At 35.9% G+C, this 144179-nt stretch overlaps 9 protein-coding genes and 2 long non-coding RNA genes across 20 annotated transcripts; 5 read left to right on the forward strand and 6 right to left on the reverse strand.

Moving 5' to 3' along the window:
- The first annotated feature begins 4830 nt into the window (after positions 1–4830).
- On the forward strand, positions 4831–6618 carry LOC116166359. The gene is made up of 3 exons (XR_004144320.1): positions 4831–6229; positions 6289–6457; positions 6511–6618. It is a non-coding gene; the product is annotated as an uncharacterized LOC116166359 (long non-coding RNA).
- Positions 6619–15007: 8389 nt separating this feature from the next.
- Positions 15008–15400, reverse strand: LOC116167286. The gene is made up of 3 exons (XR_004144494.1): positions 15282–15400; positions 15153–15232; positions 15008–15099 (listed from the first exon to the last, which is right to left on the reverse strand). It is a non-coding gene; the product is annotated as an uncharacterized LOC116167286 (long non-coding RNA).
- A 1224-nt stretch (positions 15401–16624) lies between these two features.
- On the forward strand, positions 16625–19458 carry LOC116166341. The gene is made up of 2 exons (XM_031481290.1): positions 16625–16967; positions 18062–19458. Exons 1-2 carry the CDS (start codon positions 16709–16711, stop codon positions 18928–18930), a joined length of 1128 nt encoding a protein of 375 aa, XP_031337150.1. The 5' UTR covers positions 16625–16708; the 3' UTR covers positions 18931–19458.
- Positions 19459–24304: 4846 nt separating this feature from the next.
- LOC116166418 lies at positions 24305–25474 on the forward strand. The gene has a single exon (XM_031481371.1). It carries the CDS (start codon positions 24305–24307, stop codon positions 25472–25474), a length of 1170 nt encoding a protein of 389 aa, XP_031337231.1.
- A 5138-nt stretch (positions 25475–30612) lies between these two features.
- LOC116166419 (probable DNA polymerase) lies at positions 30613–31896 on the reverse strand. Its single transcript, XM_031481372.1, has one exon. The coding sequence runs from the start codon at positions 31894–31896 to the stop codon at positions 30613–30615; it is 1284 nt and encodes a 427-aa protein (XP_031337232.1).
- A 9180-nt stretch (positions 31897–41076) lies between these two features.
- On the forward strand, positions 41077–62987 carry LOC116167323 (protein scribble homolog). 5 transcript variants are annotated; one of them, XM_031482658.1, is made up of 10 exons: positions 41077–41208; positions 41262–41441; positions 41594–41989; positions 44448–44729; positions 50598–51398; positions 51773–51878; positions 51929–52079; positions 57407–57701; positions 57863–58051; positions 62506–62986. In XM_031482658.1, the coding sequence occupies exons 2-10, from the start codon at positions 41262–41264 to the stop codon at positions 62716–62718; spliced, it is 2613 nt and encodes an 870-aa protein (XP_031338518.1). In that variant the 5' UTR covers positions 41077–41208; the 3' UTR covers positions 62719–62986. The 5 variants fall into 5 exon arrangements, with proteins under 5 accessions (XP_031338518.1, XP_031338520.1, XP_031338519.1 ...); XM_031482660.1 differs by having other exon boundaries at positions 57863–58099; positions 62506–62640; XM_031482659.1 differs by lacking the exon at positions 57863–58051 and having other exon boundaries at positions 62506–62985.
- Positions 62914–76009, reverse strand: LOC116167325 (33 kDa inner dynein arm light chain, axonemal). 2 transcript variants are annotated; one of them, XM_031482666.1, is made up of 6 exons: positions 75932–76009; positions 75676–75880; positions 67976–68096; positions 67720–67926; positions 63113–63511; positions 62914–63067 (listed from the first exon to the last, which is right to left on the reverse strand). In XM_031482666.1, the coding sequence occupies exons 3-6, from the start codon at positions 68075–68077 to the stop codon at positions 63032–63034; spliced, it is 744 nt and encodes a 247-aa protein (XP_031338526.1). In that variant the 5' UTR covers positions 68078–68096; positions 75676–75880; positions 75932–76009; the 3' UTR covers positions 62914–63031. The 2 variants fall into 2 exon arrangements, with proteins under 2 accessions (XP_031338526.1, XP_031338525.1); XM_031482665.1 differs by lacking the exons at positions 75676–75880; positions 75932–76009 and having other exon boundaries at positions 67976–68131.
- Positions 69907–74141, forward strand: LOC116167324 (U4/U6 small nuclear ribonucleoprotein Prp3). 2 transcript variants are annotated; one of them, XM_031482664.1, is made up of 5 exons: positions 69940–70079; positions 70160–70883; positions 70935–71178; positions 73211–73718; positions 73772–74141. In XM_031482664.1, exons 2-5 carry the CDS (start codon positions 70356–70358, stop codon positions 74013–74015), a joined length of 1524 nt encoding a protein of 507 aa, XP_031338524.1. In that variant the 5' UTR covers positions 69940–70079; positions 70160–70355; the 3' UTR covers positions 74016–74141. The 2 variants fall into 2 exon arrangements, with proteins under 2 accessions (XP_031338523.1, XP_031338524.1); XM_031482663.1 differs by having other exon boundaries at positions 69907–70883.
- A 5317-nt stretch (positions 76010–81326) lies between the features above and the next one.
- On the reverse strand, positions 81327–93149 carry LOC116166637 (LIM domain-binding protein 2). Of its 4 annotated transcripts, none has more exons than XM_031481655.1 (7): positions 92961–93149; positions 92817–92910; positions 92630–92732; positions 85037–85473; positions 84842–84974; positions 84411–84538; positions 81327–83493 (listed from the first exon to the last, which is right to left on the reverse strand). In XM_031481655.1, exons 1-7 carry the CDS (start codon positions 92975–92977, stop codon positions 83218–83220), a joined length of 1188 nt encoding a protein of 395 aa, XP_031337515.1. In that variant the 5' UTR covers positions 92978–93149; the 3' UTR covers positions 81327–83217. The 4 variants fall into 4 exon arrangements, with proteins under 4 accessions (XP_031337515.1, XP_031337518.1, XP_031337517.1 ...); XM_031481658.1 differs by lacking the exon at positions 92961–93149 and having other exon boundaries at positions 84851–84974; positions 85037–85246; positions 85301–85473; positions 92817–92951; XM_031481657.1 differs by lacking the exon at positions 92961–93149 and having other exon boundaries at positions 84851–84989; positions 85037–85246; positions 85301–85473; positions 92817–92951.
- A 9940-nt stretch (positions 93150–103089) lies between these two features.
- Positions 103090–113463, reverse strand: LOC116166638. The gene is made up of 2 exons (XM_031481659.1): positions 113339–113463; positions 103090–103805 (listed from the first exon to the last, which is right to left on the reverse strand). Exons 1-2 carry the CDS (start codon positions 113363–113365, stop codon positions 103416–103418), a joined length of 417 nt encoding a protein of 138 aa, XP_031337519.1. The 5' UTR covers positions 113366–113463; the 3' UTR covers positions 103090–103415.
- Positions 113464–137326: 23863 nt separating this feature from the next.
- On the reverse strand, positions 137327–139085 carry LOC116166420 (nuclear receptor subfamily 2 group E member 1). Its single transcript, XM_031481373.1, has 4 exons — positions 139025–139085; positions 138712–138945; positions 138159–138382; positions 137327–138110 (listed from the first exon to the last, which is right to left on the reverse strand). Exons 1-4 carry the CDS (start codon positions 139083–139085, stop codon positions 137445–137447), a joined length of 1185 nt encoding a protein of 394 aa, XP_031337233.1. The 3' UTR covers positions 137327–137444.
- Positions 139086–144179: the final 5094 nt, after the last annotated feature.

Here is a 144179-nt window from a genome sequence, read left to right on the forward strand (position 1 = left end):
GAATTGTTACACATCTAAGAGTCATAGAGAATAATCTAGCGAAAGTCCGAACTCGATATATGTATGACCTAGGGAATGAAATATGTTGATTTCTATTATATTGAGTTCGCAGTTTTTCATGTTCCCGATTCACTCGAAGTCCTATAACTTTTGTTCCTGTTGAACCAGCTTCCTGAAAATCAATAGCGTCCGTCCTTAATGTCCAACGTACCCGTACACCAAATTTCAACACAATCGGTCACTTTTAAAAAGCGTTAGAGCACACACGGACGGACGGACGGACGACAATACAAAACTACAAAGGATCTGAGGATCGTTAATAATATGTAATAACTTTGATGTATAACAACAATAAATATTTGACTTGAAAATGATAAAAAAAGGATTTGAATCATTTTACAGGTCGAGAAGGCATCGAGAAACATCTGTTAAATAATGTAGGTATTTTTAAAACCGATTTTCCCTCTCAGGAATTTTGTAAATAGGAACTAGTTTTTAAGTGAAAGTGACATTCTTGCCATTTCGGCTGATTCATTCTTAGTCATACAGACCACTAAGGCACATGTATAAATAAAGTTGAAGTTATTTATTATTGCATTTAATCATTTCTACAATCACACAACAAAATCAGATATCTCCACATTGGTAGCCATATACCTACCTTTAATTACGGTGTTGCTCTCAATAAACCAAATTTACTGTTCAGTTATACAAATGAGGACATTGGACTATTTAAACTACCAGCAAGGGGCATTTACACTAACTGAAACGGAAACACTAGTAAGAAGTAAGAATATACAAATTAATGTCATTTGTTTGATTATCTTTCATTTTTAATATGTTCATTTTTAATGTACTGAATTTCGAAAATAGCCAAGAGCATGCAAAATGGATATAGAACACGATAATACTGGGGTGATGATATGTCTATTCTCTATATTGCCATTGCAATCTGCACGTCATGCAAATCGAATGAGAATATCGGTAGTTTCTTTAGGTTAGCGTTTTGTCAAGCGTTTTGTTTTTTTTCTGAAAATAGTGGAATCTATTTTTTAAAATATATGCATTATCATAATAGATGGAAATGATATCTTTAAATATTGACGTTTTTGGTAGTCAGCTTTTGATTTTTCTATTACAAGTGACTTTAAACGACACGTTGGTAATAAATAACGTAAGTGAGTGAAATACCTTCTTTCACAATAGAATCGGTGAGTTCGAAAACCATACATATCCAAAAACGTCATTTTGAGAAAATCAAGAAAAAGCCCTCAACTGCTAAACTAATTAATTTAGACAATTAGCATACACAGAAGAGTTTTAGATCTGGTGATTTGGGATTTATTTTTGCAATAATATTTCAGAGAAACAAAATGGCGGACCACTTACAGGTAAAAAAAGGCGCCGGACTTGTACGGTTTTCGAACTGAACGACAAAAATATGTTGGAAATTGAGAAATTTATTTGATAATTTTACAGAAATAGAAAAAAATAAACAGTTATTTTGATTAACATAATATCTAATCGTCGTTATCAGCAGTTGTAGTTGGCCAGGATGTTACATGGTAGTAAAATTCCAAAGTTTCACCGGTGATATATGACATAACCTTTTTAATGTCAGCGATTTTCTTTTCATTGATAGGAACTGCTTCTCTATACGCGACACTATTGGGTAGAGGGGGACTGTTCTTATGTTGCTTTAGTAATTTAAAAGTGTGTGACTTCAAACCACCTATAAACTCCCATGTTGTCACATATTCGGGAGTAGAACTTTCATAGAGGAACTGCCTGTAGTTCGACACAAATTACGGTTCTGCCCCCCACATCCATTGGAAAACAAGTGCAGCTCAGTTATTTCAGGTGGTATGACATTCATTATGTAGTGATAAAGGAATGTACATACCTCGTTAGGCCCTTTAAGAGCCTGTCCCTCATGGTAGGTGTAAAAATGTCCAGTATTTTCCTTAAAATTGTGTATTTGAAATGCGTATACCCAAAGCTGTCTAAAATAAAAAATTTCCTGAACAGGAATATGTGGAAGAGGCATATTTTGCATATAGTCAAAAGATAGGCCCATTACTTCTGGTCGTTCCTTACACCTCTTTCATTTTATTATAAAACTTTTTCGCGCGCCGTTTATGGACCATGAGTTCCGCGGCAGCTACTCTCTTTGCATTGTCGTTAAGATTACTGTCTTTAAGCTTGGCCCCAAGCCTTTCACACTCCGAACAGACATCAACTTGCGGCCTTCCAAACCTGAGATTGTAATTTTCATTATAATATGTTAGGTAAAATTCGTATTTCACACAATTCTGCAATTCTGGATATTTCACAAGAAAAAGATTGTGCATTTTTTTACATTTAAAGATGCATCTAAATATCGAATGTCTTTAGAAGAGTAGTGGGAAACTTTTACCGGAAACGACTCTATGTGCTCTTTAATTTTTGCAATCCACTCGTCACATATTGCACGGGGTCTATTGTTATGCCGGCCCCTTAAATCCTTTGGAGATTTTCCTGCTAGAAGTAGGTTGTTTAATCGCTGAACTTGCCAATGTGATACGGCATGAAGACTCATAAATGCCTGCTTGCAAACGGAAATTCGATTTGATTGATTCATAACAAAGTATGAAAAATTAGATTTTCTTTCTTCCTTAGGTGAAGTACCTCTTACTCTGTGTCTCTGAATGGGATTTGCTACCATACGTCCTTGCAAGTATGTGTCTTGTTCGTTTTTTGGCTTACCGTCGTGTAACTTAACCATTATAGCGTTTTTTTCATCTTCAGTGAACTGCTGCATACATTTTTTTTTTGCAGCTTAGAAAATATTAAACTTATTTTAATGTTTAAGCAAAAATTGTAACTTACCTGCATGGAGGTCCTACAGTCTTTGCTTCAACATGTTTTCCTTTGCTAGAAACATACGCCTGACCTTGCAAGCGTGCTATTTTTATTTTGTTGTGTTTCCAACCATCCACATTCCTTTTTCTTTTCCTGCTACCACTACTATGATTATCTGCTCCTTCACTATCACTGGATGACATTTTTACGTATTTAAAACTGTTAGAAGATGACTAAAACGGCATAAATACACACACGAGACTAACGCTGTGCTTATAAACAAACATTTGCGAATTGTGTTTGGATTGAGATGAAAAACAGTACAAGTCAGGGACATGTACGGTTTTTACACTCATTACTTTGGCGCAATGTGCCATACACCGTAAACGGTAAAGTAAATCGTACGGTTTTTAAACGCAATCAATGGGGGGCACCTTCTAAAACAAAATGGCTATCTTACTTTAAAATGTCAAATTTTGGACTTGTGAGGTTTTCGAACTCACCGATTCTCACTAAGGCAGCGCGTCGCAGTGCGGCGTGGGATAATGTTGCTTACAATTATATGCAAACTATAAGGTCGCGCCGTTCTCATTTAAACAGCGCGGCGCCGCGCTTCACGAAGCAGCAACATCGGAATTGCTTTGCGAGCATTGCAAACGCGCTGCGCTGCTTGCTGACGCACAGATGTGACTCACAAAGCGTGTAGGAACTTGCAGAAATTGTCATTTAGTACTTCGAAATGGACTGTGACACAATTGAAAAATTAATTTCACTGGTCAATGAGTATCCTGAATTATACGATATGAGTAATAAAAATTACAGTAACCAAATCAGACGAGACAACATATGGTCAGAGATTGGAAGAAAAATTAATAAAAACGGTGAGTACCTGTACCTAATTTAAAAAATAAAACATGTCAAGCTAAACATACGCATGGTTTTATTGGCAAAAAATGTGATAAATGTATAAAAGCAATTGTTTACAATATTCCTGCGTTAACAGTGTCCATTTGCCAAGGAACGGTACCTGCAGCCGACGTAAAATATTTTGTAAAATCTTCTCTTACTTCTATTGCATCAGTGGAAGATTTACCACCAATGTGAGGTAAATTTATAAAAATTGGACGTTCCTTTTCGGAGTTCTCTTCATCTAAAGCATTCAGAAAAACGTTGTCGCTTCGAAGAAAGTTATGGAGACATAAACTAGATAAAACAATTTTATCTACATTATTTGGATGAACTTGTATTTTATTCAAAAAAACTCGGAACTTTTGACAAAGAATGCCAAAAGCATTTTCTGACACTCTGCGCGCTCTAGAGAGCCGGTAATTGAATATCTTTTTGTCTTCAGAAAGTCCCCGACCTGGGTAAGGGCGCATTAGATAAGTTTTGCTAGGAAAGGCTTCATCTCCTACAATCACGAACGGTAACGGTTTTCCATTTTCTGTTATTGGCCGATCTTCGGGTATTCCAAACGTGTTATTTTGAAGGGCTTTTCCCATTCTAGAGTTATTAAATAATCCTCCATCACTATTTTTGCCATATCCTCCGACATCAACAGCAATAAATCTGTATTCAGGATCTACCATAGCTAATAATACTATAGAAAATGTTTTCTTGTAATTGAAAGACAAGGATCCACTTCCGGCAGGTGCTTGTATAGTGATGTGCTTTCCATCTATTGCAGCGACACAATTAGGGAAATTCCAAATGCTTTCAAATTTTTCAGCACAACTTATAAGGATGCCTTTCGTTGGCTGTGGCATAACAATATCTGACAGAGTTTCCCAAATAACGTTGCTAGTATCGGTTACAATCTTCTGTACAGTAGAGTGTCCTAATCTAAAGTTGAACGATAATGTTTGAAAATCTGCTCCGGTTGCTAAGAATCTAAAAAGAAATTGCAATAAAATTGATTGAAAATGTAATTATTTAAGGTGATGTGTGCAAACAACGGTGGAAAACATTAAGGGATGGGTTTCAACGAGCTGCAAGAAGCCAAAAAACAAAAAATGGACAGGCTGCAAAACCGACTAAAAAATGGAAATATTGGGACATATTGTCATTTCTTTTGCCGCATATCAAAGGAAGAGAGTCTCATAACAGCAAATTTTTGTTTTTTAAAAATTTTTTTAGAACTCAGTCCAATATCAACCGCGTAGATGGCGACGAGGAAGAAGAATCGGAAGAAGATGGTAATGAAACCAGAAGCGAAGTGGATGAAAACCAGATTGAAGATGATGGAGAAGACGTTCCGAGTCCAAGAGACGATGTAATGAGTCCCACTTCTTATTCACAACCGAATACTCCACAATCTAATGCGTCAAGTGTCAAAAGTGTATCGACAGTTGCTAAAAGCAAAAAGCCTAACTGCAAGAAAGTAGATAGATTGCCTGAAATACTAAAAGAATATATCAACGACAAGAAACGAAGTCGCTTAGAGAAATCGACGGCTCGGGCAGACGCAAAAGATAATTCGATTTTAGATTTTTTCATAAATATGGGCAAAACGGTTGCAACCTTTCCTCCTCTAGAGCAAGCTTCAAACAAAAGGCAGGTGTTTCAAATTGTAAATTCGTATGAATTACAGCTATTGGGTGGCACAACACCAACACAAAGTCTTTTTTACATGCAAAACCAACCATCCACTTCCTTTCACCCACCCAGTTCATATTTCCACAACCAACAACCCCAGTCTGCTTCTACTTGCTATGAAAAGTCTGGGTCTCATGCACAAACGTTAACAAATCAGAACATCGTCCAAGCCCAACAACACCCTTCACCTGCACCAACAGAGCAGTCATCCTCATCCATTCACCCACTAAGTTCATATGTCCACAACCCACAATCCCAAGCTGCTTCTGCTTACTATGAAAAGTCTGGGTCTCATACACAAACATTAACAACTCAACAGTTTCCACCTGCAGCAGCGACAGAGCAGTCATTCCCATTCCAGTCGGGCTCGAAATATGTCATGGACCCAATACTTTCGTTTTCGTTTATCTAATTGGTGTTGGTGCCAAACAACAGTCACGAAGATTTCGTCTGATGAACTGGATGATGTGTCCTCTGCCGTGCACATTTTCACAAGGAAGACATAGAACTGCGAGTATTTTGATGCTCAAGTGTGTATACCTACATTAAAATGCTGCATCGCGCTGCTCTGCTTCGTGCTGTGACGCGCTGCCTTAGTGAGAATCGACCTTAACCCATTAAAATATTTTGTTTGTTTGGTAGAAAAATTCGTTTTTTTTTAAGTAACAATAATTCCTTTGTTAGTCTGCTCATGTCTAAATTAATGATACAATGTAATGTCCAGAATACACATATCGACCAGCAGGAAAAGTTATCGTCAATCGTCATGATTGGCACTAATGACTTGAGACGAGTAAGTACCATAGGTGTGTAATTATGGATTGTAGTGTTTTAAAATTTTTTCGGTTTTAGAACAAAAATTATGCCATGAACTGCGATGCTGCGCCTGATTGCGACATTGAAGAAATCACAACCTATTGAACAAATCGAAATTGCACGTTGCCGTCGATACCAAACGTCACACAGAATCAAGTAGCAAACATGAAACAATTTAATAAATTTATTCGCAATAAAACTGATAGTAAGTATAATTAATATTGGATATGAAGTGATACCAATTTTTTTTATTTCCAGGCAAGCACGCTGCTTCTGTGTGAAGTGGAGGCAAAATGAAACAAGTAAAAGGTTTTCGCCCTAAGGCAAGTAACTTCAGCGCATTTTCCATGAATGATCAGTACTTCCCAAAAGGCTATAGCTATGTGCGCTGTGATTTTCTTTACTAAACGCATATATGGTTAAAATTTCAAAGAAATATCTCCATAAACAAGAAAGTTGCCATTGCGCAGTCTGCACATGCGCACAACTGATTTTTACTATATGCGATATATTTGCCTTTACGGTTCAGAGGTGTAGAACGAGTACGTGTGACGGACGGACGACAAAGTGCAGCCAATAGCGATTTTTCACTTTGAGGAAAATACGCTAAAAACCAATTTGTGAGAAACCACAATTAAATTGTGTCCCAAATGTTTTACATAATTGCTATTTTTAGAAAATAAAATTAAAAATTGTATGTTCATTTATGTTTTTCGATGCCAGGAAGTCCTTTGTGTCGCCTTTATTGCCTTATATTCAAATAATACTATAACATGAGCATCAATTTATATTGCAATTAAAATTTGTGAATGTTGGTATTTTCGCCATATCTCTGCTTAGAAAACAGATATCAAAATGCGGTTTTCACTGATATTCTTGTGTTTGATTTTTTTCTTGACGTCGCCTGTAGATCCAATTAAATGTTGACTAAGTAGGTACTGATTCTGCTGTCTGACAAATACTTCTGAATTACGGAAGCTCGTTCGTTTTTTTCAGAAATTAATTCTCCCTTTTTTCTATGTTTCAGGGGCCCAAATCCGGTACGACAAAAAAACTAAAATTTTGTGAAATATTAAAAGTTTGAAATAAAAATCGAAAAACTTGGTTTAATGACCTTTTTTCTAAAAAACTTAATCCTCTAGAAATTTCCAATAGCGTTAAGTTTCCAATTGGTTTTGATTAAAATTTCGTAAAACGCAATTAAATAAATTCCAAATCAATCGCTTAGATTATGTTTATCCGCACAAAGCGTACGAATACGAATGCGTATGAGCATTTTTGATAGCAAACATTGACCAAATACAGCTGGAGGGATGATTATGGGCGACAACGAGAAAAATGGTATAGCATTTTTGTGAATAAATTCGTAGTTTGGAGTTGAAAGTTTGGATCGTCACGGAACATCCCCAAAATTTGCATTTTTAGATTTTTTTACTTCAATTTTACTCTAATGGGAAACTATATGACAATATCCGCTAAATCACCCTGTATAACGATCATAAAAAGTGCCATCTAGCAGCTACGTACAACCCTCATTTGATAATGTACGCACACGGCACATTCTTGAAACATCTGCTTTATTGATGTTTACAATATTCATGAAACAGAAAGCAAAACCACATTTAACCCTCTTTCTTCCCCCTTATTCTGTAAGAAAGTTTGATAGATTGTGGTTTTATACTGTTTCAGTCGCCCCCAGGCGGTGATTTTATGAAACTAAAAATAATTTCCTGCATTTTCTCTTAGATACGTTGCTATAAACATTGTTTAACCGAAAACACTTTTTGTTTCCGAGATGCAGCTACCACCTCTCATTCTTATTTGGTCACCCGGTACATTTAATAATAATACGCTTTTATTCCCCTTAAGTTTGTATAAATCACAATAGAAAAATATATTTAAAAAAAAAAACTAACCTCGGAGAAAGAGACTACATTCAGCGCACAAAACACTGTTCTTCCACATTTGTGTGTTCCTGGATTTTTCCATGTTTGGTATATGAGATTTGTTACTATTGAGTGTATAAGGTTAATTTCAAAACTATTTTTTGGTAGATGGAGTAAAATAATTACGGAAAACTATGCTATCTTAAATGGTAATAATGTCATTATTAGAAGCTTGCCTGAGAATCCCATTGAAGCCAATCAATTTAATATAGAATGTATTTAATTAAGGGCAAAATAAGTATAGGTTCATCCTAATGTAAACGATTGGTTGCTTTCCGATATCGAATTGAGATTTTATATATGGGCGTTTGTGACGCTTTACACGCAGTATACTTAGTACACAAACCTAAAACTTAATTGAAAATCAAATAAATAGAACTCACCAAAAAATCACCGCAATCTAGTTACATAGACGCCATTCTAAGGGCACTTCACGAAATAAATTACTTAGCGTGATTTTTTAATAACTGCGAATTGGTTTTTCTTAATTAATCACTAACTACCAATCGATGAAAAAATATTTCTGATTGACGGCCGTAAAACTACTAACTAACACAAATTGTAATTTACACATTATTGACCTAGATATTCGCACTGTTGGGAATCTTAGCAGTGACTGCCCACTAATATAAAAATAGATTCAACCTATTTCTAGGATACTCCCAATCATTAAGCGAGGGCGTTAGATAATTACAAACTTGTAGGAATCCATTGAATTGTTTTCATTTCAAGAGCGATTTAGAAAATGTGAACTTGAGGAAATACATGTTTTAATTAGTTTTCGTGGAAATTGCGAGCGTGAAAACATAAAGTACTTGTACTACAAGTAATTTAACTCTAACTTCTACTTTATGTTTTATGAATTTTAACTAGGTAACGGAACGATTTGCAATTTTACTACAATTGATACTACATAAAATGACGAATCGTTTATAGTGAAGTTAATAGAGCCTGACTGGCGGCAAAATTAAGAATTGATTTTTGCAAATGTAACCTTTTGCTTTATTTGGAATATCCAAAGTTTACTGTGTGAGAATGGAAAACTACATTTACGTTAATATAAAATTAGTTCTGTGCTGTTGTAAAAAAGAACATTGGTGAGGCATGTAAGCACTTTTAAACCCTTCAAAATTATTAGTGTTGATCTGACAACAACTTTGTATTGCGTACTTACCCAAGGATGCTATATACAGGGTCCTGCAACAGTGCATCGGTTTTTCCTAGCTCATAGCTGGTATAAAATATCAAAAAACCAGGCAAAAAACCTTTTGTGCAAATGTCAACCATAGATTTTAATAAATAGTTATAAAGGTGGCGACGTTTATATTTTTTCTTTATGGCTATCGATTTCGGCTGGAATTTCCATCATTAGGTCTTGCGGCATAAGACATAAAATGAAGGGTGTATAAACATGAAGTGTATGTTACGGTGGATAAGGTTGTATCGCTATAAAATGGGAGAAAACAAAGACGTAAATTAATATATAATTGTTATACCATAACCACACTTTATATATTTCACCTTAACATACACTTCATGTTTATGACGCAAGGCCTGGTGATGGCAATTCCAGCCGAACCTGGCTGTCACTACTTAAATGGGGTGGGCATGAATTACTTCTCAGAAAAATTGTTCACCCGCATATACAATCTTGTATTGAAAATCTATGTAAAGAATCCGAATATCACGTCAATTAATACATTGCGTGGAGTTATGGCTGCTGCTGCACCCATCCATAAGTTGCTACCAACAGAAGACACACTGAGGCAACCCTGTTTAAGGGAGTATTTCCAAACCAAAATATGGCTACAGACATCTGTACTTCGCCTCAAAAATTACCCCCCCCCCCCCAAATAATTCGGATGGTATGAATATAGACGAACTTTTGACCATTTTCATCACATTGTGCCTACCAATTTAACTGTTCTAAGGTCTTCTGGATGTAAAAAGGGTTATCCGTTATCCCCCTCCTCTTACTTCGTTGAACAATATATTTATATCCGTAGATTTTATGGAGTAAAATGTGTTCTTGTAAAAAGAATAAATTGTGTTGGATAGGCTTTTACAAATTCATGGCCAAGAAAACGTGCAATGACGGAATCATCACGATCAGAATAAAAATTTTTCCACTCGTAATTCTTTAAATGGGCCTTCCTAAGAATGAAATTACATTAGTGTTACCTGTTAGTTTAGCGTATTATTCTTTGATATTAGATACATATTTAGTATGATACAATTAAAAAAGTTATCTTAGGAGTTGTAATGTATATAAATTAAGGCGATATTCTGTAGCTACAATTTTTTTACGCATGTCTATGTACGATGTTTTTTTATTTATGGTTTGGTCTGTTTTTGAGTTTCACATTTATGGAATTATTTGTATCAACTATATTGGAAATAACTTTGACATCCGTGTCGAAAGCGTACCTATCGATATCGAATCGAATTGAGATTGTGCAATACTGTATTGTAATATTGTATTGGTACAAAATAAACAGTTTGATTCCAGCGTTTGTCTTGTTTGGTTGTGCATACGTTACAGTTGGCGACGAGTGATTTAAATCGGAATTACCCAGTACGTTAAATAAAAAAAAATGTCGATCGGTAAAATTCCAGAATTTGATTTAGAGAATAAAAAATGGAAGACGTATGTAGCAAGATTAGGTCAGTTTTTTATTGCTAACAAGATTGAGGATGAACGTAAAGTGCCGGTGTTGTTGTCAGTAGTGGGTGACAGAACCTACGAATTAATGATAAATTTGTGTGATCCTGAAAAACCTGAAGACAAGTCATTTGATCAGTTGGCAAAAATGGTTAAAAATCACGTAAATCCTACGCCGTCAGTAATAGCTGAGCGATATAAATTTCGACAGCGTAAACAAACGTTAATAATAATAATAATAATAATAATAACTTTTATTATGTTTAAGTAACCGAAAAAAGTTACATACAATCGTCAAAAGAAAAATTACACAAAAATCTAAACCGAGATCTAAACTAATACATAAATTTAAATTTTTTCGGCGAATTTGAAATTAAAATATTCATTTTGGGAATAGAACGCCTTTGACAACAAAAATTGTTTAATGTTGTTGCTAAAAACCTTTTCATTAAGCAACTTAATAGTATCGGGTAGATGATTATAAAATTTTATTGCAATATATTCTGCACCTTTTTTCGATATACTTAATCTTAAAAGGGGTAAACGATAATCCTCCTTGCTACGTGTATCGTGAGCATGAATCTGATGTTGTTGCCTATACTTAGCGAGATTTGCCTTAGCATACCTAACACAAGCAGGTAAAAATAAACAGACAAGGCAATGTAAGGATCTTTAAATCTATAAATGCCTGTCTGCAATCATCTCTATAGCCCAGACTTGAAATTACTCTTAGTGCCTTGCGCTGAAGTCTAAAAAGATCTTCACTGGAAGAAGAGCTTCCCCATACTATAATACCATAGGTCAATAAAGAATGGCACAAAGCGAAGTAAGCGCGTCTTAAGACATTTGCTGAGACATTATCTGCTAATCGACGTAGGACAAATAAGTTACAGCTAAATTTTGCTTGAACATGTTCAACATGCATACTAAAACTCAATTTGCTGTCAATACAGAGTCCCAGGAACTTGACATAGCGTGGTGTTAAAAGATTATGTGTTCTCAGGGAGAGAATTAAGTGTTGTGTTTTTGAAATATTGATTTTTAATTCATTTGCAATGCACCACTTATTTGCAAGATCCACTAAATACTCGGATTCACCGTTTAATTGCTGAACAGATTTACCCTGTTTAAAAAGAGTGATGTCGTCTGCATACAAAATGCAGTCATTATATAATGAAACATAAGCGGGGAAGTCATTCACATAAATTAGAAATAATAGGGGCCCAAGAATACTTCCTTGAGGAACCCCTCTTTGAATGGGTAATTTGTGTGACAGCGCATTATTAAAACGTACACACTGCGATCGACCAGACAAGTAAGAATTAATGAGCGACACACTTATTTTATCAAAATTATATACGTTTTAATTTATTAAGAAGAATTTTGTGCGAGACGCAATCAAAAGCGGAAGATAAGTCCAGAAAGGTAGCTACGAGGTAATCGGAATTTTCAAAACATTCTAAGGTTTTATGCATAAAGGTCAAGATCGCATCAGTGGTGCTTCTTCCAGTTCTAAAACCGAATTGATTATAGTAGAAAATATTATTGTTTTCGAAATGAGTTACTATTTGTTTAAATATAGCCTTTTCAAATATTTTCGAAAATACAGGTAAGATAGATACTGGTCTATAGTTAACAACGTCATTAACATCTCCTTTTTTATGAATCGGCACTACAGCTGCTATTTTTAATAAATCCGGGAACACCCCTGCCTCAAAGGAGTAATTTATAAGTTTCACAAGTGGTAGGGTGTACAAACTCACGTTAGACTTGATAAGATCAGCACTTAACCCAAAGATATCTTTTGAATTACTGTTTTTTATAGAAGTTATGAGATTTCTTACTTCACTAGGAGATACTAAATTAAAACTAAACCTTAGATCTGCAGGAACCTTAGCCGAACAAATAGCAATAGGATCTACATTGTTACAAGGGATATCTTTTACAATATTTACAGAGTGGTTTGCAAAATGCACATTAAAATCATTAGCAGATAAACTAGAGCAGACACGTTTTTGTGAATACCTGTGGAAATTTACAATATTCCACATTGTTCCAATCGGATTAGATGATGTTTTAATTGCATCGTTATTGGCCGCGATTTTTGCATTCTTGATTGCTTTTTTATACGCAGAGTACAATCTACGTTTTACAACTAATAAGTTTATTGTACCATATTTACGATGTAACTCGTGAATCAATTGGTAGTTATTCCTCATGGTTCGAAGTTCGCCGGTAAACCATTTAACACAAGTGTTACTTTTAGTTTTTGTAAGATTTACTGTTTTTTCAGGAAATGCGATTTTAAAAGCATCATAAACATTGTTAAAAAATAAATCGAATTTCGTGTTTATGTCTAGTTTCGTATCATTCAAATAATTAAAAGTACAGTTGGTTAGCATATTAAACAGTGCGAGGCGCCCTTTACTGGTAATAGGCCGAAATTGTAGACATCGCGAACTAAGTGACACTGCTTCAGGTAAAACTGTGATGCTTTGGCCCAAATGATCAGATAAGTTAGTGTCTATGGTACTAGAAATGAAATTGTCAATAGAAAAATTGATAAATATATTATCAATGCNAACTATTTTAGTAATAAGTTAGCTAATAAATATTCTGGTCCTTTTAGAATTAAGCGTAAAGTAGGGTACTGCACCTACGAATTAGCAAATGATCGTGGCGTTTCGATCGGTAATTGGCATGCGAAAGATTTAAAATCGCACCCGCCTGATGAGTAGGTAATTGATCATTAATTTTTGGGTGGTAGGAGGGTCGTAAGGGTTAGGTTCACCTTGAAACTGGCGTCCAATCTTTCCTTCTTTTCGGGCGTTAAGTTTCGCTTGGTCATCAAAGCCCTTCGTTTTTCTCTCTGTTCGTGTTTATCTATCCTATGGGGTGGGGTTTCGGGAGCGTGCTATCCTCTATCAGCTCCAGGGGTAGGTCTTTTCTCTTCTTGGGGTCTTTTCTTAGGTTTTCGGTGGGACTGACACCATAGTTCAGTCGGGGGAGGGTTAGGTTTTGCTCGTGCAGCATCCATGTGGGGGGGTTTTGGTTGTTATTGCTTGAATTCGTTATAGGTCAGGTTAGTGTGTGTCCCGGTGTATGATTAACTTATAAGTGGTGAAATTTTGGGAAAATTTCATTTTGTTGGGGGAGAGTTGTAACGGTTAAATTTTTGAACAAGTCCCACAAATAGAAAAATATAATTGTACATAATGAAGTACGGTTAGAGGTTTTGTTATGCATGCATGTAGCGGAGAATAGTATACTTGTGAATGTAGATTGTAGTTATTGATCTCCAGTGGCGGAGACATTAGGAATTTCGTTGTTAATCATTTGTTCCCGTTTGCTACTGTTTTTACGCAAGCAACTGTTTTGCTAGGTTAGTAGGTTACTTATTATAGGATCCAGTCATCAATTTAAGGGTTGTAAGCGGCCTGCCATGTTTGTCAATGTAGGGAACGTCTATGTTGGTTTATCTGAGGAATTTTTGGGAGGTCTTTAGGTCAGAGCCGGTATCTTCAAAACCGATAATAACGTTGAAAATCCTTTTTTTTTATCACCGACCGTTGTGGCACTCCCACGTTTGAGAAAATCGTTAAATCATTAATTATTGGAAATTTGTCAGTACTCCAGTCTTCTGGGTTAATTACGAAAAGCGATAGTAATTGGTATTGCCGTGTATCATTGTGGATACGTTTATGTTGGGCAATTCTTCACCTTTAGTGTGGTTTTGTTATCGCTTAACGTTCTGAGGCTGACTGGATTGGGGAAAAAACCCTGTACGTGTATTGCACTGCTTATTGGTTGAAATTGTTCAACGTAGGGATATTTCCGAAAATTGTACAGGTTTTTTTTTTGTATTATTTGTCTAATTTAATAAATTACCTTCAAACTGGGAATCGGTAAATGGAATGCATATGTTTGGCTTGGCTGTGATTGTTGAAGATTGTTTACCTGCGATTGGTGGGTGTTAATTGTACACCGCCTACCAGCTTTTATCGTCACCCCGTATTAGGAAGTGGTGTCGCCTGGTCCACGCCATCTAGTGGGCTGAATGGCCATCTGGAACTGTACAACCGTCTCAGAAGCTACTTCAATAGGATAAATAAAATACTCAAATAACTTACCAAGGCAAGCTCGACTGCGACTACATTACTCCCTGTAAGTTCAAACCCGTAAGTACTTTTGTTAAGGGTATGGCCATACTTATCAAGCATATCAGCACGCCTATGTGATCTGTACAGTAGGTACGTTGTCTGTTTATTATTGTTATAATCTTATATACTTACCGGTTAACGAATATTTTATTGTTGCCGCAGTTTTGCTTTGTTGTTGGTTATGTACCCATGCAGCATCTGATTTTAGCTACCTATTTGCTTATTTATTATATGTATTGAAACAAGGTTGAGTTTTCTTACCTAACATCTGATCGGCAGAGTAACGAGGCAACCGAAGCTGCTAGGAATCACGCCTGGAGAGGTGGGTATCATTACCCGCCGATATTTGGAATAGTTTCTCATGCTCGTCTGTAGTATCATTGTGTAGATTTGTTGCACTATGGTAGTATATAAATTTTCGTGATACAGGAATCGGCGCCGTCTTATCGTAGGTAATTGCACAAGTGCATCAAAATTACCGATAATTTTTTTGAAAGCATGTTGTCTAAAAACTGCATGAGTTTATTTTCATATTTTGGCGAAAGAGCCCGACACCGAATCACCGTTCGATGAAGGAAACAGTGACAAATCCGCCCCAGTGTCCACAAGAAACGACTTGTGTGTTTGTGGGTCGTAAACGAACAGACGTTTCGATGAAAAGCAGGTGATGGTTGGGGGTGTAGTTTCCTGCACCCCCACTACTCGTTTTTTGTAACTTTTGGATAAGTGCAGTTTTCGCGGCCGTTTTTCGCCAGATCGCCGAATCTCCAATGATAAAAGCAATAGCCGTCATAATTATTTGACTCACCGTTTCGAGGACTCACTGGAGTCGCGTCACGGCTTCGTGTCCGAGACTCTCTACGTTTTTGATAGTATCCACTTCGGCCTTGATCGGTGTTACGACCACCACTTGTCACTAACCTTTCGATCATGTCAAACAGTTTATCAATTTTGTTGGCTTGTTGGTCTAAGCGTGTACTGAGGGAACGGTCTGCTGATCGTGAGCGGGAGCGTCCTAAGCGTGTACTGAGGGAACGGTCTGCTGATCGCGAGCGGGAGCGTCCAGGTTCTGATTTTCCTCCAATAGCACTGATGCGTGGCTTATGGTCTGCAGCTCCGTAATGTCGTGTGCCTTCCATAATTTTATCTGCTCCGTTAACTAGCTCGTTGATTGATTTTCCATCCTCGAAAGCCAACAAAGGAATTGGCAGCTGCTCGGGAAGGCGTTCAAGCCATAGTTTTTTTGCAAAATCTTCCGGGAAGCTAGGTGCTAATTGTTTCATACGACTCCAGAGCCAACTAGGCTTCTCGTCTCCTAGGGATAGACCCCTCAACACTTGTTCGTATTTTTCCAGTTGGCTATCAGTGAATTCTTTCAAAAGGCGGCTTTGAATGATGGCCACTTCTTTTCATTCGGTGGGTTTTCAATGACGTGCGGAATTCGGATGATGACTTGCTCGTTGAGTGCCGAAAGCACGCTATAATATTTTTGCTCGTCATCTACAACACCGCATATACGAAATTCCGCTTCAACAGTTTGAAGCCATAATGCTGGGTTGGAGGTCCAGATTGGCTGAATTCGTGGTCGCTTAGGGTCATTTCGCACCAAGCCAGTCCAGTCCAGTCGCGTCCAGTCAAGTCGGACGCTACTGGATTGCAAATATTAATTTATCGTTGAAATAAGGGCAATGTATAGATCTGGTTTCATACTAAGCGCGTCACGTCCAGTCCGATCGCGTCAAGACTTGTCAAGACTGATTGCGACTCAGCCGGTTGAATTTTTAATGCCAGTCTTGACAGTCGTGCACTTCAGAATGGATGTGGAAACCTTGATTTCATTAGTGCAAGCAAAAGAGGCAATCTACGATCCTAAACACCCGAAGCACAGAGATCGTGATTTCATTGCTGCCGTGTGGAGAGGCATAGCCAGAGAATTAAACACAACTGGTAAGTAGGTATTTATTGCAGTATATTTTCATGAAACAAAGATATAGATCTATAAAGTCTAAATAACATCCCGACATTTTTCGTTTTGCCATGGTACAGAACCTCCTGGAGACATAAAATACTCTGTTAATTTTTCTCGGACCTGCAGCGCCTTTGTATTTGCTCTGTGAGTACTTGTAGGTCTCAACGACTGAAGTTGAAGATTATTGGAATTTTGTTCCAAAAACTCAGTTTCCAGAGATTTGTCACTTTCGTTTTGAGTTTGACGTACAAAATTGTGTATTACGCAAGCACTTTTAATTGAGCCTTCGGTTAACTGTATATCAGTTTCGATAGCTTTTTGAAATATACCAAATTTTTTAGTTAATATGCCAAACGCACACTCTACCGTTCGTCGTGCTCTGGACAACCGATAGTTGAATATTCTGTTGGCAAAATTTAACTGCCTACGAGCATAAGGTCTCATTAAGTTTTCACTCAAAGGAAATGCCTCGTCGCCTACTAAATAAAAAGGCATATTAATATCAGTATTAATAATTTCTTGAGAGCCAGGGATGTTTAGTGCGTTGGCTTTAAATGCTCTTCCCATTGTAGATTCTGAGAAAACTGTGCTATCGTTGTCTCTACCATACGCTCCTACGTCGATCAAAATGAAATTGCTTTTTGCATCGGCGACAGCCATTAAAACCACAGAATGAAAATGTTTGTAATTGTAAAACTGAGAACCAGCGTTTGGCGGACACTTTATTCGGCAGTGTTTACCATCGATACTCCCGACGCAGTTCGGCATTTGGCAAATTGTATAAAATGATTGCGCAACGTCTCTCCATTTCTCTGCTGTAGGCACAGGCATATACAACGGTTGCAAAATAGTCCAAACTACTTCATTCAGTTCTTTCACTACATAATGAATAGTACTGATTCCCATCCGAAAGGTATAGCTGAGGGATGTAAACGATTCTCCTGTTGCCAGATACCTACAACACAAGAGGTACACAACATATATTTATTGAGTTGCTGTTTTACGATAGATATGTTTCCTTGAATGAATTGTCTGCCCAAATAAACAATCCTATTCCTGTTTTTGGTTTCAGACGCAGAGGTCAAGGCAAAATGGCAAAATTTACGAAGCAATTACATGCGAGAAAAACGAAAACTGAAAAGTGTCCCTTCTGGGGCCGCTACAAACAGTGTCCCGAAAATAACATGGCCGTATTTTAAGTTCCTGTGGTTTTTGGATCCTACATTAAAACATAAAGCAACGTCGGGAAACGTTCCGGAATCCGTCACTGCCAATACTGATGACACTTCTGAGGGTCACATTGAGTCGCAAGATGAGCTTCAAGAAGAAAGCCAACAGTCGCCCCCAGACTCGCCACGAGCGCTTGAAGAAGACTTTCATCAGCAGGCATACGACGTCATTCGTACATCAAGTTGCGCTACTCCTGCTTTTGGCTCACTCACTCGAAGGAAACGACAAATTCAGACAAATGAAACGGAAAATGCAATGCAAGACGTTCAACGCGAGACACAGGGGGATCGTCAGGAGACGTATCCAGACATTCGTTCGCCAAGTGGTTCCACACGTTCTGATGACTTACTACTTCGGGGGAAAAGACAAAAGAAAAAAATTGATACCGAAAATGAAATTGATAGGCAATACCTTAAACACCTACAGGCAATTTCGGATAACGCGAAAGATGACCAAGATCCGGACTTATTGTTTCTACGAAGTTTACTTCCATCCATGAAACAACTTGGACCTCTCGAAAATTTAGAATTTAAAGGCGAAGTCATTAATTTATTACAGACAAAGATACGTTCTCAATCGAATCCACCATCAGTCGCTGCTTCTACATTTTCCCATTATTCCGCTAGTAGTGCACATTCGCTAGAAGAACTGGCTGATGACATTACACCCACAAATACTTTGGAGTCGTATGTACTGCATACTTTTAAATAGTTATATTTCATTTTTAAGAATCTTGGTGTATTTGTAAGAATGTTGTTTTTTCTTTATAAACATATTAAACATTTGCAAAAAAATTTGCTTTATTTGAAACGGTTTCCTTACCTCAGGAAAACGGCTAGTCTTTCTTCTGGGGAAATGGCAGCTCTGTAGTTGGTATTTTCTTTTCGAATCCGTTCAGCGATCAAATTTCTTAGTTGAAAAAACAAATCTGGGCTCATACGAAAGTAGTTGTAAAATTTTTTGGGGTCATTTAGTAAGTCGGGAAATAAATGGTTAAAAGAACCGAACACTGGTCTCCTGGTATGTATGGGATGAATCCAAAACAGATTTCGTCGTTTCTTTACCCTTCTTCTTCTTCTGTGTAGCCTACGTAAAATTATGCCTTGGAGAAGTACGTCCATCTTGACACAACTTCGCCACAAAACTGACGCGACGTATTCAGTGTGAAAGGAAATATTGACGTGACTTGACTGGACAAGACTTGACTGGACGCGACTGGACTGGACTGGCTTGGTGCGAAATGACCCTTACTTGTCGATTCTATGTGACTAATTTGCGTTTCCTCTTTCGATGAATTTGGTGCCTGTTGTCGTGCGGAAAACGCCGTATTCGCCAGTTCTGTTAACGCTGACGAAGCTAGTGAGGTATTCGTCGTCATCTGAGGAATTAACTTTGGAAATGAGACAGAATTATCGACGTCCTGTCGTGTAGTGCCAACTGAATTTTCAATCTCTGCATCTTTTTCATGAACTAAATCTGTTTCGGAACTCTTGAATTGACGCAGACGATTTTGTAGATTGTCGATGGTTCTTTCTCTAATACGCAAAGCCAGTTCGAAGCGTGTTTCCAAATCCTGCATAGCTTGTTGCATTTGCTCTAATTGGAATTTGATATCGGCAGTCGGTGATGTCGATTGTGGAATCGTTTCAGTAATCACTGGCATCGTTGTCGGCATTGCCTCAAGTAGATAGAGGGTCACTTGTGCCAGACAGTCACGTGACGCGCCAGACAGTGAGGTTATCGCGCACGTGCGCTTTAGGTATCTACGACGTCTTGTTGTCTGACCTTCGGCCAGTTCGAGTGAAGGCATCATGGAGAGAAGGTATTTTGCTAGTTGGCCAAGGGTGCGAATCATATTTTGGGGGTTGTTTCGGGTGCTTAGAGCAGACACTCTGCACTCAGATTTCCGATATTGGAACGCTGTCTCGTTATACCCGGTTTACATGTTTCATGTTAATCGCCTCCATAGTTCATGTATTTTGGCAAGTAGGCTAGGTATCTCTTACGGTGTCAGCGCGGAAATTTAAGGGGGTTTTTGCCAGAGCGCGTCGAAATTTGAAGTTGATCCTATTATGGAAATCACCTGCAGAGGAATGCATTTATTTATAGAATATAAAAATTACCTAACATTGCATCATCTTCGAGTGACAGCTGTAATAAAATTGCATTTATCCTACTACGTCAGTCAGTATCCGCTTGAACGTTAGTGGAGGTGGTTCTTCTGTTTCTTTGTTAACGTCTCCGTACGAGTAGCGAAAAATTACAGATTAGAAGGTGTGCTTTGTCTTCCATCAATTGCCTAACCAATTTTCATTGAAATTTAAAGTCTTGTCGAAGTAGTATCGACTTTAATCCAATCACGTGATTATTCGGTTTCTATAAAAGCTCAACGTTTTCACAATTCCAGACAGTTTCATACCAAGCTCAAGTGAGTGACGGATGTTACTTTTACACCTCCCAGCTGCATAAGTGCATTTAGTCGACGATAAAGTGTAGTAACAAATTTATAATTGGGTTACTCTTACTACCCTGAACGGCTGTAATTAAAAATTCAATCAAATCAATTACTATTACGAAAAATTGAACAATCGAGTTAATTATTGCGTCAGTTTTTACAATCTGAAACGTCGCATTCCCTTTAGTACGCAAGTGCAGCTTAACTGCAAGGTGTTGCTGTGTTTTGTTTCAGCTATCCACGTTCTATTACAAATTATTCTTCGGATCACACGGCTTATACGCCCTACCTCTACTTAATTCTTAGTGTGTAAAGAATTACTAAAAAAATCAATTTCTCACAGTAGCTTATTGCACCTGGAAGTGTTTATGACTAATTAATCAAATCTCTTATCATTAAGCAAAATTGCACAACGTGTAAAATTATATTGCATCACTTTTTTACAACTCTGGGAAACTTCGCATTCCGTTTTAGATTTAGTACGCATCTACAGCTCAAGGAGCCTGGTTTTGTTAAAAACTGAGATTGTTTGTACCATTAAAAGTATTTGGTAGATCACGGGCATATGCATCCTGGTTAATCGTAGTGCGTGTGGAATTATTCAAAAATAAGAAACCTATATCTCGAATAAGCCATACACGTTTTACTTATAAATTACACGAAATTATTCGGCAGTGCCTACGAACACGTGATTTTTCAGTATAAAATCCAACTTGTCAACATTTTTATTCAGTAGTCGATTGAATCCCGCGTGTGACTGACTGACTTGACGATATAATCGGCATTTTTTACAATACTGATTGATAAACTTACTCATCAAGGAATAATATATCTTTCCCAGAACGAAATACATCTTCACCCATCAAGCGATACCTTAGTTGTTTCTATTCTTCCGTGTTAAAATTATTTTGGCGTAAGGTACCTAGTATCGGTGAAAAACAAGATCACTTAGGTACACACTCTACAAGAAATACTCCTCTGCTACATTACTTCCAAAAATAATCTAATTATGCGCAAGTTTGTAATTGAGAGTGAGTTTGAAAAGAACGTCAAACGATTTGGTTTAAAAGGACGATCTATTCAGTTTAGGTTAAAACAAATACCACCTAACGAAAATAGCATATTATGGATTAAGAACGCGATCAGGCAAATAATCACGTATGCATGTAATAAGGTTTCGGCTGAAGACATGGTAGGATTTACTTTTTGTTCTAAAAAATTTTCGCGAGGAGGGGGTTATTTGAAGTTCCAACGCGCTGATTCAGTATATTTTGAAGACATATGGGAGCTAATTTCGTCTATATATCAATCAAATTCGGACGGATTGAGCACAGAAACTTTTTGTTTGGAGGCGACCATTGTCCGTACCCCATTAGGCAGGGGGAGATCAGCTTGTAGCAAATACATAGGTTTCGAGGAGGAGTGTAAAGCAAGGCGAGGTATTGTTTACATAAAAAATGTAGATAATTTATGTTTACCTCGAGCTCTTGTTGTTGCTATAGCCAATACAACTGATGATCCTGATTATCAAAATATACGAAAGGATATAGCACAAATTCAATATAAGAAAGCAAAACAATTAATGCAAGAAGCCGACATTGAGATTGGAAGAAACGGGGCGGGTTTACCCGAATTAGAAAAGTTTCAGTCGCATCTAAATAATTTTAAAATTGTTGTTTACAACTATGGGTCCAAAGGGCGCGATCTTATTTTCGAGGGTGATTCTGAGGCAACGCTAAAAATTAATTTGTTGTACTATAATAATCATTACAATGTAATAACCTCACTAACGGCTGCTTTTGCGTGCGTGTATTTTTGCGACAAGTGTCACGTGGGCTATAACAATAAATTCGATCACAAGTGTGTTGGTGTTTGTTCATCGTGCAAACATTCTCCTCCATGCGATCGTGGTCAGGCAATAAATTGCCCAGACTGTTGCAGATATTTTGTCTCTAAAACATGTTTTGATAAACACAAAGAATTAGGGCATAAAGAGCATAAAACAATTTGCGAAAAAATATTTAAGTGTAAAACCTGTTACAAAACAGTTCGAAAATGGACGGACCACAAATGTAACTCATATTACTGTAAAACATGCAAGAAAAGTCGGCCAGATGATCATCTTTGTTATATGCCTGTAGATAATTCATCACCTAATTTAAAAGATTTTTTATTCATTTTCTATGACCTTGAATGTACGCAAGACAAAAAATTTAGCGAGTTGAAAACTTTACACGAGCCAAATTTGTGCGTTTTTAACCAAAGGAAAAGATTATCTGCAATAACTGTGCCGTTCGACGGCAGATCCTAAAATTTTCCGATGTTATTGAAAGATTTGTTCATTACATTCTAGAGATAAAAAAAAGATTCAAACGCGTAATCGTTTTGGCTCATAATGGGCAAGCGTATGATCATCAATTTATTTTAAATTACATTTTAACCAAAACTAAATTTAAACCTGAGATGATTATGCGGGGATCTAAAATTATTTCTATGTATATCGATAATGTCACATTTTTGGACTCCTTGAACTATTTTCCAATGGCTCTAGCGAAACTACCCAAAGCGTTTGGATTGAAAGATAATTTTCGAAAAGGCTATTTCCCATACCATTTTAATACGCTTGAAAATCAAAATTATATAGGACCTTATCCCGATATGGGGTACTATGGCCCAAATACAATGATGGCAGACGACCGAGAAAAGTTCATTCTTTGGTATAATGAAAACAAAGACAAAGTGTTTGACATGCAAAAAGAAATTGTGACATACTGCGTATTAGACGTAGATATTTTAACACTGGCCTGTTTAAAGTTTAGAGAATCATTAATTAAAGCGGGGAACGTGTGCCCATTTTCAGAAGCTTGCACTATTGCCAGTTCTTGTAATAAACTGTTTCGTCGAAACTTTTTGAAACCGGATACTATCGGTTTGATTCCTCGACACGGGTATCGTTATCGAGATAAGCAATCAAAAATAGCAATTGAGTGGTTAATATGGGAGGAAAAAGTAAGGGGCATTAACATATTGCACGCAGCTAAAGGGAAAGAAATGGTACTAGGTGGTTTGTCCGTCGATGGGTATTGCGCAGAAACCAATCAAGTCTTCGAAATGATGGGGTGTTTCTACCACGGATGCACAAAATGTTTTAAAAATGATCGTGATAAACCAGTATATAATAACGGCGACGAAACCATGAATCTAAGATATGAAAATACCCGTTCGAAGATCGTTCATTTAAATCAATTAGGTTACGAGGTGATAGTAAAGTGGGAATGCGAATTTAATCAAGAGAAAAACTCGGATATGGCACAGTACATATCTGACCACCCACTGATCAATTTTGCGCCTTTAAATACGTGAGATAGTTTTTATGGGGGCCGAACCGGAAACATCAAGTCTTATTACAAAGCGAAAGAAGGGGAAAAAATAAAATACATTGATATCTGTTCATTGTACCCTTGGGTTTGTAAGTATGGAAAATTTCCGATAGGGCACCCTAAAGTTTTACTCTCGAATGACTTGATCGATCTAGATGTTACCAAAGTAGACGGCATCATTAAATGTAAGGTATTACCTTCGCAAAATTTATTTCACCCGGTACTTCCGATAAAACTAAATAAAAAATTAATGTTCCCTCTGTGTTTCTCATGCGCAAAGAGCTTCAATCAGGGGGAATGTTGTCACAATACGGAGGAGAGGGCCATTGTGGGAACGTGGGTTGTTGACGAACTTGTTAAAGCTTTAGAAAAGGGGTATCAAGTTCTACAAATCTACGAAGTTTGGGATTATAAAACCGAACAATATGATGGGAAATCAGCGGGATTATTTACAGAAATGATGAATAAATTTATCAAAATTAAACAGGAAGCGAGTGGATGGCCATCAAACTGTAAAACTTTCGAACAGAAAATTGCTTATATTGCTCAATTTTTTGAAAAAGAAGGAATTCATTTGGATTTTGATAGTATTGTAACTAACCCAGGTCTGCGCTCATTGGCAAAACTTATTTTAAATTCATTTTTTGGTAAATTTGGGCAACGGGAAAATCAAGCGAAGACAAAAATTGTTAAGCAGTCGACCGAACTGTATTCGCTATTATTTGATCCAGCAATTGAAGTTGTTGGTATTTTACCAATAAACGATGAAACATTGGTAGTGAATTATAAATACAAAGAGGAATCGTATACTCCTTTAACTACCGTTAACGTTTCAATTGCAGCGTACGTCACAGCACAAGCCCGTTTAAAATTGTACTCATACTTGGATCAATTAGGGGAAAGGGTATTGTATTTTGATACCGATAGTGTTATTTATATTTCACGAGAAGGCGAATATGAGCCCGAAACAGGCGACAGCCTTGGTGACATGACCAACGAACTGGAGTGTTACGGACCAGGAAGCTACATCACCGAGTTTGCGTCGGGTGGTCCAAAAAATTATGGGTTTGTGGTCTACTCTCCTACCCAAGACAAATGTTTTCAATCGTGTAAGGTAAAAGGTATATCAATTAACCATGAAGTATCAAAACTCGTAAACTTCGACACCATGAAAAACATGATAATTAACGAAGAGCCACCTCAGAAGATATTGTATAAGAATTTTGAAAGAACCGCAGAACATCTGGTTTTAACCGTCCAAAGAGAGAAAATATTCCGACCGAATCTATTGAAAAGGCGTTTCATCAGTTACGAGTCGTATCCCTATGGATATAAAAAATTTAAAACGGAAGAAGGTGAAGACAATGACAATCGCGAATCATCATTCGCCGAAGCAACTATGTGTCTCCAAGAACAATGAGAGGAAAAGTTTGTCAAATTAGTGTACCAGTATAGAATTTGTGATACTTACGCATTTTATAATAAACTAGTTAGGTGATACCTACTTTATATAATAATTAGCGAAATTCCGTTGTTTATATTTGATGAACGTTTACAAGACAAATAAAAAATTTAAATGAATATGTTTTCTTTTTAATTACCACATCGGCACCAGTGATCCACCTATCTGTAAAAGAATAAATGGTAAGAAACATCAAGTAGATTTCTATCTATTTACCTATTCTAATGGCACCAGTATATTTATAAATCACTTCCAAGAAACACTTTCGTAATTATGAAGCGATTTCGAACAAACTTTAAGGGTTGGTGTAGCTCTTAAATATCTCGCTCAAGTTTATAAATCAGCCAATTCCGTCATATTGGCACAAAATGGCGGAAAGAAATCTAGCTACACCTGATCGTCCGAGCCGAAGGGGATTTTTGTATTAAAAATCGGGTCTATCCTCTTTATAATTATCTTAATATTACAAACGGCTTTTTAGATAGGATTGTCGCGTTCCATCTTACCATGGATTTGATAGTAAACTTTTATCTTGATTTTAGGTTTAATTGCACCAATTGTTGGTTAGAGGCTGTTCCATGTTTTGAAGGTGTGTTTCGAAAGTCTAGAAAGGCGAGTTAGTGTAGGTAACTGAACTACGCTCCATCGTTTGGCTAAATTAGTGTCATCATCCACTCCTACTATAGGTACTCTTAACTGACACTGTTTTCGGCAATCGAATACTACGCTACCACAGATTGGTTGTTTGACGATAAAAACATTAAAAATCAAGATTTTTATACAGTAATTTCATTCTAGATAGCTTGTTAAATAGAACTCAAAGTAGTTTCAAAGGTACTACCAGACAAAGTTTTTATAATTTTGAAGGGGACGGGATCTCTTAAGACAGGCGAGACTACTCGCATTAGCACACCTTTTTTTCACGAATTAAAGGAATCGTTAAAAACAACGCCCTCGTATCATCTCTATTGCGATGAGATCGAATCTTACAACTTGACAGTTTTTAGTAGTACAGAACACATCCTGATTACCATGCTTCGGAGGGTATGTAAAGGCGGCGGGTCTCGGGGGCAGTGTACCATGACTGTCGTTAGGTCACACAGGCGGTTGTTGATGCGATCTAAAAACTTCTGTACGTCGGAAGTGTCACCATAAATAAATAAATAACTGTGCAATTGGACAGCTTAGTGAAAGTTCGTCAATAAAGTCGCTCAAAAATGACATCAGACATCAATAAAGTAAATTTTAGTTTGAAATAAAAATAAAACCGCAGGTACGTTTTGATGCCATGGTCTGTGCTCGTCATACGGAAGCAGTTCTTCTGATACGACTAGCACTACACGATGGCTCTAATCGGGGGAAGATCAGGAATTGTTTCATAATGCGATATGCGTTCCTCCTTCATTAAATCTTTTTTTCAACATATTTATTGAAATACTTGTCCTTAGAGTATTTTTACCGTGGCTGCTGATTTTAATGGTCGTTTCCAAAGTCTCTCAGCGAATATAATCTGCATAAAAAATAACCCACTTAACGTATAGAAGGTCATTTATCTCGGGCTTAATGCCTTCTCACTCGATTGGTATGATGGTAACTAACTGTAATATTGAAGGTCTCTAACGTGAAGGGGTCGTTCCTTTACTTGACGAATGGTTCAATCATCCCTGTAATAAACGAACCGCTGGTTTACCATGCCCTGTTCATAAGTTAAATCAGTCCATAACAAGTCGGGTTCGATTCCCCATGCAAAACATTCACTGACAAACTGGTTAAAATCTCCTCGCATTGACTCATTTTTACGATTGATTGATTAACCTCTACAACGAGTGTTTGATATTCATGGGCGATACTAAAATTGCCAAATTTTACGACGAAGCAGGTTAAATCAGATTTGGCTATAATAGGTCAACATACGCTCGTATATCACACACCTAAATAGTAACTATATTCTGCGTGTATCGCAAGAGGCGATCCGTCTGATTTAAAGTGAGGTGTTTCTGTTTAAACCCATCTGTGCGAGGAAATAGATCAGTTGTCTTGGAATACTCGACCTTTAAATCCGAACACGCGCGCTTAATTGAATGCGATCCCAGTAACCTGAACACAAATCGAACACGATTGGACCCACAGCCCAAGCCTAATTGCGAACTCCACAAATGCGAATCGTACTCAAACTCGAACCGAACCGGAATAACTTCGATGCGGTTTGAGATCCATCGCGTTCATGGATGCCCGTATGAACGGGGAGGAAAATGATTGACAATGGAAATAGCTCCATTGAATGGGGCCTTCTTTTTTTTTTAGTAAACAGAAGGTTATTCCGCTAGTGGTGACTGAGCGTCACTGATCTGTGTTAATGATTGATTATAGATTTCGAGAGACACAGAAGATCAAACGTATACACTGGTAAACAGATAAAGTAGTATAGAACTGAACAGGTAAACAGATAAACAGGTAAACAAATCAACAGGTAAACAGATAAACAGGTAAACAGATCAACAGGTAAACAGATAAACAGGTAAACAGATCAACAGGTAAACAGATAAACAGGTAAACACTATCTGTTTTTAAATAAAGCTGTTGCTGTTATAGCTGTTTACCTGTTTATCTGTTTACCTGTTCAGTTCTATACTACTTTATTTGTTTACCAGTGTATACGTTTGATCTTCTGTGTCTCTCGAAATCTATAATCAATCATTAACACAGATCAGTGACGCTCAGTCACCACTAGCGGAATAACCTTCTGTTTACTAAAAAAAAAAGAAGGCCCCATTCAATGGAGCTATTTCCATTGTCAATCATTTTCCTCCCCGTTCATACGGGCATCCATGAACGCGATGGATCTCAAACCGCATCGAAGTTATTCCGGTTCGGTTCGAGTTTGAGTACGATTCGCATTTGTGGAGTTCGCAATTAGGCTTGGGCTGTGGGTCCAATCGTGTTCGATTTGTGTTCAGGTTACTGGGATCGCATTCAATTAAGCGCGCGTGTTCGGATTTAAAGGTCGAGTATTCCAAGACAACTGATCTATTTCCTCGCACAGATGGGTTTAAACAGAAACACCTCACTTTAAATCAGACGGATCGCCTCTTGCGATACACGCAGAATATAGTTACTATTTAGGTGTGTGATATACGAGCGTATGTTGACCTATTATAGCCAAATCTGATTTAACCTGCTTCGTCGTAAAATTTGGCAATTTTAGTATCGCCCATGAATATCAAACACTCGTTGTAGAGGTTAATCAATCAATCGTAAAAATGAGTCAATGCGAGGAGATTTTAACCAGTTTGTCAGTGAATGTTTTGCATGGGGAATCGAACCCGACTTGTTATGGACTGATTTAACTTATGAACAGGGCATGGTAAACCAGCGGTTCGTTTATTACAGGGATGATTGAACCATTCGTCAAGTAAAGGAACGACCCCTTCACGTTAGAGACCTTCAATATTACAGTTAGTTACCATCATACCAATCGAGTGAGAAGGCATTAAGCCCGAGATAAATGACCTTCTATACGTTAAGTGGGTTATTTTTTATGCAGATTATATTCGCTGAGAGACTTTGGAAACGACCATTAAAATCAGCAGCCACGGTAAAAATACTCTAAGGACAAGTATTTCAATAAATATGTTGAAAAAAAGATTTAATGAAGAAGGAACGCATATCGCATTATGAAACAATTCCTGATCTTCCCCCGATTAGAGCCATCGTGTAGTGCTAGTCGTATCAGAAGAACTGCTTCCGTATGACGAGCACAGACCATGGCATCAAAACGTACCTGCGGTTTTATTTTTATTTCAAACTAAAATTTACTTTATTGATGTCTGATGTCATTTTTGAGCGACTTTATTGACGAACTTTCACTAAGCTGTCCAATTGCACAGTTATTTATTTATTTATGGTGACACTTCCGACGTACAGAAGTTTTTAGATCGCATCAACAACCGCCTGTGTGACCTAACGACAGTCATGGTACACTGCCCCCGAGACCCGCCGCCTTTACATACCCTCCGAAGCATGGTAATCAGGATGTGTTCTGTACTACTAAAAACTGTCAAGTTGTAAGATTCGATCTCATCGCAATAGAGATGATACGAGGGCGTTGTTTTTAACGATTCCTTTAATTCGTGAAAAAAAGGTGTGCTAATGCGAGTAGTCTCGCCTGTCTTAAGAGATCCCGTCCCCTTCAAAATTATAAAAACTTTGTCTGGTAGTACCTTTGAAACTACTTTGAGTTCTATTTAACAAGCTATCTAGAATGAAATTACTGTATAAAAATCTTGATTTTTAATGTTTTTATCGTCAAACAACCAATCTGTGGTAGCGTAGTATTCGATTGCCGAAAACAGTGTCAGTTAAGAGTACCTATAGTAGGAGTGGATGATGACACTAATTTAGCCAAACGATGGAGCGTAGTTCAGTTACCTACACTAACTCGCCTTTCTAGACTTTCGAAACACACCTTCAAAACATGGAACAGCCTCTAACCAACAATTGGTGCAATTAAACCTAAAATCAAGATAAAAGTTTACTATCAAATCCATGGTAAGATGGAACGCGACAATCCTATCTAAAAAGCCGTTTGTAATATTAAGATAATTATAAAGAGGATAGACCCGATTTTTAATACAAAAATCCCCTTCGGCTCGGACGATCAGGTGTAGCTAGATTTCTTTCCGCCATTTTGTGCCAATATGACGGAATTGGCTGATTTATAAACTTGAGCGAGATATTTAAGAGCTACACCAACCCTTAAAGTTTGTTCGAAATCGCTTCATAATTACGAAAGTGTTTCTTGGAAGTGATTTATAAATATACTGGTGCCATTAGAATAGGTAAATAGATAGAAATCTACTTGATGTTTCTTACCATTTATTCTTTTACAGATAGGTGGATCACTGGTGCCGATGTGGTAATTAAAAAGAAAACATATTCATTTTAATTTTTTATTTGTCTTGTAAACGTTCATCAAATATAAACAACGGAATTTCGCTAATTATTATATAAAGTAGGTATCACCTAACTAGTTTATTATAAAATGCGTAAGTATCACAAATTCTATACTGGTACACTAATTTGACAAACTTTTCCTCTCATTGTTCTTGGAGACACATAGTTGCTTCGGCGAATGATGATTCGCGATTGTCATTGTCTTCACCTTCTTCCGTTTTAAATTTTTTATATCCATAGGGATACGACTCGTAACTGATGAAACGCCTTTTCAATAGATTCGGTCGGAATATTTTCTCTCTTTGGACGGTTAAAACCAGATGTTCTGCGGTTCTTTCAAAATTCTTATACAATATCTTCTGAGGTGGCTCTTCGTTAATTATCATGTTTTTCATGGTGTCGAAGTTTACGAGTTTTGATACTTCATGGTTAATTGATATACCTTTTACCTTACACGATTGAAAACATTTGTCTTGGGTAGGAGAGTAGACCACAAACCCATAATTTTTTGGACCACCCGACGCAAACTCGGTGATGTAGCTTCCTGGTCCGTAACACTCCAGTTCGTTGGTCATGTCACCAAGGCTGTCGCCTGTTTCGGGCTCATATTCGCCTTCTCGTGAAATATAAATAACACTATCGGTATCAAAATACAATACCCTTTCCCCTAATTGATCCAAGTATGAGTACAATTTTAAACGGGCTTGTGCTGTGACGTACGCTGCAATTGAAACGTTAACGGTAGTTAAAGGAGTATACGATTCCTCTTTGTATTTATAATTCACTACCAATGTTTCATCGTTTATTGGTAAAATACCAACAACTTCAATTGCTGGATCAAATAATAGCGAATACAGTTCGGTCGACTGCTTAACAATTTTTGTCTTCGCTTGATTTTCCCGTTGCCCAAATTTACCAAAAAATGAATTTAAAATAAGTTTTGCCAATGAGCGCAGACCTGGGTTAGTTACAATACTATCAAAATCCAAATGAATTCCTTCTTTTTCAAAAAATTGAGCAATATAAGCAATTTTCTGTTCGAAAGTTTTACAGTTTGATGGCCATCCACTCGCTTCCTGTTTAATTTTGATAAATTTATTCATCATTTCTGTAAATAATCCCGCTGATTTCCCATCATATTGTTCGGTTTTATAATCCCAAACTTCGTAGATTTGTAGAACTTGATACCCCTTTTCTAAAGCTTTAACAAGTTCGTCAACAACCCACGTTCCCACAATGGCCCTCTCCTCCGTATTGTGACAACATTCCCCCTGATTGAAGCTCTTTGCGCATGAGAAACACAGAGGGAACATTAATTTTTTATTTAGTTTTATCGGAAGTACCGGGTGAAATAAATTTTGCGGAGGTAATACCTTACATTTAATGATGCCGTCTACTTTGGTAACATCTAGATCGATCAAAGTCATTCGAGAGTAAAACTTTAGGGTGCCCTATCGGAAATTTTCCATACTTACAAACCCAAGGGTACAATGAACAGATATCAATGTATTTTATTTTTTCCCCTTCTTTCGCTTTGTAATAAGACTTGATGTTTCCGGTTCGGCCCCCATAAAAACTATCTCTCGTATTTAAAGGCGCAAAATTGATCAGTGGGTGGTCAGATATGTACTGTGCCATATCCGAGTTTTTCTCTTGATTAAATTCGCATTCCCACTTTACTATCACCTCGTAACCTAATTGATTTAAATGAACGATCTTCGAACGGGTATTTTCATATCTTAGATTCATGGTTTCGTCGCCGTTATTATATACTGGTTTATCACGATCATTTTTAAAACATTTTGTGCATCCGTGGTAGAAACACCCCATCATTTCGAAGACTTGATTGGTTTCTGCGCAATACCCATCGACGGACAAACCACCTAGTACCATTTCTTTCCCTTTAGCTGCGTGCAATATGTTAATGCCCCTTACTTTTTCCTCCCATATTAACCACTCAATTGCTATTTTTGATTGCTTATCTCGATAACGATACCCGTGTCGAGGAATCAAACCGATAGTATCCGGTTTCAAAAAGTTTCGACGAAACAGTTTATTACAAGAACTGGCAATAGTGCAAGCTTCTGAAAATGGGCACACGTTCCCCGCTTTAATTAATGATTCTCTAAACTTTAAACAGGCCAGTGTTAAAATATCTACGTCTAATACGCAGTATGTCACAATTTCTTTTTGCATGTCAAACACTTTGTCTTTGTTTTCATTATACCAAAGAATGAACTTTTCTCGGTCGTCTGCCATCATTGTATTTGGGCCATAGTACCCCATATCGGGATAAGGTCCTATATAATTTTGATTTTCAAGCGTATTAAAATGGTATGGGAAATAGCCTTTTCGAAAATTATCTTTCAATCCAAACGCTTTGGGTAGTTTCGCTAGAGCCATTGGAAAATAGTTCAAGGAGTCCAAAAATGTGACATTATCGATATACATAGAAATAATTTTAGATCCCCGCATAATCATCTCAGGTTTAAATTTAGTTTTGGTTAAAATGTAATTTAAAATAAATTGATGATCATACGCTTGCCCATTATGAGCCAAAACGATTACGCGTTTGAATCTTTTTTTTATCTCTAGAATGTAATGAACAAATCTTTCAATAACATCGGAAAATTTTAGGATCTGCCGTCGAACGGCACAGTTATTGAAGATAATCTTTTCCAAGGGATCATTTAGACACATCTCGCACCTTTGGTTAAAAACGCACAAATTTGGCTCGTGTAAAGTTTTCAACTCGCTAAATTTTTTGTCTTGCGTACATTCAAGGTCATAGAAAATGAATAAAAAATCTTTTAAATTAGGTGATGAATTATCTACAGGCATATAACAAAGATGATCATCTGGCCGACTTTTCTTGCATGTTTTACAGTAATATGAGTTACATTTGTGGTCCGTCCCTTTTCGAACTGTTTTGTAACAGGTTTTACACTTAAATATTTTTTCGCAAATTGTTTTATGCTCTTTATGCCCTAATTCTTTGTGTTTATCAAAACATGTTTTAGAGACAAAATATCTGCAACAGTCTGGGCAATTTATTGCCTGACCACGATCGCATGGAGGAGAATGTTTGCACGATGAACAAACACCAACACACTTGTGATCGAATTTATTGTTATAGCCCACGTGACACTTGTCGCAAAAATACACGCACGCAAAAGCAGCCGTTAGTGAGGTTATTACATTGTAATGATTATTATAGTACAACAAATTAATTTTTAGCGTTGCCTCAGAATCACCCTCGAAAATAAGATCGCGCCCTTTGGACCCATAGTTGTAAACAACAATTTTAAAATTATTTAGATGCGACTGAAACTTTTCTAATTCGGGTAAACCCGCCCCGTTTCTTCCAATCTCAATGTCGGCTTCTTGCATTAATTGTTTTGCTTTCTTATATTGAATTTGTGCTATATCCTTTCGTATATTTTGATAATCAGGATCATCAGTTGTATTGGCTATAGCAACAACAAGAGCTCGAGGTAAACATAAATTATCTACATTTTTTATGTAAACAATACCTCGCCTTGCTTTACACTCCTCCTCGAAACCTATGTATTTGCTACAAGCTGATCTCCCCCTGCCTAATGGGGTACGGACAATGGTCGCCTCCAAACAAAAAGTTTCTGTGCTCAATCCGTCCGAATTTGATTGATATATAGACGAAATTAGCTCCCATATGTCTTCAAAATATACTGAATCAGCGCGTTGGAACTTCAAATAACCCCCTCCTCGCGAAAATTTTTTAGAACAAAAAGTAAATCCTACCATGTCTTCAGCCGAAACCTTATTACATGCATACGTGATTATTTGCCTGATCGCGTTCTTAATCCATAATATGCTATTTTCGTTAGGTGGTATTTGTTTTAACCTAAACTGAATAGATCGTCCTTTTAAACCAAATCGTTTGACGTTCTTTTCAAACTCACTCTCAATTACAAACTTGCGCATAATTAGATTATTTTTGGAAGTAATGTAGCAGAGGAGTATTTCTTGTAGAGTGTGTACCTAAGTGATCTTGTTTTTCACCGATACTAGGTACCTTACGCCAAAATAATTTTAACACGGAAGAATAGAAACAACTAAGGTATCGCTTGATGGGTGAAGATGTATTTCGTTCTGGGAAAGATATATTATTCCTTGATGAGTAAGTTTATCAATCAGTATTGTAAAAAATGCCGATTATATCGTCAAGTCAGTCAGTCACACGCGGGATTCAATCGACTACTGAATAAAAATGTTGACAAGTTGGATTTTATACTGAAAAATCACGTGTTCGTAGGCACTGCCGAATAATTTCGTGTAATTTATAAGTAAAACGTGTATGGCTTATTCGAGATATAGGTTTCTTATTTTTGAATAATTCCACACGCACTACGATTAACCAGGATGCATATGCCCGTGATCTACCAAATACTTTTAATGGTACAAACAATCTCAGTTTTTAACAAAACCAGGCTCCTTGAGCTGTAGATGCGTACTAAATCTAAAACGGAATGCGAAGTTTCCCAGAGTTGTAAAAAAGTGATGCAATATAATTTTACACGTTGTGCAATTTTGCTTAATGATAAGAGATTTGATTAATTAGTCATAAACACTTCCAGGTGCAATAAGCTACTGTGAGAAATTGATTTTTTTAGTAATTCTTTACACACTAAGAATTAAGTAGAGGTAGGGCGTATAAGCCGTGTGATCCGAAGAATAATTTGTAATAGAACGTGGATAGCTGAAACAAAACACAGCAACACCTTGCAGTTAAGCTGCACTTGCGTACTAAAGGGAATGCGACGTTTCAGATTGTAAAAACTGACGCAATAATTAACTCGATTGTTCAATTTTTCGTAATAGTAATTGATTTGATTGAATTTTTAATTACAGCCGTTCAGGGTAGTAAGAGTAACCCAATTATAAATTTGTTACTACACTTTATCGTCGACTAAATGCACTTATGCAGCTGGGAGGTGTAAAAGTAACATCCGTCACTCACTTGAGCTTGGTATGAAACTGTCTGGAATTGTGAAAACGTTGAGCTTTTATAGAAACCGAATAATCACGTGATTGGATTAAAGTCGATACTACTTCGACAAGACTTTAAATTTCAATGAAAATTGGTTAGGCAATTGATGGAAGACAAAGCACACCTTCTAATCTGTAATTTTTCGCTACTCGTACGGAGACGTTAACAAAGAAACAGAAGAACCACCTCCACTAACGTTCAAGCGGATACTGACTGACGTAGTAGGATAAATGCAATTTTATTACAGCTGTCACTCGAAGATGATGCAATGTTAGGTAATTTTTATATTCTATAAATAAATGCATTCCTCTGCAGGTGATTTCCATAATAGGATCAACTTCAAATTTCGACGCGCTCTGGCAAAAACCCCCTTAAATTTCCGCGCTGACACCGTAAGAGATACCTAGCCTACTTAGCAAAATACATGAACTATGGAGGCGATTAACATGAAACATGTAAACCGGGTATAACGAGACAGCGTTCCAATATCGGAAATCTGAGTGTCTGCTCTAAGCACCCGAAACAACCCCCAAAATATGATTCGCACCCTTGGCCAACTAGCAAAATACCTTCTCTCCATGATGCCTTCACTCGAACTGGCCGAAGGTCAGACAACAAGACGTCGTAGATACCTAAAGCGCACGTGCGCGATAACCTCACTGTCTGGCGCGTCACGTGACTGTCTGGCACAAGTGACCCTCTATCTACTCCTTCCGGCATCTGCTATAAAGAAAAATCTCAATATTGACTTTAAATTTCTCAATTTGAGGAACCAATCCAACTTGAGAAAATTCAAAAGAATTTATTACCCACATTTTGATCAACACTTGAAATAAATCTTGGGCACCAATACAAAAATCTGACATGAAAACTTGTATCTGAGGCGCATTTTGGATTCGAATAAACACACAATTAATTTAATGACCAATGACAAAAATTTATTCTGGAACACGTGAAACAATTTAAACAAAATCCATGAAGGAAAGAAAAGCTTGCAAAGATTGTTTAGACATTATTACCCCGCACTCTTAAATTAGTTTTAACTTTAAATTATTAGTTAAACAGTTTTTTTCTTAATAATCCAAATCGTAAAAGGTTTCCAATACTAGGCGCATTTAAGTCGCACACAAATGCGGACAGCTTCTGAACTTTGCTCTATAACACAGAATTAGTGCCCTTTCACACTGAGCGACATAGCCACTGCTGCTGAGCATCGGGACGGGATGCAGCGCAGCGCTTAGCAGCGCGACTAGTCGCCTTAACCCGCGACACAGTCACACGTACAGTGGCTTCGTCTCTCACTGGATTTGAACATGCAACTGTGTTGCGGGTTAAGGTGACTCCGTCGCGCTGCTGAGCTGAGCAGCGCTGCACTGCGCCCTGTCCCGCTGCGCTCAGTGTGAAGGGGCACTTAGATGACAAACAAAACTGGCTTGATGCATGAAATGACAAATTTTCAGTGGCTCTTCCAGGAGTAGAAACTTTTAATAAGAAGACAACAGCTTCTTTTTTCAACTCTCAGAAATTTTTGTTTAAATCGCACAACACGCGTTAAACGTCTTACACACTTTGATTAACTTGCTTCTGCACAAATTTATTATAAAAATGACAAACTGCGTCTTCATTTAAACAAATAGGGCTGACTGCTCGAAAATTTAGCGAAAAAAACGTGCGTGCTTTTCCAACGTCTCGCCAGCAGCAACCGCCACATGTTCTCACTGTTTCCAGTATTTAAGGAAACCCCACTTCCACCATAAAATAAACTCCTTCAAGAATGTTCAAATAAATCACAATGGAACGCGCCAAACGTCCTCACTTTCGCCGACCCACGTGCCTTAAAACTCCCTATCGCAAGGCTATCTAACCTGTAACACCCAAAATCGACCAGATGTGTCTCACTTCTAACACCTTACTATCTAAATTGAATAAATTACAAAAGCGGTAAAATTGAAACGAAAAAATTACACATCTAGCAAAGTTTCTAAAAGGAAAAACAAATATGGAAATACAAATTCAAGTAAAATAAACCAACTTTGTGATTATTCGTAAATAACTCGTCAGATTTGCACTTCAAAATTGAAATTGTAGCACATACATACATGGTGGCTCAACCTTATTGAAGGTTCTGAATTCCATACTCTCAAATTGGGTTGAAATATTATTTGACATATTGAAGAATTGACCAAAATAACGTATACGTAACGTAGTTTACACAACAGTATGTATGGTTAAGTGGCGTCTATATACCGAATTTGTTATAATTATAAATATCATTTATTATGAATTCTATAATCTGGAAATATGCGTCATTCGAACAAGTTTTGCCAAGTTTCTGTTCAGATTTTCCATATATTACTGTATAACTATAAAGGCCGATTCTCGTTAGAGCAGCGCCGCGGCGAAGAGCAGTGAGAATCCTTTCCTCACGCCTGAAGAAGAGTCATCATCATATTATGATTTCGTATTTATAGCTTCACTATATCATCAACACGAATAAAACAGAAGAAAAAGGAAGCGGTAATATTAGGTTAATGACATAATTTGTGCCCGGTGAGAAGAAGTCGAATTTTACACACTGTTTAAGCGACGAGTACATTTTTGTATTTTGTTTGTGTTCATTCCAAATCTACTACCGCACTCACTAAAAAAATATTGCAAATTTTTTTTCACAAGCCGTAGCGCCGCGTCCATAAGCTATACACTTCTTGATTCTCTGGCTGTCAACATGCAGAGCGGTGCGTTTCAAACACGAACTTATAAGTACGTGGTTTCAAAGCAGTGCCGCGAGTTCCAATGCTTCCTGACGCGTTTAATATTTGCTGCGCTGTACCGCGACGCTTTGCCTAGGTGAAAACGGAACCGCTTAAAGTAGTTAGAGCGCCTAGGTAAAAGTAACAAGAAGTTGGTGAAAATTTGGTCACTTATTCTCTGAGAGACGCACTTTCTAGTGGTCAAAAGAAAAAAGTGTTCCTATGTGCCGTTTCTGAGATATTTGACAGTAAAAACAGGGTATTTTAACATGGGCCCTTATGGACAGACTCAGTTTTTCTGAGCTAGCGAAGGTTTTTGTATCAAGACTTAAATGAGATGGGTCTCATTAGAAGCGAAATTTTGTGACGAATCCAAATATGCACGGCAAAGTACATGTTCATGATGAAATAAGGAAGATATTTACCGCCGAAGCGGCGTCTGCTCTGACGCGGCGGCACGCTATGCAACACGCGTTTAAATCTGATGACTTTTCCACTAGGTCTAGTATATAGCTTAGCTAGGACAATCTTTTCCTTCTTCTGCTGAGCACTTTTCTTCACAAAAGGCATGGTGTCTTTCAGAAAGAACACCAAAACCAGCGATATTTATAAAGGCCTGCACACGTCGTGTTGACACACTGATCGGATCGAGATCAAGATAGCGGCTGGGGATCTCTGGCGCCAACATCGAAAAACCAAATCCACTACACCGACTTCACGTAAAACGCCAAATTATTTAGTTTCCCGGCTTTTACATACGTCTCGCATACGTTTTGATTAAGAATAAATATATTCGTTCAGGATTTACCGCTTACACTGTGAATATTTAGTCGCGGTGTGTCGTCAACATTTAGTGTGCAAAGGTTTGAAACAGGGTCGAAAAGTAGGGAGACTAGCCAAGTTGATTACTGTATATACCTTTTTAAAAATTATGTAAGACGTTTGCATTGTGCTGAGGTACAAAATACCATTCATACCGTATTTCTAATTATGTTTCCTTCATAACAACATTTTTTTGGGGACGTTTACCGTAAGTAATAGGTAGGCCGAGTACATCACTTGACTTCAGCCGAACGCGCTCTAACTACTTTAATTACATGCGAACAATTGAGATCAGCATTTTGCGGCGCCGCGCCGCTCTGTGCTGTTCTAATGAGTATCGGCCTTTATTATCAACTTATGAAATGAATTTTTTCACATTGAGAATAAAGTATTTAATCACATTTACTTTATAGTTAGATTTATTTATTTGTTATCTAACTGCACCACTTATTTTTATTAATAATATGGGAATAGACTGATCTGTTTTTCAAGTGAACATATTGCATTGTATGTTCCCTTTTAAGAAAAAATGTATTTATTGTTATTTGTGCTGGGGGGTTCCAGTCGGGTTCCTGCACTGTAACGTTTTGATTTATTGTGTCCTGCGGTATTGCCGACCATTCCAGAATACATGTATCTTTAACCTTCGTTACTTCGTCTTGTGTAATTTTTTCATTTGTAAGTAAATGTTCCCTTGCGTTTGTGTAAGCTTCGCATTAGCAAATGTGGTGTGGTGATTCTTCTTCACCACGCCTTCATAATGGACTGTTAGTCTGTCCCATGTTGTGCTAGATTTTTGTTTTATTTGATAGAAAAAAAACCAGTCTCCAGTGAGTACTAAACACTTATGCCCGGTTTCACAAACAATGATTAAGGTTAATCACTGATTAAAAATATTAGAATGGAAAACATCTGAGCGTATAATCAATCAAAGGTGGCTAACATTCTAGTATTTTTAATCATTGATTTGCACACTGCAACTAGTTTTGAAACTGCAAAGTCATGAAAGAAAGATCCTTTCAACGCAGGCTTTTGCTCTATGAAATCTTATGCGTTCCAGATTTGCAACTATCAAAAATTAATAAAATCTTTATTTATGCATCAATTTTGTTGGGAAAAAGATTAAACTCTATTCCTTGTTACCCAAGAAGTGATCCACATGCATTTTTTGTTCCCAAAATATTTTTTTGCCAAAAGATGTCAAAATCGTTATTTAGAAAAAAGACCTGACATCAAGTTTCGTTATATGAAATTTTATGGGTTCCATTATGGAGAGTGGTGCTTCTGCCCTCACTATTCCGTCCGTCTGCCACTCCATTCACGCCTAGACTATAAACGTATCAACTTCAAAGGTCTGTTCGTTTGTCTATGCGAGTGAGTTGCGCTGACAACCGCCACATAGTGTGGTTTCAACCATCTTTATTTAACATTACTTTTTACCTCCAATATTTAAAGAGTAATCAATTGACAAATGAAAGTTTGCCTTATCCCTTATATTTGGAGATACAAAGAGAATTGTGATAGGTATACTAATTCACTAATACAATTGCATTTTTCAATTTTATTAACTACTTGTTATCATCATCGTAAGCATCTTTGTGTATGCATTGCATGTTAAAGCTTGTTGTTTCTTGTCTAACATGCAAATGCTCATGTTGTTTGTTTCGTTTCTGTATTTTGACAATTGCTTTGTACAAGTCTTAACTGCAGAGCAGCAAAAACACAGGTAATGGATGGATCACACTCCTACTTCCTTTTATACCGTTTTGTTTTTTTATTGGCCCTTCACTGTTATTATCACTACTGTCCTTTCATACACCTGATATATAACAAGACAACTAGCTCAAGTAGCTTTCTTAGTTGATCTCTTTGCTATTTCATCAAACAAAACGTAACATCTGTTAATAAGAAATATTTCAAGCATTACCTTGTAGCTCACATTTTCATTAGGAAAGCTTCTTATCCAATTGCCTACTAAAGTGTAATTAAAGCAAATATTAATATTAGTCTTTTTCTCTATTTGATAGGATGTAACGTTAAGCAAAGCTGCTGGTTCATTAGGTTTCAGTATTATCGGTGGCACCGACCATTCCAGTATTCCCTTTGGTGCTAAAGAACCCGGAATTTTTATATCTCACGTAGGTGCAAGTACCATTATTTTATCATTGTATTACAACTAGTTTTTCTAAAGATGGTGCCAGGAGGAACCGCAGCTAGTAGTGGAAAGTTACGAATAGGCGATCGAATTCTAAAAGTCAATGGAACAGATGTAACTCAAGCAACTCATCAAGAAGCTGTGATGGAATTATTACGTCCTGTAGAATTAATTACACTATGTGTTCGACATGATCCTTTACCGGAAGGTTATCAGGTAATGTTTGTGATCATCTACTAAAATTTTTCTTACCTTGATTTCTAATTTCAAGCAACTTGTGATAAATTATATTAACCAAGAGGTAACTACTTAAATTTTGTTTGCTTGTTAATCGCGTTTCTTTTACTATTTCCATTTTTTGCTTACAGGAGATAGTTATAGAAAAAACAGAAAATGAAAAGCTTGGAATGCATATAAAAGGTGGATTACAAGGGCAAAGAGGTAATCCATTGGACAAGGCGGATGAAGGAGTGTTTATTTCAAAAATCAATTCGGTGGGGGCAGCGAGGCGAGATGGAAGATTGCGTACCGGCATGCGTCTATTGGAAGTTAATGGACGTTCGTTGCTGGGAGCTACGCATCAAGAAGCTGTGAATACACTACGTTCTTGTGGCGACCTTATTCACCTGATTGTGTGTAAAGGTTACGATCGTGCTGATATTGAAAGAGCTCAAGCAGAAGGTCGCCTAACGAGAACAGGTTCGACTAGCAGTCGTTCTCAGAGTGTTAGCTCTCTTGATCGCGATGATGAAGAAAGCCAACAGGTAATTTGCCATCTTTCTTATGTTTCATTAGAATTTACATACGTCACATATTGATTGATTTTGTTATTTGAGTTGTTGTCTGGTGCACATTCAGTTTAAATGTTCGACGTCGGTTTACTCTCTCTATCTTTATCACAAAGACATAGATAACGATTATTCCGATGATTAATTGGCAACTGCAACATTGAAGTGTCAAACTTGATTGATTTTTGGGGTAGGTGTATGAAGGACATGTGATAAACGCCAAACGTCATCCGAAATGGACTCAACATATCTTAACCACATCAATTTTGTGTCACTTCTAACTTGCGGGTATTAAAGAGAGACAACCTATATATGATACAACTACCAGTTTTATACAGGCTGATTCCAATTCAAGGACCACCATGGGAACCTCTGAAACTGTAAGAGATAGGTAGTTTAAATTTGGCAAAGCTGCGTACTTTGATACTTGACAAAATGCAGTTTTGAAACTGAAAAGATTCCGACTACTTTCGGAGATATCGTGAAAAAACGAAATTTTGTAAAATCGTTTTTATTTTTGACCACATTATTACGGCCATTTTTTTTCCCGTACAAGATGCTAGTTTTAAATTTTAATGGCCGTTTGCACCGTTTTACTAAACATCGTTTAAAGTCGTAAACACTGTTTAGCAATAGACAGGGTTTGCACCGTACATTAATCAACGTTTAGAAAGGTGTAGGCTATGTTTAATCTAAACGTCCAATTTTGGGCGTTTAAAGGTCTGATTAGTACGAGTATGTCATAATTTGTACGTTATAGTAAATACTACCAGTATCTTTATTTTGATTTTCTTTCTGTGGTGTCATAAATTTTGATAAATTATGGATGTTGTTGAAGAATTTTTCATAGAAGATGATTTAGACATATTGGATATAGTAGAGTTTAGTTTCCCACGTAAAGTTTATACTAGGAAAAATCATTTCGGGGAGATGGATAACTTAACATTCTTTAAGCGCTTTCGTTAGACGAAAGATGCAGTTCTGCAGTTGTTAGAATTAATCGAAATGGATCTCGAATATAATAACAATTTGTATGAAGCTACTAAGTACCTAATTACCCATTTGTTATCCTAAACTATACTTTTACAAACAATAATGTAGCACCTATTGGTTAGTTGTTAGCAGCGCTTAGGTTTTATGCAAGTACCGGACATTTAAGTACAGTGGCTGATTTTATCGACATGGATATCTCCACAGCATCACGGTTAGTTGCAAAGGTTACACATACTATTGGTAGACTGTATCCACAGTTTGTTAAAATGCCAGGTCCAAATGAATTAATTCAAGCGCAGAGAGTTATTGGTTGTGTTGAAGGTACGCATGTCAAAATACAATCACCAGGTACTTAAGTAGTTTCGCATAATACCTGATGAGGTCAATATACATTTTCCAGGTGGAGAAGATCCGGAGGTTTTTAAAAACCGAAAGGGATATTTCTCTATAAATGTTCAGGGTACTTGGGATGCAAATCTGAAAAATCACAAATATTGGCAATCATTAACTTTTCATCCGCACTAAACGTTGGGCATCGATTTCTTTTTTTGGCCGGAGCTTCCATTATTAACCAAATTTACTAAATTTAACAAAGTTGATGATTTTAAGCTCAAATATAAACTTTAAGATTAACAAACAGTCAGTAAACACATGTGACAGTAGATATTTTACAGTGTTGCCTAGCAGATTCTCCGATTACCTAAACAGCGTTATGTTTTTGTCGGTGCAAGTGGTTACAAATTAAACATTGTTTAAAATTAAAACAGTGATTAGTTAAACAACGTTTATTGCAGAAATGGTGCAAACGGCCATAAGTGTGACGTTTCGTTTCCGGTTAACCATCATCAACTTTGATTTTTCTTATGGAAGTCATTTTTACTTTTTCTTAGGGAACTTTGGACTCTTTAAATGCGTCTTTCTCTTTTAAAACTTACAAATGGGATTGAAGCATAAGATGTCTAAAATACAAACGTAAACTGCTTATAATATCTACACAAATATTAATTTAATAATAATAATAATAAATTAATATAATATAATCTTTGCACAGTTTACATAAACGCCTATCTACATTCAACCATTTAACGCGTGTTACTGTGTTGGATCATGTCTTAGATGGAGTCTCGAATCGCTGTTTGTGTGAAACCATCAACATCGCTACCCGGTTTCTTACTTGTTACCTTGTTACTTACCGGCTTTTTTCTGTCGACTAAAGGTTTTTGGTTTTATTTTTCACATCTGCCTCAAGAACATAGTATTTTGTGAAATACATTGATCACTTTAACATAAGTACGTAACTTTTATTGTGTGTTATTGTTGAAAATGATTTTTTTATTTTGTTAATGTTGGCATTACAATATTCCCCATAAACAGAATTGATGACGTACGTGCAAATTAAGGAAAATCCTACTCTATAAACGTTTACATGTTTTGATTGCAGGAGCAGAGGATGAAGACCGAACTTGTTCAGTTTGAAAAGGAAGAAGCCGAGAAGAGATTGAAGATTTCGGAGAATAACAGCGAAGATCTTTCGTTAGTTGAGGCGCAACAAGTTACGACACCGGTTGAGAAGGTAATGGACGTAGTAAGAGCAGTAGAAACGTTAGTTCACGTACCTATCGATCCTGCCATTGTTCCTAAGTCTCCGGGAGGACCGAATTCGGAGTTAAAAACAACTACTGTCGTTATGAGCAAACATACGTTGGCTCCACAAGCTACAACCGTAAGTTTCATAATTTCTTTATAATTTAAATATCAATATTTTATGTTCTTATTAGTCTTGGCAATGATCTTTGGAAATAATACGTAGAATTATTCGTAATAATTAATGTTTTACAAGTTGCTAGTCCATGAAACGAATGAAGTATAGGGGAAAAGGTGTCCTGATTAACATACTGAAAGCGAGGGTTTTTTGTTATGTATAAGATATTTTACGTTTATATCTTCAAATATGGGCTGTAATATACCTTCGATTTTTTTTTATTTGGTTTGCACCACAATGTTGGGGCTTCCGAAATTGAATTTGTTTGCATCCTCGCATCGAAAGTTATTAGAGATTTTCCATTTTTAAGTGACCAGAAAGTAGAAAGTGGGGGCTCATCCACTTCGTTGTGCATGCCCTTCTAGAAAATACACTAAAAGGAGACTTAAAGGTCACTTACAACCACTAGCCTATTCATTATGTTATTTGGGACACCAACTTCAGCATCTTTTTTTTTCCTTGCCTTCGATGCTTGGACTAATTGACATTCTAATGCAATTTTAGTATTTGTGTTGACTAAGTAGACACGGTTTGTACCTTACAAATCTCAGAATATTTGCCAAGACGTTTTTGTTAGCCACTGTTTTGTTTGGTTTTATGTCTGCTCAATTTGTGTATGGTTGCTTAACATTTTCAACGAGTGATTTGTTGTATTAAAAATGTACAGTATGTTTAATTTTTTCGCATTAAACGTTTAGGTGATTATTTTCGATAGTTTTATAAACATTTGGAACATACTGGTAAAACTAAGCAAAACTCTCCATTATTGTGGTTTGGCAATTAATTTCAACATAATCATTGTCGGATGTGATAAAGTGAAGATATTAGAAAGTTAGCCAGTGTCTTATTTTTTATGAACACAAATGTAAATGTTATTTTTCCTCAACCTACTATCTTATACGTCATATCTGCCACAGATATAGTAACTGAATCTTTTATAGTGATACCAGAAAAAATTTCACAGAAAGATTTGCTATATCTAGTGAAGTAATTTGAATCGACTATTTCCACTAGCGGCGGCCATGTTTGGTTAAATTTCTAAAATCAAACATGATTAAAGCTTATCTTCTGCATGATATCTAGGTATAGTTTTTAAAAAAAAACACCGAATGGAATTTGTAAAATAACCATTTTATTTAACTACCATCTCCACTGGTTTCTGAGATCTCCATGCTTTTGGTAAAGACACCCACCGTACCCACAGAGGCAACTGTGTGTCACCTAAACATTCAAGGTCGTCTGTGATGAATGAATGCTCGCCAGATCACAGGAAATGGGAAGAGATTGCTAAACTCGAAGCGTTGTTGTAACTCGCCCTATTACCCTAAATGCCCCGTCACATTAGGCACCTTAGCAGCGCTGCTGAGAAGCGAGGCGGGGCGCGGGACGCAGTGCAGCGCAACAGAGTCGCTTTAACCAGCGACTCAGTCGCACGTTCAGCGGCTTCGTCTCGCGACTGGAGCAAGAACTGCCACCTGTCACTGCAGTACAAGATTGATTTCGACGAGGACCTGCTTTTCGCTCTTCTTCTTTATGTAACAAGTAGAACGTTTTTTCAACTTTGCGTTACTTTCGATGTTTAGTGGGCATTTCCTTTTTCAACCGCCGCGACGTGCCTCCAGATAGGCGCTACTTAGCCGCCCAATGTGAATGGTTGTGACGCCAGCGGCGCTGCTGACCAGCCGCTGCTCATATCGGTCGCCGTTGCCGCGGTCGCTCAGATCGGAACGCTTTCATATAAACCAATTCTCAGTCAGTAGCAAGACGACAAGCAGCACTACTAAGTGGCCTAGTGTGAAGGAGCACTAAAATCAGCCATACAGAAAAAGATGTGCAAAATAAGCAAATTTTGCATGGTCCTCACTCTATAATATATCACCTCTCTTTTTGCAGAAATATATGGGAAAAAATCCATAACAATTGCTTCGATTCGAAGTACTTTTGTAGATAACGTACTTTATCATACTTTCATTCCAACAATTTTTAAAGTGTAATATGCTATCATCGGTGCTTGCTGAATTTTATATGTTATTACTTATTAATAAATACTAGCCCGCAGAGTTGTGGGAAATAGAAAATATTTAGGAAAAATGGTGAGCAATTTGTGTGTATGCGTGGCTGCCTATTTGTATGTTACAAATGAAACTAATGTGTTACTTAATTGTACAAACTCATATCAAAAGTACCAATTATCAATATTATGTATATTATACTTAACTAATATATACTGCCAATGTTTATCAATATCGTTAGTGATAATATAGAATTTTTATAATTGCTTCGGGTATCTATTAATATGTTTGCGATGATTAATTTTTAAAATTCGATCATTAATAGCAATAACATTTTATACAACTATTCATACAGGTGCTAACTGAGTATTAATAATTGCTATCTTTAATTCACTCAGTAGTTTAAAACCAATGAGTTGTATCGATTATTTTTTTCCTATAGCATGATATTTAACCAGATGACAAGCTTAAAAAATATTCCTTTTCGCCAATTGTCAGCTTATTGCTCGCCAAAGTTGATTTTTCTGCATATTATGAGACATGGTGCGATATTAGAAAAATACTTACGATCAAGTATTGTTAATTTCAAGTTGTATTCCATTTGTGCCATTTATCTAAAATGCAATAGCATGTTTTACTCCTAACCCATTAAGTTGTAGCACGCCATTGGTGTTGAAATGGCATCTATCTCGCTTATTAATTATACACCACACACAAATGTACTTCTCAGAACTGGACATTATAGGGCATTTCCAAACCAAAAATTCCAGACGATATGTTTTTAGTTTTGATCTATGTTGATCCATGAGTATCGTATGGGCTAGACATGACAATGGCGGATTCTCTGGCGTATAATGTCTTTAGGAGCAACTACCATTGTTATTTTGGGAAATTTTTTTTTCGTAAAATTTTACCTACAGCTTTGTTGCATGCATTTTTGATTACACATGTTATTGAAAATCAATTTTGTTGCGCAAGCTGACGATTGCCCACTACAATATTTATATTTTACTACATAATTATTTATTTGTGGTTCCTTAACACGTAGGCCAGTATTACATCTTCCCACATTACTCATACTTTTTACCAAATTAATTTATATTTGTAAGTGTTAGTAATACAGTTAGTAGTTTTGCGTTAACGTAAGTCACACGGCTCACGTCTGTATATATTTTTTCACAAGTGCTGATACAAATTAGGTTAATACTTTAAAGTATCAAAATGCTGTGCTTTTGTACGGATCATTCATATACGTTAATTCTTAAATTAATATTTAATATAATTTAGGGAAAGTTGCAGCTTACCATGAAGATAAATATTAGAGATGAGACTATTTTATGGAGTTTGCAAATTAACTGATATTGAATACGTAATACACAGAAATACACATCCCTACCATTTTTATTGACATGGAAAATGTACCCCCATGGAGTAATTTATACTAACTGTTTACATTTTTTAGTGAGTGAGTCCAGTCAAATTACCTCTAAAAGTAGTATAAACTGGATGTTGTCACTTCACTGAACGAAACCAAGCGTATTCTATGTAAAAAAATCCGCTGAAAATCATAGTCCCCCCGGGCGGAAACGCCCGGAACATATTGTTATAAACAAAAAACGAAGAAAAAACGGGAAAATGTCGTATTTTTTCACATTTGACTGCCAATATCTCTTTAACTATTGCTCTAAGGGAAAAAATGAATAGAAATGAACTTGTTTAGAATAAAATTTTCTATAAGATACAGTTGGTCCGGAACGCTCATTTTCAACTGTTATTGTTTTTTAGGGAAAAATGTAAAAACAGTAATCTCTAAAATTAACACTTTGTTATTGTTAAGTAAAATTAATTCGATCTTTTTGAAAATCCGTATTTAGTAACTACTTTTGATAACAAAACAATATGACAAACCAGATCGCCGTAGGTTTCATTACTCATTAATTAAGTAGATAAACAAGTAGAAAAAGAGATGCTTTGTCTTTCAAACTGGGGGAGTACAAGAGTGTTCTCAATTTTTTTATACATATTATAACCCTAAAACAATCTTTTCCAATAATTTTCCCGATGATTCCTGCAAATCGACGGACTGTGCAATTTTTTTTTCAAAATCCGAAGAATTTTCTTAGTTAACAAATGGAATAACTCCCCAAATATAACAAAAAAAATATAACTCTATAATAGGCGAATGTAAAGCTCTCGGAAAGCCGTGCATTAAAAAAAAATACGTCCAAATCCGATTAATAGTTCACGAGAAATCAGCTTTTGACTTTGAAGCCAGTTTTCGAAACAACCAAAAATGATTTGCAAATCGGGTCGCACCGATCGATTCTTTACAGCGTGAACTTTTTTCATGCTTCTATTTCACCAAAATGAATGATTTTTATTAATCCGAGTGTCAAGTGCCGATTATAGAGCTACTTTTCTTGTTAAATCTCGGAAGCTATTCGATTTGTTAGTTAACTAAAAAATTCCACAGTCCGTTGATTTGCAAAAATGACCAGGACAATTATTGGAAAAGATTGTTTTACGGTTCCACTATGTATAAAAAATTGGGAACACTCTTGTACTCCTCTAGTTTGAAAGACAAAGCATCTCTTTTTCTACTTGCTTATCTAATTAATCAATGAGTATGAAACCTACGGTGATCTGGTTTGTCATATTGTTTTGTTATCAAAAGAAGTTACTAAATACGGATTTTCAAAAAGATCGAATGAATTTTATTTAGTAATAACAAAGTGTTAATTTTCGAGATTACTTTTTTACATTTTTCCATAAATAACAATAACAGTTGAAAATGAGCGTTCCGGACCAACTGTATCTTATAGAAATTTTTTTTCTAAACAAGTTCATTTCTATTCATTTTTTCCCTCCGAGCAATAGTTAACGAGATATTCGAAGTCAAATGTGAAAAAACACGACATTTTCCCATTTTTTCTTCGTTTTTTGTTTATAACAATATGTTCCGGGCGTTTCCGGCCAGGGGGACTATGATTTTCGGAATCAGCGGATTTTTTTACATAGGATACGCTTGGTGTCGTTGAGTGAAGTGACAACATCCAGCCCAAACCGTAATTTGACTGGACTATTAGTAATGCACTCATTTACAAATCACTGTTTATATCGTCACCTAAGCACCTCCTTAACTACTTCAGCTCATCTATTCAACCAAACGTCAAAGCTCATGATTCATAAACTTTAGCACACCTTACACACCAAAAATACTTTATCTGAGAATTTTGATCTTGTTACATTACCACTGTTATATGTGTTTGCTCTAGCATGCAGTTAAAACATCAGTTTTAAAGCATAAATGTTAATAAAGAACACCAGTTGTGTAGTAAAAAGAAAACACTGAAAATGGTCTTCCATTTTAGTACTGGTTACGTACGAAGTAGGTTTTACGAATTTGACTCCTATTTATAATATTTCTTAACTAAAGACAATAACTAAATCACAAATGGATACGTAGTTCTAAAGCAAATTGACGAAAAATAATTTAGTCTCATCTCTTAATTTGGTCCATCATTCTGTTTTTAGGAAACTATATTATTGTGATTAAATTTTTGTATAGTTTATTATACTAAGATAATGGAAAATATCAGATTTAAATGTTTTTTGTGTAGACATCAAATATGAATGTATTTTTGAATTGTTAATGTTTTTAATTAAAATTATATATGGGAAAATATATATTTGGTACAGAATATGTGTGCATTCTGTTTGTTCTTGTGTTCTGTATCGCTTTTTGGTTGGGTTGGTGGTATTAGCTTTAGATTTAGTAACTGTTACACTTTTATTTACCATTAATGCATTCTAACAGGAAACTGGGGTGCATGCTGCCACATTACCCAAATCTTTTGCACCTACTCCTTTAAACACTGGTTCTGCAACAGATATTCCTTTAGCATCTTCCAAAATTAACAGTCAGCAACATTACCAAATTCCTATGTCAACCTCAACCTCTTCGTTACCTGACGCCGTTAAAGTTACAAATTTTTCGAATAATGAATTGGAGATTTACGAAAGGGCTAGTAGAGTGGAGCAAAAAGTGAGCTTGCAAAATTTACCCCCACCTCCAGAAGAAGTGCACTATGATTCTATTGTCAATTTTGTGGTTCCTCCTCCAAATAGATTCAGTAGTGGTGATTTGCAAGATGAAACTCTCACTCTACCCCCATTCCCACAATCTTACTTAGACGATGTCTTCAGCTCAACCGAAATTGATTTGTATTGTGTGCCTTCTCCTCCTCCGAGTTTTACAGCAGATAATGAAACTGCATCAGAAAAAATCGTATTTCCAAATGCCTTTTCTCGAGCAGTCTATTACGATGACACGAAGCAAATCTACCACGAGTTAGATGATCAGCCCCCACCTTTACCGACAACATTACCTCCCCCATTATCCAACTCACCTCCTCCATTACCAAAAACCAAACCACCGCCATTGTCAAACACAGTCTCACATCACAAAATAGATTTCATTCCACCAAAGGAGCAATTTGACAGCACTCCTCATCCGGAAATACCTCACCTATTACATTTTACTAATATGCATGATAGCACCATTGCAGTGGGTCTTGGACATCACATGTATAACAGAAGTATTTCTTCTGCTTCTAAGGTAATTACTTTTTTCTATACTCTCTTTTTTTTATTATGAGTACATTTAGTAAATTGAGTGTGCATGCCGGATTTTGATTAGGAATGTTGTTAATTGAATGAGAGTTGAATGGGTTTAATTTTCTTCAAATCGTAAATTGGAAAAATTGCTTGAATATAGTTCTAAGTATTTAAATTAAATGCAAATGAAAATATGCTTCATTACTTTTGATTTTCAGCATTGGTTTAATTTTTGTGGTAAGCATTGAGGGCAGTTTTGTTTTCTCCTGTATACTCTTGTTTCTAGTTTGAAAGTAACAACAACTAAAACAGTTATGGTGTGATTTCAACTGCTCAATTTTACAAGATGTTAATGATTCCTTGTGTTTTTGACAGCCACCGCAATCCCCGAAGAATGTTTCTGCAAAGTTGTCGGTCAGTGATAAGAAGAAATTCTTCGAAAGCGCCATGGAGGAGAGTCAACATCCTACACCTAAGCCAGGTAGAAGCGTTTTTTTCATTTAGGATAAATTTTAATATGATATTTTCTAGAGAAAGTATTTAGTTATCTAAGCGCTGATGAAGTCGAAAGAATGCGTGCTGAAGAAGAGAGAAAAATCGCCACCTTGTCGCGTGCCGATATTAATTCACTTTCCGTTCTGGAGCATTCAGATGATGAATCTGTGGAATCTCAACCAATCAGGTTTGTCTTTTTTTCATTGTTTTGACCATTAAACGAATTGTGATCAAATACATGGTTAAATATTTAGAAGCGAAAGACTAGTCGCTGCAGGAGTTTCTTTATGAAGTCAGACTTATCTGTTTATCCAGGACTGTGAACAAGATAGCTTTTAAATGAGTACTCGTGCGCACATTTTTTTTTTGTCAATGATAGCTTAGAAGCAGAGCCAGTGTCAAAAAGTGTCTGAATTTACTAAGACTAGTTTTTGTATAGCGCATTACAGTGGTTGTGTACACAAACATACTGCGGTCAGTTAAGCGAAACTGAAAACATATGTCTCAGGTATGTTTCCGAAGGTGTCGTACCTACCGAGGTAATTAAATGAATTTACTAAGGCTAAAAATTCTCAAGGCCATTGAAGGGGATGGGATTCGTTCCTGAACTGGATGCTACTGAAGGTCGTAAACATGAGCTCATTCAGGTCACTGAACAGCCTTTGTTCTTAAACTTGTATTGACATTGGGCTACATTTAGATCCTAGGAATGCATCTGAACACGAAAAGGTCACCGTCCCGAAATCAATACACTTCTCCTACCTTCACCACCAATGCGCATATAAGAATTGCAAGGTTTTTTGAATCTGCTATACATTGGTTTGTGTGCTCTATTTTATATTCAATGGGGTCATCCCGCCTTCATTTTTTATTTCTGATCTTCAAAGTACATTAAAAATAAAAAGACCCGTGTGTCCTCAATTTTTATTTGCGAGTAAAAGAAACCCAAAATAAATTATTGAAAAGCTGTGTTTTTAGTCCGAATTTGAAACGCTTCAGACTAAATACGTCACAAACCTGCAACCAATCACGTAGAAGTGAGCTGGCAACCTTATGCGAGGGTCTGACGTTTGTCACATTTGACGTTTTGAGAGGGATGTTTAACTGCATCTAGCACGAAAGTGACAAGTGCCTGTGACAGATGACGCAAGTTATAAATGCCATTCTCCTGCAATATTGCCAAGTCGTTATGTCATCTGAATGGTTCTAGGAGCTGATTGGTCGGGCTTATTACGTCACAGAGCCCGCCACAATCATATCGTTTTGAATAAACCTTTAAAACCGCACATGTTCATTATTTTTTTGCTAATCAGCCTCTATTTTTAAATAAACTTTTACTGTCCAAAAAATGTTTTGTGGTTTTAGGTACACGCTTATTAAATTAGAACTGCGGAATTCAACTATACTGTAAACCCCCATTATGCCCTCTATTTGACCTTCAATTCTGATTTTTATTTCACCTTTAATTCTGACCTCTATTTCACCTTCAATTCTGCGTTTCCTCCAATCCGCCACATAAACGGTCAACTAGCCCAGGATTGGAAATAAGAGCTTGAGATCTTCCACAGCGGTAGTTCGTTCTGGGCATTTGATTTTCTTAACTTCGTTGCACTTACCAATGGGGTTGAGCGCCACCCAATTTCTTTCTTAACTCTCCCCGTATTAAATTGAGAAGATACAAGGGTAGTAATATCAGTGCAAATCACTTCAGGTACCAAAAGAAATAATGGTTTATTCAAACACCAAATGACAAAAATAAAAATTGTCTCCACAATTGGATGGCGTATCATACAAAATACTCCTCCAAATACTCAAAATTATAACTTACGTTACGCATAAATCCTAGTAACTTCACTGTACAATTGAAATTCCCCAGTTTTATCAAACTAAGTACTGAACACCTGTTCCCTTACGGGGCACTCGAAGAGCCCATATGCAGGTTCTGTGGTAAGGCGGATGAAACTACCGAGCATGTGGTCTGTCACTGTGACGCTTTGATCAGGGACAGATATCAACTCCTTGGAGACAGTTATCTCCAAACCTCTAAACAATCAAAAGAAAACCTCCCAAAAGAACATTCGCGCTTTAAACTCGATCATAACTCAACTGAGATGGTAAAGATTCTAAATAGGTACTCATGTTCCCAAATTACTTAAATGTAATAACATATAACCCTGAAGGAGCAAAATAGTTATCAACTATGACGCTAAAGAGTTACGGAAATTGTCCCTTATGGAAGATCGACTGTTGATATTAAATCTCCTTCATGGCCCAGTGACCCATGTCACAGCAAATGCTCGCTTGTTGAACAAGAATTGTAGGTACAGTAAACGTATCAGTAACGTAAGCTGAGAATTAAACGGTCTTCAAAGTTGAATCAAATTTGAATTTGAACTGGTACTTAAAATTAACACCCTAAAAGAAATCAAAGGTAACCCTCCATCTTTGATGACATAAAAGTAGAGCAGCAATTGTCGATGGAAATTGTGGTACAACAAATGATAGCCGAACCTAAAGAAAGGTCCACCTGAATACACGGAATGCAAATGGTGGTACTAACTAAAAAAGGAAGAACGCAAGATAGATGCTCACTAGGAGTATACAGGTGAAAACCGTCCAATTAATTACTTTGAAATCTCCAAATTATTAGTCCAATCACCAGAGATCAATATATATTGATGATGGCAATTAAAATTCCATGCGTTCTAACCTTAGACAAGGAAAGAGAGGGGACCCGTAATACCGCATCCACGGCATGCGTGAATTTGACGCGAATTTCGAGACGACCGCCATATTTTCGGTGGCACTCAAAGCGCGGTGGCAGTGTGAATTTTTTGACATTTCTTCATTATTGATAAAGTTTGCGTGTGCAAAAGTGTGTGATATAAACGTGGTAAATTGTTCTGCGTACAACTGTAAAAGTTGCAGTGGTCGTTTTCCAGCAGGAATATCATTTCATAGGCAAGATAAAAAACGGCACGTTGTCTGGTTTGGCTAAATTTAATTAAATCTTCATGGTAGTTAATAAAACACTTTTAAGGTCTTCATTTTCATAATCTTACAATTGTCCTATATTTTTGTGCATCAATAAAATACTGCTTTATACTTCTTTTCATTGATAATTTCTCGATTACAGTAAGCAAGTGATATAACCTGCAAGCGATATTCCAGTGACGGCGTGACTATCTAGTTACATGACGTAACAGATATGTACATGTTTGGATGCCTAACCCTTAGGCGACTGATTACTTTGTATGGAGCAGTTTAACTACAGTGTATGTTGCCTTTGTACTTACATGTAGTACGACAGATAGGATTTGGTCTTCAAAAGAGAGAGGTCATCGATCGATGTTCGAAGCAAAACACATCGATCGCCTCCACATTCGATAAACACAAGATATCCTGAAGGAAGGTCGTTATGATTAAACCCGTTAGGGGAGAAGACAATTCAATTCAGTATTATCATTTATCACAGTCGTCATCGTCAACGGTTTGCTATAGTATCAACAGCTTAGGTATTACTTAAGTACAAGAAACTGAGGAAGGGGTTTAAAGAAATTCTTTTTAGACACGTTTTGTATTTGTCTTATGCGGCTATCGATTTCGACCTAACTGGTCATCTTCAGGCCGAGCGTCATTGATGAAGTGAAATGAATATAAAATTTTTTTAACGATGTTATATAGTAGTGGTCAGGAATGACAAATTAATGTACGAAAGAGTGAGGTTGTGTATTAGTATTTTAAAAACGCTGCGTAGAAATGGTTACAATTGATTATCGAAATCAGGGCTCCGTTCGCTTAACGTTCCGTGCGGTGCGTCCAATTTATGGCTTTCATGGACATCCTGCAGAGTCCACAATCCGTTGTTTAATAAAAAATTTGAGACAACGGGGTCAGTGATTGATGAAGCAGTTCCTGTACGCCACAGAAACGCAAGATCGTTGGAGAATATTATTGCCGTTCGGAATAGTGTACGAGAAAACCCCAGGTAGCCCATTCTGCAGAGTGCGCAAGAGATGGGCCTTTCTGGGACGTTAACTTGGCGGATTTTGCGCCGAGACTTGGGTTTTCAGTTCCCTAGTCTATGCAGACCAAGCACAGTCAATTGCTGCCCTAAAGACCAGTATAACTCGCTTTCTTCGTGAAATTCAGCCCAGTTTAAGCGAACATGTCCAAAATTGGTCCACCACAATGCAACGTCCACAGTGGAGTCGCGGGGACCATTTCACTGAAATTATTTTTCATAAATAATGTCATCGAATATCCTTTAAAATATTATAAAACTTGTGGTAATATTACTTAAACAGGTTGTTTTATTTCATTTCAAAGTTCGAGCGCTCTTAATGAAAAACCCTCGGAAAAACCCTTTACTTTCAATAATATGGCGCTTATATCGCGAACCCTGTTTCTGAAACGATCAAAGTCCAGTCGTATGTTTACGTTTATCGCGTTTTTTGTCTCTATTCAGATAGGAACCTAATATTATGTCCGACAACTGTACGCACAGGTTAATCATACCATGATCGCAGTATAAATAAATTGTAATTTCCTAATGTAATACCCGAGCGGGCGCCACTGGTGGTGGCAGTATGATCGCAATTTGCTTCACGCGCGCGCGCTCTATTACGGGTCCCCTCTCTTTCATAGTCTAAGGTTCTAACTCACGCTTTCAGCTGTTTGTTTAATTGACGTTTATCTTAATACGGCTTACGAAAGAAAGTGAATGAGGATTGACACGCACTAATCAGAGCGCTCTGGCCGTATGCGCGGAAAAATGGCGTTGTTAAATTCCAACATATAGATGGAGCCATCTATTAAATCGTTTCAAAAGTTACGAGTATCTTTCAACAAGTAACCATAACCAAAAATAATGCTTCATAATGGAGAAATTAAATCGTTACACCCTCTATTTCACCTTCAATTCTGTCCTCTATTTCACATTCAAGTTTGATCTTCAGTGACTTTGGAATGGTCGCGTCTACGTTTGATGTTAAAGTAGTTAGAGCGCGTAGGTAAAAGTAAGAAGAAGTTGATGAAAAATTGGTCACTTATTCTCTGAGACATGGTCAAGAGAAAAAAAAGAGTGCCGTTTCTGAGATATTTGACAGTAAACATAGTAGGGTATTCTAACATAGGCTCTTATGGACAGACTCTGTATTTTGTACCTACTTTTCTTGAGGTTGTTACTGTTACGTACCATATGAACAATACCGGCAAAAATATAAACAAGTCTTGGCAACACTGCTTTACCAACTCCAAATTGAAAATGCACTTGTTTGTCCCATTAAAATTATCTACCTTATAAAATCGTAGTTACTTGGTTAATAAATTGTATTATACAATTATCATGGGTATATTTCCATGGCGGTATAATCATATAGCCTTATTAGATATAGGACCATTAATTAAATTGTGAATCACGGTTATTTGTCATTAGTTAATTATACTGATTTTAATGGATGCTTAAATTGTAAGACCCAATACATCTGCCATAAACTTACTGTATATTTGCAGACCTGCAAGTACAATTGGAATAGTTCGCACGGCTAAAGCAGAACGACGCTTACGAGATCGTCTGAGGGAGGAAGGTTTGCTGACAGATGAAGATGACTTTAATTTATCGCCCGCAGAGGAAAGAACTCTACGTGCTGAGAAAAGAGCCGCATGGCGACAGGCCAGATTGAAGTCTTTAGAACAGGACGCGATCCAGGCTCAAATGGTTATCAAGTCGATGACGGACATGGTCGCATCCGGTGAAATAATTTCGGCATCCGTTCAAAACGAGGATACACCTGTAAAATCGTCAGAGGTAAAGATTTATGCATGAACGATTGTATGTTTTTTTTTAATTTGCTAACAATTGTTCAGTTAATTTTGATTAAAAATTGTTGTCACTAACAACAAATGTTAACATAACTGGACGCGATACGTATCCAGGGCGTTGGTACTAACGGCATTGCATGTATTCAGCTGAGACCTTCTAGTGCTGATTTCCCAAAGCTAACGGTGCGCAGTAAACCGGGAAGTACGACCGTTCGTGAAAGCGAGAAGATACTGGGAGAAACCGTAACGCAGAAAACAGAAGAGTACATAGATGACGCGACTGGAGAAAAACGAGTGCGCACCGTTGAATATGTTGAGAAACTGATCGAGAAAGAGGTATAGATCCATTCTGCAACATTCAAATACGCTTGCACCTAAACCATGGTTAGTTTACTTGGCACTAATTACAATTTAATTTTCCTTGTTGAATGCATTCTAATAATTGGGTTATGGCACTAATGCTATTTACGACTGGTGTTAGTATTCGCTCTCACTTTTGCAGAATTTTTTATAATTGCAATTGTAGATGCCTTTTGGTTTTTTGCATTTTAGTAATTTTCTAAATTATTTTTGCCTTATTTATTATTACTCATCTAGGCCAAATCAACTTTCATTCATTTCTATGTCTAAGCATTTTTGTTAAATTGGAAAATCTTGCTATCCAATGCAACTAATGCTAACAAATTGGTCCATATTGTCTGACATGTTTTTAACAACTGATACACTGTTTTTCGAAGTTATTCAAATCAAAATACAAAATGATGTCTAATGGCACATTTATATTAAGACTATTTGAAACCTTTGCAACGAGATCCTTGTACAGAGGTTACAAAATTGTAGGCAAACTATACTCTATTCATTTTAAGAAGGTAGCGGTAGAAAGCATAGGGAAGCTTTGACCTTCACTGTGGTTGGTTAAACCAAGAGTCTGTATTACGCCGACAAATAAAATGTGTGACCAATGTTGTTGTATTAGTAGTTTCGATTACGAACAAAACTGTCGAACTGACTTTAGATGTCATTTTCAATGATCCAAACGTGAAATCTGTTGATTTATTTTCATATGTTTCAAATTTGGTGCCGTTTTATATTTATCCTGTGTGTGTCTGTCTTTAAACACAGCGCCATCTACTACCTCCTTATAATTAATGCAGTATAGATGCAGCCGGCTACTAAATAAGAAAAAAGTTTATATTGCTGTGTGCAATGGTAGGCGGTCACTATACCACCCAACAGACACTTACCTGGCTAACTCAAATTGTACCTACAATTATTTAAGTTTTATTTTTCCGTTTTAAATTCCACAATTGGGTCCCGACACAACAAGAAAATCCTAACATTGACTTGGATGGATATTTTTCTCCCAATATTGAACTAAAGCAATATTTTTTATTCAAAACAAATATACTGTGGCGCGTTCGCACCTCCAGATTCAGTATGGGATCTTATGGACTAATTGCCTCTCTTACTAGTTTGCGTCATACTATCCTCGTTTCTTGAAAATAGTATGTAATTCTTTGTATGTTGTATGTCGTTCCCAATCAATTTCTGATTATGTAAACCTGACAATTTTAGATATACTAATGAAAGGTGTGGGAACTCTCAATGTAAATTATCATAAAAATTCGGCAATTGTTTGTAAATGTATTTGGCTCATACGCACAATTTTGGGTAGTTGATATTTTTATAGGATGTAATTTCTTTTTTGCATAGTGATTTTAGAGGGACAGTAAATCGCGAATGTCAATGATATTATTCAATTATGAGTTATTAACGATCACTATTGCAAAAAAATTTCGTGTACAACACGTGTTGAAAGTGTCTTTTTTTCATGAATTTTTGAAAAATAAATACAAAAATCTCAAAAAATAATTCATTCTAAAATAATCGCAGCAATAAATATGCTTAAAAAACAGCGGAACATACCGGGTGGTGCCTAGCGCGACGCAGCATAGGGATTTCAATGGTAATTTCTTTATAGTCAATTACTAGCTCCCCTAATTATTTTAGAGCAGAAGTCTAAATAAGTTTTTTTTAGAGAAAAAAATACTGAATCTGTTCAGGCTATTACTCATAATTTTCCGTTTTTGAAAACCGTAGAAATCGACAAAATAAAAAGGTTCATTTTACAATAAATCAAATATGCCTTGGAATTACCTAAAAAAACAGCGATCATGTTTCATTATTTGCCTTTGACGTATATTAAATTTATACTTGTTTATAAATTAGTTAAAGAATTGCAAGAGGAATAACGTTCAAAATGTCCGTCAAAACCATCAGGAAAACGACAATACATTCACCGTTTTGGCTGCAGTAGCGGAAAATCCGAATATAAGTTTAGGAACAAATGTGCTTCAAATCAGTTTTTTTTTCTTCGATTATGTAGGTACTCTGATTCTCTCTGATAAACAAATAGTATCTGATGCAGATGCAGCATTACATTCTCTAAAAAAAACATTACCCAATTGCTGCTTTTTCTTGCATCGGGTAGTTGTAACAGAATTAAATATGAAAATCGTTCGACGTCAAACAACCATAACTTAGATGCGATGCGATGCGCTTGTAGTTTGTTAAAAGATTCCAAAGCATCACTGATTTATAAAAATCTAATTTTTTATTTTGTCGATTTCTACGGTTTTGAAAAATGGAAAATTATAACAAAGTATGAACAGATGCAGTATTTTTTTCTCTAAAAAAAACTTATTTAGACTTTTGCTCTAAAATAATTAGGGAAGCTAGTAATTGACTATAAAGAAATTACCATTGAAATCCCTATGCTGCGTTGCGCTAGGCACCACCCTGTATACAAAATTATAAGTACCCGCAATCAAAGTGTAATCCACAATTATAGAAGTAGGTCAATAAATGAACTTTTTGCGTGTAATTTTTCGCACCTCGACGGATTTGCTTGAAAATCTGGATATATCTGGATACGTTCTAAATTCCGGAAAATGATAAATTGAGTAATTCTAGGCAACTTTTGTTCTATAGAGTTTTTTCACTAAGTCAATAGTATTCGAGTTATTTGCGAGTCAACAAAAAAACCACGTTTTCAGACGGTTTTTCACAAATAACTCGAAAAGTAAGTATTGTGTCGAAAAAAGTATTTCTAGCAAAAATATAGCTTATGAAAAACAAACAAAATGGTCTATATATGAAGTCTGTAGACCCAGTAGAAGCCAAGTTGTTGCTCATGAAAGGTAGGTTCTCATTCGTCAAATACCAAATCGAGTACTTCAATGTGAAATAACCAAAAAATGAATCACTTTTCGGGGAAAAGGTATGAATACTTTTTAAAGTATTTGAAAAAACCTTTCTTTTTGTTCCTAGCATCAAAACTAAGTGAGTTACGCTCAAAATAAAGTTGGTCCTTTTTTTTTGGTAAAAAAATTCGAGGAAATCACCCCCTAATTAGCACCCCAATTGTAATTAAGCGTTACCGCTTTACAGTTTACTTTATTTATGTATTGTTTATATGATCTGTAAGTTTGACCGGTGCAAAGTGCTTATTTTTGAAAACATATAGTTTTGAAATAAAAAAAAAAATTTGAAATTTTGAAAAATTGCCTTTTTTTTTCAAAATAAATTCAAAAGTATCAGTGATACGAAAAATTTACAAGAATAAAAAAATATAGCTTTTGCTTTTTTGAACATTTTACTTTTTTTTGTTTTTCTGTAAAACAAAAATTGGTTAAGATATGGCTGTTCAAAGTTTGCATACACTCGTCATTAGTGACTCATTCGAGCCCTTTCAACTACAACCCTTTCTAAAATAAGGGTTTAAAAAAAATTAATTTGAATAATATAAAAATAAATTTTATTGTTTTCTATTTGTTATTGAAAATCTACAGATCTAGGATGTATATTTCAAACAAAAAGGGTTGTTTTTTTAATTGAAATAAAATAAATTCGTAAACTTTTAATTAAAAAAATTACTGTATATATATAGTATCAATGAAGAAAAAAAATTACTACATCCATTCGAAAAGATCGACGGGGTGGATTTCTAAATAAATCACTTTTGAGCGCGAGGGAACTCTACTATAAGATATTTTGTCCTTTTATACGTCATTTCAGATTCAGTTCATAGGCGCCTTAAATTATAATTGTGTAGCCCCACTCTGAACTTTTTGCTGTAGTGACTAAAAAGTATGGCAATGGTTTTTGGCTACCATAATCAGCCAAAATGTGTAATGAATATACATATGTAAGCTGGTGACACTATTTGATTCAGCAGGCTAAACAACAGCAAAAAGGGCTCAACATCACTAAATTCTTCAACTTCAAGACTACAAGAATGAGTGCTTAACTAATACAACACAAAATGCTTTTTAACATAAAGGTGGGATTCTGTTTAATTAATGGTATCATACGCGTAGTATGTGTAATGTATTGTACGCTTTTAAATGAACATTTGCAATGCGTTGATTAGCAGGTATGATTTTATACTATACAAGCTCTAATCAGGCGCTATCCTCTGGAGAACCGTAAGAGGCGGGTAGGGATTTAAAATCCTTTTCTTGAGTTTTTCGCTTATATCTTAAGTTCATATTGCTTATTTATTACAGTGTATATTGGCAAAATTGAGTCACAAATTAATACTTTCACAGTCTACATAAAATGCATGTTTATTCTAAACTATTGTGAATCACTTTAAATTAACATGAATAAGGCTTCTACTTTGCCTGTTACTTTAAGTTCAATGTAAAATTCTGCAAATGTACAGCAATTCGTATTTCCCATCTTCTCAATTATATAAAATTCACAAACTAATGCATTATATTTATTAGGTGGAAACGTTACAAGAAAAAATAATATCATTAGAATTAACAAACGATGCTACTGTGACCGTCAATGGAAACAACAAGAACGAAGAAGATGACGAAAACGAATCAGAAGAGCCCACGACTCCAACTGCCGGTGATAATACTACTTTAGGTGACGAATCTAATCTTAATAATAAGAAAAAGAAACGAAAAAGATCTAAAAAAGGTAAACATTAGCGTTTAAATGTAAGTGTATGATGTTTATTAACTCCAAGGTGGATGGGTCTTCTCGGTAGTGTAATTAACTTATTTTACGAAAATGTACAAAGAGTATTTAATGTTTGTCATTGCATATTTTAGTCACGCCTTTCACAAAGGAATCGGTATTAAAAGCAAGTATGTCTTTAACAAAAAGTATTTTAATGTTACATAGAGATTAATATTTTAATATGGTGGTTTATATATACTTGTCATTTTATAAAATATTACAACACTATTGACATAATATTAATTTAAATAAATAAATTATAAAAATAACTTCCATGTTTGATTATTTCTTCGGGGCAATTATTCCCTCTAATTGTGTCTGAAAATTAATTGTGCAATACAGGAAACTGTGTAAATTACAAACCTTTAATTGCTGATTTGTTTTCTTTAAAAATTGGATCTCTTCTGAATGTTTCTTTTCTTCTGCAATTCTCAACTCTGCTGCTCTGCGTTCAGATTGCTCGGCCTTTTGCCGTAGCTCCACCAGTTGGCGTTCCACGTCCACTTTTTCATTCTTTAATTGATCCAAATCGGTTTGTAGATCAGATTTTCCTTGTTCTGCTTGCAATGCTTTTCTCATTCCAAACGCTATACTACTACAATACAATGCTTGGTAAGCTTCCATTGTCATATTCATTTCATCCCGTACGCGCAACAGTAATAAGCCTCTTTCAGCGCAGTTGATCGTTATTTGTCTAATTAATTCGTCAAAGCATTGCGTGTATAATTCTCTACGGACGGGACATATACCAGTTTCTCTTGCCTAAAAAAGTTCAATTTAAATTACGTGCAATTGTAGCATGAAAGTAGTCTTTGTAATGAGTTTTACAATGGACAGATAGATGGCATTAACATCAGCTGTAAAATTTAAAACTTGGTGTACTACGACGCCAGATAGATTGTAATCAAAAATGAGAATCCAACATACATACTAACAACCAGAAAAGTTTCTTTTTGATTTAGACGAAGCGATTCTGCATGTGTAGTTGGGAATATATGGCGTCTAGTCGGATTAAATCAAAGGTTGGACATTTAATAATAATAATAATGCATTTATTGAAAACAACATAATTATAATTACAATGTTCAAGATAAAGATAAACAAAAATAAATCGTACATTATGTTAAAAGAGAACAGAGTAAGTAACTTAAGAACTGCACACTTGTTGTTTCCAAATGGAATAAGTTCAACCAACTACTAAGTAGAAGCTTGGTCTTCCACTCAAAGGGTATGTAAATGATTATTTAAAAATTTTCGCACTACCAATGCAAATTTTCTGTCACATCAGACCTTATGCGCGTCAGGTATCGATGGTTGTATATTTTTACTCCCCAGTATATGTGCTTTGTTGAGTGGCTGCCAGTCGATGGTGAAGTGTTCTTAAATTTCTTTGGTTTCACGTTTTTCACAAAGGGCCCTTATACAGGGTGATTCCTATAGTACCTGCCACCGTTTGGGAGCGTGTAGGTGGTGCGTAGGGGAGTATTTTGATATAGGACACTTGGGGTCGGAAATCTAAAATAAGGGTGCCAGAGCCAAATTTACCTTCTGGAATTTCGCGCCTGTAGGTAGGCAACCCAACCGGCCGGCGGTGCACACGGAGCGATCTCAGGCGGCAATGTGTGGCTGACACTTGATCAGAATTTTGTTTAAACCCACGAAATCCCGTCTGCAACGACGCGTATCAAGTGAATAAACACTATGGCAATAGTATAATAATAGTTGGCTAGATGTAGGAAGTGCATTGAGAACAACGGTGGCCACGTTGAACACTTGTAAACGTTATTGCTTTTGATGTCGTTTTCCCTCCTTCCCTCCCATGTCGCTTCCTCGCGCTAACTCGCTCTGCATCGCTCCGCGCGAAACGTCGGTCGGTTGGGTTGCCTACATACAGGCGTGAAATTCCAGAAGAAAAATTTGGTTCTGGCGCCCTTATTTTAGATTTCCGACCCCAAGTGTCCTATATCAAAATACTCCCCTAGGCACCCCCTATACGCTCCCAAACGGTGGCAGGTACTATAGGAATCACCCTGTATATGAATTAAGGGATTGACTGATTCCTGTCCTGAGGTACCAACGCCTTTTCTGGTTTTCAATGAGCGTCGATTTGGGCGCTTGACTTCATGTTTGGTTCATCCTACGGCTCCAGTTCTGCTTACTAAAAATGAACCACTTGGCACTCTAGATCCGATCTTTAGGCTTTGTATGTTGGACAAACAGGATATCTCGCACATTTAAAGTTTGAGAATAGGTTGAAGTCGTTTCGATCCCGATTTGCTCTAATCATTCGCTTTACTGCATGAGGTTTGCAAAGCGAGCGCCATCTATGCTAAGGGAAACTTCGGTGGGAACCAGCTACTAGACGGTTCGATTGGTTTTTCGCCCCTATACTCAGTTCTGACGATCGATTTGCACGTCAAAATCGCTGCGGACCGCCATCTGGGGTTCTGAAAATGCCCAAAGCAAAAGCGTCGCTGATGATCGGACGTCTGTATGCGCGCGTGGAAGCACGCAGGCCCGGGAACATTCGTTTTTTTTAATGTCATTGATTTCAAAAAAAGCTATGGACCGTTACAAATCAGAACGAGGCGATGGCGGCTTTGCCGCCAGAGCCCAGCGTAAGTCTCACCAAAACCAGTGTTCCCAAAATTTAAAAAATCTTATGTGCTGATCTGGATTCGACAAGTTGAATCGAAATTTTCAAAAAAAATCACTTTGTAGAAGTGATGTTTCCAAAAAACAAAAATATTCCTCACAAATTAAAAAAAAAGTTAATTCCGTCTACTCAATAGCATTTTCTTACCGCACCAAAATTGAAGCTAAGAAGTTGTTTTTGTTGAACAGTGAAAAGTGCGAGGCGAAGCCAAGTTATGAACTATTACAAATCAGAGCGAGGCGAGGTAACAAAACCGCCGGAGCCGAGTGTATGTTTCATCAAAACCAAACAGTGTTATCAAGATTAAACAAGTATAAATTGTGCAATAAAACGCATTTTTTTAACCGAAATAGCTTTTGTTTTGACATCACCAATGGATATTATATTTCTTGCAGACGTCTCAATCGCCCTTTGTGAATACCCTCTTCCGACAATCCGTTCTTGAGGTATAAGGGCATATATCCGATCAAGATAAGAGGTTGCGAAGGAGAGCTATGGTTCGTAGAAGTTAATTCCTTTCGTTGAGACCTTTCATTAGAGTACCATGAAGGATAAAACTAATTAAACCTTAAATTTATTACATTTTGTTTTTTTTGACCTCAGATTTGAAATCAGCGACCTCAAATTATCCTTAAAACATTACTCGCAAGTCGCATGCCATTCTTGAAATACAAATAAGTATATATTTTTTTAGTCAAACAGATTTTTTCTTAAATTGCCGCCATATTGATCCCACATGGTGGGGGAAGGTGGTGCTGCGAGCCAAATAGATTTATTGGACATAAAAATCGACCCGACCATGCCAAAAGGCATGCTTTCTGCATTATTCGTCAGATTTGTCAGAGGTACCGCTAAGACTATTAAAAATCGTTAGTATTTGTTATAAAGCTTTTACTTCCTCTGAACGATCAAGTTCAGTCAACTTTGCCACACGTCCGTCGATGGTAGGCCCACGGGCGGTGTGTATAATGGGCAGGGACGTAATCAACGCGAGCATATGACTCGCGCTTACTAGGAATTGCTCGTTCATAGGGAAGTATTTCAAGCTCCAATCCCTAACACGAAGGAATTTCAGTGGATTACCCGGACCTCTAAGAACATATATTTGTCCGCAGACAGTGTAAGAACCGTGCAACCGTAGCACGCGCTCGTCCCCCGACGGCGACGTACGCTCCGCACCGAGCTACGACCTTAGACCATAATAGCACATGGACTGCTATTAGTCCTATGCTTTCAATACAAAATGGGCGGTCACGGATAGAGGGCGCCGTAGTCGTGGGTATGTGAATCTCAGGGTAAACTAAAGTCGTGTAAACACCACTCGGATCGCGTAAAGAGTAGCTTTTATAGTAACCGCGTAGTATGGGAAGCTTTAAATACTCTTGATTATCGTCCACAAATAAGAATAGGTTTGCTTGTTTGGCATATCTAGGCGATTAATTAATTGACGTTTGTTAATTTATATGTTGACAGTCTCAAATCGTGTCTAATCGGATAATTTCGGACAGACTCGTTTACCCTGAAACTTACATGCTCAGGCGATGTCCTTGACCATATTTTAGTTACAATTAGCAATCCAAAGGCTACGACGCACCGGGAGACGTTTGATCGCGAGGAACGGCGACCTTCGAGATGCTTGTGTTTGAACGAACGCGACGATTACGCGCGAAGCGTGCGCCTCGGTGCGTTCTGTTGGCAGTCTCGTTCGTTATCGGAATTAACCAGACAAATTGCTCCACCAACTAAGAACAGCCATGCACCTTCACTCACTGACTCAAGAAAAAGCTCTCAACCTGTCAACCCTCTTGTGGTGCCCGTGGCCGGGCCTGATGCCGGACCTACTTACCAGTTTATATTCATTTTTTTAAATCTACATAATAACGTAAAAATTGAAAATTTTGTTTGCGGTGTCTTCAATCTGACACACCACTCCAGCCCAATTATTGAATGCTGAAAATAGAAATGACAAAAACTTTTTTAATTTGCCGAATCAGGTGCTTTACCCAATTTAAGTCCTTTAAATGATCCTTTCACATTTTAAGGTTGCTTTTCTTTTATAAATTATTTTCGCGTGGCCTTTTCTAATTTTTAAAAACTTATTATATTCTAAAATATTAACACCGCCAAACGCGCGCGTACAACGGATGTAATTTTAAAAAAAATACTCTAAAATTGCTAAAAAGGCAATTATTTATCATACTTAGGTATACTTCGGATGCGTTTCTGGTTTATCAAAGAGTTGAGTTATTTAATTTTGAGGTTGATTCAATTAAAAACACAGATGCACAATTATTTTTGATTTTGTCCATCTTACCTGTCTTTGCTGTAATCGCATATCTAACTGTTCTTGCAAATTAACTACGTCTAGCCTAGTTGCAGGAGTTGTCGATACTTGTTGTCTCCATTTCTGTCCCTCTTCTTCCCATTCTTTGGGCGGTAAAATAGCATTCAATATCTCTTCGGTCTCCCGACGTTCATCTGCTGTCGGTGGCGGCGCTGATTTTGCACGCGTTGGCGATAACTATGCATCTTTTGGTAAAAGAAATGTATGAAATTATTGAAAAATTTACATTGCGCTCTGCTAATTTATCATCGTGCTTCGTTATTAATACGGGATTATCGTATTTAACCAAGGTACTGCTGTCTGGAATTAAACGTTCTGCAGCTGCCATAATATTCACAAGTTATTATCTAAAAATTGACATAAACACCTTCCTGTTGCTATAGTGATATGGAATATACAAGGTGGTATAATTTACGACAAAATCATAAAATAAAATAAAAGCCGACTACTTCGTGAATCGCGATCATGATTTTAAGATCGTGATTCTAAGGATTAAGGTAAGAATGTATGTAGGTACCTACTTATATGTGCTGTGCTAGTAGTAGATTTGGTTGATTGAATCCGGTATCTCTAAAATCCTTTTTGTTTTCAGGCCAAGCAGATGTATGATTAATGAAATTTTCTTCGTCAAAACGTGCACGAATTGTCAGGTAACCCTTTTTCCGACAGTCTTCCAGACTACAGGGTGCATCCTATACTCTTCGCCTTCTTTTCTGGCGTCATTGACGTGGCCAGTACAGAAGCCACATGGTAATAACACATTTCCTCTTGCGATTAATTCTGTTCTCTGCTACAGAGACTACTAACAGGACTCGACCGGATCGGGGAAAAACCGGCCAGGCGTGAAAAGTTGTTATGCCGACCTGGTACCGGCAAACATTTACATCAAAAATGAAAGCGATTTTAAATAATAAAAGTTAACGGTATCAAACACATGATTCTGCATTAAGGTTAAATCAATCTTCAAAAACAAAGATTGAATGTCACAAAAATATAAAATATTGCATACAAAACACAAATACATTATAAAGAAATACAAAGATTGCTACTTGACTTCCATTAAATAACACAAAAAAACAACAAACGTGTGGTAACCTATCTCTACAGTTAGGCAACACACCTTTACATCTGAAACGAAAAAACGATACGGTGTGTATACAACCAATCGTGCCACGCTTTCCATTTTGACCGTTCTGCGCAGATACTGAAAACCAGGGGGTGTTTATAACGAAGATAAAAGATTGGGGGAAAGTTGGCGTCAGTTAACAGCATTGGAATGGGAGCCGGCTTTGTGTAAGGCGGCAATTTTTTTCTGTTTTAAACAGTGTCTTTACTCTTTACATGTAGTAACCATTTTGTACTAATTTTTGAATTTCATGTCACAATTTGTTGCTATTTACGTTTTGCATATAATATTTGTTATTGAGGCAAGGCGTACTCCATCCTTTTGTGTTGAGTACCGTTGTCTAAATCATGTTTGCTTGTTATACTGTAGGTACAATGATTATACTAATATCTTGTTTTACTTATGTCTTCACTAGGAAGTTTATTATCCATGTGATCTTGCTCTGCATGATCCGATTTAACTATTGCGTGAAGGAAGTACCTAATACAGTCGGATTCTTTACTTAATCTGTTACTTTCTTACTTGAGACCCCCTGCCGGGCGGTGTGTAACCTATACGAGAAAGGAGGTCCTCTACCTTGATGTTTCTCTGTATGAGTGGTTTACCTGTTTTCCGTGGAGGAAGTACGTCATACAGTTGGATTCTTTGCTGTATCTGCTGCCTGCTCGTCTCGTACGGATCGCAGCTCTTGGCATCTTGGCAATGCGAGCAGGGGGTCTTTAATTAACCTTTCTTCTATTATTTAAAGTGGTTTGCTTGTACCATAAAGGCAGGAGCATACCTTCCTGACGCAACGTGACATGACGCCACGCAACGCACCGCAAATCTAAACGCGTCAGAGCTCGAAGCTTTCTTAAAAGAAACACAGGGCTTCGTGCACGGTACAGCCATTGAGGGTGTATAATCAATGGTACAGCTTAAGAACTCCGCTTTCACTCAAATGGAAGTGGAAAACAGTAAATAGGACACCCTGTACAAGTGTACACGTTACTCTTATATTCACTCAGGAGGTACTGGAGACACCAAATGGCCAAATCATAACCTAATTGGCAACGTATAGATAACGTTTGTTTGTTAAAAACTTAGAGGTTAAAAATATAAAAATTGCGCTATGTCGTACCTTAGTAGGAAAGAAGTTGACGATTTAAAGCCAGCGATTGATAAAGCCGTTTTAAAATTATTGGGCGATAACGATTCATCGCTGGTCAGTACCGCAATTTATTGTTTAAATTCAGGTTATGATAAAAGAAAAACTGCTGATAAACTTTCATCTTATGTTGATAGCAAAAGAGCAACTAGACTTTCAGAGAAAATATTCGATCTTGTCGATGATGCCCGCTCGTCGTATAAGTCACGCAAACGTTCGAGGTCAAGGGACCGAGAAAAGGAACGAGACTCGAAAAGGAATAAAAATGCAAGAAATTACGACAGTGACCGAGAGACGGACAAAGTCAAACTATCCAGCAGTAAAATTAAAGAGATGATGCAGAATGCGCAAAAGCAAATAGAGGAACGTAAGAAAACATTAGATACATTACCAAGCAAACAAGACTCGCCCAATGCTTCAATTCCTCCACCGAGTATATACGGCATTCCGATGGGTTTATTAAACCGGGGAGATGCGGACAAAGCTAGAAAAATCGCCCAGCTGCAAGCGCAAATTAAAACTAAACTTTCAACTGGAATATTAGGAAATGTGATTATTCATGTGCCAACCGCTCCAGAAAAACCAACTCCATTAATTCTGGATGACGAGGGTCGTACTGTTGATAAAACAGGTAAAGCTGTACAATTAACACATATTGCTCCTACTCTAAAAGCTAATATACGTGCAAAGAAACGGCAAGAATTTAGAACACAGTTGCATGAAAAATTATCTGACGACAACAATGAACCGAAGTTTTACGATAACCGTATTGGAGCTAAACCGGCCATGAGAAATAAACGCACCTTGAGATTTCACGAACCAGGCAAATTCCAACAGCTCGCCGAGAGGTTACGCATGAAAGTATTTTGTAATTCCTTATTCGTCAACAAATCTTCAAAATGTCTTTTTTAGGCTCAGTTAGAGAAACTGCAGAATGAAATTTCGCAGATAGCAAAAAAGACCGGCATATCATCTGCTACAAAATTGGCTTTGATCGCTAAATCTGAAGGAACCAATGAGGACATCCCCTCGATGGAATGGTGGGATTCTGTCATTTTAGAGGATAATTTGGACACGATTAGGGATGGAAAGATAGCCATTAAAAGTTATATTGTCAACACTTTGGTTGAACATCCGACACAAATGAGATCTCCAAGTAAGTAGTATGGATATTCTATGGTAGGCAGTCTTTTGGTGAGTGAGAATTTTGTGGGCTTATGTAATTTAAATAGATTTTTACAAAGGTGTTCAAAAATTGTAAAGAATGTCTTGAAAAGTCTTTGTAATTTCTTGCAACTTATTACATTAGTATTACCGAGAGTATTACATAAGGTGTAAAACTGCTCTCAGATAAAACTAGCGTTTTTAACAATTTATCACAATTGATCTGTGTTTGTGGCATTCTGAACGTCAACAAGTTTATTACGCAAGCAATTTACTGGCAAAAATGAAAAATTCATAAGTATGTAAATGTAATTTTACATACAGTGCGTACATTTTAACTCCGAACATACAAATCTCCTTTGGTTGCATAAAATTAGGCGTCCTTCAGAAGCATCGAGATAGTATAAACGGAGACGCTATTTAGCATCTAAACAATACTATTAAAATGGGACCTGTGGGCGGGGCTTAGTGTCGTACCAATATGGCCGACTTGCCAGGGCCGGATCCTATTGTTTTTAAGCTTAATTACCAAATGTAATAATGTGTTACAAATATGGAACGATTATAAAAAAAGTTTAAGTTTTTTTGTGTAGGTGCGAATGGGGTAGTTTTAAAAGCTATCAGTAAATATCAAATGACTAAGTACCTATACCTAAATTTTCTTGGTGCAATTGAATTGTGAAAGTTAAGTTGACAAATGGTGCATAATAGGTACCTACAATATGCATAGGTCGGCTTTATCGTGATTAAATTGACAGTAAGTAGGTACCTAAACTAAATGCTGAAATTCTATCAATACTAGCCTGTATTGTGTTTGTACTTACCTATGAAAAGTTATTCCAGTTATTTTCTTTTTGTCAATCCCATCCCGGGCATAACAACTCCGCACAGCACAACACACCATGTCGATAAAACGCAATTTATATAAATAGACCGCAATAATTACGGAAATAATTCGAAAATCACAACACAACACAAAATCTGACGGATGACGGATGTGTAGTAACAATATGGCGGACCGGGTCCCGCTTTGGTCACTTGATGTCGTCTCCATTTATACTATCTCGATGTTCAGAAGTGATTTTGTGATTAAAAGTAGACATAGAAAAATACAATATACGCAAATCCCTATGTCTACTTCTTAATGAATATCACTGTATGTATTCAGGCATTCGGCCGGTTTGTTTAGCGGAGTTAGCTTACTAACTGTGAAGTTTTAAAGTGGTGTTATGATGTTTTTTCAGTTACTGGAATTTTACTCATTTGCTGTGAATTGTCAAATTCAATACGGACATGTGAAATTTCAAATTGTCTAGCTAAATTACGAACAGTGATGTAATTGAGTTTCATCTCCTTATGCTAAAGTATTTAACTTCATTTCTACAATTCAAACACAGCAAGTTCTTTTTCAGGTGTGATGTTCATTAACAATTCAGCCATCAACATGAAATTATTTTTATGCTGTTGTGAATTGTGCTAATTAACGGAATTTGCTTATCAGGATATTTAGCAGCAGATAAATCATATGATTATTAGAATACATCTGTAACATTTCAATTTTTTGTATACGTTTTATGAAGAATATAATTAAGAATCCCTTAATTTAATAATTAATTTAGATATTGACCGTTATTCAAGAACATTTGAAAAAATGAAAGTAGGTAAGATTGGTTCTAGGATTGGTTGCATATCGTAAGGGGTACCTATTTGATTTGTATATTTAACAATTGAGCATAGGAGATTTGTATGTTCGAACTTAACTTTACACTGGCATCATATCTTGGATTGCAGCTCCAACACACTTGTATTTATCGAGTTTACTGTGGTATATATCTGCAAAAGCAGTGCTAATGTACAACAAACTTTTGTACATTGCATACTCGACACTTAACTTTCTATCTTACCAAGGTCTTTCTCAAAGGGGGCAAAAATTTTATAATGCACATATTCATAGTTGTGGTTATTACACTCATATTTCACAGATTATTTTTAACATGTTTCTTATTGAAGTTTTTTTTTAACAGCCGATCCGTTGAGACCTGCGTATATGCCGGTATTTTTAACAAAAAAAGAACGAAAGAAATTGCGACGTCAAAATAGAAGAGAAATGTGGAAAGAAGAACAAGAAAAAATCCGTTTGGGTTTAGAAGCGCCTCCTGAGCCCAAGTTGCGCATATCCAATCTTATGAGGGTTTTAGGAACAGAAGCTGTACAAGATCCGACGAAAATTGAAGCTCATGTTAGAGAACAAATGGCGAAACGTCAAAGAGCTCACGAAGAAGCGAACGCCGCAAGACAGTTAACTACAGAACAAAAACGGCAAAAAAAGATCAGGAAGGTAAAAGAAGACACGTCCCTTGGCGTCTTTATATCTATTTTTCGTATTAGAGATTTACATGAACTAGCTTCGAAAAAGTTTAAAATTGAAACGAATGCGAAGCAGTTATTTATGACAGGTTGCATCGTACTTTATCCTGACTGCTGTGTTGTAGTAGTGGAAGGTGGTACCAAGCAACAAAAGAAGTATAAAAAGTAAGTGCACTATTAGTATGTAATTATTACTAAAATGCGTTACCGTTTTGTAGATTAATGCAGCACAGAATTAAGTGGGAGGAAGATATAGTTAAAGACCCTGATGGAAACGAAGTACCGAATAAGTGTGTTCTGGTTTGGGAAGGAACAAGCAAACAACGAAATTTTGGCGAAGTGAAATTTAAGGCGTGTCCAACTGAACGATTGGCTAGGGAGTATTTTAAAAAACACAAGGTGGAGCATTATTGGGATTTAGCCTATAGCAATGCTGTGTTAGAACCAACAATTGAAGTATGATTATGTGGTTAACTTATAATTTGTATGTAATTTCATGATGTACCGCTATTTATAATACACATACTGATATGCAAATAATAGATAGACAAACATTTTATTTTATGGCATTAAAAATACAGAAATTGATCATTTACCTTACCCTCTAACTTACTAACCAAAGATAATACTACACTAGATAGACACCGTCTGTATAAATTTTAAACGCTCAATTTTGTACGCGGGATATGTTGACTCTGTCCACGGAAAATGTTTTTACCACAATAGTAGCGATTATTCACTGTATTTTGCAGACAATATTAGAACAATGGCTCTATATTGTGTGTTAGTCAAGCGCGGCCTTGTGTAGGCGTATCGCATTCTTTCACTGTTCTTTTTCTGCTCTAATTTGAATTAATAATATATTCCACACTGAACAGTTACAGAAAAATCTGCCATATTTCTTATAAAGAATGGAAGGTACCTTCAGTTTCAGCCTGACAATCTACCTGTTCCTGTTTACAATTATGTACACAATTTTAGCATGTTCAAAAATGGCTCGTGCTAGGAAGCTAAAAAAGTTTTTGACAGTCGTACATCTTTTATGCCTAATGTAGACTACCAAAATTTTAACGAAATAAAAATAACCGTTTTGGTGAAAAAAAATATTTTAGCATTTTGTCTTTGACACTTTTTTCTCAGTTTTTTTGTCATAAAACCTGAAGGTCTTTGGAAGAATTAAAAAAAAATTCAATGACGTTATTTTAAAATTCGACCCGAACATAGACAATTAACACGGGAAAAATGTTTTTTGTAGATTGTGCTCCCCATGTTATCTTAAAGGGCTTATCATGACACGTGACACCAATCGAAAGAAAGATTGTTTTATCATCTAATCACATAAAAATTAGTTAATTTTCGGTTGCATTTCCCATTATTTCATCAAAAATTTGGAAATAAATGCAATTACCAAAATCATGTAAGCCATGACCATTAGTAAAACAAAAAGCAGATTCAAATGTTATTCAATTCTTTAGAAAATTTCCAATTGAGTCAAGGCTTAACATGATTGCTAATTTTGTTGAATTTTTTATGAAATTATGAGAAATATACCTGAAAATGAACAAATTTGCATATCATTAGATGAGAAAAAATCTTCTTTCGATTGCATGGGGTCATCATAAACCCTCGGAAGTCGGAAGTTAACCTACATGTGGAGCAGTAGTAGAGCAACAATCTGCAAAAACTTTAAATTTTTTAATATGTTAATTATTTATGTTCCGTTTTGAAATATTCACCAGGTGTGCCTGAATTCAAAATTTAAGCGACGGCGTGATTTAGTTTCTCTGGAAAATATAAATTCGAAAAACGGTCAAATTTTGCGAAGAAAAGGTTATAATAGCGAATAATAAAGTTAATGGTATACCTACTATGTTACATAAAAAATAAAAAAATACTCTACAGTACTTTTGAATTTCTCAATAAAATATGGGGTGTTCCATTTTAAAAAAACGGATGTTTGATACGCTAGTGAAATACAGCACGCCACTGGTGACCAGAATATTAACATTTTTGCTCCTCCTTTTTTTCCGATATCTTTTATGGTAAAGACATTACGATCCGAGGGGGATGTTACACTTGTATAAAGTATGTACATATTATACAAAGGGTAGTTGCTACTTACAAAATCCCGCTTGCAACTTACAAGGAAAAACATGCATTGAATTTGTTGAATTCGTAACTGTGATTCAACATTCCAGCCTGATAAAAGTGCGTAATATTCGCAACGTGGCGGAAATTCTCAGAGACGCCTACAGTAGACATTTGCTTTACCTTTAAAGGTAATTCAATCTATGAAAATACGTAAAGGAATGTGGGGTAGGGTAGGTCTAAGGAAGAGGAAGAGATAATATAATGCAGCTCGTGTGTCGAATACGTACGATTGTCGATTATACGGCTTCCGATGATAGGCTTAAAGTCACTAAATACAGAAAGTACCGCAATCCATTGGGCTCGTGTGTTAGAGAGAGAACGCATGATTTTGCCCAAAAATGGCGGAAGTTACCAGATTCTAGTAACTTTAATGTAAGGGATTGTTCCACCTGTTTGGAGATATCTGTATATATTTTTATAAAAGCCGCTTTACATTAGGCAATTTTAGTGCAATGCAAGGCTTGTGCTATGCAATCTAAAATTGCCTTGCTTATTACGGTTTTACATTTATGCAATTGTGTTGCAACTTTTGGGCAAGTTCAGAAAAGTGTTGCAGTACTGACAACATATTTTCCAAAAATTGAAACTTTTCAGTTTGTTTACACAGAAGGTTATTCTTGTAACTTAATAAAATTGACCATTAGGTATGAGCAAACAAAAGGAAATTAAGCTGGCTACAGCTTGTTATGTGGTGGCGCTTGCTATTAAAAAAAACACACAAAATAACACACGCGAAACCCAAGCGAAACCAAATAAATTGTGGTATTGACAAAATTACTAGAAAAGTTATTAGAACTTGCGCCAAACTTGCAAGTGAAATAGAACTTTCTCTATTTATTTTTCCTGAATTGCGTATGAACATGCGCAGTAACGTATCTCTAACTTGCATTGCTCTTACCAATGAATAAAGGCTCTTACATTGTACGAAAATTGCCTAATGTAAAGCGGCTTTTTAAAACATAACAGTACTATGAAGTTAGGTTATAAAAAATGACAGCTATTCAGATTTTACTTGTCAATTTTTTTAAGTTGGCAGCAAATTTGCCCAAAAATGGCGGATGATTGCAGTACTTTCTATATCTAGTGATTTTAGATAGGCTTAATTGCAAGAGCCCCCTATATCTTCTTTACCATCTTGGAAAAATGGCGGAAAATCGGTAGAAATATTGAAAATTGCGAAATCTACATTTTTGGGCCGAATTTCGTCGCACTGTAGTGGCGGTAGTTTTTATCCGAGTTTCATGAACAAGGGCTCATCTCAAAGGAAATTTTATGTACTTTAATTTATTACTGATGTTTCTTCGCCAAAAAACTGATACCAAATGAGTTATTTCGCGTTTTGTGGAAAAACCGCCGATTTTCCGCCATTTTTTCAAGATGGCTGCTCCCGCGTCATCCGGATTTTTGTGCAAATGTCAAATTCGGATTCAGCGACCCAAAAAACATAAACCCTGCATCATGGTTCTTTGTCTCAGAAATTTGCAAGGCCAAATCCTCTGGGGCCTGGACTATAAAAGTAAGTACCTACCTGCTAAGTACATTTCTAGTTCACGAAAATATACAATCTTAATACCTTGAGGGTCAAAAAGGTAAGTATCTGCAAACATCTGGCACAATGTATAGTGATTTGGCTTCATCATCAAACTTTGTTTTTTCTTATGGAAGCCATTTTAACTGTTTGTGTCATTTGATAGAACATTTTTTGCTGATTTCAAAAATGTAATCACTATTTTTGTAGTAAGAAATAAAGCTAATTATTTAGAAAATAGTATATTAAGATACAAGTGTATAATCAAGTCTTTAAAGCACGCGCAACGAGTTTAAGGGCACGACGCAAAGCGGAGTGCCTTTAACGTTGCAAGTGCTTTAAAGACCAATTATACACGTGTATCTTATAGTATTTTTTATTATACCTGCAGTATAATTTAAAAATAGGAAATACAATGAAGTCATATTGACGTTATACTCGAATACATGTCTAATTAAGTGGGCTGGGTGTTCGTAATTTCACGATTGCCATGGAAATGTCACTTGACGTTTGCTTATAAAAATCATGTGAATTAAACGATTTCCGTTGAAAAAGATAATACACCGTCCATTAAATCGATTGTTGTAATATCTAAACAAACGTTGGTAGGTGTAAAATCCAACTCCAGTAAAGCCTATTATAAAGAATATGAAAAGTTGTTTCCATGGATGAATAGGAAGTTACTTACGAATACAGTCTTAAATGCATCCATAATGCTGGCATATATGAAGGAAATGTCAAAGGTATTTAAATCTTCTATATTTTGGTGCATTCATTCAAAACTTTAAAGCAATGCTGCGATTAAAAAGTGGAACAGATTTGGAAGCATACCCTAAATTACGCGCGTTTGTGAAAGCTTCAACCAAAGGATAGGTACAAAAGCCAAAGAAATGTTCTGCATTTATAGAAAGCGACCTAAGAGGATTTTTTATTTCATCCAGATGACAGTTTCAAAAGTCATACTTGAAGTATCGTTACTTAGCAACTTTAAAGCACGTGTGTTTTAAAGGCCCTTTTTCGCACGCATTTGAGTGTTTAAAACGGAGATTGTGATTCAGGTATAGGTAATAAAAAATTACAATAGAAACAAACTATCAATATCTCATTGCATTGGTAAAGTAAACAAATGATCAAGAAACTATACACTTGCTGAATACGTTTCATACCTACTTATTATTGAGTAGGCAAATTGTATATGGAGGTAATCTATAAGAACTTTGTGTCCATTCTCTTTGAAAAATTAGTAGTAGTAGTAAGTGAATAAAAGGGAGCATATAATTAACAAAAAAATACTTGTAAGTACTCCTTCACACTGGGCGACTTAGCAGCGCTGCTAAACAGACCAGTATGAAGGGGCACTTACGAGTATTTACTTTGAATTTTGCAAGTACGAGTATAAGCATTTGCTCACTTTTATTCATACGGGCCATTGTCTTTCCTAAAAGCTTGAATTAAACTCCAAAGATAATTTTTGTGTATTTACCCATTGATTCTAGAACATTATATAGTTTTCCCCTTACCAACACAAAAATTTTCACGCGCGTTCCTTAGTAAGTCAGCCAAAGTAAAGTGTTCATTTTACGAGGGATAATTCCAAACCTTCCCGAAATAAAAAATTTTTATGCATAAGCTGGTAACCACAGACGAAACGTCAGACTTAAAATCCCTTGTAGAGGGAAAAAAGTGGCCATATAATAATGTGTCATTTATTTTGAAATCTTTTTAAATAACTTCGGTAAAAAATAAAAACGATTTTGCAAAATTTTATTTTTTTCAAGATCTCTATGAAATCGGTTGGAATTTTTTCACTTTCAAAACAGCATTTTGTTAAACATCAAAATACGCAACTTTGCCAAATTTAAAGTACCTACCTATCTCTTACAGTTCCTGAGATCACCATGGTGGTCCTCAAATTTGAATTGGCCTGGATAAGGTCAGAAAATTTGTTATTGAGAGTAGTTAACAATTTTGGTATTTGATAAGATTTTTTGATTCTCATTAGACATACTTATGCTCAGCTTCAGCGGGTATGTAGCGTCGCCACACTCAGATACGTGAATACCCATACCTTAATTCCGTCACATTTTTGAAAGTTATTACACTTAGAATTGATTATTTGCGTCGAACCGCCTGCAATCTGAAATCGCTACACAATTTTCCCGCAATCTTAAGTTTTTTCGTATCTCCCCTCTTTTACCCGCTATAAATTTTTAAACTTTCCACTACCAAAAATAGAATTTGCGCGTTCGTGCACTTGATGCTCTCCTCTACCTCCGGAGGGACTGACCAAAAAAAATTCAAGCAGTGCACACCCCCAATAGCTAAACATTCCAGAAGCAGCAAACCTACAGGTTGAATATCTCCTTATTCAGGACCGAAAATGCATTTGTTACACCATCCTCTTTGGCAGCCCCCTCACCCACATAGATGTGATAAAAAATCATCTACTATTGCTTTCTGCATGCATATCACGCTAGCCCACTTCCATTACTTACATATACCATCGAATTTATAACACTTTTTATATTTTCAGAAAATAACATTACATTCTATACAGTGTTTTTTAACTAGGTAAATAGTTAAAAATTGCTTTTTCTTTCGAATGTTAACCTAATCGTTACTTTAATTAATTGTGGTGTGATAAAAACATTGAACATTTAAATATTCTTTTAAAGTGATTTTTATGAAATAATATTGTGAACGATGTGAAAATTAAAAATTTTGTTTTGGTAACAGAATTACTATTACCAACAATGTGCATTTTGCAATAGTAAAAAAACATCGATAAAGATCAATTTTGTTAATAAATATACACGAGAGTATATACATTTAGGCAGTTTCATAAAATCTTTCTGATGTACAACCATTACTTATTGATCGATTTTGATTCATCAAAAATAGAAAATTGTATAAAGCAATTGACAGAACATTGTTATATAAACAAGAAATAATTGTTTTTTCTTTTATTTGACCTTCTGTTATTTAGCGTAACTAAGTTGCTACAATTTTTTATTTATTGTTTGTGTTCCAAGCTAAGACAGTAGAACCCTGATTATCCGTGCTCCACGGAACTGGACGAATCATGGATAATCCAAATTAATATTTATTTCTTATATATGAACTTATTGTTACATAATATATCGTATGTGCAGTAGACAGTCTATAATCTGGAACTCCTGTAACCCAGCATTTTGATGGGCGTGGTTCATATTTTAGTTTGGTACTGTACTATAAAAATATTATGTCTAGAGATCATTTTTGAATATGTAATTTTTAATTCTAAAATACTTTTTATTAGATGTTCTGGTACAATCAAACACTTGTTTCGCACATTGTAATGTTTTTATGGTTGAATTTCCAGTAATCCGGTATCTCCACTAAGCCGCCAGTATCCCGTTCCTATATCTTCCCGATTATTGAGAGTCTACTGCATGCATTATAAAGTGTTACCAACACCCACAATTTTTAAACAAGAAAATTTGTACTTGAAATATTCAAACTGAAATGTTTACACTGATAAATTAACTTTGCAAAAAAAGCGGATCTTTTAGATAGCTATGCTTGCGAAAAAAGTGGGGGAGAGGGTCATTTTTGCCCCCAATTCAAAAGTTTTAATCTTCTGGCACATGCTGCATAAATTTAAAATTTCATTTGAATTAAGGGAATTCATGGCACGGATAATCCACTGCATCGCTAACTCGGGCATGGATAATTGGGGTTCTGCTTTCTAACTTTTTCTTTCTTCAAAAACAAACGTGGACTACGCATTTTTGAAAGTAGAAGAGAAACTTTAAAGACAAATTCAACACACTGCTAGATCGAATTTTGCTAATCCGTTTTACTGGATATGTAAATTAATTCAATTTAGAGTTTGTTAAAATGGAACCAAAGTAATGATGATACAAGAATATACCTTTCTTATGAATCCACCTGACAAAACAAACGATTGCCAAAAAGAGTAGGAAGAAAAAAAATTTTAAATTTGACATTGAATTTACATTGCTTATACTAAATTTAGTAAAAATCGCTTTCCCGATCAAGATTTACAAAGGACAGTCATTACATTGTCAATATCTGCTAAAAAATACAAAAAATATTTTGTAATATGTTGTATTGTGACGTTGCAGTAAGTGCTGTACCGAGTACAGATTTTCATACATCTGAGAGATTACAGAGTAGTAAAATTAAATTAAAATGGTTTGATTGGAGGACACACACACAACTACAGACAAAAAAAATGTAAAAATACACAACACAGTAGAAAATAATGTTTCGAAATACTGCAAGTCCCAAATTTATTTTTTTACTCTTACAATTAAAACTTTCATTCCAACACCAAGATAGGAATTGCAGTCACACCGTAACGCATTAAAAGAAATGCCAAATGCATTCGTGTACAAACGCTCATATAAAATTCATCACAAAGGGATGTTAATCACTGTTACATTGTCATGAACGGACATTACTGTTAGGTATGTTATACATTTTATTTTCTATACAAAATTGATCCTAATGGCCATCATATGCGAAAAGCCATTTTTTTTCGCAATTTAGTTTGATATTAAGAAGCTTGCCAATTTACATGACTTAATGCATTTTATAACTCAATAGGAACTTTTACATGATAAAATTCTATCAAATTTGCAACTTAAAACTGGCGCACGTAAAATACGGAAGACATGCATTTAGTCAAGCATCAGGTACTTATTGACCTATACACATAGTTCCAAGTGATTCTTACAAAACTACAGTAAATTGCACTGGAAAAATAGTTTACAAGAACAAATACAGTTTCCGCTGTGTAATAGGTCAAAATGTTAAAAGTGTGTCACCATTGTTCTACAATAGTTGGTCAATCATTTTCACAAGTTTCGCACAAAGAGTTCTTTAATTAAGGTACGTACATACGAAAGTCGAATTTTAAATATAAATTAAAATTGATTCACTATGGAAATTTACAATTACTTTTGAACACACTCCATTAAAAAATATACATTTAATGTAATAAACATAATCTTCATCCACAACAAATTTTCATTTCAGAAGCTTTTTATTTGTACAATACATGTATTAAATAAATATCGCCTAACACAGATCTTGAGAATGAAATAAATAATATTATCGTAACAACTTTTAACAAAGGATGGCTGGAACATTTGCACAAAATATGAGATAAGGTATATAAGAATGAAAAAATCGATACCCTAACATAAAAATAAATTACTACTCATTTAACTACATAAATAAAAATCGTATCCCATATTTTTTATAGCAATAATTGCGTCGTAAGTAAGCTGCACATTTAAAATGAAAATAAAGTATATAAATGATTTAGTATAAAACTCAAAAGTCAATGATGGTAGCATAGTGGCCAGCACCACGCCCAATTCTAAATTTTTAAAAATTTTGAATACTCCATCTTATACCAAAAAGTCAAATCATTAGCTTTTTACAATTTTATACCAGTAAGTGGCGCCTTTAAGAAAAAATGTGCTACTATGTATATAGTTCACCAAGTAGTAACAAAGGCAAGCTTCAAATGTGTGATATATGCACCGCTAATTTAACGTAACTGTGTTCACAAATTTAGAAGACAACCAACAGATATTGTGATTTTTTTAATCTACTAGACAACTGAGCTGCTTCACTGGAAAACATTCACTCTGTAGAGGTACCTATGGTAGGTGGTTCAAAAATGAACCGTATAAGAATTGCACTCTATTTGTGCAATGAGTCCGTTTAGTCTGTAATTAGCACTCCACTTCTAAGTTCGCTGTTACTTAATTATACTACAACAGTTGGATACAAAGTCACTTTTGTTTATCCATTCTTAACAATTTTTGCACTAAAGTAAATTGATAAACGGTTCTTCTTTATATAATAAAATTACAAAATGAACAACGCAACATCGTCTTATTGATTTACACTGTCGCACTTGTAACAGCAAATACTGACTGAGAGATTCGAATTAAAACTGAACTATCATCACTGACTCACTGCAGGAGATTTTTTATCAGAGTCTTGACTAGAGGGAGGATTGCCCTGCGAGGGGCCAACCCCGGGTCCTCTATCACTCACACTACCACTGCCCCACGAGTTAGCACCCGGCATTGGAGATTCCGATCCATGAAACCCATGGTTTTCATGATCTAACGAGTTTGCGGCGTCGTACTGTGTATTTTCTAAACGAGTAATTAGCCGCTCGTCCTCGTCACCAAACTCCCCTCCCATCAATGATGGTTCGCCGACGACCATGACATCCTAAATCAAATAAGACAAATTAGATTGCATTTCTCATAGTAGGTACATATATTTAGAAATTCTTTAACAAAAACTGAGTTATATCTGCGCTAGCTATTTATTAGTGACAGCTGGTTAGTACAGACTGGGTATATCCACCCTGAGTTAAATTCACTAGTATGCCCAGGCTTTTTATTTATCAAAGTGTAAAACGAGTGAAGTAATAGATGTTTTGTACAGTCACAAACAAAATTAATTCCACTCTAATATCCCAACTGTATTGGGATAACTATGCTTCATTTGCTTAACAATGAAATGTAATCTGCGATTGAATATCAGTGAAATTAATTGTTGTTGTACAACACCCATCAACTCTTTATCAAAAATTGCAGAAGACATGGATAAATGGCAACACTGGCAGGCGGTGTTAGGACCCTTATTCAAGAAAATTTTTTATCCAGATATCCTACATCAAAATAAAACAAATAAACAGTAAAATGGTTTTCATCCCAATGAATGTTCAGAATCTTCACCTTTAACTGCAAGGCAGTGGGATAACGTATCACAAAAAACTTGAAATAAAAATTAATTTCTTCTACACTGGTGCTGTACCGTCCGAATAGCAACCGGCAGTTCGTCTTTCGTTCGTCGAGTTTGGTGTTACGTCATTGAAAAGAGAAAAAAATTTCTATCAAATGAGCCTAATAAAAGTGTGCTTTGCGATTTAAAAAAATTCAATTGTTTTTTGTTATTGTTATTCATTTGTTTTCTGAAATAAAAACAATGGAATGCTATCTGATTATCGAAAATAAAATATTAAACAACTTTCATATAGACAAATGTTGTATACAGTCGATATTTAGCTAGATATACGCATTCCATACATAATGGGCACCCTGTATATGCGCAGGGTATATTAGTTACAAAAAGAATTATACCTGTGAAGCTAGTGAAAAGTTGGGTCCAGGCGATCTTTTCTTATTAGGAACCGGCGGCGCGTTGTTTGGCGCTCCTCCTGAATTTGAACCTTTGCGTTTCCGTCTCTTATTTGCTGGTCGTTGAGATTCTAAACAGAGAAAAGGATTTAAATGACAATATTGGCTTCCCAATTTCGCAAACCTTGTTGTGAAATTCGGGAAAAAATGCGTAAATTTAACCAAAAAACCTCAAAGTCCCAAAAAGCGTGATAGTTGTGTTACATACTTATGTAGGAAAAGAAGCACAAATAGAAAATTCTTCCGTAATTGAGAAGGTGAGCTATACAAGAATTTATTAATATTTGCCGAGCGCCAATTATTTCTAAAATGCTCTAATAAATTTGATGGTTAAGCAAATATGAATAAATTCCTTAGTGCATTAAAATTGGTACCTCTCTTACCCGGCGGGGCAACCATCCTCTGCCACTTTTGAAATAGCGTGGTCTTCAAACAATCCCTAGGGCTTAAAGCGTAAGCTTTATGCCTCGACATCAGCTCTTGCATTGGTTCCAATATCACACACAGCTGTAATAGTTCATACTGTTAAACAAGAGGTATCGACGATTAAACACTTCTTATTAACATACCCTTAAGTAGTTGAGAGTTGAATTTGTAATTCCTTGTCTAGTGATGTTTTTCGATAATTGATCTAACATACTAGGATCCTGCTGTGAATGCATCCCTACCACAGATCTAGGTATTAATTCTCGATGAGTCCTCACAGTAAAATGCCACGACTTTATCCTCATCAAATCGTCAAAGGTAAATTCTAATATTAACCGGCCCTCTGTACACACCTTTAAAACAAAAGATGTTAGCTTGTTAACATTTATTTGCAAGTTGCATAGTACCTTAGTAAATAATGGCTTGCCATGGTGCGTAACCATAGTGCATTGATCACAGTCTAGCGTAATACTCGTGTTATGGAAAGACTCCTTTGGATGTCTCATATTATAGTACAATTCTGTTACACCTCCTTCAAATATACTTCTAAAATACCTTGGTATTAACGTCCTTCCTATCGCTGCAAAATAAATTTATATTAAACATTTTAAATTAATTTACTTATTCGAAACACAACATTCTAACATGCCAATGAAGACAATGTTTCACTTTATACTGTTTGGTACATTCATTTCTATATAGCTAAAAATAGATCACTTAACTATCAACTATTATGGCACTTGGTTGCTACCAAATCCATTAATCATCGGCAAGACTGTCAAAATATCGAAAATCATTACAATAGTCCACAAAATAAATGCTCAAAAAAGGATGTAGAATGCAATGGACAGAGCTAAAAGTTTTTACTTCTCAGTTCTCAGCTGTAGTTAATGACCAGAAAAAATTATTCAATGTAGGCCAAAAAATAAGGAAGGCTTTTTTGACATCTCCGTTAGTTATAAACCAAATTTCATGACATTTTGTATGTAGGCACCTCGAATAAAAGTAAAACAAATGCCGAAGCAAAAAATTGGTTCTGCGCATGCTCAATCCGTTAAATTTGTTAAGATATTTAAATGAATTTTGAATATAGGCACCTCAACATGGTATAATAAAAACACCTCAAGTAAAAGTAAAACTAATGCCGAATCAAAAAATTATTTCGCGCATGCGCAATCCGATTTTTTTAATTGTTAAGATCTTTAAATGATATTTTGTATGTAGAACATTTGGAATCAAAGTAGTTGTAGTGTTCGCATATTCAAATAATGTCTTTATCCAAGAACAAGTTCAGGCAGGACGCGGGTCTCCATAAAAAAACTTGACGCTAACCAAGATGCCGCGAACCTAATGGGACGTTCTGTTCTGAAGAGGTATGTAATGAGAGAGATCGGCTCCCAGGCTTCTTCAGCAAAATGTATTTTAGTTAATTGTAGAGAAAAAAATGCTAATTTATACATATCATTACCCTTTATTTCTTCTAGTCCCGAAAAAGATTACATTTTTTGTAAAAGGAAAGTTAATGGTATTATTATCATGTCAAAACTCTTGTTTGAAAATGTTAATTTTTTATTTTTTTTAGATAGAAACCCGCTCTTTTTGCATTAATATATTCTACTCAGAAAAAGTTTATAATTGCATTCCTACATCTAGAACGAACCCTATTCATAAAACGTGAAAGAAAAAAATGTGTACAGCTTTTGCTGTTCTAGTGAGATTTAATTTAAAGAAACAAATTCTATTATGTCAAAAAACAAAAAATTATTAGATGAATTTAAGTATATTAAAAAATATTGTAAATTAAACAAAAATCCACAAGAGGGTGTTGTAAGCGCAAATCATCCACGCGGTTTAGTAGATTTTGGGAAACCCAGTATCATTGAAAGAGTCTATTGGCTGGTATGTACAATCTGAAGTTGCTAGATGGTCTATAATGTCTATATTAATGTCGTATAGAGACAGACTGACAGAAACATGAAGGCGAACTCACACCATCACGGGTTGCCTCAAAAGCTGTTGAGCAAGGATCTAATACTGTTTTAGTAACCAATAATCACATCGATGTGTCTAGCCATATCTTGAGAAATTAAAATTCCTATTCAAAAGCAAAAGTAGAAACACAAATTTTGAAAATCTACTATTCCAATAGATACACATACTTCGTGCACACTACGTTCGCAGGGATGGGACGAAAATCAATCATATGAAGTGATCAACAGCCTGTCCGCCATGTTTCTCTTGCAAATGTAGGATCCATGCTTCTGTTTGACATGAGCGAGTAGAGCAACCACATCCTGTTATATAAATATCCAGAGGTCTTTATTTAGATTATCTGTATAGAAGAGAAAACTAAGCGCGTTCTTGGGTCGGGGTAAATCTTGAAAAGGCCCATGCGTAATGAAATTCTCAAGCATGCTTTATTTTACATTGGCTAAATTCTAGATATTTGGATACCTAGTAGTTTTTAATAACATGGTTCACATGATGTAGTGGGGTGTCTACTCGAAAAAAACACCGAGTATATGAATAAAATTTTGCAAAAAACTTTAGTGTATATCGCCAGTAGATACGTCTTGTCCACACGACTCATTGTAACTTTGTGAGTACTCTCCTTCGACACACAGTTTTCGAGATATTCGCTTTTTTGACATCATATTTTGTCTAGAAGCTCCAATTGCCTTTTGTTAGTACCTTCCTCCCACACTTCGCCTTGGAGATATGAGGAATTATAACGGATCACGATAAGGAGGACTGTGGTTGGTATAAATTCTTTTCTTTAGTTGAGATCTTTCATTGAAGTACCATGAATGAAAAAACCAGTCCCCCCCTGCAAACTCCCGATTTCCATAAGGGGTAAGGTAGAGTGGCCATAGTTGGTAGAAAACAGTTCCTATCGTTGATACTCTTAATTAGAATATCATGAAAGATAAAGCCAATTTTTAACGCCCCTCTCTTCACCCATCTTGAAAAGAAGTCGCGAAGGAAACCTATAAGTAGTTTCTATAAAACAAATTCCTTTTGACAAGACCTTTCCCATTTTCAAAAATTTTTTTTGGCACCACTACTACACCTTTTTAAAGTGTATTTCAGAAATCTTTCAAATTAGTCAATTTAATTTCAGAAAACATTAATTGTAATTTAGATTAGGCAATTGGATTTCAGAAAATGTTAGTTGTAAGTCAGAAACCATCACATGTAATTCAGATCTGAAGATTCTTAATTACAATTGAAAAATTGTCAATTACAAACTACACTCTGAATAACAATTTACACTATCCGACATACACTAATCACTAATATGAATTACAATGTACACTTTCTGAAATTACATAGACTAATCCGAATTACATGTGATAATTTCTAAAATTCAATTTACTATTCTGAATTAGGTACATTTAATTCCTTTCTGAAATCCAATTAACTAATCTGAATTACAATATTAATGTCTTCTGAAATACATTTGAAAAAGGTGTAGAGGCATGCGTATGCAATATCCGAGACAAATTGGTTGTCGCATGTAAAAGTTATCTTGGGAAATTGAGACAACAAAAGTTAAAGACCATCTGGAACACCTTGAAGGTGGCTTCCTATTGCAACAAATTTCAGGGCTGTAGAATAATTCACCAAAGTAGTTCAAAACCGCAGAAGTGGGCCCGGACGGGCGGACGGACAGACCAACAAAACCCAAACAATATCACATTTAATTTTTTAAAAATGCCCTAGTAGTCTAAGAGCTGGCTACGGAAAAAAGTGATTTATCGCTACATGGCTGATTTTTGTGTAAAGCATTCTGATACATAGTGAAGTAGAAAAAGTCATGTCTGCCAGCGAGATCTCGTGGCTTAATGTTGGGAGGGGCGGTCAAGTAGGTCAAATTTTCATAAAACTGCGGATCTTCCGACTATATTTACCCGAGTATTTACCTCTGTAGCGATAAGTCACTTTTTTCCGTAGCCAGCTAATGTGTCAGTTAGAAATGCAGATTGCAAACTATTTAAATACTCAAGTTTTAAATTATTTCATGACGCACAGAACGCAGAATAATGCAATGTTTTGATGGACAAGAATCAATATATTGAGTACTGAAGTGCATAGCATAAAGCCCCGTCAATAGGCCCTGTATGGTCAAGGTGTGAAACAAGATCGTAGTCGGTACAATGAAAAAAGGAATCGGAAAGCCTCAGTTTGGTCTATTACACTTCCGCTAGTGGAGTCTTATGGTGTTTGCTCAAGAAAATCACGATCGCGAGCATTTATTTCAAGATGTAGAAAAAAGTTCGAGACGGAATATGTCTGCAATACCTTTGAATGCTTATAACACGTAAACGGTTCATGGTACGTACATCATTGCGCAAAAAGTTTTTTGTTCTGGTAATTTTTATTACGTTTATGAAAAAATACGTGTGAACTGCAGACGCCGGCGAACTCATCGCGAATCGTGCATTAAAAAGCTACTGTTGAAAACATACACATATTTAAATATTGTTAAAAAACCGTTAAAGGGAAACATACAGGGTGGAACCAGTTTGTGCACCATATGGACTTCAATGGTAATTTCTTAATATAGAAATATTTCTCCCCGAATTAATTTAGAGCAAAGCTGTCAATAGGTTTCCTGTAGCTTGAAAAATTCTACGTCTGCTCATGTCCACATTTATTATTTTTCAATCGGGAAACCGGAAAAAATAAATAGATGAGAATTTATTATTCGCGTAAAAATCGAATTTTTGTTTGAATAATTAGTAATTACAAATGAGCAAATGGATAAACGTAGTATTATACAATCTACAAAAAATGTATTTACAACATTGCTGTAAAATAATTAGGGAAATATTTCAACGTAAAGAAATAATAATAATAATAATAATATTAATAATAATAATAATGACATTTATTGAGCACACACCATACAAAGAACAGATATTATACATTACATTACATAATGGGTGACTCAATAGGGCGAAGTTCAGACTGGAATAAACCGTGTTATTCCGTCTGCTCTACCACTCAACCCCCTACATATGAAATTAACAACAAGAGACCAAGACATAAAAAAAAACCTAGCAAAAAAAAACTATATGATAATAAAAACTATTCAGTATGAAGCCACAAATGAAAACCTAAAAAAAAAATGTAAAAAAAAAAATTATAGCAATAATGATGTTAACGAAGGAACTTAATGCTGTCTTGCAAGGAGTATGAGGCGCAAGCGTTTTTTAAAAAGACTTTCGGATAAATGTTTTAAATGAGATGGTAATTCATTATACGTCTTTGCAATATTGTAACTGAAGGAGCGTTTAAATAGTGACGTTTTGTGAGTAGGTATAGTTATAAAAAACCGATCTCTAACATTGACATTATGGACGTCAGCTCTGTATGTTACCTTTTCAAATAAATATGACGGAGTTTTGGTTTGAAGTATGCCATGGAACAAACAGGCAGAATGTAATATTCTTCTGTTGTTCATATCAAGCCACTGGAGGGATTTTAATTTATGTGTAATCCGATCGTATTTTCGGATACCAAATATTAGTCTAAGGCAAGAATTCTGCATTCTCTGAATTCGATTGTAGTCTCTTTTGTCGATACATGGGCCATACACACTATCACAATAGTTAAATTGGGAAAGCACTAAGGATTCACAAAGCATAACCTTAATACTACGATTAATAAGAAATCGGCTATTAAATATTAGTTTAATATTTGTAAACGCTTTATTAATTATTTGAGATATACAGGGTGATTCCTATAGTAGCTGCCACCGTTTGGGAGCGTGTAGGTGGTGCGTAGGGGAGTATTTTGATATAGGACACTTGGGGTCGGAAATCTAAAATAAGGGTGCCAGAGCCAAATTTACCTTCTGGAATTTCGGGCCTGTAGGTAGGCAACCCAACCGGCCGGCGGTGCACACGGAGCGATCTCAGGCGGCGATGTGTGGCTGACACTTGATCAGAATTTTGTTTAAACCCACAAAATCCCGTCTGCAACGACGCGTATCAAGTGAATAAACACTATGGCAATAGTATAATAATAGTTGGCTAGATGTAGGAAGTGCATTGAGAACAACGGTGGCCACGTTGAACACTTGTAACCGTTATTGCTTTTGACTGTCGTTTTCCCTCCTTCCCTCCCATGTCGCTTCCTCGCGCTAACTCGCTCTGCATCGCTCCGCGCGAAACGTCGGTCGGTTGGGTTGCCTACATACAGGCGTGAAATTCCAGAAGATAAATTTGGTTCTGGCGCCCTTATTTTAGATTTCCGACCCCAAGTGTCCTATATCAAAATACTCCCCTAGGCACCCCCTATACGCTCCCAAACGGTGGCAGGTACTATAGGAATCACCCTGTATGCTTTTTGAAACGTAATTGGGAGTCAAAAATCAATCCAAGATTTCCAGGGATTTCAATGGTAATTTCTTTATAGTCAATTACTAGCTCCCCTAATTATTTTAGAGCAAAAGTCTAAATACGTTTTTTTAGAGAAAAAAAATACTGCATCTGTTCATACTTTTAGTTATAATTTCCCATTTTTCAAAACTGTAGAAATCGACAAAATACATTTTTATAAATCAGTGATGCTTTGGAACATTTTAACAAACTACAAGCGCATCGAATCTAAGTTATCGTTATTTGACGTCGAACGATTTTCATATTTAATTCTGTTTCAACTAACCGAGGAAATAAAAGGCATCTTAGGGTAATGTTTTTTAGAGAATGTGTGCTGCATCAAAAAACTGATTTGAAGAAGATTTGTTCCTAAACTTATATTCGTATTTTCCGCTACTGCAGCCAAAACGTTGAATGTATTGTCGTTTTCCTGATCTTTTGACGGACATTTTGAACGTTATTGCACTTGCAGTTCTTTAACTAATTTATAAACAAGTATAAATTTCATAAACGTCAAAGGCAAATAATGAAACGTGATCGCTGTTTTTTTAGATAATTCCAAGGCATATTTGATTTTTTGTAAAATGAACCTTTTCATTTTGTCGATTTCCACGGTTTTGAAAAACGGAAAATTATAACTAAAAGTATGAAAAGATGCGGAATTTTTTTCTCTAAAAAAAAAACGTATTTAGACTTTTGCTCTAAAATAATTAGGGGAGCTAGTAATTGACTATAAAGAAATTACCATTGAAATCCCTATGCTGCGTCGCGCTAGGCACCACCCGGTATATCATATCATATTAATATATCAACTTCGGGAATGACTTTCAGCTATCAGACTAAACGATGCAGTACGAAACTATAATACTGAAAACCCGAAGGCCGTTGCTGAGATCTCGACCGATTTATACAAACCTTAAAAAGCGCTCGAACGACCGACAGTTAGTAAAACAATAAACTCCTTTTTGAGAATCAAAAAATGCGTTCAAAAGATATTCGTATACTTAGTTCATAAATAAGTGTCCCATTTTTGCGACGCCTGTAGTTATCAGCTGTTTAGATTCAGATCCTACTGCGCATGTGCGGTGTTTTACTACGGTGCAAAATATACCTCTGTCTTTGTTAGGTATGTTGGCTGCTTATTGAAAATAAATGGAACGCTATATGTATGTAGGTATATAATATGATCTAACGATTTTTCTATTTAATTTTTTAATGGGGTAGTATGCATGAATATACCAAAAAGTATGTGCTTTGAGAACTTTGCTTTCATGAGGTTTGATGAAACGGACGAAGTTTCTACTGTCAAAAACAGCAAGTAAACATGAGAGTGGAGGTTTAGATACTCACTATATCTTTTAGGTCCATCTTCTAAACAGAACGCAAGCGTTAAAGATGCATCATCTTCAAAAAATTCTGTTGCAAATGCATCCCACCAAAGGTTATCACTTTCCTAAAAAAAAATCAATACTAAGAAAAGTGCACCAAAAATAGAAATTTGACGATATTGAAATAACAAAACATAAAAACGACATACCTCCGTCCTTTGCTGCAGTCTCTTGTTCAGTTCATACACGCGGTAGTCAGGTTGTCCAAAATACGGTGTGTGCCGCCTGGGAACAGGTAGAGATCTAGGGTAAGAAATTAGTACGAATAGCATTAACATTGACACGACACGTACAATAAGCATAGATGCATATTTACAGAGTGCAAAAGAAGATATCAATCATGCTTTTTAGATTTAGATATGTACAATAAAAAGACACATCTCCACTGAACTTGATACAATAATTGAAAGCACAGAGAGCGTGAGCGCTCTAAAAATCTAACTAGCACTCTATGTATAGGAAGCAAAAACCCATTTCTAATTGAAATATCACGTGAAATTTAAGCGCTCTAGCTCAAAATATGTTATCAACATTTATTTACAATTACTTTCTCACTCAGTCCGTCTAACACGGTTAACTCCGCCAATCGAAATTGTTAATGAAATTTGGTAAATAAAACGCAATAGAGAATTATTTTGATGTAGGTACCACATTTTTCCCATTTACACATAATTATCAATTTCCTCGGTTCATGATAAAGCTGTACGTATATGGTTCCTATTCTCGGAAATACACAAACCGCAATTCAATACTGATAGTAGATACACTAATGAATGTCCAGCCATTTACGTTGTAATACAATCAGGGGCGCCGACTACGTGGGTGCTTCGGAGCTTAAGCACCCACAGAAAAAGTTATGTGGGTTGGGTGCGATGCACCCACAGAATTTTCCGGATGATATTTGTCTATTTAGGTCTTTTTTCTCGATGGTTACTAAACACGAAGAAATTTAGATATATTTTTTTACTTTACTCACACGAAATAGCAGGAAAGATTTCTATAAATATTTTCCGTACGGCGTACAGACTACAGTAGTTGTTGAATTTGAATGTGACTACATTTGTAGAATCTGTACAGATCGTACAGCATGTTTATGATATCGAATTATCGAAATGAAATTACATCCGTCATCCGTTACATACATCGTCGATCGCCATCGTTAATTCTTATGAAAAATGAAATAATAGGTACCTATGTATTCGGTACATGAAGTTTTCAAAGCCGCAGTCCCAGGCCAGGTCCCAGTCCGGGGCTCCCAACGTGGGCGATTTATCGCAAAATGGGCGATACAACATTCATAATTGCTCCTATTTTTTCACATTTACGATATATCGCAAATTGGGCGATTTTGAAAACGCTTATGCGACTTCTTAAATTTAATTCCTTAGTTTATTTTTAATGACAAAGATTAACAGTACCTACCTACCTATAACTACACACATTTAATAATTGTCATGTGTAGGTATAGTACCACCATTGAATAATAAATCAGATTTATTATTCAATGGTACCACCTAAAACAGAGGATATGAAAACTGAGAAGCTGTTGCAAATTAAAATTAACGGTATCAAATGCTTGACGCATCAACGAAGGTGTCGCATGCATATGCAGATTATTTTTTGCTTACGCTTACCTAACCTTTAATATAATTAAAATTAAAGTTATTTAAAGACTTTTATTCTCATAATCTACAGTTATGCCTTATGCAATAAAAATAAAGTTTTTTTATATAAATCGAAAATAAAAACTTAAAAATCTACTCGGTACTTGGTCAATACAATTTCTTTCATACACTAAAAAAGACTACACCTACGATAGACGGTTATATCTATCTGTGGACATAATATGTGAGGCTTCTGGCTTGGTGAGCACCCACATAAATTTTGATAAGTCGGCGCCCCTGAATACAATGCGTAATGTATGAGGCCAAACCAGACCGATGTTGGTGTTGTGTCTACCACACATTAATAAGACACTTAAACAAAGGCAAAAATAAATAAATAATAAAATAATATTAAGAACTCGCGTTACAAAATTAATTCCCCTTCAACTCGTATAGAACTCGCGAAATTGATGGCAACGCAAAGAGAAATTTTGAGATTGTGGAGATACAGTGGTGGGCCAATAGGATGTGGACCGATCCTTATGAGTTTATTAACATACATTTATAAAAGTTCGCCGCTTGATCGGGACCCATACACAGGGTAATTCATACCAAAGTTACATTTTTTTAAATGAATCCCACTGTATATTATTGCATACTTAGATTCCTCTCGTAATTCTGTGTCTCACTTGCTATTTGAAACCCCAACGGTTTAGCCGCAATCGATATTTTTTAAAAACATTGAATATCGCGGTAATTGTCAAACATACTACGCGGTGATTTTGTGGAACGCGGGTGTTTCGAAGAACTTCATATTGGAGAAGTGGGGACGTTTGGCACGTTTTATTAAAGAAGGAGTGTATTTGATGGTGGGAAGTGGTGCTTTTTTAAACACTGGGGGCAAGAGAAAACGGGGAGGCCGCTGCTGCTGTTAGTTTTTCGCGGCGATACAAGAACGTGTGCATTTTTTTACGCTAAGTTACGGACAGTCGGCCCCACATGTTTAGTTGACGACGCAGTTGGTCATTTAATAAAAAATTGTGCAGAAACAAGTTCACCAAAGTTGTGTGAAAAATTTAACGCATGTTCCGATTACGGAAAAAGTTTTGTCGAGTTGAAAAAGGAAAGCAGTGTAGTACAGCGAGGCCTTTTGTTCAGGTTCTCTCCAATTAAAAGTTGGAAGATTCTACCGTCCGAACAGCCACCGAAAATTTGGTCATCAATTAATGAAACCTGTTTTGTTTGTCATGTGTGTTATAAAGCAAAGTGAAGTTCAAACTTCCAAAGCTGTCAGCGTTCGTGCATAAGTGAGATGCTTGTACGACTAGATTGTTTGGATTATTACGAAAAAACTGTCACTTTAAGATCTTTTATTTTATTTGTCGACCGCCTGCGTGAGGGGTAATATGTCCAAACAAGCTTTGTAAGGTTTTCTTTCTTGCAGCGATTTTGTTTTAATATATTTTTCATAGTGTTTTGGAATAAATGTTTGTCATTGTCAATCAATTAATTGTGTGTTTATTCGAATCCATTGTGAGACCCGAATAAAGCTTTCATGTCAGACATTTTTCTATTAGTGCCGAGATTTATTTGAGGCGAGTTTCGGAGGTTGATCTAGGCCACCAAGTCTCTCTAATTGAGAAATTTTAATTCGATATTAGGATTTTTCTTATAGCAAATGCCGGATGTGTACGAGGAGAGATTATAAAATTCTAAGTTTCAAATTTAATTTGTTTTGAGGTAGCTGGGCATGTGTTCAGTGGCTGATGTAGTGATCGCATACCATTTGCACATAGCAATAGATAACTTGATTTTTTGAAATGCAATTCGCACTTTTTTCAAATCTTGTCAAACGCGAGATTTCTACAATGATATAAGGTTATCGATATCTATCTTTGGTAGTTCTTTTAATGCCGCATTTTTTTTTACTAATTTGGTGATTTTTATTTATCACTGACTAGTAGGCCGTGGAAAATAAACAATAAGCGATTCAAATTATTATAATTATTCACTCAAAATTATTACTTACACATACCAACTAGAACTTGAGAACGCAAATTAAAAAGAAAACATTATTATAATAAATCGTCAAAATTATGTTCCATGCACATTTGAACCCTTTCACAAAATGAATTCTTAACTCTGTATTCAAAAACATTTTCTGCGGGGGGGGGGGGGGCTAGCTAGACCTAGCTTAATTTCAAAGAGAAAATCATTCGCGCAAACAGAATTCAGGTACAAATCTCTAAGGGTTTGGCCTATGAGGGGCTTTTCTCTAATTTAAGTCCATTTTAACATAAATGGTGTTTCCATAAGAAAGTGTCCAATTTGGACTACCCTGTCCAAAGAGAAAAGCGACATCCAGAATTGTACAACTTACAGAGGAATAAAACTGGTACCACGCACTTTGGAAGTTTGGGCTAGGCCTCCTCAGATGCTCTCACAATAAACGTGTAAACATTAACAAATGTAGAAAACGAGCTGCTGGGTATGGCTATAGCATGTGCAAAACCAAATTTTTAACCTGGTGGTAGTTTTGCTTTTATTTAAAGTGATTTTTAATTGCTTCCATAAATAAGAAAGGTGGCACTGCACATCATGCACAAAACCAAATTTGGAAACTGCCGTTAAATTTGCTTTTATTCCAAGTGGCTATGTATCAAATATCATTTAAATACCATCATAATTACGGAAGTTCGATTCGGTTCGGTTTATAAATGGTCGAGATGCAAAGAGGGCACTGTGAATGCTGATCGATTAGGCTCAACTTTTGGAAATGCGTTAGATTTGGCCAAAGCTATGCGCATATTGAATTTCATGCAATTCGGTTCATAACTAACGGAGATGTCAAAAGGGCCTTCTTTATTTTTTGGCCTACATTGCCAATTCAATTTGATAAAGAATCTACCTGCAAAATTTCATCGTAATCGGCCCATTCGTTTACGAGATATCGTGCTAACAGACGGACGGACAGACAGACACGACACCGCAAAATTATAAACTCGCTAGGAACTCGTTAATAAACTTTGCAGTCCCGCCCGACCGTTCTTCCCGCCAACCAACAAAGTGTTCTACACGAGGTTCTACATCTGCAAGCAAGTATGCAAAAAACTGTTCGAATGAAATTTCTTCTATAATTTATTTTACCAGTACAATGCCAGGTTGAATGAAGTGTAAAACTCGGAAAACATCGAGCTCAAGCAGTTTATTGAGGCCCTGGGAAGCAACAGAAAATTTTTGTTCAGAATCGAACCGAGAATTGGATTCATTTCGGCCTCGGTTTTGGCTCATAGACTCAGTTCCAAATTTATTGAATATAGGTACTCGTTTGGGTGATTTTTGTAAGTTGTGAAGAAAACTTAAAACAAGATAGAACGCATTATCATAAATCTCGAAACGGGTGATCCAATCCAAAAATAAACACAACAGTTTTCGTACCAATCCTGGCTTTTTATTGGCCGGTCAAAATGTATAGCTTCAATTTTTGGTGTCTTCAAAAGATTATACTCATATAAATGCTTCAATAAATTTAATCTCAATTCATAAAATTTAAGTAGATGAAAGAAGAGAACATACGGAAGAACCGAATAAAATTTTGTTCACTGATAATTTGTGGTGATTGCGAATACCTCCGTGAACAAATCAAATTCGATCTGCTCGAGCATACTCAAAAACTTTCCGAACCAAATCGAATCTGGCAAGAAGGTATGATTCGAATTCATCCCTCAGCAAAAGGACAATTTCAATATTGATAGTCAAATAGATGTTTTATTAATCCAGTCCGTATCTATAATTATGTAATCTCAATTCAGCAATATTGTCGTTTGTACTCGTAGTTAGGATAGCGTCAAGTAGTATTTTTAAACTTACAGAGATAAGAATAAATAAATAAAGAGACCCAATAGATAGTTTATTGATTTCCTGTATCACACGTATGACTCACTAATGGGGAATTTAGATAAAAGCGCATAGTACAAATCCGTCTACATTCCAACTTTCCGCTTCTATTCCCCAATTATTTAGTTATGTGTACATTTGTTTAGATATTGTGAAAATGAACTTCGAAATGAACGCTTTTAATTAGCAATGCCAGGTGGTATAATTAAATCATGATCCCAATGACACAAAGTCTTGTGGTAAAGGAAAATGTGTAATAGAAATCTGTAGTCGACTAATCGATTAATCCAAAATTTGCAGATTGTTTCACTAGACTTGGGGGGTACGGAACCTTACGATTACGCCAAGCGTTGAGAAATGTGAGACATAAACATGCCAAAGGTCCGTCCTTTCACACGAGTAACCTGTATAAGATTACGTATACTCAGCGCCGGATCTACATATTTTGCGCCTTTGTGCCTCTCGAAATCGCCGCCCCCTGTCTTACCCAACCAATTAAATGCATTTTATACTCCAACCAAAATGCGTTGCATTTTTTACTCTTTACAAAAAAGTGTTAATACGATTTTCTTTCTCCTAAATTGCTCAGATTAAGTGATTTTCCAAAATAATAAAAGACATATTTTAAGTTTATTTTACACTTTAAACAATGAAATTCAATAGACACGTAAATTAAGCCCCCCCCCCCCAAGGTACGATTATGAAATTGATAAAAATGGCTAGAGGGCATCTTAATTACGCGTTTTCAACTAAAAAAATTGCGTCAGAAGCTCTAAATTTTTCTCACAATCTTAATACAAAGTTCATATAATTTCGTCGAAAATTTCAAAATTTGCCGCTAGGGGCCCGGACCCACATTGCCCCATGCTAAATCCGGCCCTGCGTATACTGTATAAAAGTACTGGGTCATTCACTATAATTAGACCCGCAGTCTAACCCATTTTCTATCAGGTTCTGCAAAAACAATAAAGTTTTTATCAAATTTGGTAGTATTATACAGGGTTTCTCAAAAGTAGTCCACAACCGCCAAATTTGAAATGGAAAGAAACCGTTTGCTAAGAAAATTAAATTGTGTTTAATGAAAGTTCCAAAATGCATGGCCAAGTGGTTATTAGTGAAGTTCGCGCTCGTATATGATAAATTTACCTGTTATTATGTAATATTACATTAATAAATTGCGTAATTAAATTTACGTTGCAATATAGATACTTATCGTTACGTCGACGGTTATCGACATTTCGATTAGTTAGCGACTTATCGATATATCTGGATATCGGTATACATACCGAAAACAATTCCCGCCCGAAAAATAAACAAGTATAAATTGTGCAGAACTCTTGGGTAGATAAAGCGCATTTTTTTTAACCGAAATAGCTTTTGTTTTGACATCACCAATGCATATATTTCTTGCAGACGTCTCAATCGCCCTTTGTGAGTACCCTCTTCCGACAATCCGTTCTTGAGGTAGGTACATGGTTTGGTAGAAATTAATTCCTTTCGTTAAGACCTTTCATTAGAGTACAATGAAGGATAAAACTAGTTCCACTTCACCCCCCCCCCTCCCCCCAGGATATTGCATAAAACTAATTTCCCATGTTAAATCCCTATGTTCCTACTTACCGTGCACCACCCGGTATAGTAAGAAATTTGGGTTTTTGGGACTACATCCAACGTATCATGCCTTTGCGAGTATAACCTCCTCAGACATTCCGTTTTGACTCCACGAATAGGTATCTCGTCCAGATGTCCACACTCCACTTTTGCACTTAGTTTTGACATTAGCAATGGATATGTGTCGTCCAGATAAAGTAACCTCCCTCGACATTGCGTTCTGGAGATATAACGAATTATAATCGATGTCGATAAACAATCGGGAAGCAGAGTGTTGGTAGAAGTTTAAACCCCCCTCCTCCCTCCCATTTCGACAAGGGGGCGTTGAAGAAGGTGGTAGCTGGTGGAAAACAGTTCGTTGTAACCTTTATTGAGTTGCACGTTTTACTTTCCGTGTTAAAACTTAGCGTACATATTTTTTGACAGAACGCCATTAATTTGCAGTTACCTATAATAGAAGTTGGTATACAGGGTGGCACAACGAAAACGAAACCGACTGAATAACTCGTAAGGAAATAGTTTTCGGAAAAAACACAAAACTGTCGATTTTGGTTGGAAGGGGGAATTATTTACTTAAAAAATTACACCCCTGGCGTCAACCTCCTCAGCAGGGTTGCCACCTCTTAAATAATTTAAATTGAACGTTGGATCGAGTGACACATCGTTGGAAAGGTGGCTTAATTTCCTATACGCTTAGGGTTTGGTTTTCAAATTTGAGCGAATGCTTTGAAGGATATAAGGTACGTGAATGGACACGTTCATAAGAAATATTAGCTACACAATCAATCCAGAAGCACATAAGCAATGAGAAACCAACATATAACACCTCCTAATAACCTTCCAAAATGTAGACTCATAAATCCTGCTAAAGCTATCCCTATTATGAGCAACTGATGAAGTATCTGATTTACATAGTTTGTTGTAGTTACCTATCTGAGCCCTAAAGTCAAGTGTATCTTCCAAAAGAGTCGCTCATATTTAACAAGTTAAAAAGTAATCGTAAACGATTTACATAAAGCGCATTTCCACTTGCATCCATTTGTAAGATGCAACTTCCATTAAAATCATAAAAATCCGGCCACAAATATGAAAGATAGCGTTGCACATGGGCAATCCATTTTTGACGTGCTACTTCAATTTCAGTTTATGAGAAGAATTTTATTTCAATGCTTTTCTAAATAAGAAAGTTGGAACTGCGCATGCGCAAACCTAAATTTTGAAACTAATGTTAGATTTTCCTTTGTTCCAAGCGCCTAAGTATCAAATTTCACTTAAATGCTTCCATAGATAAAAAAGTTGGCACTGCGCATGCGCAAAACCAAATTTTGAAACTGGCGCTAGATTTTCCTTTATTCCAAGTGCCTATGTATCAATTTCATTTAAATTCTTCCATAAATAAAAATGTTGGCACTGCGCATGCGCAAAACCAAATTTTGAAATTGGCGGTTGATTTTCCTTTATTTCAAGTGCCTATGTATCAAATTTCATTCAAATACTTTTATAAGTAAAAAAGTTTGCAATTCGGTTTATAAATGGTCGAGATGCGAAAAAGGCACTGTGAATTTTGAATCGATTCGATTCAACTTTTGGCATTGCGTATTATATGGCTAAATCTATGCCCATAATGAATTTCATGCAATTCAGTTCATAACTAACGGAGATGTAAAAGCGATCGAACATTTCTAAACAAAGTTATCGTTCACACGGACAGATAGATGGACAGATAGACAAAGGAACTGAAGGACAGACCAACAGGCAGACGACAGATAGCAATGCAAAATTATAAACGATCTCTAGGATCGTTAATAAACGGCAAAAGTGTAAAATTATGGAACATGTAAAAACGGTTTTTTGTTTTTTTTACAATAACTTTTTTTGTAAGCGGTACAGAAAAAATTCCTTCCTTGGTACAAGACTCGACACCATAACGAAACAAATAGCGAAAAAAGTAGAACAATAGCTCTTAAGATAAAGAACTAGTAGCGTCGCAAAACGAGCGGACGGACGGACGGACGGACTGACGGACAAAGTGGCCACAATAGCGCATTTTTTTTAATTTTTGTGGAAATGCGCTAAAAAACACAGATTAAATTCACTCTCTGTAATGTACATAGAGTCGGAAATAATGCAGTCTATTGACTATGACGACGTTATCCGCTCTTTCGCAGAGAAGAAAGTTCGCCGTATGATTGTATAGATTTTAAGGACCTAGCTATGATGATTATTGGAGTAATTAAATTCTTTTTTAAAATATACATTTTGTACTGTGCCTTTAATTCCCTGAATTTCTAAAATGACTGCGGGATAAGGGCCAGGGGGCCCCCAAATTTCAAGTGCCTAGGGGTCCTGGGTCTTTCAGTCCGGCACTGGACGTAACAGGATTGCCGACACGGCGTGCCAGTCGGACGCGCTGGCGGCTGGCGCTGAGACACAACAAAACTTAAGTTTAAATAAACCCCTAGAGCGGTTCTAAACAAGTTGTAAATCAGCATATTATGCATGATGAAAGCGCATTTTTGGTAATGCAGATCAGTGTTTTATTAGCAAAGTTTAAAATTATCGATCTCACGAGTAATCTAACTCAAAATAGACTAGAGCCTGCACATCTGTACTACATCAGAAAGCTTTTAGTGAAAATATAAAGTCTCTAGCAATTGTAATTGCTGAGATCTCAGCCAAACAGTTTGAACCGAATCGGTCCAAGCCTTTGGCAGTTATCGTGTTCACCGACGGACAGATGGACACCATCGATCCTCCTATAAAGCTTACATCGCTTTGCTCTGCCGCTTAATAATTGTTTGTAATAAGGGTTTAACAAGTAAATGTGCCCGACAATATAGTCAATGGAAAATAGAGTTAAATAACGGATGATGAGGTCACCCTTTGCCGTTTGTCAGCAAAGTGTAGATTTCCCGAAAACATGAAACGTGTTTTTGCTAGTGCTTTTGGGCGTCCAGCGACCTGCTACCGCCGGCAACCCGAGCCTAGCATCGATTTTATAGGTGAAGAGGCCATAAGTTTTATTATCATGATATTTCAGAAACTGAGCCCCATAAATTAAATATCTACAATTAGAATTGTGGTGATGGAAGCGATGACGTACCGCGTCTCAAAATTTACCGCCGGGGGCTAATAGTCCCATAGCCCCCCCCCCCTCCCCTAAATCCGGCACTGAGCCTATGGGCCAACATTCTGCGAGAGTCAGGAGGCTGGTTTTTGGCCTATCGGATTGGGTACACCTCCAAGTCCTATATAGCAATACAGGTTTCATTATAGTAGAGGCCTATCTCACCAATTCAATAATTTACAATGAATTTTTTACTCTCTATTTACCTACTTCTTAATATTTTCATGTTTATCAACTGAAACGATACATACAAAAGTACTTATATAGGTACTAATTTCTATACAACAGTCTATAATTGTAAAACAACACTTAAGTGTGTTAATATAAATTCGGGAGTAGGTAGTTATGCCACCATTCATTTTATCATGACATTTAGGGAACAATTTCTGGAATAATATATACAAAACGACAACATTGATAACAAAAATTGATCTTTCCACCTCCCAATAGTTAGTATCTAAGGATATTGGGAGTTGGAAAGTTCCACAGTAAAACGTTTTTTCAATAAGTTATTCTTCGGAATATTCTTCTTGTACATAAGTTCGTTGTCTAGGTTGAACTCTAGAATTCGATTTAGCCGTATAATAACCATCGTTGGAATTTTGATTGGGTTGTGGACGTTCAGGTTGATTTTGTTCATAATTAAGTCCCGGTGCCGTTTTTGTACCAGCGTTATAATTATAATTTACTTTCAATCCCGTTGGATCAGTGTAAGTGAATCTACCGTGCACTTGTCCTCCTGGTTCCCCGACGGCTGCGTGCGCGATTCCATCTTCTGTACGATATAGAAAACCAAAGGTTCCATCGGTTTGCGGGAGATTACGGCTATCCTGTAGGATGGACGGGTTGACGTACGTTCCCGATTTTTGAGATGCAGCGAAAGTCAGTGACGCAACGACCTAAAACAAATCAAACTTTTACTGATACAGAATACAAAATAAAAAAAGTAAAAGTGCTCGAATTAATATTCAGATTTAAGTGCAAATAAAAATTCTACGCATACTAAGTAATTATACGAGTCGCAACTGAACTTAAAGAATGTATAATTGAATGCGAGATCGAATGCTTCATTGAATATAAAAATATAGGATAGGTTCTGTTACCGAACCCAGTAAAGTAATATTGCTCTTTTGAAATATGCAGAGAATGTAGTTGTTTCATGGACACTGTTTAAATACGTTTATCATGGACGAATAACTATAACTGCTTTTTTCTAACTGTAATTAATGTTTTAAGCTACCAACTGTGACCTGTCTCAATGTGAGTTGAATCTTGTTTCTACGGGCTGTCCGAAACAAGTAGTAGGGGACCTAGTACTCGGCAAATATTTTAAAGTGCAAACTGTATGTTGCTAAGTATCAGGAATAATTTATAATATCTTCTCCATTTTTAATTTCCTAATATCTTCCGCTCGAACTTACCTTCAAAGGTATTCGATTAAAGGGTAAATGGGCTTCTTTTGAATTGTATCTAAAAAGTTTCCAATAAAATCAAATCGACTCATGAAATTTAAGCAGAGTCGAGGAGCGTAGCTTAAAGTCGTTACAATGATTTTTCCGCACAGCTTATATGGTGCAAACTGCTGTTTATCAACTCGTCACGTTCATACATAAACAGCAATCAATGTACCCTAACAAACGATAGGTAATACTCCTTAATTGATGGAAGACTAACTTCACTGACATCCTTTCACACTTTCACAGTTTGATGCCATATACAACGGCATGTTTTGTCAAACTTGATTGTCTTCGATTTACCGCTGAGACTATATGACGTGTTCTCCAAATGTGTATAATATGGGACTGTATACATCCCAATCAACTCCCTTGTGAAGCGATTGTCGCGAATCCGTAGATACGTCATAGTAAATATTTCATTAAATTCATTTCATCAATTGTTTTATAAAAATGTAACAAAATTATGGTTTTGAATTATGGTTGTTAAAGTGCCATAGTTACGACAATATTGACAACATTTATCATGTGACAAGACAAGTGTTTTAATAGGACGGAAAAATGGTGTATTTGCGAACAATTTGCTTTTAAAAAAGAGAAGTGGAATTGGGTTCGCGATACCGCTTGTTTAGAAATGGTAATTTTGAAAAAAAAGGAAAGATTCGTTTTGAACTGGACGCTCCGTGACGCTCGAGCATGTTGTCATAGAAATTAATCGTTACAAAATTGGAAGTCGACCTACAGCGGTTTTAGCGCATTTTCCAGCTCATGTTGGATGGCGCTGTTATGGCCACTTTCTCCGTCCGTCCGTTCGAGGCCTTAACTACCCCTACAGTTGTCAACATACTTAGTTCGTTCTTTTGCATTCGGTAGCTAATAACTCTGGCACCTCAACCAAGAAAAATTTTGCCGATTAATATGCGCATGCGCAGTCTGCGCAATGTCAACTTTTTTATTTATGGAGATATTTCATTGAAATTTTTAACACAGATGCTTCTAGTAAAGGCAAATGTATGTCATATTGTAAAAATGAGACGTGCTCACTGCGCAATGTCAACTTTCTTATTTATAGAGATATTTTTTTGAAATTTTAACTAAAGATTCTTGTGGTAAAGGCTAACATATCACATCTTTCAGTTTCTTATTTATAAGAATATTTATGCTATAACTTATTTTCCTTTCGTTCACATAAATAGTCCGTTATATGACCTTTCGGGGAGTACTGACCAATTCATGGAAAATGCGGTAAAGTTGCTCGCATTAAGGTAAACAATTTTTTAATTTTTTTTTAAAATGAAGTACACTGAAGAACATCATCAGATCCATCCATTAACAAAATAGAACAAAAGGAAGTCCGCATTAACGTCAAGATCATAGTGTGAAAAGTAAATACTATTGCTTCTGGTATTTTGGCCGTATTTACGAACCCAGAATGTTGTCTTTTTTTAATATGAGCAAGTCGAGTGTGTAATTTGAAAACTGTTTGTGAAAATAAATGCAATTAAATTTTCACTTATAATTGCACAAGAGGTTTGTATTTTACCGAGTAAATTTGGGTTGTTTAGGTAATGAAAATCTGTTGCCTAGCAATTAGACGAGAAAAACTGTCAACTAATAAAAATGCGACACCGCAGGTGGAGCATTTTTAGGGTGACAGTTTTTCGAGTTCAATTGCTAAAAGGCAACAGATTTGAATTGCAACAACACAAATTTACTCGGTTTAAATACAAACCTCGAGTGTAATTCAGCAGGACAATTTAACGAACAAGAAATTCGCATAACTAATCAATTACTGACAGACGTCAAACTAGTCATATAGGAAAGGATAATGCGATAATTGGTTCGAAAATGAATAAGTGAAAAAACCACTAGTGCATTTGTCGCTGGAAAAGTTGCAGGTAACTTTTGCCGCTGTCAAAGTGACAATTTCACTGCGGCTTATGCGATTTTTTATACATGAGTTGAATTGTCTTCGTAAATATACATAAACAGCCATGCATTTCACGAGATTCGAGTCCAGAATACTGTATGACAAATATGAGAGTTTTACCGAGAGATTTCACGCTAAGGCTAAAAACACACTAGTCGGTTTTCACTGAGTCGGCCGCCGAATCGGCAGCCTCCTGTTATAACCAACTAGGCTTTAGACCAGTCCTGGGTCGAGCGTTCTAAAGCACCGCTTGATCGTCGAGCGCTCTAATTTTCTCAAAAATGCTCGCGAGCATAGAGTTGTTTTGCAAAGCGAGTTCCGAACACTCCTAAAACTTCTCGAGCGGTTTATCGCGAGCGCTTGGGAGCGGAAAAAACGCTCGCGAGCGGCGCTTAATCTTTCAGCGTTTGAGGGCGGTTAAAAGCGCTCACGAGCGAAAAAAAACGCTCAGGAGCGGAAAAAGCACTCGTGAGCGGAAAAAGAGCTCGCGAGCGAAAAAAAAAGTTCATGAGCGGAAAAACCGCCCGCGAGCAGAAAAAAACGGAGCACTTTAAGTAAACGCTCGAGTATCGAGCACCCAGCAGCTGCTCCGAAAATTGCTTGCGAGCGGATTCGCTCTCAAGCGCTTTTTCCGTTTGGTGCGCTTTTTCGAGCGAAACGCTCGCGAGCAGTATCTACCCAGCTCTGCTTTAGAAAACATAAAAATTGCAATGTTGTCACTAATTAGTATCAAAAATGGATTCATATGACTCAGAGGCGGAATTAATTTTGTATAATCATGTTTTTTTTCGTATTCCATTAAGTAGGTCGTTCATAAATTGCATGGCACAACAACAAATATACGCATTTAAAGCGTATTCAATAGTTTCGGAATAAATATAATGATTTTAATATTATTGCTAATTATATTTATTTATTTATTTATTTATTTATTTATTTATTTATTTATTTATTTATTTATTTATTTATTTATTTATTTATTTATTATTTATTTATTTATTTACTTATTTATTTATTTATTTATTTATTTATTTATTTATTTATTTATTTATTTATTTATTTATTTATTTATTTATTTATTTATTTATTTATTTATTTATTTATTAATTATTGTGCCTCTCATGTGTTGTAGGCTTGCGCCCCATTACAGAGTCACCCGCATAATGCTTTGTAAAGGTGCTCCTGCAGAAGGTCTTAAGTTGTTCTATACTACTCCGGTATTTACCTTACCTATTGGGAAAACTGCAGAAAACCTAATTCGGAATAGCCGGCAGAATGTTCGAAACTGATCTAAAGGAAAGTCCCATCTCTGCCTTAGATGAACAATTCTTACCTCAGCCCAGGTTCGAACACCCGACCTCCCGGCTATGTAGCCCAACGCTCTACCACTGAGCCACATAGTCGGTTTATAAGCGATATTTAATATTAAATAGAACGGTATGTAGCGCAAACTGCAAGTGCAAGGCCGCCGCCTTTTGATTATGATGACGAGGATTCGAACCCCCCGAGCGCGCTTTTTTTCTATAATATAATTTGCGGCAAAAAGAAAGGAGCCAAGGATTGTGAGAGAAAAGTGTAAATACCACTTACGCCGGTTTTACTAAAGCAGCTTTTATAGTACCTACTAGCGGTATACCAAAAGATACTGCATTTTCTTATACCAAGGTGCCACTTGGTACAGCTGTTCCTTAGAGCCATTTAGACGATTTGGCCCGAAGAACACTTGACATTTTCCGTGCGGGTAGATTTTAGAGGGGATGGGGGTGATTTATTGAAGACGTCGCACGCGGTGAAACCCAAGATATTCCAAAGTTTTAATATATAAACTTATATTATTTTATTGAATAAAAATACACATAAACAAAACATAAGATATATTAAAACATGGGGTAAAAAATGTATAAGCCGATGAAGAATCACCAAGTACATCGCTGACCCCCTCTGAGATTGCGTTATCACCATTGAAAAGGAATTTTACATATAGGTAAATATTAAAGGTTCGGCAGTAAATTATATCGAAAGTATACAATCTTACCCTTTGTTTGAGCAATCTCCCATACATTTTTGGCATGCAGGGGAACATGGTAATCCGTGTCGCCGCAGCAAGAGGTGGAGGAGCACATAAGGAGGGCGGCGTATGTCGCTGGCCATATCTGGGAATGTGCAAACCAGGTGATGAGAAGCTCCACAAGTCCAGAAGGATGGGGATGGACTCTTGAAGCCAAAGGCTGGAAGGTTCTGCAGTCCAAGCTGCCACAAGTATGAAAGGCAGTCCGTGCTCTGGACAGGTGTGGCTGCGGGACCCTTTTATACCGGGTGAATATTCCCAAAACGAACATAGGAAATTAACATGGGAAAAGGGGTTTTTGTAGATAGTTGCTCCCCATGTTAACTTAGAGGGATGATCATGACACCAATCGAAAGAAGATTTTCCTCGTCTAATGATATACGAATTAGTTCATTTTCAGGTGTATTTCTCACTGTATTATCAAAAACTCGAGAAATCGTCTTACCAAAATCATATCTTTAGCCATGACTAAGACAAAAAGCAGATTCAAACGTCGAAATCAATATCAGTTTATGACACCTGGCATTAATTTTTTTTGTAAAATGCGGTTCACTGAAAAAAAAGTATTTATAATAAACAACGTTTACAGGGGAAATATTTACTCTAGTACGCGGTATTTGTTTTCCGTGTATGTGAAAACCTCCTGGAAAACCTATTTCAATTCGTTAGGAAATTTCCATCGCTTAACATGATTTTGCTATTAATTGGATTTATTGCCGAATTTTTGATAAAATAATGAGAAATACACCTGAAAATAAGCTAATTCGTATATCATTAGATGAGAAAAAAATCTTCTTTTGATTGGTGCCATTACAAACCCTCTAAGTTAACATGGGGAGCAACGATCGGCAAAAAACGTTTTCCGCATGTTCATTTCCTACGTTCGGTTTTAAAATATTCACCCGGTATGTGAAATACATTTTCAGTGGTGATAACGCAATCTCAGATGAGGTCAGCGATGTACTTAGTGATCCTTCATAGGCTTATACATTTTTTACCCCATGTTTTAATATATTTTATGTTTTGTTAATGTGTATTTTTATTAAATAAAATATTACAAATTTATATAGGTATTAAAACTTTCGAATATCTTGGGTTTCACCGCGTGCGACGCCTCAAAAAGTGCAGTGGAAGTGGAAGCCTCTCATGCAGTTCCGATGACAGTAGGTTATATTTGTTATCATAAATGAATTCCCTGACCCCAAAAACATAAGTCTAGACACCTTACACGACCCGGTGTGCCTTAGAAATATAATTCGATCAAAAGTCTGTCATTTTCTAAAAATGGCGGCTTTTTACGGACTTCCGGTATCCGGATTACATTTCTGGCGCTACCATTGGATTCCTCGGGTTAAAATCATACGAAATCGACCCCCAGATCTCGTCTCTAGGCCATATTTAGTCTTTAAAAAAATGTTACAATAAATCACCCCCAACCCCTCTAAAATCTACCCACACGGAAAATGTCAAGTGTTCTTCGGGTCAAATCGTTTAAATTGCTCTAAGGAACAACTGCACCAAGTGGCACCTTGGTATAAAAAAATGCAGTATCTTTCTAGAATTTCCGTTATACCGCTAGTACTATTAGTGAAACTACTCTTGTTGAACAAAGGATGTACATTTTGAAAATGTCGTTCATTTTACTTATATTCGTAGTGTTTACATATAAAGTTTGATTTAAATAACTTCATAAATAAAAAAGTGAGCATTGCACATGCGTTTATCCAAATGTTTGACACTGCGCATGTGCAAAACCAAAAAAAGTATCGGTATGCACGGAATCGTTGGTTCATTGGTGTAGAAGGAGTACGTGTGACGGACGGACGGACGGACGTTTGTGCAGCCAATAGCGATTTTTCACTTTGAGGAAAATACGCTAAAAAATGAATGAAAGGACTAAGCCAAGATGAATCGTCTAGCTAGAGAAAGGACATACCGTAATATATAGCAGCATAGAGTAGAACCAGGATAGATTTTTGCACATAGAATAACTTAATAAAAGCAAACACCTTTTGCATGCACAAAGACCTACACGCGGAAAATGGAAAATAGTTAACAAAAATCCATAACACCCAAAAAAATTTTGAAAAAATTTGTTAAAAGTATTTTCCCGGTGTCATAGTCGTTGTCGGACTTCTTGACTCCCAAAACTTGATGTTGAAAAATGATAACCAAAAGGCAACAATTGAAGATAATAAAACAAATCTCAGGTAAGATGGAAGAACATGAAGCGCATTAGGTAGTAAGCTTTTTGTCAGTCAGAAAAGACAGATGCAACTCGTTGATGGAAAATATGAATTTTACTCATTCAAGTAGAATCTGCTGGTCGTTATTGAGTAAATGAGAAGTAATAAGAAATCAATCAATTATCCAAATTTAATATCCAATTGATTTCGTCAAATCAATGAAAGAGATTTTATCTGCAACAACTTCTTTCAAAAATAGAACAGCCACGAGATTCGATGGTAGGTATCTACCCAGAGTGTATAAAGCATCTAAGTCCAAATGATTTAAAATTATTTTGACCTTTTATAGCAACATACTTTCTTCTGGAAACATTCTCACGTTTAAAAGGAAACAATTATTGAGATATTGGCACCATTGGTAAGAACAGTAACAATTCTTCAAGTTATAGATATCTACATTTCATTATAACGGTGTACAAACTTGAAAAACATATCAAAGAATTTACACACATTTAGGAGACCATATTCCAATTGAACAAGCCGAAATAGCCATTTTTATCGATCCGCCTACAGCACTGTTTGGAAAGATGGTCCAATTTCCGAAACTTCCTAACATCATTATTGTGGGAAATTTGTCAAACTAATAGGAAAAATTTATAAAAAAAAGGTTTTCGCCTTAAGGCGAGTAACTTTAGGTCATTTTCCATGCATTGATCAGTATTTTCCAAAAGGCAATAGGTATGTGAACTGTTTTTTCTTAATTAGAAGCCTGTATAGTTAAAATTTTAAAGAAATGCCTCCATAAATAAGAAAGTTGGCATTGCGGAATCTACGCATGCGAATTGCTAGTCTTGCACTACTTTATGTAAAAACAGGGTAGTGCACTCCGGTAAAGGTATACCTGTTCTTGCTAATGCAACTCCTCAAAATAGAAGAAAACGTGCAGCCAAAAGAGAATGGGAAAAATAATCTGAAATTAATAAATTTCCAATCAATTTTGAATCCGAAAATTTCAACACATTGAGCATAAACGATGGCGAGTCACAAAGCAAGCTCAACTTTACCACTCCAAGAGCGATCTAGTTTTCATAGTTTCTCGAAGAATCTTTTCAAGGGAGAACCACCTTTCTTGGTAACCTAGCGAGACATCATCATCAGGAGGTATCTGCTATTATTTTTCTTATTGGTGGTTTGTATTTCATTTTAGCAATACTATTTATTCTTTTAAATGAATTTCATTTTTGTTGGCCCATAATATTTTGTATAAAAAATGACACAGGACGTACTGAGTAAGGACAAAAGTTAGAATGTATACGTGATCACGAGATGGGCGTTATATTTTTTTTCTATTTTACAACCCAAATTAATGTTTTATGTTAGACGGAATATATGGCGTGCCCACTATGTATGGAGTATTCGGTAAGTAACCACTGTATATACACAATTTTTCTATATAAGAGTTGTGTAATATTTTATTTCCCATAATAAGGCGGCGTGTTCAGTTGTTTTTATTTCACAAAACAAATGAGTAGGAAACGAAAAACAATTGAATTTTTTAATAGCAATATGTACCTTTTTATTAGACACGTTTGATAAAGATTTTTCCTCTTTTCGATGACGATGTTAGTACCCTTATGCAAGAAAATTTTTCAAAAAAACTCTAAGCAATTATATTAACACTAATCTAAATGCCCTATAATCCTATATCAAAATAAAACAAATAAACGTGCACGTTTCTTATTGGAAGAAAAAACGAATTTAGCAGTAGAACGGTTTTCATTGCAATAAATATTCAAAATGTTCGCCATTAACTGCAAAGTATTGCCCCAACATATTACGAAAAGCTTGAAAGAAAAATTAATTTCTTGTATAAGGGTTCTAACGTGTTACGTCATTGAAATGAGAAAAAAAATCTCTATCAAATGAAAGGGCACATTATTAACTAAAACATTCAATGGTTTATTGTTACTTATTTGCTTTCTAAAATAAAAACAACTCAATGCTGCCTTATTATGGGAAATAAGATTTTAAACAACTTGTATATAGAAAATGGTGTATATAGGCATTATTTACCGAGATATAACTATATTCCATACATAGTGAGCACCCTGTACATATACCTAACGTATAAAACAATAGTGTATAACACTGTATACCATATAAATATCGGAAATGAATCGTCTGAATGGTAAGTACTTTATGCCACACTCCACTCATGAATAACACATTTAGTATCTTCACGTCTATTATAAGAAAATTAAGGTGCCACGCATTCGATATCTCACATAAAATTGTAGTAGCGATTTCAAAAAGATCAAAGTTAAGACACTTTGTGTAAAACTAATATTTCCGGTAGATATTAACGGAAAATTGAATATCAGTAATCAAAAGATTGGCTCCCGAAGCATTTTCAATTGTCCGAAAACTTCAAGAATAAACATTGCATAATAAATTAATATCGCCAGTAGGTAATATCAGTACATGTTCTGTTTAGACTTTTACAAAGAGTCTGTAATAGCTGTTTGTTGCGGTCGAGTGAATATCTAATTATCATGTAATAAATCATAGGTAAAAGCGTGACAGATACGCTAAACGAAAAATGAATATAAAATATTAATTGCATTCATTCCTAAAGAAGAATTAATATTTTGAGATCAAATTGCTTTTCTATTTGAGAATATTTCAATTTCCCTAAGTGTGGTTGTCCAATAGACCAAGGGGGAAGGATATTTAAAATTAAATGATTATAGCACCTCCATACACGATATTATTTTAAAAATTAATGATTACTTACAAGAAATAGACCGCTTCTGAACCTCATTTTAAGCACGAAACTTGAGCAGCAATTGCACTTTTACGCGCCTTGTAATCTCTTTATAATTTAAGAAGTCGAAACCGTCATTTCTCTTCTTTTATAAGAGGTCACCTCTCCTTCAATCGCGATTGGCTACTAACAAATAAACTTCCAAGTATCGTAAATAAAATCAATTAACCCCTATAATAATTAACATTATTATAGTCATTGAATTGCTAATGCAAAAATGTAAGAAAAATGAGGAAAATGTGCAGGAAAAGTCATCCAGTGGATGCGAGGAAGTGGCAATCGTGATGGCAATGGGCTCTACGAAATAGGCAAAAAAATGATAAGTGAATTCTAGGTGGCATGCCACTTTCGATTCGTCGACACTGCTTTACATTCCGTACCCAGTATTTAACGTGATATAACGGCATTATTGTAATTACTGAATTTAAAATGCGATTAACTGAATTTCGCATTGAAAGAAATAGACGTTAAATGTAATCTATATTTTCTAGTCTCGGCCTTTGAATTATAATTTATGTTAATTCGGATAAGACCGCGATTTTTTTCCTGGTTCTATTGCCTAATCGCATTAACTCCGTTTTCTAACAAAATTAAATTATTTTGTTCCCTGCATATCATGTTTTCTTTTTTTTTGCTACTTTTTTACTTTCATTTCCTCCATTTCAATAAAATTCGAGTTCCAAATTTTTACAAAAACCAATTGAGAAAACAAGTCGAGTTTGATTTAACAGAAACATCAAGAAACACATGTTATTGTGGCAACTAATTAAACAAATAAATTTTAGTATAACAAAAATTTAACATATAAACAACAAACAATGTGATAAGATTAGAAAATCTTTTCATTTGAAAAAATTAGCTTTCGCATTTTCAAGCTAAGTAAATCGTAAAATCATGCGCCTGTCTTCAGGCAACGCAAAAGGCAATTTATTTTGTACAAAATACTCAAATATTTCAAAAAGCGTTTTTGGTTGAGTTGTATATAAAATTCAGTCAACATTTCATATAAATTAGTTAAAATGAACACGTAAGTAATATAAGACAACAACAAATCCTCCCCTCCATTTATCGCTTTTTTAAGGAAACACTTGCCTGCACACAAACTTTGAAGTGAGCATTTTTGAGACATTAATAAAACAATTTAAAAAACACTTACTTTTAACTATGTAAGTATGGCTGTGCGAACCACCTCGTGACCTAGTATTGCCCCTATAGAAATACAAAACACTGAAATGTGTCGCAGCATTTCAGAGATAACACTTAAAAATTTTTAAATCACACACTCGGTTTGCCCACATTACAATGACTCTCTAAATTTACTGGGTTCGTAAACACACGCTACAAAATTTAAAAACAACTACACACACCTTAAATCTTAAAACTAACCCATAACTGTCCCCGACATTACCTAAATTTGATTTACCCGCCAAACCCCGACTTTATTCGCACCTCTTTTTGCTGAATTCAGACACTATATTGAATATTGTTAATTGTTGGTTCTGATGATGTTGTTCACTGCACTAAAATAAAATAAGTATAAATTATGCACAGCTTTTGCGCAGATAAAGCGCATTTTTTGAAACCGAATAGTTTAGTAAATGGTTGGGTTATAGTAGTAGCATGCTATATTTATCGATAGTTACTGCCTTGGTAGTTGATTAATGGGGAGGGTGTTCTTTAAATATTAACATTTAAAGCCCACCTGGCATACAATCGTAATCTACGCTATATAAATATAATGCGAGAAGAATCAGCTCGTAGAGAAATTCTCCCAAATATTGCCTTTCCCTTTGTAGGTAGGTACCTTCCTCCAACATATTCGAGATATTCTCAATTAAGTTTTTACGTGCCACCAAATGTATCCTATCTCTAGAGTGTATTTCCTACTTTGAGTGTACCCTCCTCCGACACTCCGTTCTGCAGATATTTGCACTAAAAGTTTTGACATCATCAAAACATATCTCGTCCTGACGTTCCACATGCCCTTTATGCACACCCTCTTCCGATACTTCGTTTTCAAGATATTCACTACTTCGCCTTGACCAATAGATATGTCTCGTCCAGCGATTCATTTTCAAAGGTTGTACTTGACACAACGAAAGGTATGCGCATGTCTGAGACCAATTGTTGTTGCATGTAAAAGTTATGCACGTTCTACTTTCAAAACAGCATCTCAGTAATTGGGCGCAAGCCTGTTGAGGGCCCAGAACAAGAGAGGGATAATAAACAAATAAATAAATAAATCTCAGGAAATAATTCATGCCATAAGACAGCGAAATTTCATGGCGATCTGGCGCATCTTCAAGCTATAGTCTATACAGGCTACATATTGCAACAAATTCCAGGAATCTAGGACCATTCCCCTAACAGTACTTCTACACGGCAGAAGTGGGTCCGGACATACGGACGGACAAAACCCAAACAATCGCACATTTTTTTCATTTTTAAAAAATGCTCCTGTAATTTTATAATAACTAATTTTGATGGAAAAATGTACCTGTACAAAATAAACCATCTGCCAAATTCGGTTCCAAATCCGTACGAGTTTTCTAAAATGCATGGTTACTCGCAGATTCTTTGACTTCGTATTATGCGTTCTGCACTTTCACATTATAATTTTCCGTTAAATTGTCTTCGATTTCCCCTACAGTTCGTTTCATCCTCTGTCAATTTCCTCATAAGGTGCTCTTAAAATCCTGAAGTTGATTTGAAATTACGCTCAAGCCCCCTTTAACCTTTCATTACGTTCCCATTGCATTCGTGTCAGGATTTTCTCAAGATCAATTCATTTTAATTTCTCCTCAACCTCATTATTAGCAAAAAATCTACAATCCATGCCACTTTCTTTGCACCAGTGATTCCACTGGGAGTTCAACTAAAAAAAATTATTAAAATTGAAAATAATAGTGTAGTTTATTTTTGGGGCATGAGATGTTTTATGGTTGAAAAACTGAAAAATTGTTAAAAAAATTATCAAAGTCCAAAGTGAGATCGAAGGGACTTCAGCACAGTTTTATGTCGCAAATCAGTATTCTATTAGCCAGTTTTGACTCCATCAATAAGATCTTGTCGAAGGCTACCACATTTCCTTTGTTGGTGCTAATTTCTTACCTCACGTTCACCCGCGATCCGCATTTTTGTTGATTTCGCTAAAAACCCTACACAAAATAGTACCTACCTACTCAATTTTTGGGGTACTTCTCATAGCTCGAACTTCTATTGCCAACACCAGAAAGAGAGGCCGCGGTTCGACTACCTCTCGAAGTCGCACGCCTTGCAAAAGGTGGTCAATAAAAAAAAAACAAAATTTCGTTCCGCAAGAGCTGTGTGCAGAAACAGAGTCACAGAATAAAACAAACCGCATTTCGCAATTAAATTACACTAAATTAAAACCACAATTAACATATGAATTTCACCATAAATCGAAAATGTTCCACTGATTAATGGATCGTCAAAGAACCCGCGTATTGTTTTAAAAAAATTGCTGCGTTTTGTTCGTCTGTGCTGGCGATTTGTTTTTGAATGAGGCCTGAAGTTATTAGGACGAAACTCCGGATGTTTGGCTAATTCTGCATGATTGTACTCCCCATCGACACTTGAATTCTATCTTGAAGATGCGAGTGGAGACATCGAACTCAACCTGCAAGCGATGATGACACACGTTTCAAACCCGATCCAATGAGAATTGAGTGATAAAGCACTGATTTATATCTTTACCTTCAGCGAAAGAAACATTGACGAATGTTTTTCTGTTCTTAACGATGAAAGAAGAAGACCAAGAAAAGTGCAAGAAGTCAATTTCCATAATTGTAACTACCTACTCACTGAAAGAAAGGTGTAGGTAGTAACAAAACGCATATGTTGATAGAGTTGAAAAGCTCCAAATAGAATGTCGGAACTCGGTACTCATAAAGAGAAAGTCGTAAGTCTCGGTGAGACTCATCCGGAGGTACTAAATTTAATTTGATTGTATCACTAGTAACGGAGAGTATGTTGCAGGATGGAGTGTTAAAACAGGGTACTCGCAAAATGAAGATAAAAAGTTCTTGCCCAGATGCATCTGTCGTGAATCATAATCCGATAAGCACCTTGTAGTGTACTTAACCCCCAGGTTCTACGCTAACTTCACACTACAAGAACACGGAAGTAAAGTCAACTCGGCAACGTTTAAAAATGACCACCCGAATGAAGATTCCCTCCAAAATTAAACAAGATCCCGCTTAAATTTGAAATGTGGCACGTGATAAAACATCCAAGGCAGGGCCCCCTTACGTTAGTTGTAAACAACGCTATGACCTGAAGCACAGTAGGGAAGGAACGTAAAATAAAACACTGAAATTGTGAAAAGTTTGCTTAATAATGATCGTAATTATTATTGATTGTAAAAGCTCGAAAATTTAGGTCAACATAAATTACATTGCAAAAAACAACTTTGAAAATGGTAGTTCACCGAATAAAAATAGAAATAGGTTGGAAAAAAAAGAACTGACCAATAAAAAACTATTATTAAACTGTGTAGTAAAATTAATTGTTTGTAATGCTGTGAAACATAAAATTATAACACAAAAAGTAGGATGTAGACTTCAAGAGGTAACATAGGTTAAAAACAAGTTTTGGGAATTATGGGTCAAGTAAGCAGGTACCAAGATTCTAAGAAAGGGTGAAATACACAGGATGTGACTCATCTTTGGTGCAATAAAGTCCTTTTGTTAAAAGCAAGATGGAAAACTACATGGCCTTGTAGGCTTAACTATCAGTAAAAATATGTGGAAATTATTGAATCGCCACTCATATATCACACATAGATTCTAAACCGAAGAGCTTTGATTAGCATAATCTCGCCCCCGCAAGATAGGTAGCGTCGCCCCTCGTTCGGGGTTTCGAGCCTACAGTTGAATGTCGAAGACAATCACGGAATTAGTTGTCGTAGCTTAATTTTGACTACAGTTTTTACCACCCCCGTGACTGCTTCATTCACGGAGAAAATGTGAGTTACAATCAACACCAATAAACATAAATTAAGCAAGCATTGCACCAAAAACGTAAACATTTACAAACACCACTTAGGAACTCCAAATTTTTTTGATCTCTAGGTTGTGCCTTATGGAATACTCTTCCATTGGCTAAGACGGCAATTTTCGTAATCACCATGATGGTCGTAAAATATATTTCAGCAGTCCATCGGTAGTGAAGCTAAGCACTGTTGCACCTCTCGCAGCAATCGAAATTCCTTTTCAGCTAATAACTTTTGTAAATTGTTTCTTCTTCGACATTATTTGTGAGGCGCACGCTAGGTCGTAGTGGTCCACACTTTACTTGCATTTTTGAACAGTGTTGCTACCCGATTGTGCCCGAATTATGGAGGAATTTCTTCAACGCTGGATTTTTTTCCGTACCTAATTAGGATCTTATCCTAGGAGATCATTATTCTCAACTAAGTACCTTACATAGACTTGTAAATTAATAATTGCTTTTAAAAATAATTCTAGAACACGTGAATTTACGAAACGATTTGTTTACATTATGTGCATGATGTGCAGTATCAATAACTAAACGTACAAAATTTTACGTTTGCTATAATTCCTTCCACTCGAAATGAGGTTGAATGGAATCCGCTTTACTTGAAGTAGGTACAAACGCTATACTCGGATCCGGATAGTATTATAAAAAATAAAGTAGGGGCATAGCTAAATGATAGCGGTTTATCAGTATGATTAGCACTATAGGTCTCAATACATTTCCCACTGGCGTAGATATCAGTAGGTACCTATTTAAGATGCTTGCATCCTGTAGGTATATTCTGGATATTTTCTTTAAAAATGTAAATTAATGTCTGTTTTAAGTTTATTGACAAAATAAGCATCGGAAAATCGCAACAAATCGGTTAACAATACAAAGATCACGTATGGCATCCACAACCGGGCTGACATATGCACACAGATTCAATACCCGGCTTAGTAGCACGCAGCTGTGCAAGATCACCCCTATACCACGATTCATTTTCCCAAACTTTCTATGCGAGGTATTTAAATGGCCTGTTTGCGGCTTACAGTAATATAATATTGCAATGCTCCTCAATGACAGGATCAATAATAATGAAGTTTGGTACAAAGTGACCTGCCTTTTCAACACTGTATTATTAAGCTATACATTATCCTCGGATGTCACTGGAACCTACTATCAGACTGTTCGCTTTACAACTTTATTGTGATTTCGATCGCAATCGTCTAACCGCCTATCATTAGAATCAGCCATTCTGCTTTTTGACCGCAATTTACAAAATGTCCGCGTGGTCGACGACACATTAGTAAGGTCATTATGTTAATTACGACTAAGTGCAGTCTGCAGTTATTGTCTTTATAATGCCCCACTGTTTCTTTTTAACTGACAAATACCCACGAGACCTTACGCGTAAGTATGACCTTAGGATAGATCTGGCAGGCAAATCCAATTCCATTCATCTATACAATATAATAAAATAGCAGAGATTTTACAAATTTAGTTTTGGGGTCGATGTTTGATTTTTCGTTCTGTCAACTTTACTTGAAGAATTGGAGGAAAGAATGCTTAATCTTGGTATAGAAATTGTAAACTTACAGCATATTTTCTTTTATGTGTATTGTGGGCTAACATATTTACTATTTAGGTATACTACTGATGATTTCTAGATAAGTTTATTGAAGTGTTTACTAAACGCACTAAGTTTTTTTCAAATGAGATTCTTTATAGTATGGGTTGGGATTCCCATGTGCCTTTAATTGTTTCAAATGTAAAAGAAAATCTTGGGTTATTACATCCCTCGTATCGCAATTGAGGTTATACTCATTAAAATAAAATATCAAATATATAATATGTGGTTGGTATAAGTTAGGTAGGTATTTCTTAACATTAACAGATATCTACACTTTTGTTTACTGGAAACTGTTTTGCATTGAATTTCATTCTTGACCTTCTCTCCCCTTAAAACTTAATTATTTATTAGTAGTTAGGATAGTGAAAAGAAGTTTTGTGATTTTTTAATTTAACCTAGGTAATTACTTTGCGGAAGTTACTAATACATACTAATAACCACATAATATTTCTCCAGAAAACCTAAGTTCAAGATGTTTCGCTTGGGAGAATGCGTTTTTAGCGTATTTTCCTCAAAACTCAAAACTGCACTTTGTCGTCCGTCGGTCACACCACTGAGCCGATGATGAGCACATGATGAATTGAACTAAAATATGTTCAAGATGGCACCACTTCCGCAAATACCGGAAGTAGCCATCAACTTTGTTATTTTAAATAGGGACCCCCTATTTTTTCTACATTTTCGGATTCTACGTCGAATTTGGAGTACAACGATACCCTACAGTTGACCCTTTGCTCCAAGGGCTTCGTCGATATTCAAGTTTTTATGTAAAAAATTGAATTTGCAGGGGTAATTTTAAAAATTTATTATTCGAAAACGGTGAGAGATATTGCAAAACAGTTTTCACTGCTTTATTAAGGAAAGATGGAATTTTCTTATGGTATGCGTTACCGTTTAAAAAATAAGACTACGTCACTTTTTCAAAGCCCTCAATTTTTAAATATACGTTCATTTTTTCAAATGGCATCCCCCATTTTTTTCTTCACTGTTGTTTTCCTTTTTTCGAGACCTTTAATTTGATACAAAATGTCAAAGGATGGTTCAAACGGTTTCCGAGATATTCCAGTTAAGTTTTGTATGCACCCTTTAATTCTGAACAATTTGAAACTCTACAGTTTGTTCTGTAAAATGTACAGGAGGGCAGGATATTGCATAAAACTAATTTCCGATGGTAAATCAAAATTATGTTATGTATGTTCCTACTTACCGTGCACCACCCGGTATAGCTGCCAAGGATATAACTGGAGAATTGGATTCTGCGATTGACTTGCATATAAATACAATCTAAAAGGATGTACGTAAGCTGAATTTATTTAACTACGAGAGCACGGATAAAGCATCTATAACCGATCTCGAAGAAATTTACAAGTACAAGCACACCCACTTCTCGCACCGACACTTTCTGTCACGATCTTTGGTTTCCCTCGGGAACCTTGGGTTTTCCCGCAGTCGTGTTCCCGGGCTTTGGCTCTGGGATTTTCTCAGGCCGCAGCCTTGAACATTGCTCCAAAGTCACGGTCTTGGATTCTGGAGGAAGGTTGCGACTTTGGCTGGATCAAGGTAATAGCTCTCATTTTATTTTATTTCTTAAGCTTTTTTGCTTCTACTTTTATCATTACCTTGATCCGGAATCCAAGGCCATAACTTTGATCTAGCATCCATGACCATGATCTCGGCCCAAAGTTCAAGGTCGCGACCTGGGGAAATCGCAGAGTCACGACTTTGGGGAAATTGCGGAGTAATAACATGAAGAAGTCCCAGCATTATGACCTTGGGGAATCCCGGGTCAATAACATAAGGAAACTTTAGCGCCAAAGATCATGCCCTTGGGGAAATCATAAGGCCACGAGCTTGTGACGTGATAGGGAAATTCCCAAGGTCATGGCCGCGGGAAATCCAAGGATATGACCCGGGGAAATCGTGTCGTTACAAACGCTGGTGGGGTGAGATGTCGGTGTTCTACTAACAATATTTTTGCTAGATACAGTCATAACGTCCATAGAAAATTGTTTTTAAAACTCCAGAATCATCCAGAACTGAGTCTATGTCCCATCCTGGAGTGTGATATTGACTGATGGGGATTACGAAGTTTGCCGGGTGTGCTAGTAATAAATATGTTTTAAATTAGAACCTCTATATTTTTAAAAACCTGCTTGCCATACTTTCTCCATTTTCAAGCTTCAGCGCGGCAGGCGGGGCGCAAATTTTAGTGCTTACTTACACGTAACTTTGGGCTTGAGCCGGCGCTGGGTATTTACGAAGCCAACAGCCGTAGTGTAGCTGTGGTGTTTGGCTGTAGAATTTGTCGTTGCTTCGCTTTCCTATATTGTTGTAGTCGCTGACAACTGCGATCGGGTAGCCGCGATGTCACGACTCTACCTGTTTCTCTCGACCAGCCAGTCGCCAGTCGTAATTCTTTTATTAGTGGTCATTTAATAAACAGCTGTTTTTGTGTTTGCGCGTTTATGCCCTTCAATCAGTATGAATATTTGTAAAAAGTTGTTCATCCCCTATTGAACCCATATCTTCCCTTCCTATAAATGGCAAGTCGAACTGTTACGTACCTACCATAACTACAGCGAAAAAAATTCACTGAAAGACACTTGTTACATCATGAAAACCACCAGGTTTAGCGTCAAATTCGCTGCGAAATAGACGTCATCATGAGCTAACCGGCTTGCCGCAACGCTCGATTTAGACGCCATATTGTTCGATCTTAGACTCCGTATGTATCATGTGATCACGCTCACGCTTAGACGCCTATTCTTGAACCGCTCACAAGCGCGCCATTTGATTCACTCCATACCAGAAATCGTTGGCGAGAGAAAAAGGCAGGAAAATGACACATTACTGGCGAGGAAACATTGAAGTACGAGGCCCCCTTGGAGGCGAGTACGTTACTTTCCGAGGCGGGTAATGTCATTTTACTGACGAGTTTTGTATTAAATCTTACCCGACATCGTATTTAATATAAAATTTCAATTTCCATATCGAAGTTTTGATTAATGTCAATCTGTCGTGATGACATGAGTCATAGACATTTAGCAGTATCAAAAATGCGGCCGGCAAAGTGACAGTGCGGCCAGTAAAGTGACAAGTGGCAGGAAAAGCAGGCTGCTCTGCCCTCTGTCATGGAAACTAAAATTTCCTGACCGAACGTAGGCATGAAAATGAGGATTTCAGGACGATTTTGGGTAAAAAACTGGGGGGGGGTGAGCTGGCGGGCTGCGTGAAGTATCCAAAAATTGAGTACTAATTTGTGGCTGGTTTTTAGCGAAATCCACCAAAATGTGAATTGCGGGTGAACGGGACGTCGGAACTGAGTATACCGACAAAAGGAATGTGGTAGCCTCCGATAAGAATGATAAGATCCTATTGATGGTGGTGTTGGTGTCAAAACTTCAAACTCGAATGGCGGGTGAACAGGACGTCGCGTCGGAAGTGGGAAATGGCTATTAGAATACTGATCTGCCACACAAAAATGTGGTGAAGAATAATTTGTTAATACTTTATTTAAACAATGCCACTACTCAAGCGACAGGTCGACGAATATAAAAGTAAGTCGATGTATAAGATGATAGGTAATTGGATTATAATCCATAATATCCTTGAGTGAAGGAATCCTTCACTTAACGATAATATTTATTGCTATTAATAATGAGGATCCAAGTACAGAATACATGGAATTGTCATTTCGAAAGTAATGTTTTGAAGGGAAACAATTACTAATACATTTAAAAAAACGTTTATTGCACGTACCTACCTTATATTATAAAGCAAATCGGTAACAAATTAAAACAAAGATTAGGAAGGGTTCTCATAATATAGCAACATTGAAGAGTTTTAATGGTAGTGGGTTATTATATTAAAGGGGCCGTGGTTTAGTTTGTCGCATTGTGGTATACGAAGTACTTTAGTTTGTTTGAAGGCAACAAAGCAGAAAATTCGTTCCGTATGCACCCTGCAATCAAAGTCTACGTAGTCAATTGTTTAGCGATATCATAATGGCCCTTATCAAAACCACTTGCGCGACAGCTGATGTAACCAAGTGCTACAATGGTAATTTATCGATATTCCGCCGAGATTCGAGATTTTTATAATTAGTCTGTGAACATTTTAAAAGTGCAAGTTACATGACTCTCTTTCTTAAATGCCGCAGGTAAATCTGAAGTACACAATAAAAAATGAGACACAGAGGATTTTGCGATGCTAGTCTCACAGCGTGAATTTATTGTATGAAATAGAGGAGCACCGCTACTTGAACATCTCGACACTGTTGTTAGTCTTTATATTTTCAGGAAACGGAAGGGCCCGCATTATTTGTTGGGTTATGTAGGATGTTCCCGTGGGATTTAGGCGTGTTGATTGATATACTTACCTTGAAAAGAACATGTATTCATTTACGACATATTTTGCAACAGGTACTACTACTATTTAACTTTTCCTGATTTTATCATTTTGTTTAGATTTATCGACGTGGAAGCAACCACTGTACCTAATACGAGATAACAAATTATTAACAATAAATTAACAGTATGTAGTTGTTCATATCCGTTCTTCTTATACAGGTAAAATTATATACCTAAGGATTTTTCACTCCTCTACAATAGAAATTGCTAAACACACCTTATAGGGCACCTACGATACGAATATCATAATTGAATTTATAAACTGTGTGCCGGTCATAAGCAAATTGTCATTAAAGGTCTATCCTGCATGTAACAATGTTTGTTTAATTCGTATCTGGGCAACTATTCAAGAAATCCGCAATTCGAATTTGAAGTTTTGAGTCCAACAACAGTAAGATCTTGTCGGTGGTTACCATATTCCCTTTGTCGGGACCCATCTCTGACATCCCGTTTACCCGCAATTCGCATTTTGGTGGATTTCGCTAAAAACTCTCCACAAAATAGTATTCAATTTTTGGGGCAGACGCAGACAGACGGACAGGCGGACAGACAGACAAGCGGACAGGCGGACAGACGGACAGGTGGACAAACTTGCAGGTGGGCAGGCCGACAAAACCATCACGGAGAATTTTTTTCTTGCGAAAAGTTCCCTAAAATCTAAAAAAATCACTGATATCACTGAAAAATCACGTTAGTACCTAAATCCAAGCTCGGGGATGACTGCCAGATGGTACCGACCCCACATCATATAGCCCCGTCCCTAAAGTTGTTAATTACACGGCCCCGGTAGGTACAAGTACAGGGTGGTTCAAGTTTGACACTTTCTTACTCCCTTTGTTTTAAGATATAGAAAAAAATTGACCTAGGTGATTGGAGTTCAATTTTAAAGAAAAAATCAATGGCGCAAACAGAATTCAGCTATTGCCAATCGTTTGGTCGCTGGTTTCTTGAATCTAGTCGATTTCTTTAATGCAACATAACTTTTTTATAATGAAAGATATTTCTTAGAGCTTTTTTATGTAAAATCCATCCCGATACGCAGTTTTTATATTATATTATATATGGCGTTTGGTTTCTCTTATACTACCCCCAACTACATTTTTTCATACAAGCCACCCTATATATTTTTGAAAAGAGCGTAAAATTTCCTAAATTTTAATGCATCCCTTACTATATTTATATTAAATATATTATTTGAAATTAAAGATATTCGGAACTAATAAAAATTTCCAAATAACTAAGAAATTGTTATTTTATTTTAAACAATCTTGTCATCTTTTGATCGCCATGGAAACCTAGATGCAGTAAAAATATTTTAATGTATAAAATGCAATATTGTAAATAATATTTAATATAAATGTAACAAGTGACACATCAAAATTTTGGAAATTTTACGTTCTTTTCAAAAACTCCTATTTCCTGAGTTTCTGATTTTGAATGTAAAATGTGCATAACTTTTACATGCGACAACCAACTGGTCTCCGAATTTACATACGCATGCCCTTACTAGTGCCAAGTAAATTTTTTGAAAATGGGGGGTTGGTGAGCACACGTTCTATTCTTCATGGTATTCTAATGAAACCGAAATAAATTGGTTTGTACAAACTATAACTTTCTTGCGCGATTCCTTTAAGACATCAGCAGGTGGCCGGGGGAAGGGGGAGGGAGTAGAAATTAACTCCTTATCGTGATCGGATAGAAATAATTCCTTATATCTCGGAGGATGGTAGTCACAAAGGGGGATTGGGACGTCTGGAAGAGATATGTCTATTGGTGATGTCAAAACGTTACGAACAGTACTTTTCTCACAGTTTGGATACTATTACTACCTAATAGTGGAGCATATACAAATCATTTAAATGCTTTCGTAAATAAGTAAATAAGAAAGTTAGCACTGCGCATGCACAAAGAAATATTCGTAATGTTTATAAATTTATAAATGTAAAATTTCATTTAAATATCTTCATAAATAAAAAAAGTTAGCATTGCACACGCGTTAAACCAACATTTTTGACACTGCGCGTGCTCAAAAGCAAAAATATCAGTATGCACGGAATCCTTTCACCAAGCCCTTTCAAATGAGCCCCACATCGCCCAAATCGGTTCAGTCGTGTAGAAGATGCAGGGGCGCCATTTGTGAGGGGCAGGAGAGGGCCGTGCCCCCCCCCCCCAAGTTATCAAAAAAATAATCAAAATACGCATGTACTTATAGTAAAAGTCTAACGTATGCCACATGGATCGTATTTGTTTAGGATAACCTTTGTTTATTAAATGAATAAATGAAGGCATAAAACATGCCTATGTACCTAAATGTAACTAGGTAGTAGGTACATAGTAGATACATTTTTCACTTTGAGAAAAATTCTAGTGGTTCATTTTAATTTCAAGCTCTACAAAATTTGTTAAAGCAACTTAAACGGAAATTTTCATTGAAATCAGATATATAGTAAAAACTAGATTTTGCCGCCATTTTGGCTGGAATTAACAAGATCACGGCGAGCCCACAGCTTCGTCAAGGTTGAAAACTTGGATTTAACATTAGGAGACATGTATATTATAAAACTTAAAAAGGAATTGCAACTGCTCGATAATTATGCTCGCAAATCACTAATTGCACTGGACTACTAATAAAATGATCATTTACAATTAGATGTGCGTTAGAAATAATTCAAACATGTATTAAATCGACAAACAATTTAGAAAAGAATGCAAAACCTCCTTTTCAACCAGTACAGACAACCGAGTGTATTTTAACTGAAAAGTTAAACCGTTTGAAACCTAATTACTTGCAACGGGTTATGAAATTATTATTAAAGGGAATCATAATTAGTTTTAGAAAATTAAGCAAGTAAAATCATCAAATGTTCGGAAACTCGGAAAATAAATACAAAACATGGATTTCTTTGACCGTCGAATAGCAGCCTGTCACAATTAGGGATACGTATATGCCTTACCTTGCCATATACCAATGTGATGAACGAACCTGTAAGTATAATCAAAGAGTAGGTATACTACGTTATATCATTGAGTAATTAATTCACTCAACGGTTATATACTCTTTGGTATAATTAAAATGAAGTTGAAGAAATCAATCTAATCGGTGGTTGCAAAAGTTGAATTTAGTAAATAAATCTAACCATAGCCAAGCCGTATTATTATTAATGAACGTAAGCCGACGCAACCCCTTTTCCACTAATGGAACAATAGATGACACCACAACCCTTACCGCCGTTTCTGTGTATATGCTGTAAGATAATGATGATCACAATTTTTTTTACTGAAGTCCATTACATATAATACTTAATATTTAAAAAAAAGCTCCACAAGGAAATAAGTGTGAATATATCGCTGTGTGACCTAAAACAAACAAAAGTTCAGCAGATCCATTGTTAGTTTGATACCGTATTTAAAATTGTCTTCTAGTAGGGGATTAATGCAGTTACAAAACGGCGCTTGTCACTCATTTGCAGAGCTTTCATATTGTTGGTTTCAAATCCCCTTCATACGATTATGACATAATTTAGGATTACATTATTTGTTTAGTTCCTTTCCCACTCAAATTCAAACGACGGTTTAACATTGAATGGTAAGCGCAATTTTAGGTTCGGAGTCGTAATTTTGAACTTCTATTTTGCCCCATAATTAAAGCCACATTTACCGAATGCACTAACAGGTAAATTTCCAAACATTTTACGGTTCCTTTGATAACTTTTTAACATACCTTCCTGTGGCTAACGGAGTGTAAAATTGGGCTACTTTACCGTGTCGGTTTTGTAAAATTTAACCTCCTGCTGGGCGTGTTAGCAACATTTCGAGAATAAATTGAGTCAACATCATTGGTAATTCTGTCAAAATATTTTAATCTTGGCAAGTAATGTGGCAGCGTAAACTCTTGTTTTTGCATATTTGTCTCAATTTTATCAAATTCATATGTAATCATTTTTTAAATTCTTCTCAAACTGCGAAGGATTAAAATTTTACCTGGGATGATTGTTCCAGTTTCGTAAAAGGTAGCTATTTAGGGAAGTTAATACGGGGATGAAGTGTTTTGTCTGCGTATGATCAGAAGTTCCGCATCTCTTTATCAGCCGAACAATGCTCATTAGTGCTGGCTTTTCTGCCTTTCCTTACCTGACATTTAAAATACAATGCCTTAATGTCCACATCTTTATAAAATTTGACAAATTTTTTTCTTTGCGGCTAGTTTATACATTGTTTGTTTAACGCTGCTACCGTATTCAGGTAACCACAGCTTTCTTACGTGTAATACCTATCTTTTGCCAAATACCTACGGATTTTAGAAACTCACAGCTAATATGTATTTTAATTAATTTAGGTATTTACCTTCGTCTACATATAATTATAAGTTGTTAATTTTTTAATAGTTTGAATTATCACTTAATTGCTCACTCCACTTTTAGAATTATCGCATCATGCAACCGCACGGTTTTGTCGTCCTTTTGTTTTTAGCTTCCTGGCTTAAGCTAAGTGGCTATTGCGTTTTTTTGATATGTGAAAATTTATCAAATGTCGACGTTATCATTTTAAGTAACTTTTAAACTTTTAAACCTTATATTCAATAAACTGATTCCTTGAACTCGTAGAAATCGATTGGCGAAGGTTTGTCGTTGCTGTCTCGTTTCGTTGTCGAGTTAGACGAGAGTCAGACGGACAGACGGACAAAACCAATTTTTTTTCTTTCGAAAATTCCCCTAAACACTCTGAAAATATTTTTGAAACAATACAGTTACGGCTTACAGCTTACGGTAGGCATAATCCGATTGTATTGTAATCCCATGAAAGACTTGGCTAAAATTTTTATGTTTAGAAGTAATTTGCAGGTTAGCTAATGTAGGTAACAGAAAAAAAATACTGAGGGTGGGTTTATGCACAATATACACGGTGTTCATTTTTCGAGTGCCACTATGGGCATCTTGCTTACTTAAGAGACAGAAATTTGGTTAAATGAGGGCAAAGTTGCGAATTTTCGTGCTGAATAATAATCTAGAAAGAAATTTATAATATCTTCAATAGTTTTGAACATATCGCAAAAAACGGAACATTTCTGATATTCATTTTTACCTTTTTCATGGTAAACTAATTGTACTAACATTTCTAATTAACACATTATTCAGACACTGTTTAATGGAGATTACAAATATGGCATCCCGTTTTTAATATCTAACTATCAAGATAACGGAGAAACACGTGGAAACTTTAGTTTTTTTATGGACACCGTTTTGGATTTTGACATTTCGAGATTACGTTTTTTTTCTCTTTACAACGATAGGTATATCACACATGGTAGTTCAGTATCAGATTTTTTCTAAAAATCCAATTTTTATTTTCTGCGAAGAATGCTTTGCAGAAACAAAACGTTCTTTTGTTTTTAACACAATGTTGACTTATTTCAAGCAGTGTCATTTACGTTTGTGCTAGTTTTATTGCTAAAATATCTATTTTTATGTATTTTGTTCTAATTTGAATTAATATATTCCTGCAAAACGAAGGTTCAATTCTGTTCAAATGCAAATAGAATTTTCTCAACACAACTAGTTCTCTGCCAACGCTGCAAGCAGACAGATGGATCAAACTATCAAACTTTTGTTCACAATAAAATAACGTTTTGTTTTTCCAAGGCCCGCTTCCCAAAAAATTAAAAATTGTATTTTTAGGAAAAATGTGATACTGAACCACCATGTGTGATATATCGTTGTAAAGAGAAAAAAAGAAGTAATCTCAAAATGACAAAATTAAAAATAGCGCCCATAAGAAAAACTAAAGTTGACACGTGTTTCTCTGTCATCTTAAAAGTTATTAAAAACGAGATGCCATATTCGAAATCTCCATTGAAAAGTGTTCGAATAATATGTTAATTAGAAATGTCTAGTACGACTAGTTTATCATGAAAAAATTAAAAACGAAAATCATAAAGTTTCGTTTTTTGCGATATTTTCAGAACTATTGATGATATTTTAAATTTCTTTTCAGATGGTTATTCAGCACGGAAATTTGCGACTTTGCACCCATTTAACCAACTTTCTATCTCTTAAGGTAAGCGAGATCCCCATAGTGGCACTCGAGAAATGTACACCGTGTATATCAGATATCACAAAAAACATCAAAAGATTGCAGAATGTGAATAACAAAAAATGTACTACGTCTGACGCATAAGGACATGTGTTAATAAACAAAGAATCATGTACAGAGTGTTCACCTACGAGCTGAGTCGATTATTGCGTGCTTATGTGAATAGATTTTTGGATTATGTGAGTTTCTTAAAAATTTTTAGCAAACACGCCATTTTACAAAATAATTATTAGAATATGAGTTTGATTTACAAAAGGAAATACAACAAACAAACAAATGCAATGCCTACCTCGTGATCACGCGCCATGCTAAATTTGATCCTTCTCTAAAATTAATCTTTACCACGTAATGAATTACTGGTACATTCTCCTGTTCAAAATATACACACACCTCTAAATGCGGAACAAAACTTTAATCCAACCCAAAGGACTAGTATTATTGAAATTAAATGCCAATATTTTTAATCAAGGACACAAAATAACCAAAATTCCTTATTTGGATTTGATTCTTATCATTCATGGAAATAATTCTCCCTTGTCGATTTCCTAAAATTAATCGACCACTACTTTATAGAAATCAAAAACTTTAAAATAGCTTACAGTTTCTAACGTGAGTAATATTTTCTTTTGGTAACAAATTGATCCTATCTCACTTTGGAAAATGCAACTTTGTTCAGAAATATGGAAACAGATCGCTTCGATGGTACAATTGACTTTTTTGAACCACCCTGGTTACGTTATTTTCGTGATAAATGCACAGTTTGGCGAAAGGAAATTTAGAGAACGCAATACATGAGTTCGTAATTATACAAAGAAATAAAATGCCAAAGTTCCTCTGTGTTGGTATTAATTTTGCCCAATTTATGAACTAGATTTTGTTGCGGGAAAAATGTCTTTAAATTCCCTTCTGTATGCCGTTGTATACAAAATTTTTTTATCGGACAATGCGTTATCCAATGACGGCACTCAACGAACTTGCTTTTAACCAGCCGTTACTGTTAACGATCCGTTTATATTTGTGTATATTTGACCACTCATAAATAAAAGGCCTTGCTACGAATCAGGATGCTAAAAAGTTCTTCTTCGTTTTTCTTCGTAATTCGTATAGACACATACAAAATTGCATAAATCGCATATTGTCAGAAATCTTAATTTGTTTAAAATATGTACCTCCAAGAACTACCTACTCGACATTTAGAAGTTTTTGCTACTTAACTTGTTTTTACTTGAAGATAAACTGCTAATTCGGATAGATTTCACTCACTAATTGCACGTTTCGGTTCCCGAATCTTCACATATACGTGACGATATTTCTCGCAACACAGCTAAACATGCCGACCGCGAATCAACTTTTTCACACACCGGTGTAAGTGATCGCTCGCGAGAATTGGTTTAGAATGCCGGTTCTCCGATTTATTTGGCTGTTTAAATCTCGCCCGTTAGAAGTTCTAAAACGGAACGTATTTTCTGAACGCAACGACTTCGACTAGCATACATTTTTAAACGAATGGTAAACCTGCATTTTTGTCAAGTGCCTTTAAACAGAACGGAACGAATCCCTTAGGTTCAAAGAGATCGTGGCAACCGCTCTTACTTTCCCCAATACGTTTCTTGTTATCGCTTGATATCGCCAAACATATTTTTGTTCATGTTTGCTATGAAGCGGCATATGTGTAAATTTTCCTGTGTTTAAAAAACACAAATTCAAAACCAATGTTTTGAAACAGCAAAGCGGCTACTTGTTACAAACTGTTTAAAACATTTACACAAAGTCAACGTTCTTAGTTTTAAAAACGAGGGAACACAATTTTTTGAAATGGAGTCACCTCTTTGTGTTACCGCGTCTACTTGCATGGGGGTTCTAGAACTAAGAGAAGACGCACGACCAGCGAGAACTGTGAGTGGCAATCATACTTCTACCTGTGATTTTAAAAACATTATTTCATGAATACTTTGTACCAGTATAATTCTATCCTTTATAAATGTTGCAGTTCCAACGTTTATTTGCATAGGCGTTCCCGCACCGAAAGTTGGCGCAACAAGGGCTTTTATAGGTAACGTTTCATTTTGAATGTATGCCAGGCGGCCTTTAAATGTTTATGTGTCCGCTCTCCATTAATCATCTACCAGGATAATAAGGTATAAACATCGATAAATGTAACATGTTACATAACCGAAGTATCTACTAAGCTATTTCGGTTTAAAAACTGCGATTTATCTGCACAAGAGTTGTGCACAATTTATACTTAGCAACCGTAACACATGGTAATGGCGCCTCTAAATGGGGATGCGGCAAAGTATGGTGGTCTGGACGAAACTTGGCACCGGACATTTGTGCATATTTAAAATATGCAAATAAGTAATCCAAAACTAAGTTTTTTTATAATTTGAACTTAAATGCATTTCATGACATTTTTTCACTTCTGTTTTCCGGCCACATTATTTAAAATGAAGGCAAGGAAAAAATGGATTTTCCTACTGCCCTTTATTGACATGTTCGAGATACAATTAATCTAGTTTCAATATCATGATGATCAAAAAGAACTGCAGACAGTTTAAATTGGGCGCTTTAAGTTTTTAATGTTTTTTACTTAAGGAATTGGCAAAATTATATTTGGTATGTTACCAACTTTATAAATGTTTAGTTCTACGGGAAATTCAAACTGTCCGCACTACTTTTCGATCACGCGGTATATCGTTTCACCAGTCACCACTTACAGTTACGTATACACAAAATGGGAGATAGTTGGGTGGCGATGTTTTGTCGTACCAAAAAGACTTATTATAAGATACATATATTTTACCAAAGCTTTGGATAACTGTACAGGGTGGTTCAGATTCGTAAAATAAAAAAAATTAAAAACAAAGATTCGTGGCTCATCATTATCTCCGTAACGGTGAGATACAGTGTAGGTTAATTAGGGAAAATACGTCTCCTTTTGGGACTAAATAAACGCATTTGAAACTTTTGAGACATCACCGAAAAACTGAAACTGTCAGATTTTGTTTTCATTTTCCCTAGCTTAACGGTCGGAAATGGATGGTTTCCGTTAGCACCTTCTATAATGAGCACTTTTTCGGGAGAATCTAAATCTGTTTCTGTTATCAGAATTTCCATAACACGCTAGATGTAGAAGCTACCGGCTGCCACTTGCTTATTTCTTATGGACGCCATATTGGATTTTTACTGAATGAAAAAGAGGATAAAAAAGAAAATCATGTTGATTGAGCAAAATCTAGTTGCTCGTGGATGTTTTGTTCAGAAATGAATATGCAACATTTGATTTTGAAACTTTCAAAATATAGAGTGTGACACATCATTATTTTTTTGATGCTCATTCTCATTCCGTAGAAATCCAATATGGCGGCCATAAGAAAGTAGTACTTCTACATCTACCGTGCTATGGAAATGCTGATGCTGGTTCAGATTCTCCGGGAAAAAAATGCCCATGGAAGGAGCGGAAACCATTCATTCCCGACCGTTCAAGTTAGGACAAATGGAAACGAAATCTGGCAGTTTCAGTTTTTCGGCGGTATCTCAGTTATTTTAAAGATTTAAAAAAAATTTCAGTTGTGATTTGGCAGTCACAAGAAGGGGCAACTTTGCGCCCATTAATCTATCTCTCACCATTACGAAGATCTCAATGTTAAACCACAAATTTGAACCGCCTTGTACATGAATGTACAGGGCGCCAAAATGGTACATTTTTTTTAAATAGAACCTCCTGTATTTGAATGCATATTTGAATTCTACGTGTAATTGTACGTCTTTTTTTTATTATATGGTTAATATGCGGAAAACTCGTAGTTTTAAAGATAATTCGATTTGTAGGAAAAATTGGGCATTTGCAAGCGTCAGTATATTGTCAAAATTAATTTTTGATTCCAGGTTTTATATTTTTTATCCTGGGTTAAGTAAAAGTCAAATAAATACATCTACTATGAAGCATTAAAGAAATATCTTACAGGGTGTTTTTTTGGTAGGTCCAAAGTTGCAAAACTTCATGTTAAAAAATTTCCCTTTTTTAAATGGGCACCCTGTATATTTTTCTGTCATCTTTTAGCTTTTCCAAAAACCTTCAACTTTTGATAATAATGTCCTATACCTATCTCTGTTATTTTTCAAAATATATTGGTTTTCCTGGTTTTTATATGCTAATCTTAAATAAGTTAGATGTAATTGCCATAATAACGAGGTGGCCATGCGAAAAAAGGCAATTTTTATCTGCCTCGTCCAAAGCTAAAATCATATTTATTAATTCATTTTTCGAATAATTCATTTAGGTCTAAAAACTGGAAAATAAAATTGATAGTAAAAACATAAACAAATATCTTGGTTTTCCTAGTTTATATATTTTAATCTGAAATAAGTTCTAATTTACATAATAACGAGGTGAATATAAAAAAATGAAACTAATATCACTGACTGGAAGGAGACACCATGTAAGCTATATTTTTAATCCGTTTTTAATGTTTCATAGTATAGATGTATTTTGTCGATAAACTCTTAGATTTTGAATTTCATTTTTAAGTAAATAAAAGAACCAGTATGTTGGACGAAATCATAGAGTAACGAAATTCATTGGAATTTATTGTTGCTGTTATGCGATCGGTTTGGGTCTAAATGGCCATCATCAGGCATAGCGTCGTATAATAAAATTGGGATAAAAATATCCAATATTCCAATTTTATTATTTGACGCTATGCCTGATGATAGCCATTTAGGCCGAAATCGTTCGCATAACAGCAACAATAAATTCCATTGAATTTCGTCCAACATACTGGTTCTTTTATTTACGTAGATGTATTTATTTGACTTTTACTTAACCCAGGATAAAAGATATAAAACCTGGAATCAAAATTTAAGTAATAATTTTGACAATATACTGACGCTCGCGAATGGCCAATTTTTCTTACAAATCAATTATCTTTAAAACTACTAGTTTTTCGGTTTTTAACACGAACTTATAAATTAAGATGGACTGCTGATCAAACAGTTGCATAGAGGTAGAAATGGCCCTAGCATGGGCGCCTCCATGATGTGCACATTTTAGTTATTTTCTAGGGGAATTTTCCTAGTGCTCAAGTTTTGAGACTATTGCAGCTTTGGAAAATGACATGTATCACAGTAATTTATTTAGAAAACGTGAGGTTAATGTTGGATTAATGCTTGTTTATTAGTTGATTTGATTTTGAATTTATAGTGAGTGCACATCATGTTCGTGGATATTAACCATATAATAAAAAAGACGTACAATTACACGTTGAATTCAAAAATGCATTCAAATACAGGGGGTTCTATTTAAAAAATGTACCATTTCGGCGCCCTACTTTGTGGCCGCACCCTGTATAATTCCAAATATTTTTAAAATGCGGAGAATATTCAAGTATTATATCCCAAGTGCACGCCACTCAAATCTGGTATTTGGCGTGCACGAGGGATATACGGGATGACTATTGCCCGACAAAAATTTTGCAAGATAAGAAGAATATAATGTTTGTTTCGATCCTTTCAAAGACATGGTTTTTCAAAAAGCATGAACCCGAAAATAAGCATGGGTTCAGTTACAAATTGCCATTTTACAAATTGTAATTTTCGTTAATAAAATTTGGAATTATTTATTTAAGTTTCATTTTAGGTATTTACACATAATCAATACCCGCGGGTATTGCACAAGTGCATGAATACTCGAGGATATTTGTCTGTTGCTAGGTGATTTCTGTAATATGCATTAATATCATTGGTTGAAATTTTCTGAGGGCAATAGTCAACCATATCATAATACAAAAGCACTCTATCGAAAAATCTTATCTTTATTTATTTATTTATTAATTTATTTATCTTCAAGGCATTAAGTTACTCCGCACAATCGTTGACTCACCCTGTACAAACAGACGGACGAGTGAGGTACTTTCCCTGAAACGCGTTAGAATAAAGTATTGCAGTCGGAATAATTGTAATTTGCAACAACTAATATTGGATCCATGTCGAATACTCAATTTCAATGAGAGTAGCGAATCTTTCTAAGCACCTCCATTTGGATATGTAATGTACTCTTCTCCTATTTGGCAAATTTTGGTTCTTTTCACCTCAGAACCAGATATCAGTACCAGAAAGGTGTATTTCAGTTAACTTTAAAGAGTTCTTTAGGACAAACCTATTTGCAATGTTTTATGTGATAGCGTCCCAATTTGATCAACTCGCGAACACAAAAAATTCGAAAAAAGATGATGCGATATAAACAAATATAAGCATTGATTCAAAGAATCTTACTTCGCTGTTGCTTTGTTACTGGCTGAAATAGGTTTAATCGAAAGTTTTCGGCAATGAGAATATGAAAACAGTTTCTCAATATTCCTTCGAGTAAAAAATTTCTCTTTGAAGGTCTTTTTCGGTTTATAAAGAAATTGAATTCTCATTCAAAAATAGCTTAGGTATCAAACGAGAGTGAGCAGACAGTTCCGATTTTCAATGATTCCAATGTATTTAATTTGTGCTCTTTATTATTTCTATGTATCTAATTCTGTTAGGAGTCAATAGTTTAACGTTAGATGTAAATCTTGGTGATGGATGAAAAGGTCCCATTAAGAAATTAGAAAACACGTATGATACGTATAAAAATTTAATATTTAATCACAAAAATGTCATATTTACATGCACATAATTTCTTTATTTAATATATTCTTATCTACAGCACCTATACATTATAAACATTTTTAGTTCAGTTTAGCCTAATTCTATCGATATTTACATAATGTGCTGCTATTAACTGATCACAGACGTATTTATTAAGTAAAATATTGCGAAATAATTTTATCGACCGGCTCACTTCTCGTGCATTTCTACTTCAAAACAATACAAACAAAAATTGTGCTCTAAAATCGAAACCTAAACGTAAACCTAATTCACAACCTGCAACTTGCGAGCAATGATCCGCCACCAACACTTAATCATTTAACGTGGTTCTATACATATTGCAAATTATATTTACTATAGGTATATTACCGATGGTATTTTTAAAGAATAGTTCCTCTATTGTACTTGATTTCACAGTTTGAAGTACAGGTAGAAGAAGCAAAAGTTTTCCAAAACGTAAAGGTTGTGACGGATAAGTGGCAAGTACGTACTTATTTAACATTAACTGCGTGTTCTCTTGTACACCAACTACCTTCTCGGCATCTTTTAAAAGCTTCGAATTCGGCGACATGTTATCAAACGTCGTTTTGAACAGTAGGATAGCACGGAGACATGCAAATTCGTAGGGATCTACGCGAAATTGTATGATCCTCGTTAGAACGCTCTGAAAATCCAGAACGTCTTTTTCGAGCGCGGCTAAACGTTCCGGTTCGCGTTTTACCAAGCTGGAACAGTGAACTAAGGGACCGAGTTCTAAGGGTGGTAGGTACTGTGCGGCGCCTAATATGAATAATTCCCTCCAACTTTCCTCCAGTAATAATAACTGATCTTCTATAGTTAAAGATGTAAATGTGGACACAGTTTTCGCCCACGTTACGTTAAAGAAAAGCAAACGCGCGGCTGCTTCGCATATGTGGCTGGGGTTTAGCGTCTCGGTTAAGACAACGGGAGGCGGCGCGTGAAACCCAAAGGGAATCTAAATTTAAGAATAAGTAGGCGTCGGAAAATTATACGGTAAACTTACCCTCGGAATGGGAATGGGTGGTTGGTTAAAGAACGTTCCGCTCGGACTCAAAGGCAGTGGTGGATGAAATCTAGGTGGTGCACTTGAAGTAGGCAAAACTAGATCGATGGCCGCATTCGGAGGCGCATTCATTAGTTTTGGTGCAGTTTCATTTAGTAGTTGTACCATTTGCTGTTGTTGTCTTCTTAAAGTGGAGTTTCTAGGACCCCGTTCATGCTGAACCGCTGTGAAAACAAATATTTTGTAAAGATTGTAAGCACACTAAAATATTATTGCACCTGGTTTTTCTTAAGGACTTTTAACTTAAAAGTTATTTCAAGTGTTTGCGTTGTATGTAATTGCTCCTTTAAGACTTAACAATATGCACTTCACGATTTAAGATTAAGAATTAATAGGAAGGTATTGTAGTTTCAAATCGACTTATTAGAACTGTTACAAACGACGTCTACAAACTAATTAATTTGTTCAGAATTTGATTACTGGGATTGGAAGTTTTGTTGCAAATCAAGTTGAGTTAGTTAATTATACCTAAGCATAGATGTACCATCCTTACCATCCTTATTCATTCCAGCTTCTTGACATTTTAACAATCGGCATGCTCTGCATTGATTCCTATGTGTTTTATCTACAACACAAGTTCCCGACGACTTCGCCTTACAAACGTATTGTCGGTTTTTTCTAATAGATCTTTTGAAAAATCCCGCACATCCATCACAGGCAAATATATTGTAGTGTTTTCCAGACGAGTTGTCACCGCACACTTTACAGGGAATATCCAGAATGCGACCTCGAGAAAAATCATCATTATATAACCAATATTCATTCCGTTTAAGAGAAAAATGCAATAATTTTAAAAATGAACTTACTAGATGTTGAGGGAGCAACGCGTAAAGCACTAGAAATATTAGTTCCAACAACACTAATCATACTTAGTCAAAAAATAAACGCACACTTAACAAATTATTTCTTTCCACTTAAACAGATAATATTAATGTGAAGTCGCAAACAACAGTAAGTCTTTTAGAGAGGTCGAAAGTTTTCGAAATTATTTCTGATCTACCCTAAATATGAATGGGTTCCCCTTTTTGACTTAACGTTAGAAATGTTCACTTCTTATTGGTTAGTTGACTCCCTTCTCAGTGTAAGGGCCGCTTCTAGCCCTTCCCCTCATTGTTAAATTGCAAAGGATGAGTTCACAAATTATATTTGCCCTATATACGTTTGAGAGGGGGTAACATTAAACAAGGTTTGATTCTCTCGATTAGATTTTCACTTTCTGATGTATGCACCTTCCTTACAGATGATGATGGTTTCGGCACATAATTTACGGAAATTAATTTCCCTGCTAATATTATAATTTTTTAGTTGGGATTATATGGCATCATAAAGGAGCATTTAAAAATACACTTTTATTGCTTCGGCATTTGTTTTCAATGCAAACAGAAGAAATGAAAACATTTTCTTACGCAGTATAGCCACCCCAAGTTAGGGTCTTTTAGTTAATCTTTTACTCATTTGCTATGTCAAATGAATCATGAATTTGAATAAATATGAAAAAATACAATGTGATTTTTAGGCAATGTGCATTATACATTCGCAAAGGTTACTGAAGTTTATAAGCCAAAACAGCTGTTTGTACTCGCCCTTTTGTGTCTCATTTCTTGTCGCACATTTAAATAATAGGTACACATTCACTTGATTCGACTGTCTGCTTCCACAAAATCGTAAATATCTCGAGGAATTTACTTTAATCGTAGGGTTTTGCGATAAAACAGATCATACTGTAGGTACAACATTACAATATAAACTAACAATATATTTCTTACTCCTCCTTATTTTCTGAATCAAAACCTTCTATTCCCAAATTATTGTCCTAGTCCTAGACATTCCATTTGTCGGAAATAGTAAAAGAACTTAAATGTCGGGCAGAATAGAATTCAGTCGGCTATTTTACGTGCAAAGAGTTTAAACTTGCACGTTTTCTTATTTCAAATTAATTATGTTATAAGACAAATACTAGATAATACGTAGACTATTAAGTCCAACATTGTATGAGGTAACAGTAGTTGGAAAGTAAAATATGTTTGAAGAGGTAAGCGTATAAGGTTTTTTTTTAATTATATAAAGGCTTTTCGGGGTCATCCCCATTTTGCCTACGATGTAGTTACCTCAAACTAGGGATAGACAGTGGTTTTAACATTACACGCACAGGGGCCGATCAGTGCGACTTTGTACCACACATAGGATGGCCACGGAAGGTTCAAATACATGTAAGGATATGGACGCAGATGAATGTAACGGTTACAATACTATGGACGCACATAAAGTTACAGTTTTAGTCTAATTGCTCTTACATAATCAATGATGACATCATACCGACAAAAAATTAAATGATTACTGAGGGCAAGTCCGCAAGTAAGGGCATAATTCTATGACACAATTGAAATGGTAAACATACTATGAAAACAACAGAATTGGAAAATTCGAAGCCGTTCGCGAATTATCATATACACAAACGAACGAACGGACAGAAAGTCCAAAGTCATAACCTCGCTTAGGAGCTCATTAATGATCTGATGTTAACGATGGAACGATGAAAATAAGAAGTAATGAGTTTCTATCTCTTGCTCAGTCTGTTTCACGCAAATCGTTACCTAAAAGTATTCAGACTCCCATTAATAATTTAAATCTACAAATTTGCATACCAACATAGTTTTTTATGCTCTATCGAAGGAAAATATTACCGTGATCGTTTCATATTCCGGTACAATCGGAAGCAACTTTCTTATTTTAAATAGAACACCCTGTATTTTATTGCATTTTCGAAATCTACATGAAAATCTACGTCGTTTGATACCACATTTCTCTATAAGTACCTAGCATATCAAACGTTTTCAAGTTATTCAATATTTTTCAAAAGTTTTGACGTTTGACTGCTTTTCTTTAGCACCCTGTACCTATGGCTTGACTTGAATTGCAAAAAGTCTTCCAAATTCAATAATACTGACGAGATGCTACATGCGAATGATTTAAATTTTGATCGCCCTGCTACTGATTTTTTAAATTAAACCTGCTTTATTTATGTGCACTCTCAAATGTAGAAAAAAATTGTACATCGATCAAGTATTATATTCTCTATATGTATAATACCTATCTGTTAAGGTTTTCGTTTTAATTAAGATTTTCTAAAATTGTAACCGTTATATGCATATAATTTTCTTAGGACGCGTTGAAATAAACGCGTAGATTTTGAAAATGCAATAACATATAGGGTTGTTCTATTTAAAATAAGAAAGTTACAATCCACTTCCGATACAATCGGGACGAATCACGGTATATTTTCCTTCGATAGAGCACCAAAAACTATGTTGGTATGCAAAAATATTCAGATTTAAATTATTAATGGAAGTCTAAATAGGTACTTTTAGGTAACGGTTTGCACGAAACAGCCCGTATAAGCGAAAAATTCACCAAATTTAATGTGTCGGACTGGATCGAATGAACTAAAAACGATCTCAAAAGCCGTTGATGTTATGGATGCAATAATCCAACGTTTGAAAAACATATTTATGGGTCATAACTAAAAACAATTTTTTTAGCACCGTCAGAAAATTGAGAAAAATTCACCAAGGTTTTGTTAAAATTATTTTTGATATCTTTGAAAATAAATGGATGCCAATGCATTCTCGAAAACATTTTTCCGTTTTTTGGCCATAACTTCGCTCTTGTAGACCTACAAGAAACAAAGGAAAAATTAATCACCATATAGCATTCTGCATAACTTTGCCCATTTAAGCGGATTTGTATCTCTTACGGTTTCCGAGTCCCCATAGTGAAAATGAAAAAAAAACTCAGCCTGTATTTTTTTCATAAATACGTTTGTAGTAGCAGCAGTTTTTATTTTTTAAACGTGATAGGGGGGCGCGAGCAATATTAGTTTTAAGAAAGAGGGCGCCGTGGAAATAAGTTTGGGAACCACTGGTACAGACAGACCTCTAAATGACATTGGTGGATTAATAATCACTTCTCATCCCCTGGTGACAACCTATATCATAGTAAATATACAAAATTCTCTTATTAAAATGAAAGATATGAAATGAACTGTAACTGCTACTGATAACTCAGAGCTATGCCTGTAACCCCCGTCTCATTCAGACCTTTCTCTTTCCAAGTATGAGTTCGATTCAGGATGGGCTATTAGTGCATGGGTGGAAGATTGTGGGTTTATTAACGCACATATTTAAAATTCTTTGTCGGGATGTTGAAGGACCAAAAATATTGCCATCGAAATTGCAATTGTTATATAGGGCGATTTATATGAAAGTTGCATTTTTAAATCGAACCCCCTGTATATTATTGCATATTTCGATTTTGATTTCAATTTTATGTATGTATTTATACAGGGTGGTGACTTGCGTAACGCATCATAGGGATTTCAATTTAAAATTCATAACATGCAATTATTGGCTCCCCAAATTATTTTAGAGCAAAAATGTATTCAGGTTTTTTTGTAGAAAAATTTTTTTTACGCCAATCAACCGTATTTGTTTCCAATTTTTTTCATATAAAGACGGAAAATTGGAAAAATAAAACCCGCATCTTTTTCAATAATCTGCAACGCCATGGAATTTTCTAAAACAAAAAGATATCCAGTTATCAATTAGCGACAGTTCGAAATGGATTTTATGATCGACTTGGTTACTGTCTTGCAGTTAATGGTAACTTATTCAAACATTTATTGTAAATTGTTATATTAGGAAACCGTTTTTGGTAATTTGGCCTTTCTTTATGTTGAATTCGCTGGTCTAAATATAATACTTTTTGATAGAATTTCATTCGTTTTATAGCAGACATTCCATGGCATGACGGATATTGGCGTAGTTTTTGTATTATAAAATTCCATGGCATCACAGATTATTGACAAAGATGGGGGTTTCATTTTTCCAATTTTCCGTCTTTATTATGCAAAAAATTGAAAACTAATACGGTTGATTGACGCAAAAAATTTTTTCCTACAAAAATCTTAATATATTTTTGCTCTAAAATAATTTGGGGAGCAATAATCGCATGTTATAAATTTTACATTGAAATCCCTATAATGCGTTACGCAAGTCACCACCCTGTATAATATTTTTTTACAAAAAAAATTAGTTACCATACCAGTTCAAATCGGGTTTTTCATGCTGGTGACATGATTAGAAATTGGGGAAAAATAATTAAAACAGCTAAATTTTTCCGCGGATGAAATCACGGGGGTTGAAAGGGTGGAAACTGGTATTTTGCAATTTGCAGCAAAACTATTAATTTTAGGCGAAAAGTTCAATATAAAAGTTATAGAGAATAAAAAAATGAACAACTTTTGTATCTGCGCTATTTACACATAACCTCCAATTTTCCTAGAAAAACCGGAGTCATTTTTTTTTTATTCTTATTTTTTGGGAAAAAAGTCGTAAGGGTTTGAAATTTGGGTTAAACATAGCTTGTTTTATGATAAAAAAGGAGAACAATTTTTGGGCCCGTAAGGTTAAATCGTTTCCGAGATCTGAAAAATCTATTTTCCTCATTGTACAGAGGTGCGCGGGGTAGCAAAATTTTCGGGAAGACAAATTTTAATAAACAGAAATAAAAAAATATTATTCCTATAGCAAAATTTCGAGAAAATTGCCAAAAACTGGAAAAACAATTTTAAGATGTACACGGTTTTGACATGATAAATCAATGTGTTGGATGTTAATAAGATTTTTTCGAAATCTGTCTTCTTGCTTCTCTTTAATGTTTGTTTAAATATTCTCTTTTGTTATCTTATGCTCAACTATTTTAGTTAAAACATCTGTATTATTTCTTTTTTCTGCATTTTTACCGCAATAAAAGCAATTCGAAATAAAATCGAAATATCTTGCTTCGTGATTCCTGAAAAATTTGTTTTTGTTCACTGACTTTTCTTTCTGCCTGTTTTATAGGTGCAATTGCGTTGGGTCAATGATTTGAGATGTAAAACCTGGAATAAACTTCATGAGGATT

This window comes from Photinus pyralis, unplaced genomic scaffold (assembly GCF_008802855.1).
Source record: "Photinus pyralis isolate 1611_PpyrPB1 unplaced genomic scaffold, Ppyr1.3 Ppyr1.4_LG3b, whole genome shotgun sequence".
NCBI classification, from domain to species: Eukaryota; Metazoa; Arthropoda; class Insecta; order Coleoptera; family Lampyridae; genus Photinus; species Photinus pyralis.

What these genes read in the sequence shown, in the direction of transcription:
- LOC116166418 (XM_031481371.1), top strand. Translation starts at nt 24,305, where the DNA reads ATGTTCCCTCTGTGTTTCTCATGCGCAAAGAGCTTCAATCAGGGGGAA.
- LOC116166638 (XM_031481659.1), bottom strand. Translation starts at nt 113,365, where the DNA reads ATGAGGTTCAGAAGCGGTCTATTTCTT. An exon ending in TCAGAAGCGGTCTATTTCTT is followed by an intron (nt 103,806 to 113,338) that starts GTAAGTAATCAT and finishes GATTTGTTTTAG; the next exon opens with GTCGTTGCGTCACTGACTTT.
- LOC116167324 (XM_031482663.1), top strand. Translation starts at nt 69,987, where the DNA reads ATGTCGTACCTTAGTAGGAAAGAAGTTGACGATTTAAAGCCAGCGATT. An exon ending in CCGAGAGGTTACGCATGAAA is followed by an intron (nt 70,884 to 70,934) that starts GTATTTTGTAAT and finishes TGTCTTTTTTAG; the next exon opens with GCTCAGTTAGAGAAACTGCA. An exon ending in GACACAAATGAGATCTCCAA is followed by an intron (nt 71,179 to 73,210) that starts GTAAGTAGTATG and finishes TTTTTTTAACAG; the next exon opens with CCGATCCGTTGAGACCTGCG.
- LOC116167323 (XM_031482658.1), top strand. Translation starts at nt 41,262, where the DNA reads ATGGTGCCAGGAGGAACCGCAGCTAGTAGTGGAAAGTTACGAATAGGC. An exon ending in ACATCCTACACCTAAGCCAG is followed by an intron (nt 51,879 to 51,928) that starts GTAGAAGCGTTT and finishes GATATTTTCTAG; the next exon opens with AGAAAGTATTTAGTTATCTA. An exon ending in CACCTGTAAAATCGTCAGAG is followed by an intron (nt 57,702 to 57,862) that starts GTAAAGATTTAT and finishes GCATGTATTCAG; the next exon opens with CTGAGACCTTCTAGTGCTGA.
- LOC116167325 (XM_031482666.1), bottom strand. Translation starts at nt 68,077, where the DNA reads ATGGCAGCTGCAGAACGTTTAATTCCAGACAGCAGTACCTTGGTTAAA. An exon ending in ATAAATTAGCAGAGCGCAAT is followed by an intron (nt 67,927 to 67,975) that starts GTAAATTTTTCA and finishes AAAGATGCATAG; the next exon opens with TTATCGCCAACGCGTGCAAA. An exon ending in TGCGATTACAGCAAAGACAG is followed by an intron (nt 63,512 to 67,719) that starts GTAAGATGGACA and finishes GAACTTTTTTAG; the next exon opens with GCAAGAGAAACTGGTATATG.
- LOC116166341 (XM_031481290.1), top strand. Translation starts at nt 16,709, where the DNA reads ATGTATAGATCTGGTTTCATACTAAGCGCGTCACGTCCAGTCCGATCG. An exon ending in CAGAGAATTAAACACAACTG is followed by an intron (nt 16,968 to 18,061) that starts GTAAGTAGGTAT and finishes TTTTGGTTTCAG; the next exon opens with ACGCAGAGGTCAAGGCAAAA.
- LOC116166420 (XM_031481373.1), bottom strand. Translation starts at nt 139,085, where the DNA reads ATGATTAGTGTTGTTGGAACTAATATTTCTAGTGCTTTACGCGTTGCT. An exon ending in CGTTGCTCCCTCAACATCTA is followed by an intron (nt 138,946 to 139,024) that starts GTAAGTTCATTT and finishes ATTTTTCTCGAG; the next exon opens with GTCGCATTCTGGATATTCCC. An exon ending in CACCCATTCCCATTCCGAGG is followed by an intron (nt 138,111 to 138,158) that starts GTAAGTTTACCG and finishes TCTTAAATTTAG; the next exon opens with ATTCCCTTTGGGTTTCACGC.
- LOC116166419 (XM_031481372.1), bottom strand. Translation starts at nt 31,896, where the DNA reads ATGACTTTGATCGATCTAGATGTTACCAAAGTAGACGGCATCATTAAA.
- LOC116166637 (XM_031481655.1), bottom strand. An exon ending in GACTGCAGCAAAGGACGGAG is followed by an intron (nt 92,733 to 92,816) that starts GTATGTCGTTTT and finishes ATTTTTTTTTAG; the next exon opens with GAAAGTGATAACCTTTGGTG. An exon ending in TGCCCCGCCGGGTAAGAGAG is followed by an intron (nt 84,539 to 84,841) that starts GTACCAATTTTA and finishes TTCTCTGTTTAG; the next exon opens with AATCTCAACGACCAGCAAAT.